The sequence below is a fragment of the Triticum aestivum genome, chromosome 4A (assembly GCF_018294505.1).
Source record: "Triticum aestivum cultivar Chinese Spring chromosome 4A, IWGSC CS RefSeq v2.1, whole genome shotgun sequence".
Lineage (NCBI taxonomy): Eukaryota > Viridiplantae > Streptophyta > Magnoliopsida > Poales > Poaceae > Triticum > Triticum aestivum.
The window spans coordinates 260106473-260250651 of NC_057803.1; positions in this window are offsets into that span (position 1 = coordinate 260106473).

The window sequence follows — 144179 nt, forward strand, 5'->3', positions numbered from 1 at the left end:
GACGGTCCGTGAAGGCCATCATCGACAGAGGAAGTTGCCACAACTTGGCTAGTGAAGAACTATACTCCAAGCTACAATTGGTCAAGATGAAGCACCCTCGCCCCTACAAGGTCCAATGGCTTAGCGACACCGGCACCATTCAAGTGGAGCACACCATTCAAGTATCCTTAGAGATTGGAGCATATGAAGACACTTCGGAGTGTGATGTGGTTCCTATGTCCATTTACCATTTGCTACTTGGACGACCTTGGCAATTTGACTGCGGCGTCATCCACAATGGGAGAACCAATCACTATAGCTTCAAGATGATGGGAAAGGAGTACGTGCTACGACCTATGTCACCAAGCCAAGTGATCGCCGACAAGCAAGCAACCACCCATCATGGAGAGAATAGTGAGAGAGCGAACCACCAAAAAGAGAGTGAGCACCACACGCCCAAATTGAGTGTCTCCACGATAAGCGACGAGAAAAACTTATTGCTATTCCCTATCAAAAGTGAGATGAGAAAAGTGTTTGAGAACTCATCAAGTGTTATGCACTATGTACTTTTGTTCAAGGATGAAGTGGCAATGACTAACACCTCTCACAATCTACCTTTAGTGTTATCTTCTCTATTGCAGGAATTCCAAGATGTATTCCCCTACGAGCTACCTCCGGGTCTACCTCCTCTTGGGGCATCGGACACCGCATCGACCTCATCCCCGGAGCACCTCTTCCTAACAAAGCACCCTACTGCGTCAACACTGAGGAAACCAAGGAGATCCAACGGCAGGTACAACAACTAATCGACAATGGTCATGTACGAGAAATCTTGAGCCCATGTGCCGTACTGATAATCCTTGTTCCCAAGAAATATGGTACATATCGCATGTGTTTCGATTGTCGTCCTATCAATGCTATCACAGTTCGTTATCGCTACCCCATTCCACGCCTTGATGATATGCTAGATGAGCTTAGCGGAGCCACCTTTTTCTCTATGATTGACCTTAAGAGTGGCTATTACCAAATTTGCATCCAAGAGGGTGATGAATAGAAAATCGCTTTCAAAACCTAGTTTGTCTTGTATGAATGGTTGGTCATGCCTATGGGCTTATCCGAAGCACCCAACCCCTTTATGCATGTGATGCATTTTGTTCTCCGCCCCTACATTGGCGTATTTGTTGTGGTCTACTTTGATGATATTCTTATATTTAGCAAATCTCGATCATGTCACCCATCTTAGAATCATTTTGCAAACTCTTAGAAAAGAGCGCCTTTATGCTAATATGGACAAATGCCTTTTTGGTTTTGATAAGCTTGTTTTCTTGGGTTTTGTTGTGTCTTCTAAGGGTGTTCATGTAGATGAATCTAAGAACAATGCTATTAAAACTTGGCCACAACCAACCAACTTGCAACAAGTGCGAAGTTTCCTTGGCTTAGCCGGTTTCTATCATCGATTCATGAATTATTTTAGCACCATCTCTTTACCTTTACATGCCTTGAGTAAGAAAAATGCACCATTTGTTTGGGGAGCATCTCAAGATACCACATTCAATGAGCTTAAGAATTTTCTTACGCATGCCCCTTTGCTTGTATTACCCAACTTTGATGAACCATTTGAGATACATTGCGATGCTGGCGGTTACGGCACATGAGGTGTGTTGATGCAAGAGAAGCACCCCATAGCTTACTTTAGTGAAAAACTTTCCGGAGCGCAACTTGTAGCGCCCAAGATGTGATTATATCCCAATCACGTGATGAATTCATGACTGGGGCACAACCGCATTTCGAGCACATAGTAAGGTGGATATCATTACAACATACCATGTACTGAATAGATGAGAATACAAGGTAAATGCTTACACTCGCCACAAGCTACAACATCAATACGATAGTTCCTCAATACATATCAATCATCATATAGAAGAGCAGGATTCGACTACGGATGAAAACAAACGAAAAAGAAGAACAACATCCACCCTGCTAATCCCAGGCTCCCCGACTCGAAACCTAATCCCTTGATCAAAGAAGAAGAACTCCAAAATCAATCAAGCATTGCATTCATGTCAGGTCATTACATTACTTGTACCTGCAACTGTTGTTGTAGTAATCTGTGAGCCACGAGGACTCATCAATCCCATTACCATGGGTATCAAGACTAGCAAAGCTTAATGGGAATGGGAGGATAAGTGGTGAGCTTGCAACAGCAGTAAGCATTGTATGGTGGCTAACTTACGAGTACATGAGTAAGATGGGAAACTACGCAAATGGTTGCAAATGAATGATGATCAAGAAGTGAGCCTAAACTACTTACGTTCAAACATAACCCAACCGTGTTCTCGTCTCGGACTTCCCCAAAAAGAGACAGTCACGGTTACTCACGTGGTTGGTGTATTTTAATTGAGTTTACTTCAAGTCCACTACAATCGGATATTAACAAATTCCCATCTGCCACATAACCGCGGGCACGGCTCTCGAAAGTTTAAACCTTGCAGGGGTGTCCCAACTTAGCCCATAACAAGCTCACGATCCGCGGAGACAATCCTCCATCGCGGGACCCTCCAATTAGACTCGAAATCCCTGTGCACAAGACATTTCGACAATGGTAAAACAAAACCATCAAGACCACCTGATGTGTCGATACCCCGATAGGAGCTGTGCGTATCTCGTTCCCAGGACAATGCAGTCTATGCATAGTGGACGATAGCCAAAAGACCTCAAGTTGCCCCGAGGTGGCATAGCCGACTGCTAGGTATGTGTACCAACACTCATGCGGAGCACTGGCCCAGGGGGTTGATTAAGAGACCTCGGGTGCTAGCCAGTCCCTATGCAAGTTTTAGTTGTTATTAGGAAAATGGTAAAACCAATGTTGGGCCTTGCTGGAAGAGTTTTATTCAAGGCGAACTGTCAATAGGGGCCCATAAACCCTCATCGTGTTAGGGACAGAAAATCAAGGAACATAACACTGGTATGACAGAAACTAAGGCGGCAAGAGTGGAACAGAACACCAGGCATAAGGCTGAGCCTTCCACCCTTTACCAAGTATATAGATGCATTAATTAAATAAGAGATATTGTGATATCCCATGATATCCATGTCCCAACATGGAACAACCTGCACTGCACCTGCAACTAGCAATGCTATAAGAGGGGCTGAGCAAAGCGGTAACATAGCCAAACAATGGTTTGCTGGGATGGTGGAAAAGGTTAGAGGCTGTTTCATGGCACATTGGCAGGCTTGATAAACAAGTGGTAGGAAGCGCGACATAGCGATAGCATCGAGACAACTAGCATAGCAAAGGCAGTAATGAGATCCAAGGTGACGGTCATCTTGCCTGAAATCCCGCTAGGAAGAAGATCGAATCCATGAAGTAGACGAACCAACGTAGTCGAACGCATCCTCACAATCGCAACAAAACCGGAACTATTGAAAAGAAGCACAACCAGAAAGAAGCAAACAACTAGTAAACAATCAAGCATTAATATGGCATGATGCACAATCAAGTATGATGCATGTCCGGTTTAATGAAACATGGCATGGCAAGGCAAAGTGCAACAAACAATACTACAAGTTAAGTGGAGCTCAATATGCAACGAGTTGCATATTGAACAAACACCACATGCAAGTATTTAGTTCACTCTCGTTTATGCTACTCATCAATATTAAATGTTGTTAAACATGGCAAGAGGTGAAGCATGACAAAACTACCTATGTAGGCAAGTTTAAATGAGGCCGGAAACAACAGACAACAATTCCGTAAAATCCTCATATGCAATTTACGAATTTGGTACTATTCTGCCCTAAACCATATTTTAGAGTTGTTAAACATGCAAAATAATGTCACCATGTTAATCTATGCATTTTTCCACCCCATTTACATATAAAGTTTATTAAATTCAGAGCTACGGTTATTTAGTTATGGAATAAACCATTTTAGCATGTCATTTATGCAATTAATGCAAACAACAAGTTAAGCATCTTTAACATGGATGAAAGCAGCATATTATGAAAGTAGATGAAATTCTAAGCATTTTACATGCTTAAATCATTTTAAACCGATGCATGGCTAGTGAGATTGAAAGTGCGTTATATCGACTAGAGGGGGGGGGGTGAATAGGCGATTTTTATGGAAGTCTTCAAAACGTGGAAGTTTCGAAGACAAACGATAGAAATAAACCTATTACCATGCAGCGGAAGGTAGACTACACTAGGCAAACCATAGTCAAGTATTCAATGAAGTGAAAGCACAATGACTAATAGCAGCTAGGTAGTAAGGATCAGGTAGGAAGATATTATGAAGCCGATCAGAACAAGCAGTCACTCAGTGAAGACAGAAGATAGTGCAATCATACAATGACTTCACAAGGACCAATAGTAAGTAAAGGGAAGGGAAGGATGAAACCAGTGACTCGTTGAAGACAATGATTTGTTGGACCAGTTCCAGTTTCCGTGACAACTGTACGTCTGGTTAGGGCGGCTAGGTATTTAAACCTGAGGACACACAGTCCCGGACACCCAGTCCTGAACACGCAGCTTAGGACACTCAGTCCTCACCGTATTCCCCTTGAGCTAAGGTCACACAGACCTCGCCCAATCACTCTGGTAAGTCTTCAAGGTAGACTCCCAAACCTTCACAGACTTTGTTCACCGGCGATCCACAATGTCTCTTGGATGCTCAGAACGCGACGCCTAACCGGCTGGAGGATTCGCAGTCCTCAAGTGTAATAAGTCTTCATATCACACAGACAAGAAGACTTACGTGATGCCTAACACTCTTTGGCTCAGGGTGGTTATGGCTTTATCCTCGCAAGGAATTCTCTCTCAAAGGCTTCGAGGTGGGTTGCTCTCAAACGACAAAAGCCGTACTCTAACTCTGAGCAGCCAACCATTTATGGTTGTAGGGGGTGGGCTATTTATAGCAACTAGGAAAACCGACCTGATTTGTCCGAAATGACCCTGGGTCACTAAGGAACTGACACGTGTTCCAACGGTCAGATTTCAAACACACACGGCAACTTTACTTGGGCTACAAGCAAAGCTGACTTGTCCGACTCTGGACAAGATTCGGTCTCATAGTCTTCACTCGAAGACATAAGTTTTGGTTAAGCATCACTTCAGTCATTCTGACTGGTTCACTTGGACCCCACTTAACAGTACGGTGGTTCCTATGACTCAATAAAGAAGAAAAGGAACTATGAAAGATCTGAGTCTTCGAGCTCCATAGGCTTCATGCGATGTCTTCTCTTGTCATAGTCTTCAATGAGAATATCTTCATATACCACCTTTGACATCAATGTCTTCATACATTTTTAGGGGTCATCTCTGGTAGGAAAACCGAATCAATGAGGGACTTCTACCTGTGTTATCCTGCAATTCTCACAAACACATTAGTCCCTCAACTAGGTTTGTCGTCAATACTCCAAAACCAACTAGGGGTGGCACTAGATGCACTTACAATCTCCCCCTTTTTGGTGATTGATGACAAACTAGTTGAAGTTTTCAACGGGGAATATAATATGTGAAATTGTAAAGGATAAGGAATTGTCTTCATTAGTTGCAAGGGCTCCCCCTGAAGATGTGCATATAAGTAATTTGCTTTTGGAATGCAAATGCACATGGCAGGTTGTACTCGTGGAGATCCTCTTCAACTTATGATGACAATTCATTATGCATGTGAAGGTATGTGAAGACAATGACATGCATAATGGAAAATGGACGTCTGCAAAATGATCTAAGTGCGGAATTTATCGTCGCACATGCGGAATTTATCATCGCATCACAAAGTAGCAAATAAGTAGCAGACGACCATCGGGTTTAGATGTTACAACTCAAAGAACCAAATGTATCAAAAAGAGAGTTGTAAACACGAGGCAAAATATAAAGCAACCGCCCATGTGGACCCTCTTGAAGACTATCAAACTCATATGCTTCTCCCCCTTTTGTCAGTAAGGACCAAAAAGGTTTGAAGACATAGAGCATCTACTCGTTCCCATGAAGAGTAGGTGAAGCAACAGGGTCGTCGGTGGTGTTCGGCGGTGCAGAAGAACTTGGAGCAGTGTCGAAGCGTGCTGAAGGAGGTGGCGGTGAAGTAGCATCATCTTCGTCCTCGATCACTCTGGCATTCATAGTTGTAGCAGAGGAAGAGAACTCAGAGTCTTCAAGAGATGGAGTTCGTCGCAGCACTGCCCTTCGAGGAGGTGTGGAGTCAAACTTGAAGCGTTCAGAGAAACCATCCTCTTGAAGATCATCTTCAGAGCACATAAGCATCAGCCCTTTCCATGTGCATCGAGAGGTTTCATGGGCAACAAAGGCATTCTTGGTGGCAAGATTTCGAGTGCGGTTGACATCCACCAAGAGGCTTTGCATTTGGTGCTTCAGCCAGTCATGATGCCTATCCTGTTTCTGATGAAGAGCCACAAGAAGCTCTTGGTCATTGAGAACACGAGATCGCTTCTTGGGTCGTTGGCCAATAGTGCTTTCAGTGGCTTCAGTAAGGGCACGATGAGGTGCACGTGTAGTTCCAGCTAGAGGATAAACACGGGTGACTACTTCAACTCCTTCAATGTTCTGAGAGAAACTTTGATGCTCCGCATTCTGAAGACTATGAGGCTCCTTGGCAGGCTCAGGATAAATGCCTTCAACGGACATATCCACATCAGGCAGAAAGATCCGATGATTGCGATCAGATGGCTGATATGAGATAGTGGAGTGGAGTTTAATCAGCCGCATTATCCATGGAGCGTAGAACTTCAAGCCAAAAAGATCAGAGCCTGATGCAGCAAGTTGGTGGATGAAGAAGTCCTGTGCATTGAAGCATTTGCCATGAGGAATATAGAAGACCAAAGTCTTCATTGCACCTTCCAGCTTGGCATGTGGAGAATGTCCTTTGATGGGCCAGAGAGTTCGCCTTATGATGTGATAAATAGTCCTTGGCAGATACTCAAGGTCTTCAACAAAGAACTCCTTAGGATATGCAGCATCTTGTGGCAATGGCTTCATCATACTGAGCATCTGACTCATGTTTGGTTCAGGCTTCTGAAAGATGCTCTCCATAGCTTCACTGTGAAGCTGACAGCCAGGTTCATAGAGATTGCCAGGAGTGGGCAGACTAGTGAGCTCAATGATATCAAAGGCTTTGGCTTCATGATGAACATTTACTGTCATCCACTTCAGGACCCAAGTCTTCGGATCTCTGTTGTACCCACGGATGTGAAGTGTGGCATAGAATTGGAGCAGCAACTCTTCATTCCAGTGCTTTTGGTCGGTGACAAACGACAACAATCCAACCTCTTGGAGTAATCCAGAGCTTCTTCCAGACAGGGCAGACCAGCTATTGCTTCGATGTCAAGACGCTTATGTGGGAAGATGCGACCTTGATTGTACAGAATGCAGGAGTAATAGCTTCGCTGCGGATAGCTCCAGAACCGACCAGAAGATATTCTTTCCCTTGAGTAGGGGTTCTTGGAGCTATTGAAGAAAATGTTGTCTGCTTTGAAGCCATTGACATTGAAGGATCCAGGTGCTGATGCAGGACCTGGAAACCTGGGCAACCTTGAAATTGGCTTCTATACCTGAGGCCTGTGCTCAACATGATAGTCAAACTGAGGACCAGCAGCAGGCGCAGGAACAGAAGAAGTAGCATCATTGGCTTCGCTGACTTCTGGTGCTTGGGTTGGTGTAGGCTCCACATTGGCTTCAACCATGACAACATCAGTGGCGTCGGTGGCAGCCTCAAGATTCTCAACCTCCACTTGATGAGCTGGAGGGTCGGTCACAGTCACGTTCTCCTCGAGAATAACTTCTTGGTGAGACGGGGGTGTAGCAACTCTTGGGGTTTCTTCTTCATCGGCTGATGCAGCCGAAATGTCGTCAGCAGCTTTAGCTTCAGACTTGGAGACTGGAGGCCTTGGTCCTTTGCGAAGCCTGCGTAACGCTGGCGACGCCTGTGGAGTTGGAGTTGGCTGGGCCTCAAAGTCATCTTCCTCATGTGCTTTTGGGTGATCAGCCCATGATGCATCCTGAGCAATTGGTGTGAGAGGACGACCAATGCTGATGAGTTCGCTGTGCGTTAGCAAAGGCGATGATACCTGTTGGTGCTCGATCTAAGGAAGAACTGCATCATCTTCAACATGGTCATGGTGACCAATGTCTTCAGCAGCGGTGGGATCAGCTGCTGGAAAGTCTTCAGCTTCATGAGCCTCTGTGGAAGCAGGCTCATGGACAGTCAGTTGGCGCTCTTGATGTTCAGCGTCAGGGCGAACCATGGAGATGGGTTCAACAATTAAGGGCTCTGTGGGAGCAGCTCGTTCCTTCTTGGTCTTCCGCTTCTTCTTGGAGGGAGCAATAGCAGAGGCTTCAGGATGTTTCCTCTTTTTGGCTTCAGCCTCAGCAGTCCTCGTCTTCTTCAGTTCTGAAGCGGTTGACCTGGCCTTTGGCTTCGAGCCAGTCATGCTAGTTGGGAAGACAATGGGATCTGCTTCCCGCCTTGGTGCGTTGGGTTCGACCACAATGGGCTTCTTCTTCTGCTTAGCAGCCATCCTGGGATCAATGCCTGGACGCCCAAGGGCCTTGCGCTTCTCAGCCTCGTTGTAGCCTTGCACACACTTGTCAGCTAGGCTCTTCATGCGCTCATGAGAACCCTGAGCTTCTGCACATTTCTTGAGAAAGGCTTCTTTGAGCTCATGTAGCATAATCTTAAAGTTTTTCACCTCTTGCACGCTGAGCTTAGCCATATGCTTCTTGAACTGAGCTTTCTCAAAGTCAATCTTTTGCTTCAGTTCAACAATGCGCTGGGCGATAGCTAATTTTGAAGCAATGGCGCCATGGAAGGCGACACTAAGGCCAATGGGAAGTTGCAGATCTTTGAAGCTGAGTTTGGGCGTGTCAAACCACTGATCAATGAAGTTGTGGATGATTGCCACGTCAAAGAGAGGCAGATCATTGAAGATTTCTGCTTCTTCTTTGCTCTTGATCAGTTGCTCAAGAGCGTCATCTGCAAGATCTTCATCACTGGACAGATCGATGGCATCGTTGCACAGAATAGCAGCAACTGTCAGTTCTTGGCCGGTGTGTGGCAGAGGCATCTTGACTTTCCGGGGCTTGGAGATGCGTGACAAATCTTCAGACTGCACACTGTCTTCAGGAGGTGCAGTAGCCAGTGGCTTCGCCCGTGAGATTTTTGGTGCAGAGGCAGGCTTTGAAGCTTTAGGCTGCTTCAACTTCTTTGGCTTCGGCGCTGCAGGCGCTTCATCTAATTCAGCGTCATCTGCAGGCTCATTCATGGCTGTCCCTTGAACCACGATATGAGTGATGAGACCTTCCAAGTTGTAGAAGGGCCCAAGAAGATTGGTTCAGCTTCGCGAGTTCCATCGGCACGGGGAGCAGAGGGACCAGGGTTGAAGTCTAATCCCAAAGACTTCTTGTTCTGCTTCACTGAGTTCTGGGCAAACTGGAAGTTGCGCTTGAACAAATTGTCGTCATGACACCATAGCAGTGACGATGGGTCAGCATCCGCAGGCTGTGGTCCACGGACCATGCAGGGATAGAAGCCTTGTTCAATGGCTTCATCTCTGGACCTGGGTTGAAGATTTTTGTAGAGGATGTCTCCCCATGGTCGTGATGGCATTCTTTTCAGCATATTCCTTTGTCACAAATCTGTACTTGAACCACTATTCTGCCCAATAGCGTCGAATCCATTGGATTCGTGTCTTGCGCTGATTGTAATCCTCTTCAGGATCTGTCTTGTACAGCTCTGAGAGGTCATCGGGCAGATCTCTTAATGTTTCTCCTTGACGCTTTCTGTCACCCTTCCTTGCTGATTTCTCTGAAGCCATGAACTTTAAACTGAATGGCTTCAATACGTTCAAAGGCTTCAAAGGCTTTCGCTTGCTGGACAAATAGGAACTGGCTTCGGGAGAATTTATGTGATACTGTAAGAATTCTGCAAATGAATGCAGACTATGAGAACCAAGGGATTCTCCCACGGACATGTACCTATGACAGCATTAAGGTGCGAGGGAAGGGGAAGATGTCATATGCATTCTCAAAAGATTTTGAAGATAAATCAGTTTAGAAGACATTGACCTCATCGTGCGAAGACATTCACTCATAGATAAGGAGTTGGTTCCAGATTTGTACGAATCCATGGATCAGTACAAGTGAGAAATCTAACTACTTTGTGAAGCATAAGTGAATATACTAGACATATTATGAGATGCAGTATGAAATAGATCCAACTAGTGTGAACAGAAACTGCTTGTGGTAGAAAGTGACGAATCTATAGGATCAAAGGGGCCGTAAAAAGGAAGTTTTATTTACCACACGAAGAACTGCTAGACGGAGTGGAAGAGGAGGCCGAGCAGTTCGACCGTTCGTGCCCTAACTTGGCGACGGAGGACACCTACGGCGACGACGGAGAAGACGATGTCCGCGATCAGCGTGAAGACGGCGTCGGAGAGGTTGCAGCAGCTAAGCGCTTCGTCACCGGCGTCGTTGAGGGCTAGCAGTGGCGCTAGGGTTCGTGCGAGAGTGAAAGAAGAGATAATGACTGTGGTGTGGCGCGTATTTATAGGGACAGGGGCGGCTCAGTGTTATTACACAGGTGCCCCTGGCGATTCACATCTGAGGAACACGTGGCCATCATGCAGCATATCGGAGGTTGTTCCACGTCCCACGCACGCCTGGATTGTCGGGTGGTCATTCCCACTTCTCCGGGTTTCAGGTGAAGGAATTAGCATTGAAAGCAGACTTAATGTTTGTCTCTGTATCTTCTACTGACAAGGACGCAGAGAAGACATTTGACAGTTTCAAAAGAATGCATATGATTTGGAGAGATAGAGTTTGAGATAGAAAGCATAGAGAGGTTAGGGTCCGATCACATTCACTTAGTTCAAAAGATTCAACAAGAAGACATAGCTATAAGTGAATGCTGTAGAGGACAGAACACTAGTATATATATATAATCAACATAGTGAAGATAATCATGAAGACATGTTGAGATTGAAGCCAAACCAAATGTGAAGACATAGCAAATGTAACGCCATGAGTGAAACACTTCAAACAGAACCTTGGTGGTGGCATTACCCACCGTATAGGAAGTATTAGACCCAGACATGGCGCACAATTATCATGGCGCTCCGAAGTCAAATTCCACATTAATGTATTCACACTTAGAATGTATGTCTTCATTGATTGAAGATATACTTTACTTCGTGTGTTGCACATCTAAGTCATCAATATGCATAAGTGTTAGGATGTGTGCCTGATCACAGGACATTTGAGGATTCCAAGATATTTAGCTCACACCGTAACTTGCAAAATCTCTTCTCATCCAAGGGCTTGGTGAAGATATCTGCCAATTTCTCTTCAGTGTTGACGTGTATGATATCAATATCTTCCTTCACAACATGATCTGTGAGAAAGTGATGACGAATTTCAATGTGCTTTGTCTTGGCGTGTTGAACTGGATTGTTGGCAATCTTGATGGCGCTTTCGTTGTCGCAGTAGATTGGCACTTGCTTCAGATGAATGCCATAGTATTTGAGTGTTTGCTTCATCCACAGAAGCTGAGCGCGGCAAGATCCAGCTGCAATGTATTCAGATTCAGCAGTGGAGAGAGATACACAGTTCTGCTTCTTTAAAGACTAACATACAAGTGATCGTCCCAGAAAATGACATGTGCCTGATGTAGACTTGCGATCCACCTTGTCACCAGCATAATCAGCATCCAAGAATCCAACCAGATCAAACTCTAAGCCCTTTGGATACCATAATCCTAGAGTTGGGGTGTGAGACAAATATCGAAGAATTCGCTTCACAGCTAAGTGATGCGATTCCTTTGGTGCCGCTTGAAATCGAGCACACATGCAAACACTAAGCATAATATCTGGCCTAGATGCACATAGATAAAGTAAAGAACCAATCATGGAGCGGTATACCTTTTGATCGAACTCTTTACCATTGTCGTCGGGACCCAGATGATGTTTGGCTGGCATTGGCGTCGTGAAGCCTTTGCTGTCTTGCATACCGAACTTCTTCAGGCAATCTTTGAGATACTTCTCTTGAGATATGAAGATGCCGTTGCGTTGCTGTCGTATTTGAAGACCGAGGAAGAACTTCAGCTCTCCCATCATGGACATCTGATATTGCTCTTGCATCATATATCCAAACTCTTCACTGTACGTCTGATTGGTGCAGCTGAAAATAATGTCATCCACATATATTTGGCACACAAACAGTTCACCATCATATGTCTTCGTGAAGAGAGTGGGGTTGAGGGAACCAGGTATGAAGCCTTTGCTCTTCAGGAAGTATTTGAGTGTGTCATACCAAGCCCGAGGGGCTTGTTTGAGGCCATACAGTGCCTTGTTGAGCTTGTATACCATGTCAAGATGTTTTGGATCTTCAAAGCCAGGCGGTTGTGCAACATACACTTCTTCTTCAATCTTGCCATTGAGAAAAGCGCTCTTCACATCTATTTGATATAGAAGTATGTTATGATGATTTGCATAGGCCAGCAGTATGCGTATGGCTTCAAGTCGAGCCACATGAGCAAATGTTTCATCGAAGTCAATTCCTTCCACTTGAGTATATCCTTGAGCAACGAGACGAGCTTTGTTTCTGACAACTTGACCATGCTCATCTTGCTTGTTGCGGTATATCCATTTGGTGCCTATTATTTTGTGCTTCCGAGGATCAGGACGCTTAACCAGTTCCCATACATTATTCAGCTCAAACTGTTGAAGCTCTTCTTGCATAGCTTGAATCCATTCAGGTTCCATGAAGGCTTCTTCAACTTTCTTGGGTTCTGTTATTGAGACGAATGCGAAGTGCCCACAGAAATTTGCTAGCTATGTTGCCCTTGAACGAGTGAGCGGACCGGGTGCATTGATGCTATCAATTATTCTCTCAATCTGCACTTCATTGGCAACACGAGGATGTATAGGGCGAAGATTTTGCTCTTGTTGATCATTGTCATTGTTAGAGGGATTGTCTTCAGGCTGAGCATTGTCTTCAGGTTGATCAGGTACGGAGATGATAAGTTCCTCTTCAGGTTGAGCTTCAGAGGGTATGATTTCTCCAGTTCCCATTAGTTTGATTGATTCACTGGATGGAACTTCATCTAGCACATTTGGCAGGTGGTCTCTTTGTGAATCGTTAGTCTCATCGAACCGCACATCCACTGTTTCAACCACTTTATAATGAAAGAGATTGAAGACTCTGTAGGAGTGCGAATCCTTTCCATATCCAAGCATAAAACCCTCATGTGCTTTTGGTGCAAATTTTGAAGTGTGATGTGGATCCTTGATCCAGCACCTGGCGCCGAATACTCTGAAGTAACTGACATTTTGCTTCTTGCCAGTAAGGAGCTCATAAGATGTCTTGTTCAGAAGCTTGTGAAGATAAACACGATTGATTGTATGGCATGCAGTATCAATGGCTTCAGGCCAGAATTTTCTTGGAGTCTTGTATTCATCAAGCATCGTTCGGGCCATCTCAATGAGTGTTCTGTTCTTGCGTTCGACGACGCCATTCTGCTATGGCGTGTACGGAGCTGAGAATTCATGTGTGATGCCCAAAGCATCAAGATATGTATCAAGGCCAGTGTTCTTGAATTCAGTGCCATTGTCACTTCTGATGTGCTTTATCTTGGCGCCATAGCTGTTCATTGCTCGATTAGCGAAGCGTCTGAAGACATCCTGCACTTCATTCTTATAGAGGATTATGTGCACCCAAGTATATCTAGAATAATCATCAACAATGACAAAGCCATAGAGACAAGAAGTAGTAGTAAGAGTTGAGTAATGAGTGGGACCGAAAAGATCCATGTGGAGCAGTTCGAATGGTCGAGTTATTGTCATGATTGTCTTCGAGGGATGTTTGGCCCTCGTCATCTTTCCTGCTTCACAGGCACCGCATAAGTGATCTTTCTTGAACTTGACGCCCTCGATGCCTATGACATGCTTCTTCTTTGCAAGGGTGTGGAGGTTCCTCATGCCAGCATGCCCTAGCCTCCGATGCCAGAGCCAGCATTCTGAAGCTTTTGCCAGAAGACATACGGCAAGCTGTGGTCCTGCTGAGAAATCTACCACGTACAAATCATCCTTCCTATACCCTTCAAACACTAGAGACTTGTCAGATTCCATTAGAACAAGGCAACGATATTTTCCAAACATTACGATCATATTTAAATCGCAAAGCATTGAGACAGACATTAAGTTGAAGCCAAGGGATTCAACAAGCATGACTTTATCCATGTGTTGATCCTTTGAGATTGCAACTCTACCTAGACCCAATACCTTACTTTTACCAGTGTCAGCAAATGTGATGTGACTCTTGTAGGATGGATGTAAGGTTGAGTCCATAAGAAGGCTTCTCTTGCCAGTCATGTGATTGGTACACCCACTATCAATAATCCATTCTGAAGCAGCTGGTGGCGTACCCTTGGCACCGCGTGCCATGAAGCAGTAGGTAGGAGCGGAGTAGTCCTTGTCATTTGCATCGGTGTCGGTGATGGAGTCATTGTCTTCAGTGTTGAAGATGGACTTGGCAACGTATGCTGTAGCCAGACTCGCAATGCCAGAATCGGACTCCTCCTCATACTCCACCTCCGCCTCCTCAGAAGCGGACTCCTCCTCTGAATCCATTTCCTTGCCAACAAACGCAAGTGACTTGCCAGATGAGCTCTTCTTGTGTGATGAAGGCTTGGAGGAAGACTTGGAAGAGGACTTTGATTATTTCTTCTTCTTCTTGTCGTCGGAGTCATACTCCTTGCTCTTCTTCTTCTTGTTGTTCTCATTGTCCCACTGCGGACACTCAGAGATGTAGTGGCCAGGTTTCTTGCACTTGTGGCATGATCTTTTCTTGTAGTCATGAGCAGAAGCTTCATCATTCCTTGAGCTTGATCGTGAAGACTTTCTGAAGCCTTTCTTCTTGGTGAATTTTTGGAACTTCTTCACAAGAATAGCAAGCTCCTTTCCAATGTCTTTAGGATCATCAGAACTGCTGTCAGATTCTTCTTCAGATGTGGAGACAACTTTTGCCTTCAAGGCACGAGTTCGCCCATAGTTGGGACCGTAGATGTCTCTTTTCTCAGAAAGTTGAAACTCGTGTGTGTTGAGCCTCTCAAGTATGTCAGACGGATCGAGTGTCTTGAAGTCCGGACGTTCTTGAATCATCAGGGCTAGGGTGTCAAACGAGCTGTCAAGTGCTCTCAGGAGTGTCTTGACGACTTCATGCTTGGTGATCTCAGTGGCGCCGAGCGCTTGAAGCTCATTTGTGATGTCAGTGAGTCCATCAAACGTGAGCTGGACATTCTCATTGTCATTTCTCTTGAAGCGGTTGAAGAGGTTGCGAAGGACACTGATTCTCTGATCTCTCTGGGTTGAGACGCCTTCGTTGACCTTGGAGAGCCAGTCCCAGAATAGCTTAGATGTTTCCAAAGCACTCATGCGGCCATATTGTCCTTTGGTCAGATGACCACAAATGATATTCTTGGCAGTAGAGACCAGTTGAACAAACTTCTTGACGTCAGCAGTAGTGACACCTTCTCTAGCCTTGGGAACGCCGTTCTTGACGACATACCATAGGTCGACGTTAATGGCTTCAAGATGCATGCGCATCTTATTCTTCTAGTAGGGATATTCAGTTCCATCGAAGATGGGGCACGCAGCGGAGACTTTAATTATCCCTGTAGTCGACATAGCTAAAACTCCAAGTGGTTAAACCGAATCACACAGAACAAGGGAGTACCTTGCTCTGATACCAATTGAAAGTGCGTTATATCGACTAGAGGGGGGGTGAATAGGCGATTTTTATGAAAGTCTTCAAAACGTGGAAGTTTCGAAGACAAACGATAGAAATAAACCTATTACCATGCAGCGAAAGGTAGACTACACTAGGCAAACCATAGTCAAGTATTCAATGAAGTGAAAGCACAATGACTAATAGCAGCTAGGTAGTAAGGATCAGGTAGGAAGATATTATGAAGCCGATCAGAACAAGCAGTCACTCAATGAAGACAGAAGATAGTGCAATCATACAATGACTTCACAAGGACCAACAGTAAGTAAAGGGAAGGGAAGGATGAAACCAGTGACTCGTTGAAGACAATGATTTGTTGGACCAGTTCCAGTTGCTGTGACAACTGTATGTCTGGTTAGGGCGGCTAGGTATTTAAACTTGAGGACACCCAGTCCTGGACACCCAGTCCTGAACACGCAGCTCAGGACACCCAGTCCTCACCGTATTCCCCTTTAGCTAAGGTCACACAGACCTCGCCCAATCACTCTGGTAAGTCTTCAAGGTAGACTCCCAAACCTTCATAGACTTCGTTCACCGGCGATCCATAATGTCGCTTGGATGCTCAGAACGCGACGCCTAACCGGCTAGAGGAATCACAGTCCTCAAGTGTAATAAGTCTTCAGATCACACAGACAAGAAGACTTAAGTGATGCCTAACACTCTTTGGCTCTAGGTGGTTAGGGCTTTATCCTCGCAAGGAATTCTCTCTCAAAGGCTTCGAGGTGGGTTGCTCTCAAACGACAAAAGCCGTACTCTAACTCTGAGCAGCCAACCGTTTATGGTTGTAGGGGGTGGGCTATTTATAGCCACTAGGCAACCCGACCTGATTTGTCCGAAATGACCCTGGGTCACTAAGGAACTGACACGTGTTCCAACGGTCAGATTTCAAACACACACGACAACTTTACTTGGGCTACAAGCAAAGCTGACTTGTCCGACTCTGGACAAGATTCGCTCTCATAGTCTTCACTCGAAGACATAGGTTTTGGTTAAGCATCACTTCAGTCATTCTGACTGGTTCTCTTAGACCCCACTTAACAGTATGGTGGTTCCTATGACTCAATAAAGAAGAAAAGGAACTATGAAAGATCTGAGTCTTCGAGCTCCATAGGCTTCATGCGATGTCTTCTCTTGTCATAGTCTTCAATGAGAATATCTTCATATACCACCTTTGACATCAATGTCTTCATACGTTTTTAGGGGTCATCTCTGGTAGGAAAACCGAATCAATGAGGGACTTCTACCTGTGTTATCCTGCAATTCTCACAAACACATTAGTCCCTCAACTAGGTTTGTCTTCAATACTCCAAAACCAACTAGGGGTGGCACTAGATGCACTTACAGAGATATTAAACGCATGAAGCTTAGGGGGGTTTCTACAAAACAGTAAACTCTGGAAAATTAGCTAAAGCGTCCAGAGCTGAAAAAAACGATGTAGGCCGAAACTGCACTTGGGACAGCAGTGGAAGGGTGGGCGCAGCGGTGGCTCACCATGGGCTTCGGCCCGGTCGGTGAGCCAGCAGACTGGGTCTGACGCGGAGCTGGGCTGGAGAGGCCCATGCGGCGGTGGGGTTGACCGCAGCGGTCAACGCGAGCGGCTGGGTGAGCGGGTGAGGTAGAGGTTTGCGGCGTGATCCTTTGCTCGAGAAGAAGCAGAGCAGCGGTGGTCTGGGACTTGGGGTGCCAGAGGCGGGGACGGGGCCCTGCCGGCGGGATCCGGCGTCGGCCAGGAACGAGCAAGGGTGGTGGAGGTGATGGCTCGCCGGTGTCAGGCCTCGACGCGACAGGGTGCTTGTGCTCTTGTGGACACGAGGAGGCAGAGGGAATTAGAAAGAGGAAGAGGAAAAGAGGGAAGGCAGGGGAGTGGTGGCACTGCCTGGGTTGGTCGGGTCCTGGAGTCGCTGGGATGCACCGGACGGTGGTGGTAGTTTTGATCGCGGACGAGCTCCGGCTCGGGAAGCTCCTATGGGGCAGTAGCATCGAACAAGAGGAGGCATTGAGCACAGGGACGCCCCGGATCGAGCGGGAGGAGCTCGGGTGCGGGCGTCGAATGGGCTCAGCGGCGCGGGGTTGAGCGCTCGGTCGCTCACTGCAACACGCACGGGAGGTCGACGAGAGAGGGGCTGGGCTGTGGTCGGGGCCGTCCATGGCATAGAAGCAGAGCAGCTTGGGGTGGTGTAGAGCTTCTGCTAGAAGACGAACGAGACGGCGACGACCGGTGCTGGTTCATGAGCAGCAGAGAGATGGTTAGAGGAGGTGAACCAGAGAAAGGGAAGAAGGGGCGCGAGAAGACGGTGACCTGCTGGTTCGAGGCAGAGCACAGCTGGCACTCGGGATGAGCAGGGATCGAGCCCCTGGCTCTCTCCTGCGGGTGTTGCTGCCGCTGGTTGGTGGATCGAGGGGATCCAGAGGAGAGCACTGGTTGGGCGGCGTTGAAAATGAGGAGGATCGGCGCGGCTGTGGTTGGTAGTTTGGATCGAGAGAGGATCCCAAGGAGGAGGAAGACAGTGGACTGGCGACGCGGCGGAGGGATGGATGGGACATTGCTCCTAAAATTTAGGGCTAGGTTCTATTTATAGGAAGGGTTTAGATTAGGGGCTATCCGGTCCCTTCGATTGTGATCGGACGGCCTGGGAAAAATAGACCAGGAGAGTCCAACAAAGAACCAAAGATACTTTAGGGACGTTTGGGGATGATCCAAATCAAACGGTGATGACTGACCGGGTCAGGTCCAGGGCAGCTTTCGGACACGCATGCGAGGGGGTGGTCTGGCAACTAAGCAGAGAGACTCCGGCTTAGGCAAGAGAGAAAAGAAGGATACATGTTGCAAGGGGTCTGAGAAAGGTCAACAGATACAAACGGGACGTGGCACTACGAACGGATGCAAGTTTTGAAAACATGATGGCAACAGAGTGCCGATGCAATGCAAATGATGACATGAAGAATGCAACAAATAAATAAAACACACAACAACAATGAAATAACCGTAACGCTTCTGGAGCGTCGGTCTCGGGTCGTCACACAACTTAACTACCCCATCTACGACAAATAACTATATGCTTTAGTGAGAGTCTTGCATGTTTGGGAGCATTACCTCCGATCATGAAACACTTAAGTATCTTAAGGGTCACACTAAGTTGAGGAAGCATCATGCTAAGTGGAGTGAATTCATTGAGTCCTTTCCTTATTTCATCAAGTATATCAAAGGCAAAGAGAATGTTGTGGCGGATGCGCTTTCCGGTAGATGCATGCTTGTTAACCAACTTGAATTGAATGTTATTGGCTTTGAGCACATAACAGACTTGTATGCGCATGATCCTACTTTTGCTATTCCATATGCCAAATGTTTGACGCATATGTCTTGGGAATGCTATTACATCAAAGATGATTATCTAATGAGAGCTAACAAACCATGTATCCCCAAGTCTTCTCTTCGTTTGTTACAAGAGGTTCATGGAGGACCTATGGGACACTTTGGACATGACAAGACATTTGCTATGCTCTCCAAGAATTACTTTTCACCCAAGATGTTCCGTGACGTCTCACGCTTCACCAACCGATGCTCTACATGTCGCAAAGCTAAGTCTGAAGCTCAATCCCATGGTCTCTATATGCCAGTCCCTATTCCGTATCACCCATGGGAAGATATTAGTATGAACTTTGTGCTTGGTTTACCTAGAACTAGGAATGGCAAAGATTTTGTGTTTGTTGTTGTGGATCGATTCTCTAAAATGGCACATTTCATACCATGCAACAAGATAGACGATGCTTCACACGTTGCAAATCTCTTTTGTAGGGAAATCTTGCGTCTACATGGAGTGCCAAGGACGATTGTCTCGGACCGCGATGTCAAGTTCCTAAGCTACTTTTGGAAGACCTTATGCGCCAAGCTTGGAATCAAGCTATTGTTCTCTTTGGCATACCATCCTCAAACCGACGGCCAAACGGAGGTCACGAACCGGACGCTCTCCACTCTCCTACATGTTTTGAGAAACAAGAACATCAACGAGTGGGAGTAGTGTCTACCCATCGCCGAGTACGCCTACAACCGCGCAAGACACTCTACTACCGGCAAGTCCCCCTTTGAGGTCATCTACGGCTTCAACACATTGTACCCATTGGACATTCTACCTCTACCACTACAAGAGTGCATCAACACAGACGAAAGTGCACGAGTGAGCTACCTCAAGAAGATGCATGAAGATACAAGGCACACCATTGAGCGCCAAGTTCAATGACTCACGACCAAGCTCAACATCATCAAGCAACCCATGAACATTGGGGATCTTGTATGGCTACACCTTTGCAAGGAACGCTTTCCCAATGAATGCAAGTCCAAGCTACGACCACGAGCCGACGGAGCCTTCAAGGTGCGCGAGCACTACAACAACAATGCATACAAGATCGACTTACCATGCGACAAGTACTCCGTGAGCGACATCTTCAATGTCAAGGATCTCTCTCCCTACCATGGTGATGAGGCTTTCAATCCGAGGTCAGATCTTTCCCAAGGGGTTGGGAGATGATGCGGACCATCCTACGGTCATCCCCATGGACCTACCTATGTCTCCCACAACACCACTTGGACCAATGACAAGAGCTCGAGCAAAGGCTATAGAAACTAAGGTGAACTCGGTCCTCTCTGAACTACCACTTTCTACATATGAGACATGGCTACTACCTCAAGCGGAGACCCTATGTGTGATCAGGTACTTGGAGGAAGGCCATGGAGCAGCTACACCCAACAAAGAAGATGGCGAGGACACCAAGCGTAAGGACCAACAGAAGAAGCTGCCTGAGTTGACAGCGACCGGACGACCGACCCCCATCGGACGTCCGATCCCCGGAGGCCTCACCAGCCAGAAGGCCCAGCCAAAGAATGCTACAACGACCAAACAACTGACGAGGATCGGATGACCGACACCCTCTAGCCACCGGACAACCGACCCCACCAGAAATCTGACACCTGCGGCTCCGAGCCAAAATTCCAAAAGTCCGAGACCAACCGGACGACCGATGCCGACCGGAAATCCAACGCCAAGCCACCTGAGCCAAAACGCGGATGTATGACAAGTACCGGATGATCGAACCTTTACGAGCCACCGGACATTTGATAACTGTCAGACGTCTGACACCTGTGTGTTATAGCGTGTTGGGCCAAAGCCCATGTACCTCTTTGCGCACTTAGACAATATATACTCCTCCTCCTCCCTCTTTTTAGGGTTAGCATTGTGATAACTCATTTTGGAGATAGAGCTTTTCTCATCCACTTGATACTTTCTCCTTCGGAGACCTCGGCCTCTACGGGGAAGATCCCCCAAATGGATTCAAGACCCCTCATGGGAAGACCTTTAAGACCTCCTCACAGAGAAGAACTACTGCCTCTTATATCATCCTTTGTTGCATTTGGATCTTGTACCACCCTTTGTGTTCATGGATCTAGCACATGTGTGATTATTCTCGTTGATTTGAGTGTTTCCCCTCATGTGTTTGTCGTGTTCTTCGTAGGAATGCCTCCAAATTGTGAAAGATCGGCTTTAGGCTTTCCACCCTACATCAATTCTACTCCCACTTAGTCAGCTGCTTTGGTGACAATGGACCCACCGAAGCTTGTCGAGGCACGAGCCCCATGTGCGAGCCCACGTCGGCGGGGCGTGTTGAAAGTTTGGGACTCCACTGCATTGGCCGAGCTCTCTTCTGGCCCTGTTGGCTACGACGTGCACTTGCCACGGCCAATACAGCCAGCCCTGTCCGGCGAATCATCCCGCTGCAGCGCGACGTCCCTTCGATCCGGCAGCTATGCCACCACCGCCAAAGCTGCCGGGAATCAAGCGAGAGCACCTATGCTCCTTTGCGGCAGTGGACGCCCTACTGATAAGCATATGTCATACACACAAAGTAATCCAGAGCGAGAGTTCTACATATGCCGTAACCGTGGAAAGGTAATATGAGAGAAAATACCTCTTGATCTATTTCTGCTAATTTGCACAATTCAACTTTATATATAGTGTCATGATCATTAATATATGTGTGTGTACATTGTGATCCACAGACTTTAGGAACAAAATATTGCTACACATGGATATGGGTTGATCTCATGCAGAAGTACGTGGGTGAGTTGCTCGAGTACTCCATTGGTGAACTAAGACAACATATAGATGAGATGTAGTTGAAGACTGATGTGATGTGCGGCCAAATCCCAAAATTCAAGTTGCTTTGATATGCACTTTTAGTTGGTGTTATGCTTGGCCTCATTCTCCCTGCTCGATCGCTAGCAGCTTTTTTTCTTGTGGGAATCATTACACTGACGATGTTCTTAGTCTAGATCAAGAGTGTAGTAGTAGAAGTTATATGCACTTTTATTTGTTATTATTTTCATCCTTCCACTATTATGTATCTAGTCTAGATTAATGAGATCGATGTTGTGTTCTAATTTTATTGGTTTTACTTGTATGTATGTTTCGATATTTACACAAAATAATTAATATAATAACAATATAATAAATAATAGGAAAATAAAACAATAAACTAATAAACTAAACATCTATATGAATATACAAAAAATATGTCTAAAACATAAAAGAAAAAAATAAAACTACAAAAAATTAACAATATAATAGCAATGGCATTGGTCACATAGGCCAACACCAGCAATTACCGGGCCGTCCCCGACCGGATTGATTAAAACACCCCCACACACAACCATTTGTGTTCGTTCGATCCCCATTAAATCGCCGCCTCCACCGCCACCGCCCCCGTCGATGTCGCCTCCACTTCCACCGCGACCTCTACCTCTGCCTCCACCGCCAAAGCACCCGTCAGTGTTGCCTCCGCCTCCACCGCCACGGTCCCCATTGTCGTCGCCTCCATCCCCGTCACCATCCCCGTCGCCTCCGTCGAAGCCCCCCTCATCGCCGCCTTCGTCAGAGTCGCCGCTGCCCACGTCGCCTCCACCTCCACCCCGCCGCCCCTGTCGCACCCCGCATTGCCCCCTCACCATCTACCGCCGCCGCAGGTGAGTTCTACTTAGTGTAGTGTAATAGTAGTGTAGAATAATGTAGAATTTTGTGTGTAAGAGTAGTGTAAAATTTTAGTGTAAGAGTAGTGTAAAATTTTAGTGTAAGATTATATTATATGATTTGTAGACTATGATTTTAGATATTATAATTTTATTGTACTTCTCCTAGTGTACATGTGCTGATAGAATTTAGTGTAGTTGTAGACTATGATTTTAGATAGTGTACTTTTATTGTAGTTCTATGTAGTGTACTTGTGGTGAAAGAATTTAGTGTAGTTGTAGACTATGATTTTAGATAGTGTACTTTTATTGTAGTTCTATGTAGTGTACTTGTGGTGAAAGAATTTAGTGTAGTTGTAGACTATGATTTTAGATAGTCTGCTTTTATTGTAGTTCTATGTAGTTTACTTGTAGTAAAAGAATTTACTGTAGTTGTAGACTATGATTTAACTAGTGTAGTTGTAGTGTACGTTTTATTACATTGTAGCTTTTGTAGCTACTCGTTAACATGCCCATTTTTTACTAAGTTGTTAGTTATATATGCATAGTTACAGATGGATCCGAAGTTTCGTGGTGTGCGGTAGAAGGGAAATAAGTACTATGCCACCATTAGGAAGGACAATGTTGTCCACTAACTTGGCCATTGGGACACCCCGGAGTTAGCGACGCACGCTTATGATGCCATGGCAGTGGAGTTCTTTTAGGAAGGGGCGATTATTAACTTCCCTGAGTGTCGTGAGTTCGAGATGCTCCTCACACCTGAGGGCATGAGGATATGCACTAGGGTTGAGGGGAAGGACAACAAACAGGCTGAGATGGAGTTGTTCGACATATTGGTGAGCGAGCTTGTGAGAGATGACAAACTCGTGGAGGCCAGAAAGATGGTGTTACTTCAGTATGCAGCCATGAAGAGCGCGGAGGAGGACCATAGACTGGGATGCCTTGGAGCGTGATGAGGAGGGTCAGCAGGGGTGTCGTCGTAGGTCCACTAGGCATGACCACAAGGCAGTTCCCTCTGGCCACTAGCTTAGCGTGTGCTACCTATTTTGTACTCCCTCCGCCCGAAAATACTTGTCATCAAAATGGACAAAAAGAGATGTATCTAGAACTAAAATACATCTAGATACATCTCCCTTTATCCATTTTGATGACAAGTATTTCTGGACGGAGGGATTATGAACTATTATGCATGTTTTATGTTTGAAATATGCACGGTTTGTAGAATTGTTTAATTACAAGTATGCCTTAATATCTAGATGGCCCGATAGCATTGGTTCATACTAACTGCTTATGTTGCATCTGTTATGTATACTTATTTTTATGTTATATATCTGTTATGTATGCTTATTTTTCTCAACTTTATGAAAGCAGTAAATGGATGCCCCATGTGAGACCTGTGGTTCAGTGATATGCCAAAGGGATAAGAAGTTCTTCATAGATCTCCCAAATGACTTTCTCACTAGGACGATATGTTGTAGTTGAACATGTTTTGATTGAGTTTCATATGATGTATATGGTTGTACCCAAAATTGTCTAACTAGTTAGCTACTTCTTTCTTTTGATTTTGCTCAGGTCATCCCTTGTGGGGCAAGGCATGACTTCTTAGAGAAGTTTAGAGTTCTAGTTGATGCCACCATCACATTCCAGTGCACCCTCATGAACATGTTGACGACCCAACAACTCAATTGTCTTGTCACCAATGAGGCAAACCGAACCTAGTTCGGTTGCCCTGGTTGGAAAGCCCTTGCAATTGCTTACGAGATGGAAGCTGGGGAGAGAGCCATGTTCTACCTTAACTACGATTGTGATGAGATCATGGTCTACTCCAAGCCTGCTGGCAGCGATGATGGTTCACTTACTCCGGACTATGACCCTGACTCCGCCTGCCAAAAAGTCCTAGTTAGCTAGTTGGCATGCATGGAAGATCTCATGTTATTATCACCTCTATTTATTTGAACTTGTACATTCATATGTGTGTTACTTTGCCTACTTTGTTAAACTATATCAATAAGTGCATTGTTGAACTTAGATGTTGTCGTTGGGTCTATTTATAGTTGATTTATTGACTGTTCTTAAACTGGATTATGCTGCCATTTTTGGTGAGATTGCTGCTATACAACTTTTATTTCAAATCTAAAAAACAAATTACTGGCATTCTGAAAACATGGAACATCACAACTACTGACTCATACTGCTGGTGTTGACCACGCGACATGCCATTACTGTCCAAAATACTGCTTGCGTAGGTGGCAACACCAGCGCTAATTTTTAACACTGGCGCCATATTGGTGGTGTGTGGTGTCCACGCCACCAAGGTTGTTTTTGGCACATTGTAGCTAGGCTTTTCTGCACTAGTGACAAAACAATAAAAATTTCTCCTAAATATGTATGATCTTTTATTGTAAGGGAAAACAGGTTTTGTACGATAATGTGATGGTAAAGAAATAAAAGTAACAGATTGCATAACAAAGGTTGCTATCACAAGGGGCAATATAAAGTGACGTTCCTTCGCATTTAGTGCTTGTGCATCCAAAAACAAAAAGCGCATGACAATCTCTGCTTCCCTCTGCAAAGGGTCTATCTTTTACTTTTATGTATTTACTTTTTATGCAAGAGTCAATAGTATTGTCCTCTATTCCTTCTTATTTTTATCTTTTGCAAGCATCATGTGGTGGGGAGAGATGTAGGCATATATATCCAGTTGGATATGAGTGATCATGAGTTATTATTGTTGACATTACCCTTGAGGAGAATAAGTTGGGAGGCAAAATTTAAGCCCCTATCTTTTCTATGTGTATGTCTGAAACTTTTTGCTCCATAGATATGTTGTGAGTGTTAGCAATCATAGAAGACTAAATTATGGTTGAGTATGTGGACTTGCTAAAATGCTCCTACATGAGACTCTTCCTGAAAATATGATGAATTGCAATTGCATTGTTGACTAAGAACATAGTTTGTTAGTTTTCAAGAAAATGTATGCCTTATACTTCGTTGTTGTCATGAATTGGTATTTGCTCATGAGAAGTTCCATGATAATGAATATTGCTGCTATAATACTCATCAAGATGCTACCATGTCCGTATTTTGTTTTTATCGACACCTCTCTCTCTCTCTCTCTAAACATGTGGACATGATTATCGATGTCAGCTTTCGCTTAAGGACAAGCGAGGTCTAATTTTGGGGGAGTTGATATGTCCATTTTGCATCATGTTCTCCTACTGTTATTTATTGTGTTTTTAATCAATATAACACTTTATGGAGCGATTCTAATGCCTTTTATCTCTTAATATGCAAGATTTACATGAAGAGGTGTCCTCGAAGGATGCGGGGGAGAGTGAGGACCGAGCACCGTTGTTGCGGTTGTACCCGTCAGTGGGAGGAGGGGGTGCAGACGAAGTGACCCCCTCGCCCACACCTTGTGGAGCGTGACCACCAAGGCGTTGCTAATGTTGTTCTCCTCCGACATCTCCAGCCCCCGTGCCTTGAACGAGCCGGCCGAACCGCTGCGCCCGATGGAGCCGCTGACCCTCAAGCACCACCGCCGCATGACCCTGCTGCCCAGGTGGTCATCCCACAGCTGCGTGTACGCGGCACCATAGCTATCGCCGCCGCTGGCATCGTCAGGAACCAGGTGACGGTGCGGTCGACGTCATCAACATCTATGCCCAACACAGCCTCGGAGCCAATGGCACGAGCTCAATTGCTACTGAGGTTCCCGCCAGCGGCCGAGCAGATGGATGAATGGTGTGCCACCATCCAGAGCCTGCTCAGTTTCGCCGAAGATGGGGTCTCACGACGAGCCGGCCCACCACGACCTCCCCAAGCGACAACGACCGCCTGTACCGCTGGCCGAACGGAGGGGGTCGTCCCCATGATGCAGTCCCCACCATGGCAGCCGACGCGGGGGCAGCAGAATCAAGACCCTAATGACGTCTCGATGGCCTCTTCTGACCCTCGACAACGTCCAGGCCAACGTCGAGCCCCGGGGGATAGGTGGCGGGGAGACGCGCACGTCGTCATAGATCGGCGCCGGGATGACCCCAGCCAGACCGATAGGTGTGGCGGACTCATCATCGACGAGCCTGCGCTCGATGTTGGCGGGTGCCTACCTTTTGAGGTCGGATGCCCTACCTTTACACGAGAGCTGCGATAAGTCCATTGGCCGTCCGTTCGCACGTTCAAGCCAGAGATACCTGAGAAGTACGACGGGAGGCTGAACCCGACAGAGTTCCTGAGAATCTACACCATTGTTGTTCATGCTGCCGGGGGGGGGGAGATGAGAAGGTGTTCGCCAATTACTTCCCGCTGGCCGTCAAGTCCAACATGAGGTCTTGGCCAATGCACCTGTCGGAGAACTCCCTTTCGTCATGGGCGGACCTGTGCCACGAGTACATCGGTGCCTTCACCGGTGGCCACCAAGAGCCCGGCAAACCCAGCGACCTGCAACTTCTCCAGCAAAAGGAAGGAGAAACTCTCCGTAAGTATTTATAGCGATTAAGTAAAGTTCATAGGAATATTCCAAATATCCAGCTGGTAGCCTTTATAGCAGCGTTCCAGTCCAATGCATGCAACCATCGCATTCATTCTAAGATGAATGTGTGGTTGCCCAAGACTATGAAGGAGCTATAAACGTTGTTGGATAAGCGTGCTCAGACGGAGGAAGGAAGGAAGTTTCCTGGAGAGGAGGATTGCATCAATGTTGATTCAGAGGATGAAGATGAATCAACCAGTCAGAGGAAGGGCAAGAAGCATAGTAAGAAGCCAAGATATAAGGCAGTGATGACTGCATAAGGTTCTGGCACACCTAGTACCGGCAAGAAGGCCAAGGCTGAGGCCCCCGACAAGGAAGTTGCCGCTTGCACAGCCTGCCGGGAAGCTGCTGCCGCCGAGAAAGCTGGGAAATGCGATGGCCCATATTGCAAGATCCACCAGACCAAGGGCCATGACCTTCAAGAGTGTTACCAGGTTGAGCAGCTTGTCAAGAAACAGAGGGCAGAATATGATAAGCGTGAAAAGGAAAAAAGTCAGAATACCACTGGTGAAAAGGGCCGAGGCGGTGAAGCAAATCGCCCCGGCAAACCCTTTTGGAACCAAGGAAAACCTGTCAGGGGCCAAGAGAAGGAAGTCTGTGATGATGTGAGTGAAGAGGGGAATGAAGAGGAAGCCAGTGAGCAAGAATTTTAAAAGGCCACTAACGCCCTATTCATTGATGGGGGTGCATCTTTGCATGCCTCCCACCGCCAGCTCAAGCGATGGGCACGAGAGATCAATGTCGTGGAGCCAGCACCAGAGGCCCGAAAACCGCTCAAATGGTCCCGCACGCCAATCATCTTTGATGAGGAGGATCATCTCGGCTACACCACCACGGTAGGGTGCTTGCCATTGTTGGTCTCCCCGACAATTCGCAACCTCAAGGTCACAAAGATGCTAGTGGATGGCGGGGCCAGGCTGAATCTGATTTCCTCGATAGTCATCAACAAGCTTCAGATAGGATAAGAAGAGCTAGAGGTTACCGGCACATTTCAAGGAGTTAACCCCGGCAGGAGCCATCCTAAAGGGAAGATTACGTTGCCGGTGACGTTTGGGGGTGAGTTGAACTACTAGACAGAGAAGGTTGTGTTTGATGTGGTTGATCTCCCCCTGTCGTACAATGGGATTCTTGGGCGCCCGGCCCTGGCCAAGTTCATGGCAGCATCCCACTATGTTTATAACACTCTGAAGATGCCTGGGCCACTGGGAGTCATCACTATCCCATCAGATGAGAAGGATGCAATTATCGGCGTGGATAAGATGTACCAGGATGCTATCGTAGTAGAGGTTGCAAAAGCAATAGCTCCCGCAAGGACAGCAAAGGAAAGAAAAGGGATTGTAGGACTTCCGGCAAGAAGTCCGGGAAGCGTCCCACCTCCAAGAGCATGGAACCCGTTGACGACGTGCCGGAGTGTTCCAACAGCAAGAGATCCAAGGTTGCTACACCCCTAGTGAAGAAGGTCCCGGCAGGGCTGGCTGGTGTTGATAGTACTTTCACCATCAGCGCCACCCTTGATGACAACTAGGAAAGCGCGCTTGTTGCCTTCCTGCCGGTGAATATCGATGTGTTTGCCTGGTAACCATCTGATATCCCTAGTGTTCCTAGGGAGGTAATCGAGGACCACCTTGCTGCCTGCCCACACGTCTGAGTTGTAAAGTAGAAAGTCCAGAAGCAGGTCTTGGAAAGGCAGTAGTTTATTGCCGAGGAAATCAAGAAACTGGAGGTAGCTGGTTTGGTTAGAGGAGTATTGCATCCTACATGGCTAGCAAATCCAGTGGTAGTCTGGAAAGCAAATGGGAAATGGAGGCTTTGCATTGATTTCACAGATCTCAGCAAGGCTTTCCCGAAGGACCCATTTCCCTTGCCGCGTATCGACTAGATTGTGGATTTCACTTCAGGGTGTGAATTGCTCTCCTTTCTGGACACGTATTCCGGATACCACCAGATCTTATGTCCAAATAAGATGAAGATAAGACACCGTTCATCACTCCATGTGGTACGTACTACTTTTTCCGCATGCCATTCGCACTAAAGAGTGCCGGTGTAACGCCCCGAGACCGATGCGCCAGGTGTCTTCTAGTTTTTGTTGTTGTTGCCTTGTCATTCGCTTGTGTTTTGCATCTTGTAAAGTCATCATGTGCATTGCATCATCATGTTTTCAAAACTTGCATCCGTCCTGGTGTCCTCGTTTTTTCTGTTGCCCGTTCTGAGCCTAGACACACTTGCACGCGCCCGCGGCATGTCCGAAAAAATATTTTATAAGTGGCCGAAAAATGTTCTTGGAATGAGTTGAAAGTTGGCATGCGGTGTTGTTATAGTGTAGATAGACCGCCTGCCATGTTTCATCGCATTGAGAGTTCGTTTGACGCCCGAACGGATAACTATAGCGACAATATAGTCGGTCAAATCGTCGGATGTTTTCGGTCTCCGAAAACTGTTGCCGGGCTTTCCCTCTCTTTCCTCCTAGACCGTCTACACAGTCCACTACCTACCGCCAGGCCCAACCCAACTTATCTCGTCAGCCCATGGCTCTCCTCGCGCGCGAGTCCGAAAACTCCCCCGAGCCCAACCCAAATGGTCGTCACCGTTGGATTCGGATCATCCCCAAACATCTATAAAGTATCATCATTTTCTCATTGGAGTCTCCTAACCTAATTATCTCGGACCGTCTGATTATGATCGGAGGACCCGAGTAGCCCCTAAACTAATCTACCTGCTATATAACTAGACCCTAACCCTAATTTTAGGAGCAACGTCCCATCCATCCCCTGCCCGCCGCCACCTACCTACCTTCTTCCTCGGGATCTGTTCGATCCATCCACCAACCAACCAAATCCTTCCATCGATCCCTTCACTCTGCCGAGCCAGAGCGCTCTGCCTCGCACACACGATCCAAAGGAGGAGATCCTCCTCGCTCTCCCATAGCCCCAAGCCTCCTCTCGATTCCGTGCCTCTGCCATCCATCGCCCAAAGGAGCAAGGCCCTCACGCCCGATCTCCCTCGCCTTCACCATCCCGCGAGCAGTAGCAACAGGACCATGGTTGTCATCCCGCTTCTTTGAGACTAGCCGCCGCTGATTTGCATCCATGCCGCCTCCTGCCATCGACCACAAGCCAGGAGCCCGAGCTCCTCCTTCCCGAGCTGCAGCCACCCCGCAGCTGTTCTACCTCGCGCCACTGTACCTCGACTTCTTCATGCTGGACCTCCTCCTCCCGAGCGCCTCGGCCCGAGGACCACCACCCGACAACAGCTTCACCTGAGCAGCGCCGCTGCATCAAGCCAGGCCCTTGCCGCCTCCCATTATTTCTCCTTCCTCCCTCTCTTTTCTCCCTCTCACGCAGTTCTCTCCCTCTCTCTGAACCTTCATAGGAACAATGGTGCGCCGCCAGGAGCAGCGCCCACTCGGCCCGTCTGTTTTGACCCACCAGCGTCCGCTCCATCCCTACCGTCCCGCCGGAGTCCCCTGCCTCGCCGGACCCCGCTGCTGCCTTCCCGTCCAGTGCCGCCACTACTCTGCTTCCGACGAGCGTTGACCGCGCCCGCTTCAGTGCCTCCCCGCTGTCCAGATCGAGCGAGAGGAGCTCGTCTGGTCTAGCCGCGTGTTGACCGTGCTAGCCAGCTGAGTGGGCCGGCCTCCTCGCCATCCACGACCCAGCATCGCTTCCAGCAAGGCCCAGCCGCATGCCCCTGCCAGCCTCACCTCTTCCAACGACATGGGCTTGGCCCATGGTGAGGCCCCACTGCAGCGCCTCTTTTGTTTTTTTTCTGCTGGCCCAACATGCTTTAGGTTCGGCCCGTTATTGTTTTTTTTTCAGTATGCGAATTTGTCTAATTTTCAGAGAAAGGCAGTTTTACAGAAAAGACCCTAGCCTTCATGCATATAATTACTCATGAACCGTGCATCGGAATTAAGCAAACTTTATATGAAACATGCTTAGAATTTTGTGTAGATTAATAATATCCAACTTTCATGCATGTTTGAAATGTTTAAATTGTTGTTTGTTTAAATTTGCTCAAATGACATGTTAAAATGCTTTAATTCATAACTAAATAACTGTAGCTCCAAGCTTAACAAACTTTATATGTAAATGGGGTAGAAAAATGCCTAGTTTAACATGGTGCACTCATCTTGCATGTTTAACAACTCTAAATTATGGTTTAGGGCAGAACAGTACCAAACCTAAAATATGCATATGAGGATTTTCTGGAATTGTTGTTTGTTATTTCCGGCCTCATTTAAACTTGCCTAGATAGATAGCTTCTTTATGCTTCACCTCTTGCCATGTTTAACAACATTTAATATTGTTGGGTACATAAACAAGACCGAACTAAATAATTGATGTGGTGTTTCGTCAATATGCAACTCGTTGCATATTGAGCTCCACTTAATTTGTAGTATTGTTTGTTGCACTTTACCATGCCATGTTTCATTAAACCGGACATGCATCATACTTGTTTGTGCATCATGCCATGCTTATGTGATGGTTGTTTACTATGTTGTTTGCTTCTTTCCGGGTGGCTTCTCTCTTTAGCTTCAGTTCTGGTCCGGAGTTGTGAGGATCCATTCGACTACGTCCGTTTGTCTTCTTCATGGACTCGTTCTTCTTCCTTGCGGGATCTCAAGCAAGATGACCATACCGTCGAAATCACTTCTATCTTTGCTTGCTAGTTGTTCGCTCTATCATTATGTCGTGCTACCTACCACTTGTTATATCATGCCTCCCATATTGCCATGTCAAGCCTCTAACCCACCTTCCTAGCAAACCGTTGTTTGGCTATGTTACCGCTTTTTCTCAGCCCCTCTTATAGCATTGCTAGTTGCAGGTGAAGTTGAAGTTTGTTCCATGTTGGAACATGGATATTGTTGGGATATCATTATTATATCTAATTTACTTTAATGCATCTATATACTTGGTAAAGGGTGGAAGGCTCGGCCTTAAGCCTAGTGTTTTGTTCCACTCTTGCCGCCCTAGTTTCCGTCATACCGGTGTTATGTTCCTTGATTTTGCGTTCCTTACACGGTTGGGTGTTATTGGAACCCCTTGACAGTTTGCTTTGAATAAAACTCCTCCAGCAAGGCCCAACTTTGGTTTTAACATTTGCCACCTAAGCCTTTTTCCTTTGGGAGTCGCGCTCCCGAGGGCCATCTTTATTTAAACCCCCCCCGGGGCAGTGCTCCTCTGAGTATTAGTCCAACCTGTCAGCCGTCGGTGGCCACCAGAGGCAACTCTGGGCTGGCCTACCGGAAGTTTGGACCATTCAGTGTGCCCTGAGAACGAGATATGTGCAGCTCCTATCGGGATTTGTTGGCACATTCGGGTGGCTTTGTTGGTCTTGTTTTACCATTGTCGAAATGTCTTGTAACCGGGATTCCGAGCCTGATCGGGTCTTCCTAGGAGAAGGAATATCCTTCGTTGACCATGAGAGCTTGTGATGGGCTAAGTTGGGACACCCCTGCAGGGTATAAACTTTCGAGAGCCTTGCCCGCGGTTATGTGGCAGATGGGAATTTGTTAATATCTGGTTGTACAGAACTTGACACTTGAGTTAATTAAAATGTATCAACCGCGTGTGTAGCCGTGATGGTCTCTCTTCGGCGGAGTCCGGGAAGAAAGGTTGTTAGAATCGCGATTCTGTTATACGATTCTACGACTTTACGATCCAAACTTACCCATCTGATTATACGATTTTAGTTCATAAAATCTACGTTTCTACGATCCTGGTAGTGAAGATTCTACCATTTATGATTCTACTATCAGAGCTCCGATCCGATTCAAAATCACAATTCTGACAACCTTGTCGGGAAGTGAACACGGTTCTTGTGTTATGCTTGAACGTAAGTAGTTTCAGGATCACTTCTTGATCACTTCTAGCTTCTCGACCATTGCGTTGCTTCTCTTCTTGCTCTTATTTGTGTATGTTAGCCACCATATATGCTTAGTGTTTGCTACAGCTCCACCTCACTACCCTTTCCTACCCATAAGCTTAAATAGTCTTGATCTCGCGGGTGTGAGATTGCTGAGTCCTTGTGACTCACAAATACTTCGAAATAGTTGCAGGTGCCGATGATACCAGTGCAGATGACGCAAACCAGCTCAAATGGGAGCTCGATGAAGATCTTGAATTGTTGTTTTGTTTCGTTCCCTGTTGATCAGTAATGGTGCCCAGCTGGGACGATCGGGGATCTAGCATTTGGGGTTGTCTTCTTTTATTTTGGTTCTGTAGTCGGACCTTGATTGTATTCTGGATGATGTATGTTTAACTGGTATTTGTGTGAAGCGGCGATTGTAAGACAATTCTTTATCCCTTTCTTATTCAGTACATGTGATTGTGTAAAGATTACCCCTCTTGCGACAAACCTACCATGCGACTATGCCTCTAAGTCGTGCGCTGACACGTGGGAGATATAGCCGCATCGTGGGTGTTACAAGTTGGTAATCAGAGCCATCCCCGACTTAGGAGCCCCCTGCTTGATCGAATCGCTGACGTTGTTGAGTCTAGAACAAAATGTTTTGAGTCTTAGGATTATATATATATCGGAGAGTAGGATTCTTTTTACTCCTCAGCCCCTTCGTCGCTCTGGTGAGGCCTCCTGACATAGAAGTTTGACTTTTCTCTCCTCAAATTTCACGAAAAAAAATATTTAGGATCACACGGGTATCTTGGAATCGTTCCGATAGTCTTGTGATGATAACATTGTTCTTGGTGCCTCCTGACATTTAGGGGCTGTGGCAGTGTCCCGGGGAGTTGAGCTCCAAGGTGTCGTCGTCACCATTTTATAGTTGCAGTTCCGGAATACCTGAGTTTCACCGACATTGAAAATCTCTTTTATGCAGTTGTTGGTGAGATAACCTCGACGCCACCTAGTACTGGGGCGGGAGTTCGGGAGTATTGCCATAACTCGTATAATGGATGCTTTTCGAAGGTTGAGGTACATGATTTCCGAAGTTTTCTTTGTTATGTGTTGAAGGATGGATACAGCTGGATGTAGGTGTTGTTAGTTTGGGTGAGATATTATGCTTCCCCTGTATCCCCAACACCTGATTGCATAACCAGAATGTTTCGGGAGTTTATAAGTGGGAATTCAAGTATCACGTAGGAATTCTTTCTAACAAACACATGAGACGATATGGGATCTATCATATGTTTGTTCTGGCTTATTCTGCAAGCCAAATCCTTTGTTTTGTTTTGGTTTGTGGTATTCGAGTTGCTTCAATGTCTGGTGTTGATTCCATACCTTTCCTAAACGGTGTTCTCATATTTCTATGTGAATCCTAATCCTTCATGATAATCGAGATTGTCATGTCAATCTTTTTCAACTGATGTCTTTCTCTTCAAGTGGATCCGATCATTTCAACATTCACAAGATCACCTCTCAGTTTTCTCAACGGTGTTTGTTTTATCCGTCCCAAGTTGTCTTTGTTTTTCCCGCCCTCCCACCCTTTTTCTTCAAGGATTCATATTTATTAATCAAGTATCCATTTTATTCATGTGAAGTCTCTTCATTCTTTTTAACCAATGTTCTTATCCGGTCATTCTCATGAAGATACAAACGGAGCTTCAAGTTCATCATTCTTCGTTCTTTTTCTTCCCCGGTGGATACAATCCAAGATTTCGATGTTAATCTTATCCCTTTCCTCATTTCACAGTGCTTTCTCATACCGGTGCACCTCTTAATCGCTCATCTCTCTCTATTCATATCCGAAGTGCTGGAGATTTCTCAGGAGATTCGTGTTTTCGTTCCTTATCTGTTCAAGATATCTCGAGGCTGTTATCTCTTTTGAGCCATTTAATTCAACCGGCGCAACCTCTCTTTTAAATCATTCCAACGATGTTTCTCTTGAGTGGGCCCTAACCAACAGGTCTTTTCCCAGGATCTTACCTGACTCGTCTTATTTTCCTATAGTTACTCTCAAATTCTTTTCAAAGTTTGATGTAAGAATGAATTGTCATCAACCAAATGTCTTTCACCATCATTCAAATTCTATCATCATTGGTTCAACCTTTCTAATTTTTCATTCGGGAGTGCCTCAACAATTTGTGGTGGTGTTTTCTCGTCGTCATTCTTGGATTTTGAAGACCGAAGAAGAGTTTCCCTCCAAATCTTATCCATTCTCTCAAAGACTCATGATTCTATCTTGATGCCATCCTCTCATAATTACTTTGTATTGTGAGAATTCTTTTCACCCACACGGAGCAATTGAAGAGTCTTTTCAGTTTGATTCTCCGGAGCCCATCATCTCAGAATTATTCATTCCAGCTTTCAGCTCTCATTCTCCAAATCTTACCGGTCCATCGTTCAAGTATTCTCTAATCAACTCAGGATCTCTTCGTTCACTTGCATCTAAATTCTCTCAAGTATCTTCTTTTGTTTTCCAATTCTTCTTAATGAATTGTGCCTTTGCTACTTTCTATTCAATTCTTACGGTGGTTCGTTCAAGAGTTCTCTTCCTTGGTTATCATATCAATTTATTCATTGTTTCAATCCTACCGGTGGTTCATCAAAGGCCTCTTCAAGTTTGCGCTATATCTTTCTTGACCCTTTCAACGAAAATAAGTAGTATGCCAAATCCGTTGCTTGTCATCAATTTAAATTGGTGAAGGATAAGCATAATGTAATTCTTATTCTTGTTTCATCCAAGTGATTAATTCCTTATTCCGGAGGTTCATCAAAATTCTTGATTTCGTTTGTTCATCTTTCTTTTCGAAGTTCCAAGTTTTTCTCGGTTTTATCATCGCGAAGCTCCATTTATCAATGCAAGGATTCATCTTATACTTTTCAAGCTTCTTTTCCTTGTGACCTTCTTTTTATCTATCCGGAGTTCTTCAAGAGTCTCTACACAGTTGTTCGTCAAAGATTCATTTCGTTCTTCAATTGTTCTTCAAGATTTTTCTTGAAGTTAAGATCCGCCAAGCTATACTCTCAAATTAACATGGTGCTCAACACATGATTTGTTTTGAGGAGTTCAAACATTCTTCATCTTGCATTTCGAAGTGCAATTCTTTCTAACTTATCTTTTGAGATGGTGTTATGTCATTGTTGACAATTTCACTTCGTGTTTCATGATTCATAAGTTGTCCGGAATGACATATTTTAAACCCATCATTTTCAATTCGTTCATGAGTTCCTTTGCAACCCATCAATCTCTTCATTGGAGTTATCTTGGGTTATATTTCACCTAAAACTTTCCCTAAGGATTGTTGCTATTTATGGTGCTCATAAATGACCCAAGTTCTTCATTTATCCTCCCGGTGAAATAAGTTTCTCGTCTCCTTGTTCATAGCAATCCAATCTATTGTTTTTCGTTAGTGGCAGAATTTCACCTCAAGATTTCGAGATGTTTTCCATAAGCCCACAACAAGCTTACTCTTTTCGTTGTTGGTTTTCCAACAACTCCGTTATAACCTTCTTGTAAGGGTGCCTTCTAAACTCATTTGTGGCAGAAGTTGGCATTTTCAACTCCATTCTTTTATTACAATGAACTAGTTTCTATTATTTGTTCCGGAGGCATTGTGATGTTGCTATCTTCACTCATCATCTCGGGTTGTGAGGACCGTGTTCTTATCCATTTTCAACCGGAGTGTCGTGTCCTTCATTCAAGTTCTCTCATCTTATCAAGTTTTGCCTCCCTTCTCAACCGGAGTGCTGTCTGAAATCTTTCTTACCCATTGTACCTTTATTTCAATAGTTCCGGAGGCAGTGTGTTGTTGATTTCATCAAGTATCCTCTCATCTTGTCAAGTTCTTGTTAATTCCTTCCATTTGTAGTCGGAGTGCTGTCCAAATTATATCAATTGTATTCCTTCTCTATCTTGTTTTAACCAGAGTGTTGTGGATATCATTCCACTTCTAACCGGAGTCTCATCCAAGTGCTTTCATTTTCCAAGCTCATATTCTTTACCTTCCATGTCCAACCGGAGTGTTGTCATAATTGATCTTTATCGTTCCTTGTACATCTCGTTTCTACCGGAGTGCTTGCATGTACTTCTTGTCCATTGCAACCCTTTTTCTTATGTCTTTCATCCTACAAGACTCTAGTAATGTTCCTTGCTCCTCTTTTCTAACGGAGTGTTTTCAACTTTGTTCATCTTCATTGTATTCTTTCTTTCAATTTTTTCAACCTCTCAAGGTTCTTTGGTTTCACGCATTTGTCAAAGAAGCAACTTAGTTTTACCTCTTCTCTTCCTCTTTCGTTTCTCTCCGGTGCCATCCTAGATCTCGGGACGAGATCCTCTTGTAGTGGTGGAGTGTTGTAACGCCCTGAGACCAATGCGCTAGGTGTCTTCCAGTTTTTCGCTGTTGTTGCCTTGTCATTTGCTTGCATGTTGCATCTTGTCCTTTCATCATGTGCATTGCAGCATCATGTTTTCAAAACTTGCATCCATCCTGGTCTCCTCGTTTTTTCCGTTGCCCGTTCTGAGCCCAGACACACTTGCACGCGCCAGCGGCATGTCCGAAATAATATTTTATAAGTGTCTGGAAAATGTTCTCGGAATGGGTTGAAAGTTGGCACGCGGTGTTGTTATAGTGTAGATAAGCCGCCTGCCAAGTTTCATCGCATTCGGAGGTCGTTTGAGTCCCCAACGGATAACTATAGCGACAATATAGTCGGTCAAATCGCCGGACGTTTTCGGTCTACGAAAACTGTTGTCGGGCTTTCCATCTCTTTCCTCCCTAGACCGTCTACACAGTCCACTACCTACCTCCAGGCCCAACCTAACCTCTCTCGTCAGCTCGCGGCTCTCCTCGCGCACGTGTCCGAAAACTCCCCCGAACCCAACCTGGACAGTCGTCACCATTCGATTTGGATCATCCCCAAACATCTATAAAGTATCATCGTTTTCTCATTGGAGTCTCCTAACCTAATTATCTCGGACCGTCTGATTATGATCGGAGGGCCTGAGTAGCCCCTAAACTAATCTACCTGCTATATAACTAGACCCTAACCCTAAACTTTAGGAGCAATGTCCCATCCATCCCCTGCCCGTCGCCACGTACGTAACTTCTTCCTCGGGATCAGTTCGATCCATCCACCAACCAACTCAATACTTCCCTCAATCCCTTTGCTCTGCCGAGCCGGAGCGCTCTGCCTCATGCGCATGATCCAGGGGAGGAGATCCTCCTTGCTCTCCCTAAGCCCCAAGCCTCCTTTCGATTCCGTGCCTCTGCCATCCATCGCCCAAAGGAGCAAGGCCCTCACGCCCGATCTCTGATAGAGGCGAAGGTGTCCCCATGTTTCGATGAGATAGGTATCATTTTCTGTGGGAGTCGACTTTGATGATCCGACTACGAACGTGCGAAGACGTCGCGCCTTAGCAATCGCTAAACCAACTTCTGATGGTTATTGACCACGCCGGAGCACGATCAACCTGACCACGAGGGTCTATTTCCTGCGAGCAAATGAAGAACAAGCAAGAAACTGAGATTGCAATCTGGATATTGCGAATAAAAGAGGAAAGCTTTATTAATGAAGGTGGGGTTCTGTGACATCTTGGTCTGGTCGTTGGACACAAACAAAGTACGCGAAGTTGCAACTATGCGAATTTTTAATCTAAACAAAACCCAAAGTATAAACGACGCCCTAAGGGCTGTATATATGGAGGAAGAGGGGGGAATTTCGTGGCCCTTGGAGGAGGGGTCTGAAACCAACCCTAACTCTTGTTTCCCCACACATACAGATTCTAAAACAGCATGTACTTAAGTATTTCAAAAATACATGGGCCTGGCCCAATAATAAGGTGACGCAGCACCTAGAATAGCCTCTGGACAAAATTTATGAAGTGGCATCTTGTATATTTCGTCCAAGGCTTCATGCACTCCTTATGGGGGCTTCAAAGTCCTAAAATCATCACTTGTAACTCCATTCTTGATCCCCTTGCGCATGCCATCATCTCCATGATTGGTCTTGATCCAGTGTTCATCCCTCTTATCCATGATAGGCCCTTCATTTGTAAGCAAAACAAATGTATCCAATTTAGGCAGCATCATATTCTCATGAACATCAGAATCATTACCAAGAACTGAAAGTATCTGATAATTCAATTGGCGTGCGCGAGCTCTAGTAATTGGTCCAGTATGTATAGCAGCAGGGGCTGTGGGTGTAACAATGGTATTGATGTCCTCATCATCCTCCCCTTCTTGAAATGAAGTCGTCCTTCACGGAAGCTCATCTTCCTCACCCAAATAAGGCTTCAAATCTGCAATTTTAAAAGTGGGACTAACCCCAAAATCTGCAGGCAGCTCAAGTTTATATGCATTATCATTTATTTTTTCTATAACCTTAAAAGGACCAGCTGCACGTGGCATTAGCTTTGATTTACGCAAATTAGGAAATCTATTCTTACACAAATGTAACCAAACAAGATCTCCAGGTGCAAACACAACATGTTTTCTACCCTTATCTCCAGCAAGTTTATATTTAGCATTCATACGCTCAATGTTTTCCTAAGTTAACTCATGCATTTTTAAAATCAATTCAGCACGTTCTTTAGCATCAAAATTAACCTTCTCCGAAGATGGAAGAGGCAACAAATCAATAGGTGCACGAGGTAGGAAACCATTCACAATTTCAAAAGGGCACATCTTAGTAGTAGAATGCAATGAATGATTATAAGAAAATTCAATATGAGGCAAGCATTCTTCCCACATTTTCTTATTATTCTTCAAAACAACCCTAAGCATAGTAGACAATCAGTTTGTGGGTGACAAGTAGTACTAAAAAGCAGTTTAGTCCCCAACTTATCCCATAAACATCTCCAAAAGTGGCTACGAAATTTAGTATCATGATATGAAACAATAGTATTTGGCACACCATGCAAGCGAATAATTTCACGAAAGAACAAATCAGCAACATTAACAACATCATCGCTTTTATGACATGGTATAAAGTGTGCCATTTTCAAGAATCTATCCACGACAACAAATATGCTATCCCTTCCCTTATTTGTTCGAGGTAAACCTAAGACAAAGTCCATAGATATATCCTCCCAAGGAACACTAGGTACAGGCAAAGGCATATATAAACCATGAGGATTGAGTCGTTACTTAGCTTTTTGACATGTAGTGCAGCGAGCAACAAAACGCTCAACATCCTGTCTCATCTTTGGCCAAAAGAAATGTGTAGCAAGTATGTTGAGGGAGTCCTGGATTAGGGGGTGTTCGGGTAGCCGGACTATACCTTCAGCCGGACTCCAGGACTATGAAGATACAAGATTGAAGATTTCATCCCGCGTCCGGATGGGACTTTCCTTGGCGTGGAAGGCAAGCTTGGCGATGCGGATATTCAAGATCTCCTACCATTGTAACCGACTTTGTGTAACCCTAACCCTCTCCGGTGTCTATATAAACCGGAGGGTTTTAGTTCGTAGAACAACTTCATCATACAACAATCATACCATAGGCTAGCTTTTAGGGTTTAGCCTCCTTGATCTCGTGGTAGATCTACTCTTGTACTACCCATATCATCAATATTAATCAAGTAGGACGTAGGGTTTTACCTCCATCAAGAGGGCCCGAACCTGGGTAAAACATCGTGTTCCTTGCCACCTGTTACCATCCGGCCTAGACGCATAGTTCGGGACCCCCTACCCGAGATCCGCCGGTTTTGACACCGACATTGGTGCCTTCATTGAGAGTTCCTCTATGTCGTCGCTTTTAGGCCCGATGGCTCCTTAGATCATCAACAACGATGCAGTCCAGGGTGAGACTTTTCTCCCCGAACAGATCTTCGTCTTCGGCGGCTTCGCACTGCGGGCCAATTCGCTTGGCCACCTTGAGCAGATCGAAAGCTACGCCCCTGGACATCAGGTCAGGTTTGGAAGCCTAAACTACATGGCTGACATCCGCGGGGACTTGATCTTCGATGGATTCGAGCCACAGCCAAGCGCACCGCACTGTCTCGATGGGCATGATATAGCTCTGCCGCCGAACAGTGCCTTGGAGGCCGCACACGCATCGGTTTCGACTATTGATTCGGAGCCTACTGCGCCGATCAAGGATCAGCGGTTGGACGCTGCCTCAGGGGCTGCGATCTCAGAGACGATCGAGCCGAACTCCAGCCCCGCACTCCGCATGGCCCGTGACTCCGAGGAGCCGGATTTCTCTCCGAACTCCGAGCCCCCCGCGCCCCTGCCGATCAAATCCGATTGGGCGCCGATAATGGAGTTCACCGCCGCGGACATCTTTCGGCACTCGCCCTTCGGCGACATCCTGAATTCTCTAAAGTCTCTCTCTTTATCAGGAGAGCCCTGGCCGGACTACAGTCAGCAAGGATGGGATACGGACGATGAAGAAATTCAAAACCCACCCACCACCCACTTCGTAGCCACTGTCGACGACTTAACCAACATGCTTGACTTCGAATCCGAAGACATCGACGGCATGGACGATGATGCAGAACAAGAACCAGCACCTGTAGGGCGCTGGAAGGCCACCTCGTCATATGACATATATATGGTGGACACTCCGAAGGATGGAGATGGCGATGGAACAGCGGGGGACAATACCTATAAGAAGCAGCCCAAGCGCCAGCGTCAGCGGCGCCGCTCTAAATCGCGCCAAAGCAAAAATGGTGATTCTGGCACGGGAGATAATACTACTCCGGATAGCGCCGAAGAACACCCCCTCCAGCAAGATTCAGCACAGGAGGACAGAGAAGCCAGCCCTCACGAGAGGGCGGCGGACCAAGAGGTTGAGGACAATAATTATACGCCTCCCTCCGAAGACGAGGCAAGCCTCGACGACGACGAGTTCGTCGGGCCAGAGGATCTCGCCAAACAAGAGCGTTTTAAACGCAGGCTTATGGCCACGGCAAGCAGCCTCAAGAAAAAATAGCAACAGCTTAGAGCTGATCAGGATTTGCTAGCTGACAGATGGACTGAAGTCCTTGCGGCCGAAGAGTATGAACTCGAACGCCCCTCCAAGAGTTACCCAAAGCGCAGGCTGCTACCCTGACTAGAGGAAGAAGCACCTACATCACCAGCACATGACATGGCCGACCGGCCACCTCGTGGCCGCGACAGAGAGGCCTCTTGGCCCTCCACTCAAGCCATGCCCCGACGCCGCGCAAAGCATACTAAGGCACGGGAAAATGCGCCCGACCTACGCGACATACTGGAGGACAAGGCAAGGCAAACAAGATCGATCTACGGATCGCGCAGGCGCCCCACGGCACGTGACGGTGATCGTCACTCCAGATGCAATAAATCCGGCCGAGCCGAACTCAACAGACAAAGCTCCTTCGAGATGCATCGTGATATAGCCCAATACAGAGGCGCCGCACACCCACTATGCTTCACAGATGAAGTAATGGATCATAAAATCCCTGAGGGCTTCAAACCCATAAACATCGAATCGTACGATGGCACAACAGATCCTGCGGTATGAATCGAAGATTATCTCTTTCATATCCACATGGCCCGCGGTGATGATCTACACGCCATCAAATACCTCCCACTCAAACTTAAGGGACCGGCCCGGCATTGGCTTAATAGCTTGCCAGCAGACTCAATCGGTTCTTGGGAGGACCTGGAAGCCGCATTCCTTGACAACTTCCAGGGCACTTATGTGCGACCATCGAACGCCGATGACCTAAGCCACATAATTCAGCAGCCAGAGGAATCGGCCAGGCAATTCTGGACGCGGTTCCTAACAAAGAAAAACCAGATAGTCGACTGTCCGGACGCAGAGGCCTTAGCGGCCTTCAAGCATAATATCCGTGACGAGTGGCTTGCCCGGCACCTGGGACAGGAAAAGCCGAAATCTATGGCAGCCCTCACGACACTCATGACCCGCTTTTGCACGGGAGAAGACAGCTGGCTAGCTCACAGCAACAATTTAACCAAGAACCCTGGTAATTCGAATACCAAGGACAAAAGCGACAGGTCGCATCGGAACAAACAAAAGCGCCACATTAACAGCGATAGCAACGAGGATACGGCAGTCAATGCCGGATTCCGAGGCTACAAATCTGGTCAACGGAAAAAGCCATTCAAAAGAAATACTCAGGGCCCGTCCAGTTTGGACCGAATACTCGACCGCTTGTGCCAGATACATGGCACCCCCGAAAAGCTAGCCAATCACACCAACAGGGATTGTTGGGTGTTCAAGCAGGCAGGCAAGTTAAGAGCCGAAAACAAAGACAAGGGGCTGTATAGCGACAACGAGGAGGAGCCCAGGTCGCCGAACAACGGTGGACAGAAGGGATTTCCCCCACAAATGTGGACGGTGAACATGATATACGCAACCCACATCCCCAAGAGGGAGTAGAAGCGTGCGTTACGGGACGTATATGCGATGGAGCCAGTCGCCCCAAAGTTCAACCCATGGTCCTCCTGCCCGATCACCTTTGATCGAAGGGACCACCCCACTAGCATCCATCACGGCGGCTTCGCCGCATTGTTTCTAGACCCAATCATTGACAGATTTCATCTCACAAGAGTCCTCATGGACGACGGCAGCAGCCTGAACCTGCTTTACCAGGATACAGTGCGAAAAACGGGCATAGATCCCTCGAGGATCAAGCCCACCAAAACGACCTTTAAAGGCGTCATACCAGGTGTAGAAGCCAACTGTACAGGCTCATTCACACTAGAAGTGGTCTTCGGATCTCCGGATAACTTCCGAAGCGAGGAGTTAATCTTTGACATAGTCCCGTTCCGTAGTGGCTATCATGCACTGCTCGGGCGAACCGCATTTGCAAAATTCAACGCGGTACCGCACTATGCATACCTCAAGCTCAAGATGCCAGGCCCTAGAGGAGTAATCACGGTCAATGGGAACACCGAACGCTCCCTCCGAACGGAGGAGCACACGGCAGCGCTCGCAGCAGAAGTACAAAGCAGCCTCTCTAGGCAGTTCTCCAGTTCTGCCTTGAAAAAGCCGGACACTGTCAAGCGCGCCCGAAGTACCCTACAACAAGACCGCCTGGCACGTTCTAAGCTAGCATAGCAATGTGGCCCCAACCCTAGCCCTCGCGATATAGCGAAACCAGTGCTTCGCATACATAACTACGCTCTTGAAATACCATGGGCACAGGGGAAGGGGCACTATCACGGCACGCCCGAAATATGGCTTAAATCGCACCAGGGGCTGCCGGATTCATTTTTTTTCTTTTTTTCTCTTACTCTCAGGACTCCATACTTCGGATGACCCGTTCGGCAATTTGAACTGCCACACAAACGATGCAAGATCCAGGAAAGCAGACAAGCCACGCCGCATTATGGAACTCCCAGGTGGTCTCTATTGCGAGCAGTATACCTGTTTTTTAATACAATTCCGCGGCCTGCCCCTGGCCAGGACATGTTAAATAGTCCAATTTCTTTTGCTTATCGCACTATTTGTATTGTTCCACTTTCATAGCAGCCTTTCTATAAACAATGCATAGCTTTTTGTCTATTTTTTGCATTATCCTCTTTATATATATATATGTTTATCAATAACATGTTGCATCCGTACACTGTGGTACGGCAAAAATACGCCAGGGGCTTCAGTACCCATCAATATGACGTGAGAAGTCCGTACACTTTCACAAGTGCGGCACCCCGAACTTATAGCACTATATGCATCGGCTCCGAATCATGATTTGGGTCAATAGTTGGGTTTGCCCGGCTCCTATGTTTTGGTGCCTTATGTTCCGCTATATCGGCTAAGGTAGCACTAGGAGAACTACTGCGATTGTGCCCCAGTTGAGCTGGGCTGAGCACCTCAGTAGAGAAAGCTAAAACTGACTGTCATGATGAGGCGAGAGACCGGTCGCTGTTCGAGAGGTTTTTCGAGTCCTTAAAGACTTATGCCGCTTCGAGCGAGGAACCGGCTTTGTCCGGCCAAGGCGTGGATAGCGCCCCGAACTCGGTCTTCCGAATACTAGGGGCTTCGCCGAAATTTAAAATTATAGAGTTCTATGGCTAAGTGAGAGTGTTCAAGCATTATAGTCCGATTGCCTTGTTCATTGTGCTGAGCGCCTCCCTCGACGGACCCAATCATGGGAAAAAGAGCGCTCAGGTTTATCCCGAACACCCCAGCACTAGTGGCATGGGGGCAGAAGCCGACGACTGGCCATCTCTCAATTTTTTGATAAACGGCCGCACAGAAGGTAATATTTTAAATTCAAGCATTGCTTAGCGCATATGAACAAGTTTTCAGCGCACATGATAACACGAGCGAGTTCATTCAAAAATTACATCCTTGGTGCATTCATCCGCCATAAGATGGGCACCGGCCAGAACATCCTTGTAATAGTTCTCGGGCTTGCGATGCTCCTTCCCCGGCGGCGGCCCGTCCCTCGCAAGCTTCTCACCGTCCAGCTTAGCCCAGTGCACCTTTGCATGGGCAAGGGCCCTACGGGCACCTTCGATGCAGACGGAGCGCTTGATGACCTCGAGCCTTAGACAAGCCTCCACCAGCCGCTGCACCAGTCCGAAGTAGCTCCCAAGAAGGGCCTCTCCAGGCCACAGCCGAACTATGAAGCCCTTCAGGGCCTGTTCGGCCGCCTTGTGGAGCTCGACTAGCTGCTTCAGCTGGTCGCTCAAGGGCATAGGGTGTCCGGCCTCAGCGTATTGAGACCAGAACACCTTCTCCGTCGAGCTGCCTTCCTCGGCTCGGTAGAATGCGGCGGCATCAGATACACTGTGGGGAAGATCTGCGAATGCCCCTGGAGAGCTCCGAATTCGGGTAAGTAACAAGTAGTTTACTTTTATATGTCTGCTTTGCATAGAGACCGCCTTACCCGCCGCTATCTTTTTCACCGCATCCAATTCCTGGAGGGCCTTCTGGGCTTCAGCCTTGGCAGATTTGGCAGCTTTAAGGGCCGCAGCAAGCTCGGACGCTCGCGTCTTCGAGTCGAGCTCCAAACTCTCATGTTTTTTCATGAGAGCCTGAAGCTCTTGTTGCACCTCACCGACCTGCGCCTCAAATTTCTCCCGCTCGGTGCGCTTGGTGGCCGCTTTCTTCTCGGCCTCGGACATCGCCTGCTTGAGGGTCGCCACCTCAGTTGCGGCCCCTACAATAAGCAGTATACTCCTGTCATTTTTTGTAATTGCGTCTTCTTATAGGCATTTTTTCTATAAGGTATCTCTTACCTTCTTTCTCCTCGAGATGCCGTTTGGCAAGGCCGAGCTCTTGCTCGGTCCGCTCGAGGCCCTGCTTCAGGGCACCCACCTCCGCAGTCAGTGCGGCAGTGGCCAGCAGTGAAGCCTGCATACGTATATTGACTCCTTTTTAGTTAGACTCCTGCGATATTTAATAGATCCTCTATTCGGCTTTTCTTTCCGAACGCCAAATAGAGCATCAGGGGCTACTGTCTATGCAGTAATATTTTTACATATTTCTACTTACCTCGAAGCCTATTAGAAGGCTAGCACAAGCTTCAGTAAGTCCGCTTTTGGCGGACCGAACCTTTTAGACCACCGTACTCACGATGGTACGGTGCTCCTCGTCGATGGAGGCGCCCTTAAGTACCTCCAGCAGATTGTCCAATGCCTCCAGTTGGACGGAGGACGCCGGCTCAATAGGCTTGCTCCTCTTGGCAGGAGTTCGCCTACCGCGGTCCGGAACCGTTGACGATTACGGCATGGTGTCTGGCTTAAAGCCGGACTTGGAGCCCTGGGGGGTCTTGTCCCCTTTACTCCTGGAGTCCGGGAGGTCGCCTCGCGGCTCCTCCTGGACCACCTCCTCTTGCCTCGGATCTTGTTGCGACGCCACTTCGGCGTCATCCGTAGCACAGGGGGAGGCAGCAGGCAGAACTGAATTCACGTCCGATGAATCCAGGGAGCCGCTCGCCGACTCGTTGAACCCGTCCTTGGGCGGGCTGCATGATTATATTCGACATTAGGGAAAGCTGTGCAACAAAAGGAATATCATTAGTTACTCTGGTATCAGAACACTTACGATTTCTCCGGACGCTTGGCCCTGTCCGGCCACTCCTCTTCGTCCTCGTCAGCGTCGGGGGCGTAGTCCGGCGGAGGGGTTTCCCTCTTCTTGGACCCTTCGGCCTCCCCTACTAGGGCGGCCTTCCTCTTCTTTCCTCCCCCTGCTGGAGGGGGAGAGGTCTCTTCTTCCTCCTCCTCGTCTTCACGAGAGGACTGCATCTCGGACTCATCGGACTACGAGTCCGACACCACCATATGCCGGGAACTCTTTCGAGTCCCCGTGGCCTTCTTCTTCTTGGCCTTCTTCTCCGGCACCACATAAGGTGCCAGAACCAGCAGCTTCACTAGGAGAGCAGGGGCTAGGTCTTCGAGCAAGGGAGCCGGACAGTTAATCAGTCTGGACTTCGCCTGCCAATCCTGTCAAAGGTGAGGGAGTTTAGATCCCGCATAGAGTCAAACTATAACATCCTGTAAAAGATGAAAATATTTTACCTCGCCAGCAGGACGCTGCTAGCTGAATCCGCGGTCTTCGGAGGCGGATGTGGGAGCCTCGGCGCCTTTGGTTAGCCCCTTCCAGACATCTTCGTACGTCGTGTCGAAGAGCCTGCTCAGAGTTCGGTGCTGCGCCAGGTTGAACTCCCACAAATTGAAGTCCCGTTCTTGACACAGAAGGATCCGGCGGACGAGCATGACCTGGACTACATTGACAAGCTTGAGCTGCTTGTTCACTAGGGATTGGATGCATTTTTGCAGTCCGGTCACCTCTTCTTCATCACCCCATGACAAGCCCGTCTCCTTCCAGGACGTGAGCCGTGTAGGGGGTCCGGATCGGAATTCAGGGGCTGCGATCCACTTCGGATCGTGTGGCTCAGTGATGTAAAACCACCCTGACTGCCACCCCTTCAAGGTCTCCACAAAGGAGCCCTCGAGCCATAGGACGTTGGCTATTTTGCCCGCCATGGCACCTCCGCACTCCGCCTGGTTGCCGCACACCACCTTTGGCTTGACGTTGAAGGTCTTGAGCCAGAGGCCGAAATGGGGGCGGATGCAGAGGAAAGCCTCGCACACGACGATAAACGCCGAGATATTGAGGATGAAGTTCGGGGCCAGATCGTGGAAAGCTAGGCCATAGTAGAACATGAGCCTGCGGACAAATGGGTGGAGAGGAAAACCCAGTCCGCGGAGGAAGTGGGGAATAAATACTACCCTCTCATGGGTCCTTGGGGTGGGGAGAAGCTGCCCCTCCTCAGGAAGCCGGTGCGCGATGTCTTTGGACAGGTATCCGACCTTCCTTAGCCTTTTGACATGGCCCTCCATGACAGAGGAGACCATCCACTTGCCTCCCGCTCCAGACATTGTTGGAGAAGGTTGAGGTAGGAAGTGCGGGCTTGGGCGCTGGAGCTCGGGTGCGCAGAAGATGGATAGGCAAAGGAGGAAGAAGGCATAGGTAAAAAGGTGGATCCTTATTCCCTTATATGAGCGGATGCGACAGCCTAGTAAAACTCGCTTGCCTCCCAAGCGCCGTGATAAATGGCGCGGTTGGGTTACCCACCTCCGTATTGATGAGAATCCCATAAATGGGGGACACGATCTCTGCTTTGACAAGACATGCCAAGGAAACCGCCTCGCAAAACACGCTGAGGTGGAAAAGTGAAAACGATTCGAATAAAGGCTTGTCTGTAGTGTGATGTCACGCTGCGGAATACGTCAGCAGATTAGATTTGTGTTAATATTATTCTCTCTGTGGCAATACGTGGAAACTTGTTTTGCAGAGCTGGACACTACTCTTGGTGTTTACAAACTTTTATGAAGAATTTGGAGGAGGAACCTGCCTTGCAATGCCGAAGACAATCTACGCACCGGACTCGTCATCATTGAAGCCTGGTTCAGGGGCTACTGAGGGAGTCCTAGATTAGGGGGTGTTCGGGTAGCCGGACTATACCTTCAGCCGGACTCCAGGACTATGAAGATACAAGATTGAAGACTTCGTCCCATGTCCGGATGGGACTTTCCTTGGCGTGGAAGGCAAGCTTGGCGATGCAGATATTCAAGATCTCCTACCATTGTAACCGAATTTGTGTAACCCTAACCCTCTCCGGTGTCTATATAAACCGGAGGGTTTTAGTCCGTAGGACAACTTCATCATACAACAATCATACCATAGGCTAGCTTTTAGGGTTTAGCCTCCTTGATCTCGTGGTAGATCTACTCTTTTACTACCCATACCATCAATATTAATCAAGCAGGACGTAGGGTTTTACCTCCATCAAGAGGGCCCGAACCTGGGTAAAACATCGTGTTCCTTGCCTCCTGTTACCATCTGGCCTAGACGCACAGTTCGGGACCCCCTACCCGAGATCTGCCGGTTTTGACACTGACATATATCCTCTGTTTTCTTGACGACAAAGTGTCCCATTAATCCTCCTCCATGCGCCTCTTGCAACAACAGAAGACGAACAGAGCTAGATGGAATGCATAGCTTGTTAGCACGAAACACAAATCCATCGTTAAGAACAAACTTGTTCCAAGTTCTCCCTTCCTTACAATTCTGCAATACATCTTTAAATTCAGCATCATGCACATATTGATCTTTGATAGTCTCCAAACCAAATATTTTAAATCAAGTTGTGAAAGCATAGTATAACGATGAGACAATGCATCAGCAATAACATTTTCTTAACCCTTCTTGTGTTTAATGACATAAGGGAAAGTCTCAATGAATTCAACCCATTTAGCATGTCTATGGTTCAGTTTTGCTTGACTTTTAATGTGTTTCAAAGATTCATGATCAGAATGTATAACAAATTCCTTGGGCCATAAATAATGTTGCCATGTTTGTAAGGTCCGAACAAGAGCATATAATTCTTTATCATAAGTAGAATAGTTCAGACTAGGCCCACTCAATTTTTCAGAAAAGTATGCAATAGGTTTGCCATCTTGTAATAACACACCTCCTAATCCAATTCCACTAGCATCACATTCAAGCTCAAAAGTCTTATTAAAATCAGGAAGTTGGAGTAAAGGAGCATGTGTCAACTTATCTTTCAATACCGTGAAGGCTTCTTCCTGTGCGGTACCCCAAACAAAAGGCACATCCTTCTTTGTAAGCTCGTTGAGAGGTGCAGCAATGGTGCTGAAATCTCTCACAAAACGCCTATAGAAACCAGCAAGGCCAAGGAAACTCCTCACTTGTGTGACCGTTTTGGGCTGCGGCCAACTCTCAATAGCTTCAATCTTGGCTTTATCAACTTCAGTTCCCGGTGGAGTAACAACATAGCCAAGAAAAGATACTCGGTCGGTGCAAAAGGTGCACTTTCCAAGGTTACCAAACAAACGTGCATCATGTAGAGCAATAAAAACAACACATAAATGTTCCAAATGTTCCTCCAAAGATTTGGTATAAATCAATATGTCATCAAAGTAAACTACCACAAATTCCAATGAAAGCACGTAAAACTTCATTCATTAATCTCATGAAAGTACTAGGTGCATTAGTTAACCCAAAAGGCATGACTAACCACTCATATAATCCAAACTTAGTTTTAAATGCTATTTTCCATTCATCTCCCAATTTCATACGAATTTGATGGTATCCACTACGCAAATCAACTTTGGAGAAAATTGTAGAGTCACTCAATTCATCAAGCATATCATCTAGCCTAGGAATAGGATGACGATAACGAATAGTAATATTATTAATGCCTCTACAATCAACGCACATACGCGACGTCCCATCCTTTTTCGGCACTAAAATGATAGGAACATCACAAGGACTAAGGGATTCGCGTATATAACCTTTGTCGAGCAGCTCTTGTACTTGATGCATAATCTCCTTCGTCTCCTCTAGATTGGTACGGTATGGTGCACGGTTGGGTAATGATGCACCGGAAATTAAGTCAATTTGATGCTCAATCCCTCGAATAGGTGGTAATCCCGGTGGCATGTCTTATGGAAAGACGTCAGCGAACTCCTGCAAAATGTTAGTGACAGCAGGAGGCAAAGAGGAAGGCACGTCCTCGAATGAAAATAATGCCTCTTTGCACACAAAAGCATAGCAAACAGATTTGCTAAAATCTAGATCGTCAATATCAGATTTGGTGGCGAGTAAACATGCACTTTTCAATTTAATTTCAGAAGCAACACTAGATGGTTTATTATTAGGCTTCATTAGTTGCTCAAATTCTTTTGCCAAAATCTGATTTTCACTCTTATTTTGTCCTGTTTTTGTTTATTAGCTCTATTAATATCACCTTTCAAAATGGAATCAGGAGTCATAGGAAGCAAGGTAATATTTTTGTCCTTATGAACAAGGGTATACTGATTGTTTCTACCATGGTGTATATAATTTTTATCAAATTGCCATGGTCTACCAAGTAATATGGAACAAGATTGCATAGGTACCACATCACAATCAACATAATCAGCATATGTAGAGATACTAAAATGCACACAAATAGTACGTGTTACCTTAACATTGCCGCTGTTGTTGAACCATTGGATGTAGTAAGGATGTGGATGTGGTCCTGTGATGAGAGATAGCTTCTCCACCATCTCCATGCTAGCCAAGTTGTTCCAGCTCCCTCCATCTATGATGACACGAACAGAACGTTCCTTCACAACTCCCTTTGTATGGAACAAATTATGCCTTTGATTTTGCTCAGCTTGTGTGACCTGCACACTCAAAACACGTTGATCAACTAAACATTCATACCTGTCAGCATCTTCAGGATCCATGTATTGCGTCTCATGATCAGAATCATCTCCACCGTGTTCTTCACATGTAATAAGAGCCAAAGTCTCCTCATCATAGTCACTAGCAGACTCATACCCACCATCCTCAGTAGCAATCATCACACGCTGAGATTTGCATTCTCTCGCAAAATGTCCTCTTCCCTTACAATGACGACAAATAATATCACATGTGTGCCCTGTTGATGCCATGGAAGAAGAAGAGCTCTGCGCAGGCCCGACAGGTGTGCTCTTGGAAGATAGTGGTGGTTGTCCCTGCTTTCTTGTATCACGGCTGGAGGTGGCACCTGATGGAGGTGCTGGTGTAGTGGAAATAGAGGATGCACATGGTGTCCATGATGAAGATCGACCTGCAGAAAAGTTAGTTCGCGCCAATGCATGTTGATCCTACACTCCACGTTCAGCTTTACAAGCAAGATGGAATAAACGAGTGATATTAGTATACTCCTTATACTCGAGAATGGTTTGAATCTCTCTATTTAATCCACCCATAAAACATGCAAGCATAGCTTCATTTTCCTCAAAAATACCACATCTAATCATGCCAGTTTGTAATTCCTGATAATGTTCTTCTACAGAATTTTTTCCTTGCCTTAAGCGCTGCAATTTTTGAAGTAATTCATGTTGATAATATGGTGGAACCCAACGAGTATGCATAGCAGTTTTCAAAGCAGCCCAAGTAGTTGGAATAGGATATAATCTACAATGTTCAGACCACCAAACACATGCGAAGCTAGTGAAAGCACAAATAGCAGCAGGAACACGTCTCTCCTTAGGATATTGTAAACATGTAAAACGTTGTTCAGTTTCTAACTCCCAAGTAAGATATATATCAGGAACATATCTACCCTCAAATGGTGGAATATTTAATTTCAGTTTAGGAAGATGGTCATGATCTCGTACCTCATATGGTGGTGCAGCCCTGCCGTTGCGATGATATACCTGAGGACGACCTGGTGGTGGTGGTGCTGGTGGTTGCACGTAGTTCTGATTTTGATCAACCTCATCCTCGTAGTGGTCCTCCACCTGTGCAGTAGCAGCAGGAGCGACAGAAGCATCAACAGCGACACCAGAATTTTGCCCAGGGTCAATGGGAACGCGCTGTGCTCGTCCCACTTGATTTGGAAAGTGGCGTTATTGTTGTTGTTGTTGTTGTTGCTGTTGTAGTTGTTGTTGTAATTGTTGTAGAGGTGTGTTAGGGTCAGCCGGTGGTGGTGGTGGAAGACGCGTGAGCAATTCATTAAACTTGTTATCAAGCTTTGTTTCGAACGTCTTGTCCATGCCATCTATCTTCTCCATGGCCTCTTCAAATCTATTTAGCACATCTTGCACCTGTCCACTCGTCATTTGCTGAAATTTATCATGCAACTCCTTATTCGTCATGTTCTCCCAGTCAGTCTCATCGGCTTGTGATCCTGCCATGGTTAGCAGCAATAGAAACACACAAGAATATGATCCTACATACTACTAACAAGAGGTGGTGGTGGGCGTCACAAATCCGTCAATCAAATCTCAAATTCTTACCAGTTCTTACCCAGCAGCAGGCGGTGATCGGCAACCATTGTAGTCAAAACTCTCAAAGCTTGGATAGAGCGATTACCAGGGAAAATCAAACGCACGACGTAGATGTATGTGGAGCTGGGAAGACTTATAATATGGTAGCAAAAAGGGTCAGCAATAATCAATTCAGAGATGCAAAGTTGAATAAACGCTCAATGACGGTACTCTGCTGGTCCTAGGCTAGACCGTGCTAGATACACGAGCCTAGAACACTAAGAAAATCATGGCGCTACACGTAAACAAGGGAAAAGCACACTCTGGAACTTTTTTTCGCTCTCTTTTTCTTGGCGCTACTCTTTTTTTGTGCGAAAAATCACTATAATGGTGAGTGTCTCAAAACTCTTCCCTCATCAAACTGACATGATGGCACGTAATTTTTTTTACTTTTTTCGGAAATCAGGGCAGCGACGACGAAAAAGTGCGACAAAAGTCACTATGATGGCACGTGGCTCAAAAGACTCAGAAAAGCCTAAAAATAGGATAGGGAAAAATATTTTTGCGTGTGAAAATTTTGGTCTAAAAACTGCCCGGGGGTCTCCAGACTTTTTTTTTCGAAACCTACTCAAGCAAGGAAACACGAATCAGAAATTAGACGGATCTCGAAAACAAACCTAATATGAAAGGAACTCGGATTGGTGGTGGATATATGGTGGTAGGATATGGCAGCGGTGGTGGTATATGGATACAGATTGATGGTGGTATATGGATACGGATTGGTGGTGGTATATGGATACGGATTGGTGATGGTATATGGAGACGGATTGGTGGTGGTATATGGATACGGATTGGTGATGGTATATGGAGATGGATGATGGCGGATAAGCGGTGGTGGTAGATGGCAGGGGCAATGATGATGGTGCGACGGCGGCGTGACAACTTATGACCAGAACTTGAAACTCTAAAAGACTAGACTCTAAGACTAGCAACTAGACACAATGATGCAACCGCAAATTCAACAAAGCAAAATATTGAAAAGACTATGCAAAGGCTCAGATTGGTTCGGATATGATGAACTAACCCTAATTTTTTTGGCTTTTTTCATGGACTGTAGGTATGAAGAACAGACTCGATCTAAACTACGAAAAACTGTAGAATCTCACCAAGCAACCTAGAAATCTGATACCACATGATAGAGGCGAAGGTGTCCCGATGTTTCGATGAGATAGGTATCGTTTTTTGTGGGAGTCGACTTTGACGATCCGACTACGAACGTGCGAAGACGTCGCGCCTTAGCAATCGCTAAACCAACTTCCGAGGGTTATTGACCACGCCGGAGCACGATCAACCTGACCACGAGGGTCTATTTCCTGCAAGCAATAGAAGAACAAGCAAGAAACTAGATTGCAATCTGGATATTGCGAATAAAAGAGGAAAGCTTTATTAATGAAGGTGGGGTTCTGTGACGTCTTGGTCTGGTCGTTGGACACAAACGAAGTACGCGAAGTTGCAACTATGGCGAACTTTTAATCTAAACAAAACCCAAAGTCTAAACGACGCCCTAAGGGCTGTATATATGGAGGAAGAGGGGGGAATTTCGTGGCCCTTGGAGGAGGGGTCCGAAACCAATGCTAACTCTTGTTTCCCCACACATACGGACTCTAAAAACAGCCTATACTTAAGTATTTCGAAAATACATGGGCCTGGCCCAATAATAAGGTGATGCAGCACCTAGAATAGCCTCTGGACAAAATTTATGAAGTGGCATCTTGTATATTTCGTCCAAGGCTTCATGCACTCCTTATGGGGGCTTCAAAGTCCTGAAATCATCACTTGTAACTCCGTTCTTGATCCCCTTGTGCATGCCATCATCTCCATGCTTGGTCTTGCTCCAGTGTTCATCCCTCTTATCCATGCTAGGCCCTTCATTTGTAAGAAAAACAAATGTATCCAATTTAGGCAGCATCATATTCTCATGAACATCAGAATCATCACCAAGAAATGAAAGTACCTGATAATTCAATTGGCGTGCGCGAGCTCTAGTAATTGGTCTAGTATGTGTAGCAGCAGGGGTTGTGGGTGTAACAATGGTATTGATGGCCTCATCAATCTCCCTCGCCTTCACCATCCCGCGAGCAGCAGCAGTAGGACCATGTTCGTCGTCCCGCTTCTTCGAGACCAGCCACCGCTGATTTGCATCCATGCCACCTCCCACCGTCGACTGCAAGGCAGGAGCCCGAGCTCCTCCTTCCCGAGCTGCAGCCACCCCGTAGCTGTTCTACCTCGCCGCCGCTGTACCTTGACTTCTTCATGCTGGACCTCCTCCTCCCGAGCGCCTCGGCCCGAGCACCACCACCTGACGATGGCTTTGCCGGAGCAGCGCTGCTGCATCAGGCCAGTGCCCTCGCCGCCTCCCCTTATTTCTCCTTCCTCCCTCTGTTTTCTCCCTCTCACGCAGTTCTCTCCCTCTCTCTGAACCTTCACAAGAAAAATGGCGCGCCGCCAGGAGCAGCGCCCGCTCGACCCATCTGTGTTGACCCACCTGCGTCCTCTCCATCCCTGCCGCCCCACTGGAGTCCCCTTCCTCACCGGACCCCGCTGCTGCCTTCCCGTCCAACACCGCCGCTGCTCTGCATCCGACGAGCATTGACCGCGCCCGCTTCAGTGCCTCCCTGCTGTCCAGATCGAGCGAGAGGAGCTCGCCCGGTCCAGCCGCATGTTGATCACGCTGGCCAGCTGCGTGGGCCGACCTCCTCTCCAGCCGTGACCCAGCACCGCTTCCAGCAAGGCCCAGCCGTGCGCCCCTGCCGGCCTCACCTCTTCCAATGTCATGGGCTTGGCCCATGGTGAGGCCCCACTGCAGTGCCTCTTATGTTTTTTTTCTGCTGGTCCAACATGCTTTAGATTTGGCCGGGGTTTGTTTTGTTTCAGTATGTGAATTTGTCTAATTTTTCAGAGAAAGGCAGTTTTACAGAAAAGACCCTAGCCTTCATGCATATAATTACTCATGAACCGTGCATTGGAATTAAGCAAACTTTATCTGAAACATGCTTAGAATTTTGTGTAGATTTATAATATCCAACTTTCATGCATGTTTGAAATGTTTAAATTGCTGTTTGTTTAAATTTGCTCAAATACCATGTTAAAATGCTTTAATTCATAACTAAATAACCGTAGCTCCAAACTTAACAAACTTTATATGTAAATGGGGTAGAAAAATGCCTAGTTTAACATGGTGCACTCATCTTGCATGTTTAACAACTCTAAATTATGGCTTAGGGCAGAACAATACCAAACCTAAAATATGCATATGAGGATTTTCTGGAATTGTTGTTTGTTATTTCCGGCCTCATTTAAACTTTCCTAGATAGCTTTATGCTTCACCTCTTGCCATTTTTAACAACATTTAATATTGTTTGGTACATAAACGAGACCGAACTAAATAATTGATGTGTTGTTTTGTCAATATGCAACTCGTTGCATATTGAGCTCCACTTAATTTGTAGTATTGTTTGTTGCACTTTGGCATGCCATATTTCATTAAACCGGACATGCATCATACTTGTTTGCGCATCATGCCATGCTTATGTGATGGTTGTTTACTATGTTGTTTGCTTTTTTCTGGGTTGCTTCTCTCGTTAGCTCCGGTTCCGTTCCGGAGTTGTGAGGATCCGTTTGACTACGTCCGTTTGTCTTCTTCATGGACTCGTTCTTCTTCCTTGCGGGATCTCAGGCAAGATGACCATACCCTCGAAATCACTTTTATCTTTGCTTGCTAGTTGTTCGCTCTATCATTATGTCGCGCTACCTACCACTTGTTATATCATGCCTCCCAGATTGCCATGTCAAGCCTCTAACCCACCTTCCTAGCAAACCGTTGTTTGGCTATGTTACCGCTTTTGCTCAGCCCCTCTTATAGTGTTGGTAGTTGCAGGTGAAGTTGAAGTTTGTTCCATGTTGGAACATGGATATTGTTGGGATATCAATATTATATCTTATTTACTTTAATGCATCTATATACTTGGTAAAAGGTGGAAGGCTCAACTTTATGCCTGGTGTTTTGTTCCACTCTTGCCGCCCTAGTTTCCGTCATACCGGTGTTATGTTCCTTGATTTTGCGTTCCTTACGCAGTTGGGTGTTATGGGAACCCCTTGACAGTTTGCTTTGAATAAAACTCCTCCAGCAAGGCCCAACTTTGGTTTTAACATTTACCACCTAAGCCTTTTTCCCTTGGGAGTCGCGCTCCCGAGGGTCATCTTTATTTAAACCCCCCTGGGCCAGTGCTCCTCTGAGTGTTGGTCCAACCTGTCAGCCGCCGGTGGCCACCAGGGGCAACTCTGGGCTGGCCTACCGGAAGTTTGGACAGTCCGGTGTGCCGTGAGAATGAGATATGTGCAGCTCCTATCGGGATTTGTCGGCACATTCGGGGGGCTTTGCTGATCTTGTTTTGCTATTGTCGAAATTACTTGTAACCAGGATTCCGAGCCTGATCGGGTCTTCCTGGGAGAAGGAATATCCTTCGTTGACCGTGAGAGATTGTGATGGGCTAAGTTGGGACACCCCTGTAGGGTATAAACTTTCGAGAGACATGCCCGCGGTTATGTGGCAGATGGGAATTTGTTAATATCCGCTTGTAGAGAACTTGACACTTGACTTAATTAAAATGTATCAACCACGTGTGTAGCCATGATGGTATCTTTTTGGCGGAGTCCGGGAAGTGAACACGGTTCTTGTGTTATGCTTGAACGTAAGTAGTTTCAGGATCACTTCTTGATCACTTCTAGCTTCTCGATTGTTGCGTTGCTTCTCTTCTCGCTCTTATTTGCGTATGTTAGCCACCATATATGCTTAGTGCTTGCTGCAGCTCCACCTCACTACCCTTTCCTACCCATAAGCTTAAATAGTCTTGATCTCGCGGGTGTGAGATTGCTGAGTCTTGTGACTCACAGATACTACCAAACAGTTGCAGGTGCCGATGATACCAGTGCAGATGAAGCAACCCAGCTCAAGTGGGAGCTCGATGAAGATCTTGAATCGTTGTTTTGTTTCCTTCCCTGTTGATCAGTAGTGGTGCCCGGTTGGGACGATCGGGGATCTAGCATTTGGGGTTGTCTTCTTTTATTTTGGTTCCGTAGTCGGACCTTGATTGTATTCTGGATGATGTATGTTTAACTGGTATTTGTGTGAAGTGGCGATTGTAATCCAACTCTTTATCCCTTTCTTATTCAGTACATGAGATTGTGTGAAGATTACCCCTCTTGCGACAAACCTACCATGCGACTATGCCTCTAAGTCGTGCCCCGACACGTGGGAGATATAGCCGCATCGTGGGTGTTACAGCCGGATCCACTTTTGCAAGGGCAGTTCAGATTGGTTTTGAGCCACAGTTACATAGAAACATAAAAGCCTATATGGATGATATCATGGTCAAAACCAAGGATAAGACCACTCTTATCTAGGATTTGGAGGAAACATTTGCTAATCTGCGCAAGATCAATTTGAAGCTTAATCCGGAGAAGTGTGTGTTTGGTGTCCCCTCCAGTAAGTTGCTTGGTTTCTTCATGTCCTATCGGGGGATCGAAGCTAACCCTGACAAGATCAAGGACATCGAGAAGATTCATGCACCAAGGACAGTTAAGGATGTGAGGCACTTGATGGGATGCGTTGCCGCGCTAAGTAGATTCATTTCCAAGTCTGCCGAGCATGCCCTGCCGTTCTTTAAAATTTTGAAGAAGGCATGGCCTATGAAGTGGACCCCGGAAGGAGATGCAGCTCTGCAAGAGTTGAAGGCCTACCTATCATCTGTGCCTACCCTGGTTGCACCTAAACCCCAAGATTCGTTGTTGCCATACTTGGCGGCAACCAACCAAGTGGTTAGTGAAGCCTTGGTTGCATAGCGAGAAGTAGATGAGGTAGAAAGTGGACAGATAACGGTAGAGTCAGAAAAGGATCAGGACATCAGTGAGTACGGCAACGAGAGCAACCCCAAGGATGCGACAAGGAAGAAAGTGGTGCAGCGCCCAGTGTACTTCATCAACTCCCTGTTGCAAGGGGCTAGATCCAGGTACTCTAGCATGAAAAAGTTGATCTTTGGTCTCATTATGGCCTCAAGGAAACTTCTCCACTACTTCCAAGCCCACGAGATCACGATTGTCACTCGTTTTCTGTTGCAAAGGATACTCCAAAACCCAGAGGCTACCGGCAGAATAGTGGAGTGGGCTTTGGAGTTATCCATCTTTAGTTTGAAGTTTGAGAGCACATAAACTATTCAGAGCAGGGCGCTCGCAGTTTTTTGCATAATGGACGCCAACCCCTGATGAGGAAGTGACAGAGACAGCTATCCCCGGCAAGGAATCACCCCAAGAATGGATTATGTATTTTGATGGTGCTTTTTCCCTACAAGGTGCAGGGGCTGGCGTGCATCTTGTTGCCCCCTCCGGGGAGCACTTGAAGTAGGTCCTCCAAATGCACTTAGCCCGGGAAGAAGCCACCAACAATACAGCTGAGTATGAAGGGCTCCTTGCCAGGCTCAGAACTGCAGCAGAATTGGGAATCAAGAAGCTGATCATACGAGGAGATTCACAGCTTGTGGTGAGACAAGTCAACAAGGATTATAAAAGCCCATTGATGGAATCATACGTCAAGGAAGTGAGGAGATTGGGGGAGGACTTTGATGGGTTACAAACAGAGCACATACCCCGTGCGGAAAACAGCATAGCTAATCACCTGTCAAAGTGTGCTGCATAGAAGCTTCCTATGGAAGTAGGAACTTTTGTTCTCCGTCTCTCTCAGCCCTCCGTATCACCAGCCACAATGGCCCGGAAAAGGAGAAAGTGGACTATGGTAAGCCTCTCCCGGTCGAGCCGTCCGCTCCTGGCAGAGACCCTGCCGGAAACAACTGCTCACAGCCTGCCGGACCACCCCCTCCGGTCGCACCTATGGACCCCACGAACGAGGATGGTGCTCCCACAGTAGAGGAGGTGCCGCTAGTCCTCCTTGCCAATCCCCAGGCTCCAACTTGGGCAAGGCATGTCGTCCGCTTCCTCCAAATCAAAGAACTTCCCGGCGAGCAAGATGAAGCTGGGAAAGTAGCCCGGAGGGCCAGTATGTATCAGTTTGTCGATGACACTCTATATAGAAGGAGGCCCAATGATGTGAAATTGAAGTGTCTCTGCCGGGAGGATGGAAAGGAACTACTGGCTGAGATTCACAGAGGAATGTGTGGCTCACACATTGGATCAAAGGAATTAGTTGGGAAAGCATTCCGACAAGGAGTCTATTGGCCCACAGCCCTCCAAGATGTGGTCGAGCTCGTCACGACATGTGAAGCCTGCCCATTCCAATCCAAGAGAAGACACCTGCCTGCCCAAGCCCTTTAGACAATCCCTTTATCATGGCCATTTTTGGTCTGAGGGATCGATATCCTCGGCCCCTTCCCCCGAGCAATCGGGGGCTTTGAATTCTTGTTCGTCGCTATCGACAAGTTTACAAAGTGGCCGGAAGTGACTACCGTGAGGAAGGTAACTGCTCAGTCAGCTATCAAGTTCTTGAAAGAATTGGTGTGTCGTTTTGGAGTTCCGGCAAGGATCATCACCGACAACGGCACCCAATTCACAAGCCACGCCTTCATGCAATATGTTCGTACCCCTGGATGCAAGATCTCATTCGCCTCTGTGGCACACCCCCAGAGCAATGTACAAGCTGAGAGGGCGAACGCTAAAGTGTTACGTGGACTCAAGACAAGAACTTTCGATACGATGCAAAAGAACGGAAGGCGGTGGATCGAGGAGCTGTCGGTAGTTCTTCGGTCCCTCGGAACAAGACCTAACTAAGCTACCGGGCAGACCCCTTCTTCCTGTTCTACGGGGCAGAAGCAGTTATCCCCACAGAACTCATTTACGGGTCCCCTCGAGTGCTTGCCTTTGATTAAGTAGCACGAGATCAGCACCGGTGTGACGACGCTATGCTACTCGAGGAGAACCGGGTACGTGCTGCTACGCGTGCTGCACGCTACCAGCAAGCCTTGCATCACTATCACAGCTGAAGGGTTCATCCCCGGTGTATTGAGGAAGGTGACCTTGTCCTTAGGCGCGTTTAGTCCGCCAAGGGTACAAACAAGTTATCACGGAAGTGGGAAGGCCCTTACCGGGTGGTACGAGTAACCAGACCCGGTGCAGTCCGCCTGGAGACCTGAGATGGAACTCAGTTGCAACACTCATGGAGTATTGAGCATCTCCGCAAGTACTACCCATAAGGCGCGAGGGTGCCGAGCACTGCCCGGCAGCCACCCTTTTGTACAGGCCTTGCCTCAGCTGCATGTAACCCCTCGTACGAAGCTGGGGCGATGACCCCGTGAGAGAGAAAATAAAGAAGCATTGTAGAGGGGCCCCCAACTAATATTGCATGCATGCATGAGCACACCAAGATCACTACATAAGCATTTCATGAGCATTTGCATATGCATATAGATAGGATCGCATCCTGCATTCATTCTCATCTACATGAAGTTGCAGGTTCTTGCCGTGAACTTGGCTTCAAGAAGGGATGAGAAGATTGCATGACACAACGGTCCGCAAGCCAAACAGATAAGTTGAAGGTTGCTACCATCAACTGCATGCTCAACTCATCATTCAGTCCTTCCAAAAACTTCTCCTGCTTAGCCGCATTCGTGGCAACGTCATCTGGGGCATAACGTGCTAGCTTACTAAAATCCTCCACATACTGGCCAACTGTCCGTCCTCCTTGGCGCAAGTTGCGAAACTCTCGCTTCTTCATGGCCATAGCTCTTGCTGAAGCATGGGCAGTACGGAAAGCCTGCTGGAACTGGTCCCATGTGACAGTGCCGACAGGGAAAGTAGCTGTGAAATTCTCCCACCATGATGCTGCGGGTCCTTCAAGTTGATGTGCAGAAAACTTCACCTATTCTGCATCTGTGCATCCTGCCGTGGTCAACTCCCTTGCTGTCTTGCGGAGCCAATCATCTGCTACTATCGGCTCGGTGCTACTGGAAAACACCAGTGGATTCAGCCCAAGAAAACGGGCTAAGTGATCAACAGGTGGTGGTGGTGGGTAGTTGTTGTTGTTCCCCTGATTCTGATTCTGGACTAGCAACTGCATCAATGTGTTCTACTGCTGGATCAACTGGGTGAGCTCCGATGGAAAGGTAAATTTGGGGTCACGTCTCGGAGGCATCTGAGGGTTTAGAAAGGATGAGATTTAAGAATAGAGAGTGGTCTAGAGAGAAAACACTACCCATATGCTCATGAGGCAAAAGCAAACAATTCACTTCATTCAATCAATCAACAAGGGCATACATCGATCTAAGTATTGCAAAAGTGCTCGGACTACTATATTTACATGGTGGACTACTACTACTGATGGGGTGGTCTACTAGAAATATTCTTCGGTTGCAGACTCCATGATATCTGCTCCAGCTTCATCCACATAGTCATCATCGCTATCTTCTGGATCCGAGTCGGTGTCTTCGATGATGATGTAGTCTTCCGGGCAAATCTCCTTAGGTTCTTCGTCTTCTTCTACTGGTGTAGGGCCTCCCATAAATATTCCGATCTTCATTGTTAAGTCGGCATTCTTGTCCACTAATACTTCAATTTCTTCTTCATAATCTTCATGTGTAGCCTTGAGTTCTTCCTCCAGTTCCTTGATCCTTGTCCTTGCCTTCTTCAGATCCATCATGTCGGCGCACATCTGGTTCTCCTGACGTCGAATGTGTTGGTTTAACTCCTGGATAAAAGCTGCAATTGATATATCCTTCCTGGTGGTGATCATCTCCCAGTGTTCATCTCGGCGCCCACAAATCTGGTAGATAGTATCCTTGAGATCATTGCGGTAAACTTCTCCAATGATTCCCATGGTGATGTGAGCTGCCATGCTCTTTCCTAGACTCCAGGTTGGTGCATCAAAGGAAAACTCGATGGGCTCAGTGACTGGCATGAACGTCCTTCCTGGAACTTGAACTTGAATCATCTGGCGCTCCTCTTCAGGTAAAGTGGCGTTGTAGGTTCCGGTGAAGCTTGGTACTCCTATGTTTAGATATCTAGTGACTTCCTTCAAGTGACGTCCAAAGGGTGTATCTTCATCCGGTTGCGTGAACTTGTTCCTTGCATCCACCATCCTAAAAGAGTAGAAAAGATAAGGAGTCAGAATGAGAAGAGAGAGTAGTGATCTAGGGCTTTAGCTTAGTGGTCATGTCCTACAGTCAGCGTGTGCTCTGATACCATCTTGTAGCGACCAGACCTCAAACGGTCCAATCTCTGTGCTCAGGTGTCATCCCTGGATTAGTAATGCTGACATCACACAGTACTTGAAGGATTTATAACAGAGTAGCAATCACACACTTATTACACCGAGAGTCTCAAAAGAGAACTTATTACAATAAATATGGCTTAAGGCCATCTAATAACGATAACAGCGGAAGGCTTGGAAGATAAGTGAGTCCATCAACTCCAACGACATCAATGAGTATAGAACCACGACCTAAAAGCACCTTACTCGCTGTCTGAAACGTCTACAACATTAACGTTGCAGCCCGAAACGGGTCAGCACATGGAATATGCTGGCAATGTAACACATAGAGAGCAATGAAAGAATAAGGCTATACTACATGCATATTTGGCTGGTGGAAAGCTCTATGGTTACAGTTTTGCGTAATGCCAATTTTTCCGTACTGCAAAGGAATAAAATTTATTTAACTATCATGGTGGTTGTTAAACATTGAGAATGGTTGACAGCATTCTCAATCCCAATTAAGCATCATCATTAAACAAAACCCAACAAAATTAATTTTAGAGTAACATGATGAGATTCACATGATAATCCGGGTACTAGATACTCAAGATGTCCATAACCGGGGAAACGGCTAACCATGATTAGTTTATACACTCTGCAGAGGTTTGCGCACTTTTACCCACAAGACTAGATCTCCTCCGTTGGATTTCTCGCACTACATGGTGTTTGAGAAACGGATGACCGAGACATAGTCTTTCAGAAGTGCTAGCACCTTACGAACGGGTAGACCGTACCAACCTACATCCCCTACATCTGCTAGTCTACCACTGTAAGAGTTCGCACGACTTAGTCAACTATGCTAGAGCCCATAGTAGATTGTGGCTGCACACGGAAGTTTCTAGTATGAATAATCTCATGATCCCTTTGAGCCTGGGTGGCGGACCAAAAGAGAAACAGGCAATCGCTAGAATACCCAGGTGCCTCAATCCACCCAGATGTGTATTTAAGTTGCCACCTTAGATAAACCTTTTATTTAACAATCTCACATCTGTCATGGATACACTCTCCCAATCCACGTCTACTAGCATAGCATGGCTTAACAAGCAAACGTAAAAGTAACTCCCAAAGGTTTGATAATAACAGGTAATAGGTACTACCTCAACTACTTCCCAAACCCACAATTTAATTAGATCCTAATCATGCAATGTGTGGGGATTGATCTAATGCAATAAAACTGGGTAATAGGAAGTATGATCAAAGTGTTACTTGCCTTGCTGATGATCCGTGAAACCTAGCAATTTGAAGTAGCAAGTGGCGCACTCCGGGTACTCTATTTTGGGAAAGTCATTTTATTCCCTCTCTCACAATTTTCATAATAGAAATAATTGAAGATGAAATAAATAAAATCAAATGATCCTATTTTCAAAATTTGAGAAAACTCAAATATGAAAATAACGAAATCCCCAACTCTCTAAGAGGGTCCTTGAGTTGCGTAGAATTTCTAGGATCAACCAAAATGCAATGAAATATGATATGCAATGATGATCTAGTGTATATCATTCCAAATTGAAAATTTGGGATGTTACAGAAACGCACCGTAGCGCCTAACCCGCCGATGCCCGAGCTCCGGCCGCCGCCTCGCTCGCCGCAATTGCCGCTACCGGCCACCCCAGCCGCATCCGCAGCCACCGCTGGACGCGTCGCGTTGCGGCTGTTCCAACGAGACCAGCCGCGCGCCCTCCCGACGCTGGAGTTGGCCGGTCGGCGAACGCCGCCGTGCTCAGGTTATCGCCGGCACTAAACCGCCGACGTGGCCACTTAATTAGGGCCTAAACACCTCGGTAATCACCCCCTAGTGCCACTGCCATGTGGGCCCCGGTGCCAAAATTAATTAGTTTAAATTCTGTTTAGATTAGTGCTAACCCAGCGGGACCCACGCGTCGGAGTTGACTATGCTGACGTGTCTGTTGACCGGACCCAGCTGTCATTGACCCTAGGATGCACCGGGTCACTGACCAGTGGACCCCACTGGTCAGGTTTGACCCGGACCAGCCCTGTTGACTTGCTGACATCACCCTGACGTCAGGCTGACGCAGTAATTACTTTCTGGAATTTTGAAATAAATCAAAAATGGTTTATTATTTTCAGAAAATACCCAAAACTTCTAAAGATCATAGAAAATCAACCGTAGCTCAGAATGAAATAATTTATATATGAAAAATGATCAGAAAAATCCAAAGAATCTGTTTATGGCATTTTCATGCTCTCGCTCCTGCTCCCTTTTACTGATTAGTATAACAATGATTCAACTGTTACATGTTGCGTTAGTTGAACCCCCTTTCCTCTGCATGACCTGTCATTGCCACAGTAAATAGATGAAACCCACTAGCATGAGTAGGAGTTGTTTGAGCCCTGATGTGCCTACTCATTCATGCTTGTTTGTCATGCCTGCTACTGCTTAGAGTTGAGTCGGGTCTGATTCATCAGGGATGAATTGGAAAGTTGTGAGCATGTCCTACTGTGTGTGAGCTAAGTGTGTTGAACAAGATTTGGTAAAGGTATCAATGAGAGGCCATGTAGGAGTACATGGTGGGTTGTTTCATTGGAACCATCCTTAAGCACCGAGATCTGTATGTGTGATTTAAGAACCAGCTACTACCATGCATTGGGCCCGAAACCAATGGACCCTCTTGGCTTCTTAACCACCCTAGTTATATGTCCAGGAGTTGCAACTAGTTTCTGGTGTTTATAGGATATGTGTTGGCGGCCGTGCGTAGCGCTGACCCTAGGGGTGGGCTATGATGCGGTAGATACACCGTGGCCGGGCATGCCGGGCGCCCGTTTGGTGTCTCGGAACCCTGTACACATCGTCCGGGGCTGTATGTGGAAACCTCGGCCGGACTCCCTGTGGATGGAACCTGGATAGGCGATAAACCTGGACTAGAGACTTGAGTGTTTAGGTAGGCCGTGGCTGACACCCTCGTTGGGCTTCCGCTTGAAGGTTGCCGAGTACATGTCGTGTAAACAGTGGTAAGTGGTGAGAGCGTGTGTGAAGAGTTACATCCCTGCAGGGTTAACATCATCTATTCGAATAGCCGTGTATGCGGTAAAGGACTGCTTGGTTGCCTATACAGTTCATAGACAAGTGAAAGTGGATACCCGAAAACTCGCAAGATAAGCATGAGTGCTATGGATGGCCTTCTCGTAGGGAGACGGGAGCGGATCCATAGTGGTGTATTGATATGGTGAATATGTGGACTCGTGTGCGCCACCTCGAAAGAGTTACTTGTAGTCGTAGTTTAAGATAGCCACCGAGTCAAAGCTGGCTTGCTGCAATTAAACTCCACCACCCCCTTTGTTGATACCGATGCATATGTAGTTAGTTCTGATGTAAGTCTTGCTGGGTACATTTGTACTAACGTTTGCCTACTTTATGTTTTGCAGACAGACGTCAGTCTCACTAGTAGTTCCGTGTGGACTTCGACGTTTAGCTTGATACCTCAGCTACGATCTTGTGCCCTCGGTAGGATCTGGTAGATAGTCAGGCTTCTCAGCCTTTTTCATTCGTAGCTATCTGTACCCAGACATGTTAAGCTTCCGCATGTGCTTTGATTTGTATGCTCTGAATGATGGGTCATGAGATCCATGTTTGTAATATCTCGCTCCTCGGAGCCTAATGAATAAATACTTTGAGTTGTAGAGTCTTGTTGTGATGCCATGTTGTATTTACACATATCGAGCATATTGTGTGTATGATTAAAATGCTTGGTATGTGTGGGATCCGACAACCTAGTTGTTTATCCTTGGTGGCCTCTCTTATGGGGAAATGTAGTCTTGTGCTTCCATGAGCCATAGTAGTCTGCTATAGCCCGGTTCACCGGACTCCTGCTAGCCCAACACTACTGCTCCGGAACACTTAACTGGCCGGCATGTGATTCACTTCGTTCCTATGTCTGTCCCTTCGGGGAAATTTCACGCGGTGACATCCAGAGTCCTACCTAGCCTGCTACAGCCCGGGTTCCCGGAGTCCTGTTAGCCCAGTGCTACAGCCCGGATTCGCACGCTCCTGACCGACATGCTCAATGTTGATTCATGTATGCTTGTCCCCGTAAGTTAGTGCCACTTTGGGTTCACGACTAGTCATGTCGGCCTGGGTTCTCTGTCATATGGATGCTAGCGACACTATCATATACGTGAGCCAAAAGGCGCAAACGGTCCCGGGCCATGGTAAGGCGACACCCATGGGAATACCGCGCGTGAGGCCGCAAAGTGATATGAGGTGTTACAGGCTAGATTGGTGTGACTTAGAATCGGGGTCCTGACATATCGAGAAGGTACTGTCGCCATAGCTTCAATGCATAGATAACCGCAGCAAGATCAAGGTCATGAACTGGGTAGTTCTCTTTGTCAGGGTGCACTTGATGGGAGGCATAAGCAATCACTCTGCGCTCTTGCATTAGGACACAGCCTAATCCTTATCGTGAAGAGTCGCAATAGATGACGAAGTCCTTGCGAGAATCAAGGGGAGCAATCACTGGGGCAGATGTCAACTTGTCCTTGAGTGCCTAGAAACTTTCCTCACACTTCTCAGTCCAATCAAACTTAATGCCTTTGTGTAGTAGATTGGTCGGTGGCTTGGTGATCTTGGAGAAGTTCTCGACAAAGCGGCGACAATAGCTGGCTAGACCGAGAACCGCTTCTAACTTGCTTGACAGTCTTCGGATGGGTCCAGTCAATAGCCTGAACGCGCTCTGGGTTGACAGCAATACCATCCTTGGAGATGACATGACCAAGGTAGGTGACTTTGGGAAGCCAAAATTCGCACTTGGAATACTTGGCATAAAGTTGATGTTCTCGAAGCTTCTCTAGAACAAGTCGAAGATGTTCAGCATGTTCTTATTTATTCTTCGAATATACCAGAATATCATCCAGATAGACTACGACAAACTTGTCGAGGTAATCCATGAATATATAGTTCATCAGACGAGAGAATGTAGCTGGAGCATTGTTTAAACCGAATGACATGACGGTGTACTCATATGAACCATATCGAGTAACGAAGGCGGTCATGGGAATATCCTCTTCTTGAACGCGGATCTGGTGGTAACCCAACCTCAACTCGAGTTCAGAGAATATCAATGAACTAGCCAGTTGATCATACAGATCGTTGATCCAAGGAAGGGGATATTTGTTCTGAATTGTAGCTTGGTTGATAGGACGATAGTCTTGGACCAATCGATTCGTTCCATCCTTATTCTTCACAAAGTGAGAAGGTGCTCCCCAAGTAGAGGAACTTGGACGAATGAAACCTCTGCGAAGAGATTTGTCGATTTCCTCCTTAATTTCAAGGAGTTCATGAGGTGGCATCTTGTAGGGTCGTTTGGCAATAGGAATGGTGCCTGGTTTCAAGTTGATGAGGAACTTGACAGCCAGGGCAGGGGGTATTCCTGGAAGTTCTTCTGGAAAGACATCTAGGAAGTCGCAAACAATTGGAATCTTTTCAATTCCCTCAAGAGGTGTTGCATTCAACCCATTCAAGACATAAAGTCCCACTTCAGCATTTTGAACCTGACGAGCATTGTAGCTTACTATCTCATCTGAAGGGTGTAAAGGTGGACGGTTTTAGTGGCGCAAACGATAGAAGTCGTATGTGCTTTCAACCAATCCATTCCCAGAATGAGGTGAATATTGGAAGACTTCCGAATAATGGGGGAGGCAAAAAATTCCAACCCTTCGATTTCAACTGAAACTTTGTGGCTAACCATGGAGGTTTGGCATTAGCCCACAGGTTTTTTTACCACTAGTGGAGTGTGCATCTCTTCGTATTTAATGCCATGCATGAATGCAAAATCTTCTGATATGAAGGAATGTGATGCTCCTGAATCGAATAGAAGCCGATACTGAATTAACAAGAAGAGTACCCATAACAATAGCAGGTTTGTCTTGAGCTTCATTCAGATCAACATGATTAGCTTGACCACGACCATAAGGTCTGGCATTGTTATCATGGGGCTGATCGTTACGGCCAGTTGAAGGCAGAGCCAGCTGGCTCTTTCATGATTGCACTCTTTGGCAAGGTGACCTGGACGGCGACATCTGAAGCACAGACCATCATTGAGATTGGGAGCAGGAGCTTGGGGTGGTACAACTCGAAGAGGCTGCCTCTGCGGTGGAGGAGGTAGACGAGGTGTAGCATTGGACTGTCTTGGTGCGCATGTAGTTGGAAGATACATCCTGTGGGGAATCCATATCCGACGCTTCCGCGCTGACGGGCCTGAAGATGAGCCACCATCACGGCTACGCCTAAGGGATCCCTGGTGTTCCTGAAGACCAGTCTCAACCTGGATAGCCTTGTTCACCAAAGTGGTGAAATCAGCAAAGTCATGAATGAGCATTGCTAGCTTCATATCTGGGTGAAGTCCATCATGAAACTTCTCTTGCTTACGAGCATCAGTTGCAATGTCTTCTTCAGCATAACATGACAAGTCCAGAAATTCCTGCTGATAAGCATCTACAGCCTTATTGCCCCGGGTGAGGTTGCGGAACTCGCGCTTCTTCTTGTCCATGATTCCCTGAGGGATAAAACGAGCACGGAAAGCGGCTTGGAAATCCGGCCAAGTGACGACCATTCCAGCAGGTAGGGTACGCCTGTGGCTGTCCCACCATTGAGCAGTAGGACCCTTCAGAAAGAATGATGCAAAGGTGACATAGCTAGCAGGGGCCACACTAGCAGACTCCATTTCATACGTGATGTCTCGGAGCCAGTCATCAGCATCAAGGGGCTAAGATGAGCTGCGGTAAATAGTTGGGTTGATGCACATGAAGTTCTGCAGAGTTATTGGGGTTGGCTGTTGATCCATGTTCGGAGGAGGAAACTGAGCCATCATTCCTTCCAGGAACTAGCGGTTCAGCTCAAATTGTTGCATCATTCCAGCCATGAATTTAGGCGGTGGTGGAGCGTTGCCACCACGGCCACGACCAGCGGGTCTAACCATCCTGCTAACATGTAACAGGGGTAGTTCAGCATCGATCATTTGTAAAGACAAAGGATCATACATGATGAAACATGCATAATGAAAGGGGTACGATGGATACCACATAGTAGTCAACACGACATAGTGTGTACTATTCATAATACCATTCTAAGGAAAAACTATGGCTTATCCAACTTTGGGGTGAATGTGGTCACGTGATCCTAATGTTAGAGTTAGTAAATTTGTTTAACTCGAATGGAAGAGAGATCAGAATCCCAGAGTATAGATGAGGAGTAAAAGATCCTACTACCACCCAATGGCGATGTGGACCTGTAAGACACACAACCATGTTAGTAAAAGTTTTTTGACTAGACTCAACTTCGGCCAAGGAGCTGGAAAGGGGGATACCTACAGGCAGTCAGCTCTGATACCAACTTGTGACGCCCCCAATTCAATCATACACTAATCATACACGCAAATGTGTACGATCAAGATCAAGGACTCACGGGAAGATATCACAACACAACTCTAGACACAAATTAAAAACAATACAAGCTTTATGTTACAAGCCAGGGGCCTCGAGGGCTCGAATACATAAGCTCGAAAACACAGGAGTCAGTGAAAGCAGCAATATCTGAGTACAAACATAAGTTAGACAAGTTTGCCTTAAGAAGGCTAGCACAAAATCCACAACGATCAAAAAGGCAAGGCCTCCTTCCTGGGAGCCTCCTAACTACTCCTGGTCGTCGGTGGCCTCCACGTAGTAGTAGGCACCCTCGGGGTAGTAGTAGTAGTCATCGATGGTGTCGTCTGGATCCTGGGCTCGATCATCTGGTTGCAACACCCGAAAATAAAGGAAAAGGGGAAAAAGAGGTAGCAAAGCAACCCTGAGTGCTCATGTAACATCCCAAAATTTTAAATTTTGGAATGTTATAATAAATAGATAGATTTGATTGATTGTTTGATTGATTGACTGAAAGTGAGTGAATTCGAAACTCCTTGAAAGTTAAATGAGAGGGAATAAAAGGACTTTCCCAAACTTTCATGTTTGCTTTCTGATCTCCATGAATTCAAATTCTTTTCAACACAAAACCCTTGAGTGAAGATGCTATGACTTCTTCCATTTAAAAATGAAAGGGGTGTTTGAAAAAATATTTGAATTCCATTGGGAAATATTTCCCAATTCAGAAACTTTATGCAACTCAATGATTTTCACGAGAGAAGATAAAATGAATTCTTCAAATTATGAAATATGAGTTGGGAGTTTCAAAGGATCAATTTCAAGTCCTTTTGGAATTAATTTTCAATTTGGATTTATTTGAATTTTATTCAAATTATTTTTTCCAAAAATAAAATATATGGAAATTAGGGTAACATGATTCTCTACAACAGAAAATTGGAGAAAAATTAATTGGAAATCATTTTGGTATTTTTAAAATGATTTTAGTTGGATTTTAATAGACCAGTAGCACTCTTTGATTTATCTGATTTTGTGTGTGTTTTATTTAATGCTAGAAAAATGTCCATGTCGTAGAAAATATTTTTCTGAAAATTTTGATATATTATATGCCTATATAATATTTTTTTAATTATTTCGTTTTTATTATTTTATTTGTCTGGAAAATATTGTTTTAAAAAAAAAACAACTTCTCGCCGACTGGGCCGTCCCAGAAGCCAGGCCAAGGCCCAGCTCCATGCCGCCTCCCTCCCGTCCCCGACCAGGACTCCTCCCGAGTCCGCCGCCGCGCCGCCATGGCCGTCGTGCCCGCCCCGGACTCCTCCTACCCCTTCCCCAAGCCGCGCCTCCCCTCCCCACCTATAAAGGGCGCCGCCCCGGACCCCGCCTCCCTCTCCTCCCCGCCTCTCGCCGCCGCATCTCGCCGCCGCCGCCGCGCTGCATCACCGCCGTAGCCGCCCCTCGCCTGCGCCGTCTCGCCTCGTTGCCGCCTCTGCTGCCTCGCCGCACTGCCGCCCCGCGCCGCCCGCGACGCCCCTCACCGCTGCCGCTGCTTCCGCCGCCACCGGAGCCCCGCGCCGCCTCACCGGAGATCGCCGGAGCAACCACCGTCATCGCCGGTTCTTTTGGGTGAACCGGTATAAACCGTAACCCGCGTCGGTTTTATTTTAAGTTCGGTTTTTTTAAAAAAAACCTAGACTAGATCTGTTTTTTTAGGTTTTATTAAACAGCGAACGTCCACTGTTTTGATCTTATAAACGAGCGTTCGTTATTTAGTATTTTCGTTTCCTGGTTATTTTTCGGCCAGGGACCTATCCGTGAAGATTTATTTACAGATTAGTCCCTAATTTTCAAATGACTATAACTTTTTGCTCGTTAGTCCAAATTCAACGAAACCAACGCCCACGTCTTCGTTGTGATCCCCTCTATCCGGATAAACAACTTAAACATGATTTTGAAAAGTTTAAAATTTGAATTAGATCAGATTTGAATTCAAACTTCGTTTGATCATAACTTGAGTTTCGTAACTCCGTTTGAGTTGATCTTTTTGCAAATCGAAGCTCTTGACCTAACATTCTAATAAGGCCAAATTCACATAATTTTGGTACTGTTAGAAATTGTTTTATGTTGCAATAGCTATTTGCTTGGTTTTGACGTTTTCCGAATCGTCTTCTTCGTTCTTTCTGATCTTTGAGTGATTGCTTATGTGTGGTTACTATTGCTTGCTTACGATAGATTGACCGGAGTGTGACGAGTAGAGCTATCAAGAGTTTTGAGTGCGAATCATGTTCATCAACATTGCAGGCAAGTTCACACTTTGATCATACCTTTTCTACAACCCAGTTTTATTGCATTAGACCAATCCTCACACATTGCATGATTAGGATCTAATTAAATTGTGGGATGGGAAGTAGATGAGGTAGTACCTATCACCTGTATTATTATGAAACCTTTGGGAGTTACTTCTACGTTTGCTTATTATGCCATGCTATGCTAGTAGACGTGGATTGGGTGAGTGATATCCATGACAGATGTGAGTTGATAATTTTAATGGTTTATCTAAGGTGGCAACTTAAACACACATCTGGGTGGATTGAGGCACCTGATGTCTATCAGGACTTGCCTGTTTTATTTTGGACCGCCACCCAGGCTCAAAGGGATCATAAGATCATTCATGCTAGAAACTTCCGTGTGCAGCCACATGCTACTATGGGCTCTGGCATAGTCGACTAAGTTGTGCGAACTCTTACGGGGTGGACTAGCAGATGTAGGGGTTGTAGGTGGTACGGTCTACCCCACATGTAAGGTGCTAGCGTTTCTGAAAGACTATGTCTCGGTCATCCGTTTCTCAAACACCATGTAGTGCGAGAAAACAAACGGAGGCGATCGAGTCATGTGGGGAAAAGTGCGCAAACCTCTGCAGAGTGTACAAACTAATCATGATTAGCCGTGTCCCCGGTTATGGACATCTTGAGTATCTAGTTCTTGGATTATCCTGTTGATCTCATCACGTTACTTTAAATTAAGTTTGTTGGGTTTAATGATGTTACTTAATTGGGATTGAGAATGCTGTCAACCATTCTCAATGTTCAACAACCACCATGATAGTTAAATAAAATTTATTCCTTTGCAGTAGGGAAAAATTGGCTTTACGCAAAAACCTTATAACCATAGAGCTTTTTTTCCACCAGCCAAATATGCATGTAGTGATAGCCTTTATTCATCATTTTCTCTATGGTGTGAATTTGCCAGTACATTCAATGTACTGACCCGTTTCGGGCTGCAACGTCTCATGTTGCAGGTTTATCTTACGACGAGTAAGTGATACGTTAGGGTTACGATTTCTACACTCAACTTTGCCGTTGGTGTTGATGGGAATCCACAACCTTGTTGCTTCCGCTATATGGATTGAGGTAATAGTATTTACGTTACTTTGTACATGTGATTTACCTCTGTTATAAATCCTTCGAGTACTGTGTTTGTCAGCATACCGATACAGGGATGACACTTAAGCACAGAGACTTGATCCATTTGGGTCAGGTCGCTACAAGATGGTATCAGAGCACTTGTTGACTGTAGGACGTGACCCTAGAAACTAGCAAGCCCATAGAAAAGATTTTTCTCTACAAAAAAATCTTTTACCTCTCTTCTCTTCTGAACTTATTCAATTATTCCATTTTAGTGAGACCATACCCCTTTCCCCTTTTGACCCCACGAAGATTCGACTGATGAGACCACTCCAAGAAGTACAAGATATCGGACAACTAAGACCACTTCGGAATGAACAATATTTTCCGTGCATCTGAATAATGGAAACTACAACGGTTGAAGACCGAAGACAAGTAGAATTTGAAGGCTCTGAAGAATTCCCAGATTTGTATGACCTAGGAAGGCTACCCCTTATGGAACTCGGCAGACTATGGAAGTTGTCAATACCTGAGATCAAGGTGTATCGGAGAAAGACTGAAACAAGGAGTATGAGAACTCGAAGTTTTGTCAAAGAAACCCTAAGGCTGGAGATATCAACTGTGGAGAGATAGCTCATGGAAATGACAAGAGCAGAAACACGGTTATCCGTGATGTCATCACCCGCTAATGCTATTGTCACCGTGCTGAGTTAAGGATGCATGTCTTTAGAATGGATTTGATGGAAGAAGGCTGATGGAGCACCTATCATAAGATGAAGTTTTAGCCCTAGCCGGTGTATCACCAGGATCTGGAATAGTACATCAAGAAGTTTAAAATGGAGCTCCAGGAAGTCGTATTAGACAAGGAAGTATTTCATGAGGAACTCAGGATCCTGAAGTTGAGAGTAGACAAGCTGGAGGAGCTACAACCTCGAGATACCGGAGAATTGTCAAGAACTGAAGGACAGTATGGCCATGGTTCATGTGAAGGATGTTGAAACCTAGAAGTTTGAAATACAACTCCAGAATATTAAAGGATGTCACGAGAGATTTCACGTCAACAGAGATTGATCTGGCAAAAGAACTTGAGAAAGATAAGCATGATCAGAAGAAGCCATTGGGGGCATGAACAAGACTGGAAGAGTGTGGTGACGTTGAAGATGTATTGACCTTTAGAAGACCAAACCCCTGTTATATACCTACGTTAGATGCGACGTTTGTGAGCTGTCATTTGTTTGATGTTTTTCGACAGCCACAACAAAAATCTGTCTTTTCAAAACTGTTGTTTGCATTGTGTGCATCCCCCTCTCTTGATCTCTCTTATCTCACCCCAAAACCCATGGACCTAATAGAGGATGAATGAAGATGAGCTTGTATTTTCTGGACCGAGGAGTCAATTGGAGACAGATCGATGGATTCAGAACATGGAGGATCACATGGAGAATAACCCTATAGTTGGAAAGGATATGGCCCAGCATGTTCTTCAATGCTTTGAAAGAGGTGCTGCTACTTGGTGGAGGATGTACCAAACCATCAATGGATGGCAAGGAGTAACCACTTGGAAATATTTTAAGCTGACTTTGCTAAAGTCTCAGTTTGTGTCCCAGAAACTAAAGCCTTATGGAAAGGATATGAAAAAACTTGTGCATGCAAGCTTTGTGGAGAAATAGGACACAACCATAAAGAACACAAGGATGAATGCCCTAATTGTGAAGGAAGTCACCTAGCTGAAGAATGCCCAATTAGGCAGATTACTTGTTTCTTGTGTGAAGGGACTACCCACTATCCTGCTCAGTGTCACATTTACCCCATGGTACAACGAACCATCCAGCAGAAGAAAGAAGTAATGAAAGGAGCCCTCCTGGAAATTTTAGAAGAAGTTGTGATGAAGGAAGAGATGGAGAACACATCTAAAGAAGGCCCGAGTAAACCCTGCACTAAGTCTTGCTATTCATGTGGAGAAGAAGGACACATCTCCCAAAATTGTTTGAATGGAATCAAGTAGAATTCCCGAGGGAGGAAGTAGAATATGACCCACAAGAAATAGAAGCCATGATTGGCATGAAGAAGTCCAGGAAGAGAAGCAGATTGGATTCCAGGAAGGACCTGAGTCATATTACCTGTTATAGGTGCAAGGAGTCAGGGCACTACCTCAACAGTTGCCCAAAAAGGAAACCTCGAGACTTGTCAGAAGTAATATGTTTTAGTTTTAATGGAGCAGGGCACCTTGCCAGAGATTGTCCGAAGGAGAAGGAGACTTGTGATAAATAGTTGAGTTTATAACAGAAGAAATATAGTAGTAGTAGTGAGAACATTTTCCCTTCATATCGAGGTGTTGAGTCGAGACATGTAATGGAGAAGCGAGAGATTGTAATCATTTGAGAATGAATAAAGTTAGCATCGTTGGTAAAGATTTGGATTTTATGAGTTGTTACTCTATGAAGAAGAATTTTGGCCATTCTGAGGATATGAGAAATATAGTCTATGGAAGGTTTGTGCATTTTAAGGGTGGTAGTACCCTGTAATGGACTTCGGACAAAATGAATACGAGTTTTGTCGCGATATGTGTGATGCCCCAAGAGTATGTGGGATGAAGTTGGAGATCGTCAGTTGTTGGACCAAATGTGATCAAGGAGTCAGAAGAGAATGTTAAGTTGATTCGATATAGACTGGAGGTAGCTCAGTCCAGGTAGAAGAGTTATGCAGACTAAAAAACTCAAGGAGGTAGTCTATGAAATTGGAGACAGAGCATGTCTTCGTGTGTCCCCTCTGCGAGGAGTTAAACGAATTGGAGTTAAGGGAAAGTTAGCCCCGAGATTTGTAGGACCATACCGAGTTTTGGAGCGTATGGGAGAAGTGGCCAACAAGTTGGAGTCACCCGAAGGACTGTCAGGAGTTCATGATGTGTTTCACATTTCCCAGTTGAAGAAGTGCCATGCAGAGATGGCCAATATTCCCCTGTAAGGACGCTTGACCATGGAAAGGATAATGATGTTCCACGAAGTAGAGTATGGACTTCATAAGTATAAGTTTTTACCTCGGTATGTGGGAAATCCCACGAGGATGAAGAGATGAAGTACTATTGGATATAAAGGAGGTATGATGTTGGAATATGGATCAATGAAAATTCCTTGATGAGTCTGAGTAATCATGTCCTAGTTTGGTGCCAATAGAAGGAAGGAAGACAATACAATTGGATAGATTTAAGAATACTAGGAAGTTGGAAGTTGGAATAATAATAAGTTGCCCAATGATAAGTTCAAGGACTACAAGTGATGAGATGGGCCATAACCCACAGGCCCCAGGACCTGCCAAGAAGCAAGCACATTCTTGCTGAAGGAAAAACCCTGGAAGTGGATATACCTTTGTCGACAGACGATTTTATAGGAGTTTACGCAAAACTTGAGAGTTGTGAAGGAACGATAGATGTTTGTCTGGCTTGCAGAATCAATGGATTATTCCGAACATGGTTCGTCGACGATAGAAATTCTGCAATGCTTGTGAGGATGACCGAGTGTTACAATGCGAGATTCGCTAAACCGTATACAAGGTAATGATTTGGGTGCGGGATGGATTGATCACCATACCGACTTACTCTTATTATTCGCCTTGCTATATGGGATGGTAAATCTGAGTGACTTACCTATAGTGGAGAGACGACGATATTAAACCTTGTAAACCTTAGAATGGTATAGATTTTTTTCCCTTGTACACGGCAGTTGTTACCAACCATAGGTTATACGGTGAGGATCAACCCAGACCCATTTCCTGCAGGAGAAACCATAAATTGTTGACCACCATGAGATATCGAAAGTTGTTTAGTCTTGGCGCCAGACCCGTCAGCTAAGAAGACCCAATCTCGGAAGAACCTTACCAGGATGAAAGGATAGAAAAATTGTGGTAAGGTTATGCCACTATCGGAAGAGCCAGAGAAGGAATTTTCCGAGGATTTGAGAAGACCGACACTGTTAACAATATGGATGAAGTATATAAGTTTCGATGGAGCTGTAACCATGCTTCTAAGGGTGGTAGCACCCCAGACCCCGTAGACGATTGATGGATTTTTTAGAAGACCCCAACCCTAACCTATTTCTTTCTAGCCTCTCTGAATCTCGAGGACGAGATTCATTTTAAGGGTGGTAGGTTTGTAACATCCCAAAATTCTAAATTTCGGAATGTTATAATAAATAGATAGATTTGATTGATTGTTTGATTGATTGACTGAAAGTGAGTGAATTCGAAACTCTTGAAAGTTAAATGAGAGGGAATAAAAGGACTTTCCCAAACTTTCATATTTGCTTTCTGATCTCCATGAATTCAAATTCTTTTCAACACAAAACCCTTGAGTGAAGATGATATGACTTCTTCCATTTAAAAATGAAAAGGGTGTTTGAAAAAATATTTGAATTCCATTGGGAAATATTTTCCAATTCAGAAACTTTATGCAACTCAATGATTTTCACGAGAGAAGATAAAATGACTTCTTCAAATTATGAAATATGAGTTGGGAGTTTCAAAGGATCAATTTCAAGTCCTTTTGGAATTAATTTTCAATTTGGATTTATTTGAATTTTATTCAAACTATTTTTCTCCAAAAATAAAATATATGGAAATTAGGGTAACATGATTCCCTACAACAGAAAATTGGAGAAAAATTAATTTGAAATCATTTTGGTATTTTTAAAATGATTTTAGTTGGATTTTAATAGACCAGTAGCACTCTTTGATTTATCTGATTTTGTGTGTGTTTTATTTAATGCTAGAAAAATGTCCATGTCGTAGAAAATTTTTTTCTGAAAATTTTGATATATTATATGCCTATATAATATTTTTTTAATTATTTCGTTTTTATTATTTTATTTGTCTGGAAAATATTGTTTAAAAAAAACCCTCCTCGCCGACTGGGCCGGCCCAGAAGCCAGGCCAAGGCCCAGCTCCACGCCGCCTCCCTCCCGTCCCCGACCAGGACTCCTCCCGAGTCCGCCGCCGCGCCGCCATGGCCCGTCGTGCCCGCCCCGGACTCCTCCTACCCCTTCCCCAAGCCGCGCCTCCCCTCCCCACCTATAAAGGGCGCCGCCCCGGACCCTGCCTCCCTCTCCTCCCCGCCTCTCGCCGCCGCATCTCGCCACTGCCGCTGCGCTGCATCACCGCCGCAGCCGCCCCTCGCCTGCGCCGTCTCGCCTCGCTGCCGCCTCTGCTGCCTCGCCGCACTGCCGCCCCGCGCCGCACGCGACGCCCCTCACCGCTGCCGCTGCTTCCGCCGCCACCGGAGCCGTCGCCGGAGCCCCGTGCTGCCTCGCCGGAGATCGCCGGAGTAACCACCGTCATCGCCGGTTCTTTTGGGTGAACCGGTATAAACCGTAACCCGCCTCGGTTTTATTTTAAGTTTGTTTTTATAAAAAAAAAAACCTAGACTAGATCTGTTTTTTTAGGTTTTATTAAACAGCGAACGTCCACTGTTTTGATCTTATAAACGAGCGTTCGTTATTTAGTATTTTTGTTTCCTGGTTATTTTTTGGCCAGGGACCTATCCGTGAAGATTTATTTACAAATTAGTCCCTAATTTTCAAATGACTATAACTTTTTGCTCATTAGTCCAAATTCAACGAAACCAACGCCCACGTCTTCATTGTGATCCCCTCTATCCGGATAAACAACTTAAACATGATTTTGAAAAGTTTAAAATTTGAATTAGATCAGATTTGAATTCAAACTTCGTTTGATCATAACTTGAGTTTCGTAACTCCGTTTGAGTTGATTCTTTTTGCAAATCGAAGCTCTTGACCTAAACATTCTAATAAGGCCAAATTCACATAATTTTGGTACTGTTAGAAATTGTTTTATGTTGCAAGAGCTATTTGCTTGGTTTTGACGTTTTCCGAATCGTCTTCTTCGTTCTTTCTGATCTTTGAGTGATTGCTTATGTGTGGTTACTATTGCTTGCTTACGATAGATTGACCGGAGTGTGACGAGTAGAGCTATCAAGAGTTTTGAGTGCGAATCATCTTCATCAACATTGCAGGCAAGTTCACACTTTGATCATACCTTTTCTACAACCCAGTTTTATTGCATTAGACCAATCCTCACACATTGCATGATTAGGATCTAATTAAATTGTGGGATGGGAAGTAGATGAGGTAGTACCTATCACCTGTATTATTATGAAACCTTTGGGAGTTACTTCTACGTTTGCTTATTATGCCATGCTATGCTAGTAGACGTGGATTGGGTGAGTGATATCCATGACAGATGTGAGTTGATAATTTTAATGGTTTATCTAAGGTGGCAACTTAAACACACATCTGGGTGGATTGAGGCACCTGATGTCTATCAGGACTTGCCTGTTTTATTTTGGACCGCCACCCAGGCTCAAAGGGATCATAAGATCATTCATGCTAGAAACTTCCGTGTGCAGCCACATGCTACTATGGGCTCTGGCATAGTTGACTAAGTTGTGCGAACTCTTACGGGGTGGACTAGCAGATGTAGGGGTTGTAGGTGGTACGGTCTACCCCACATGTAAGGTGCTAGCGTTTCTGAAAGACTATGTCTCGGTCATCCGTTTCTCAAACACCATGTAGTGCGAGAAAACAAACGGAGGCGATCGAGTCATGTGGGGAAAAGTGCGCAAACCTCTGCAGAGTGTACAAACTAATCATGATTAGCCGTGTCCCCGGTTATGGACATCTTGAGTATCTAGTTCTTGGATTATCCTGTTGATCTCATCACGTTACTTTAAATTAATTTGTTGGGTTTAATGATGTTACTTAATTGGGATTGAGAATGCTGTCAACCATTCTCAATGTTCAACAACCACCATGATAGTTAAATAAAATTTATTCCTTTGCAGTAGGGAAAAATTGGCTTTACGCAAAAACCTTATAACCATAGAGCTTTTTTCCACCAGCCAAATATGCATGTAGTGATAGCCTTTATTCATCATTTCTCTATGGTGTGAATTTGCCAGTACATTCAATGTACTGACCCATTTCGGGCTGCAACGTCTCATGTTGCAGGTTTATCTTACGACGAGTAAGTGATACGTTAGGGTTACGATTTCTACACTCAACTTTGCCGTTGGTGTTGATGGGAATCCACAACCTTGTTGCTTCCGCTATATGGATTGAGGTAATAGTATTTACGTTACTTTGTACATGTGATTTACCTCTGTTATAAATCCTTCAAGTACTGTGTGTGTCAGCATACCGATCCAGGGATGGCACTTAAGCACAGAGACTTGATCCATTCGGGTCAGGTCGCTACAGCTCATCCAAAGTACTCGCAAGACTTACATCAGATCTAAACTAAGTATGCATATGTATCAAACAAATGGGTTGTATCTGTGGACTAAACTGCAGAATGCCAGAAGAGAAGGGGAAAGCCTAGCCTATCGAAGACTAGCATCTTCAAGCATCTTGCAGCATATAGAAGAGTACAGATCAACATAATGTAAAGTAGTAGTAGTAGTATTATCAACCTCGACCAGAGATCCTTTCTTGACTCCCTGCGAGAAAGCAATCCCAGAGCCATACTATCCAGTTATCACCTCAAGTATCCAGTTCAAGTTGTATCGGTCGGGATACAACTCCAAGTGTCTATTACCGTAGGATAGGCTATCGATAGATGTTTTCTTCCCTGCAAGGGTGCACCAACTTACCCACCATACTCGATTAAGTCCGGCCGGGCACTTTCCTGGTTCATGCCTGGCCTCGGCCAAACAATATGCCGCAACCCGACCTAGGCTTAATAGAGAGGTCAGCACGGCAGACTAAGCCTGTGCCCCAAGGGGTCATGGGCCATCACCCTGGGAACTCCTGCACGTTGCGAACGCGACCGGTGAGCAGACCTAGCTACCTCCTTCAAAGGCAGGTGCTTACCAGTCCAACCTGGCATGCGCCGCTCAGTTGCTGACGTCCATTAAGTTTCGGCTGATGCATAAGACGTAGAACGCCCATACTATGACCTCGTGATGGTTAGTGCTATCAGGCCAGAGGCCCCTTGGATCAAATATCCAAATCGTTAGTGTGTTGGTAGTGCGGTCACGAGCAGAGACTCACGAAAGAAGTGACCCCGTCGCCCCATCTCGAGTACTTGTGGCAAGGGCTAAGAATGCCCAGCCACGCCTCGTAAGTATCTCGCGGGCACCTTCCAGGTCAACCCGACTCCACATCACTCGCTATTAAGCTCGCGCGGGTACCCCTCAGGGCCGACCCGTCTTTAGTAACATGGTTCAGTGTAAAGTCATAGTAACCATAGTAACTTTGTCTAACACCAAGGGGAAAACCCGAGGACTCACCCCCGGTGAATTCCACTCGATGTAATCATCAAGGTGAATGTAAGAGGATCCACCCTCGAGGTTCACACTTGAGGGGTTGCACGACAGAGCCATATCGGAAGTGGTTAAGGAGGAAATCACCTCGATGACCATGACCGGATAGCTACACTACAGAGATCTCATCAGGAGTGATGTATGAGGTTCCACTCTCGACACTCGATGGTAACTCTGCAGAGTGGAGCAACAAAAGGGAAAGTGACGTGCGGTGTCGGGGCCTGGTCTTCGATCCTGTTGATCGGGTCTTCGATGATGAAGCAGGGGCAACAAGGACAAGGTGGGGGTCACTGATGGATCACTAACCAACCTATACTAAGTAGTTTAGAAAAAGCAGGTAAGGTATGAAAGCAGGTAACAAAAATAGGCCATGCATCAGAGTAGGATCATACAGAGAGCAGTAGCAGTTTTAATGCAAGCATGAGAGGGAAAGAAATGGGCGATGAGGGAGTCCTGGATTAGGGGGTCTCCGGACAGCCGGACTATCTCCATTGGCCGGACTGTTAGACTATGAAGATGCAAGATTGAAGACTTCGTCTCGTGTCCGGATGGGACTCTACTTGGTGTGGAAGGCAAGCTAGGCAATACGTATATGGATATCTCCTCCTTTGTAACCGACCTTGTGTAACCCTAACCCTCTCCGGTGTCTATATAAACCGGAGGGTTTTAGTCCGTAGGACAACAATCACAACATACAATCATACCGTAGGCTAGCTTCTAGGGTTTAGCCTCTCTGATCTCGTGGTAGATCTACTCTTGTAACACCCATATCTTCAATATTAATCAAGCAGGACATAGGGTTTTACCTCCATCAAGAGGGCCCGAACCTGGGTAAAACTTCGTGTCCTTTGCCTCCTGTTACCATCCGGCCTAGACGCACAGTTCGGGACCCCCTACCCGAGATCCGCCGGTTTTGACACCGACATCGGTGCTTTCATTGAGAGTTCCTCTGTGTCGTCGCCGTTAGGCTTGATGGCTCCTACTATCATCTGTAGCGATGCGGTCCAGGGTGAGACTTTTCTCCCCGGACAGATCTTCGTATTTGGTGGCTTCGCACTGCAGGCTAATTTGCTTGGCCATCTGGAGCAGATTGAAAGCTACGCCCCTGGCCATCGGGTCAGATTTGGAAGTTTGAACTACACGGCCGACATCCGGGAGACTTGATCTTCGAAGGATTCAAGCCACAGCCGGGCGCGCCACACTATCTCGATGGGCATGACCTAGCTCTGCCACCGGACGATACTCCAGAGGCCGCGCCCACACCAGCTCCGACCCTTAGCTTGGAGCCAACTGCGCCAATCGAGGACGGGTGGCTAGACACCGCCTTAGGGGCTGCAATCTCGATGGTGATCGAGCCAAACACCAGCATAATCCTCTGTGCAACCCATGACTCCAAGGTGCCGGACTCTCTTCCGGACCCCGAACCATCCGCGCCCCTGCCAATCAAATCCGAGTGGGCGCCGATCATGGAATTCACCGCCATGGATATCTTTCAGCACTCGCCCTTCGGCGACATTCTGAATTCACTAAGGTCTCTCTCTTTGTCAGGAGAGCCCTGGTCGGATTATGGCCAACAGGACTGGGATGCGGACGACAAAGAAATTCGACGCCCACCCACCACCCACTTGTAGCCACTGTCGATGATTTAACCGACATGCTCGACTTCGACTCCGAAGACATCGACGGTATGGACAACGATGTAGGAGACGAACATGAACCAGCACCTAAAGGGCACTGGAAAGCCACCTCGTCGTATGACGTATACATGGTGGATACACCCAATGAAGGCAATGGCGACGAGATAGCGGAGGATGACCCCTCCAAGAAGCAACCCAAGCATCGACGTCAGCGGCGCTGCTCTAAGTCCCACCAAAGAAAAAGTGGTGATACCAGCACAGGAGATAATAACACTCCGGATAGCGCCGAAGACAATGAAAACCCCCTCCGGCAAGAGTTAGATCAGGAGGATGAAGGAGCCAGCTCTCCTGAGAGAGCGGCTGCCGGAGAGGAGGAGGATGACAATTACATGCCCCCCTTCGAAGATGAGGCAAGACTCGACGACGATGAATTCGCCGTACCAGAGGATCCCGTCGAACAAGAGCGCTTCAAGCGCAGGCTTATGGCCACGGCAAATAGCCTAAAGAAAAAGCAGCAGCAGCTTCAAGATGATCAAGATCTGCTAGCTGACAAATGGACTGAAGTCCTCGCAGCCAAGGAATATAAACTCGAGCGTCCCTCCAAGAGTTACCCAAGGCGCAGGTTACTACCCCGACTGGAGGAAGAAGCGTATGATACGGCTGATCGGCCACCTCGTGGCCGCGATACAGAGGCATTCATGCCGAAAGCTCAGCCTCCACCCCAACGCCATCCAAATAAAAAGGCATGGGGAGATACGCCAGACCTGCAAGACATATTGGAGGACAAAGCAAAGCACTCAAGATCGATCTACGGATCACGAGGGCGCACCACTCTACTAGATGGTAAACATCACGCCGGATACAGTAAAAGCAAATCCGGCCGGGCCGAACACAGCGGGCAGGACCCATACAAGCTGCATCGTGATATAGCCCAATACAGAGGCGCCGCACACCCCTTATGCTTCACAGAAGAAGTAATGGAACATCAATTCCCAGAAGGTTTCAAACCTGTAAACATTGAATCATACGATGGCACAACAGATCCCGCGGTATGGATCAAGGACTTCCTCCTCCACATCCACATGGCCCGCGGTGATGACTTACATGCCATCAAGTACCTCCCACTAAAACTCAAAGGACCAGCACGACATTGGCTTAATAGCTTGCCAGCGGACTCCATTAGCTGTTGGGAAGATCTGGAAGCCGCATTCCTCACAACTTTCAGGGCACTTATGTGCAACCACCAGACGCCGATGACTTGAGCCACATAATTCACCAGCCAGAAGAATCGGCCAGGCAATTATGGACTCGATTCCTTACAAAGAAAAACCAAATCGTCGACTGTCCGGATGTGGAGGCCTTAGCGGCTTTCAAGCACAACATCCGAGATGAGTGGCTAGCCTGGCACCTTGGTCAGAAAAAGCCGAAATCTATGGCAGCCCTCACGACGCTCATGACCCGCTTTTGTGCGGGAGAAGACAACTGGTTGGCTCGCAGTAACAACATATCAAAGAACCATGGTACCTCAGATACCAAGGACGGCAATAGCAGGTCACATCGCAACAAGCATAAGTGCTGCATTAACGGCGAAAGTACTAAGGATACGACAGTCAATGCCGGATTCAAAGGCTCTAAACCCGGTCAGCGGAAAAAGCCATTCAAACAAAGTACGCCGGCTCCGTCCAGCTTGGACCATATACTCGATCGCTCGTGTCAAATACACGGCACCCTAGATAAGCCAGCCTATCACACCAACAGGGATTGTTGGGTGTTCAAGCAGGCCGGCAAGTTAATTGCCGAAAACAAGGACAAGGGGCCGCATAGCAATGATGAGGAAGAACCCCTGCAGCCGCACACTGGAGGACAGAAGAAGTTTCCCCCGCAAGTGAGGATGGTGAACATGATATACGCAACCCACATCCCCAAGAGGGAGCGGAAGCGTGCGCTTAGGGACGTATATGCGCTGGAGCCAGTCGCCCCGAAGTTCAACCCTTGGTCCTCCTGTCGGATCACCTTTGATCGCAGGGACCACCCCACTAGTATCCATCACGGCGGATTCGCCGCACTAGTCCTAGACCCAATCATCACCGGATTTCACCTCACTCGAGTCCTCATAGATGGTGGCAGCAGCCTGAACCTGCTTTATCAGGACACAGTGCGCAAAATGAGTATACACCCCTCAAGGATCAAACCCACAAAGACGACCTTTAAAGGCATCATTCCAGGCATAGAGGCCCACTGCACAGGCTCAATTACACTGGAAGTGGTCTTCGGATCCCCGGATAACTTCCGAAGCAAAGAGTTAATCTTCGATATAGTCCCGTTCCGCAATGGTTATCACGAACTGCTCGGACGAACCGCATTCGCTAGATTCAATGCAGTACCACATTATGCATACCTCAAGCTCAAGATGCCAGGACCTCGCGGAGTTATTACAGTCAATGGAAACACAGAGCGCTCTCTCCGAATAGAGGAGCACACCACGGCCCTCACAGCAGAAGCGCAAAGCAGCCTCTCAAGGCAATCTACCAGTTCGGCGTTCCAAAGCCCGGACACCTTCAAGCGTGCTCGGGGCAATCGGCAAATAGACCGCCTGGCGCGATCTGAGCTCGCGTAGCAATACGACAGCCACCCCAATCCCAGACCAACGACATTGTTCGTGCCGCGTGTACATCATTATGCATTAAAAATACCATGGGCACATATGGGGAGGGGGAGGCACAACTACGGCATGTCCCAAAACGCGGCCTAAACCGCACCAGGGGCTTCCCGTTTGGTCATTTTTCCTTTTCTTTCAGGACTTCAATCTCTGGAAACACTGTCCGGCAGCTCTATTGCCGAACACATGATACAGCAACCAAGGAGGCCAACGACCACGAAATTCCCAGGTGGATTACAGATTTCACATAATTCCTCAGCTCGCCCTTGGAAGGGACATAGTCCTACTCTTTTGATCATTACACTATCTGTATCACTCTACTTTAATGCAAATTTTTAATATACAATGCATGACATTACGATTATTATCGCATTTTTGTTATATGTATACATATCTATGTGTTCATTAATGACGCCTAGCAACCGTACACTCTGGTACGGCCAATGCACCAGGGGCTTACGTACCCACAATATGGTGTGAAAAGTCCGAACACTCTCACAAGTGCGGCACCCCGAACTTATAGCATTATATCCATCAGCTCTAAATCATGTCTTTGGTCAAATGTTGGGTTTGCTCGGCTCCTATGTTTTGGTACCTTACGTTCCGCTCTATCGGCTAAGGTAGCGCTAGGAGAACTACTGCGATTGTGCCCCGGTTCTGCCGGGCCGAGCACCTCAGTAGAGAAAGCTAAAACTGACTGTCATGATAAGGCGAGAGACTGGTCGCTGTTCGGCGAGGTTTTTCGAGTCCCTAAAGACTTATGCCGCTTAGGGCGAGGGGCCCAGCTCTGTCCGTCTTAGAGGCGTGTATCGCGCCCCGAATTCGGCCTTCCGAATACTAGGGGCTTCACCGAAATTTAAAATTATAGAATTCTATGGCTAAGTGAGAGTGATAAAGCATTATTAGTCCAGTTGCCTTGTTCGTTGTGCTGAGCACCTCCCTCGACGGACCCAAACATGGGAACAAGAGTGCTCAGGTTTATCCCGAACACCCCGGCACTCGTGGCATGGGGGCAGAAGCCAAGGACTAGCCATCTCTCAAATCGGATAAACAGCCAAACAAAAGGTAATATTTTAAATTCACACAAGCGTTGCATAGCGCATATGAAACAAGTTCTCATTACACAGGATAAAAAACAAGCAAGTCCAATTCAAATATTACATTTTGTGAACACTCATCCGCGATAAGGCGGGCGCTCGACAGAACACCCTCGTAGTACATCTCGGGGTGGCGGTGCTCCTTGCCCTCTGGCGGCCCCTCCTTGATAAGCTTCACGGCGTCTAGCTTGACCCACTGCGTTTTCACACGGGCGAAGGCCCGGCGTGCACCTTCTGATGAGGACATCAATACAATTGTTACACCCACAGCCCCTGCTGCTATACATACTGGACCAATTACTAGAGCTCGTGCACGCCAACTAAATTACCAGGTACTTTCGTTTCTTGGTAATGATTCTAATGTTCATGAGAATATGATGCTGCCTAAATTGGATACATTTGTTTTGCTTACAAATGAAGGGCCTAGCTTGGAGAAGGATGAACATTGGAGCAAGAACAAGCATGGAGATGATGGCATGCGCAAGGGGAACAAGAACGGAGTTACAAGTGATGATTTCAGGACTTTGAAGCCACCATAATGGGTGCATGAAGCCTTGGACAAAATATACAAGATGCCACTTCATAAATTTCGTCCCGAGGCTATTTTAGGTGCTGCGTCACCTTATTATTGGGCCAGGCCCATGTAATTTCGAAATACATAAGTATAGGCTATTTTTAGAGTCCGTATGTGTGGGGAAACAAGAGATAGGGTTGATTTCGGACCCCTCCACCAAGGGCCACGAAATTCCCCCCTCTTCCTCCATATATACAGCCCTTAGGGCATCGTTTAGACTTTGTGTTTTGTTTAGATTAAAAGTTCGCCATAGCTGCAACTTCGCGTACTTCGTTTGTGTTCAACGACCAGACAAAGGCGTCACAGAACCCCACCTTGATCAATAAAGCTTTCATCTTATATTCGCAATATCCAGATTGCAATCTCAGTTTCTTGCTTGTTCTTCGTTTGCTCGCAGGAAACAGACCCTCGTGGTCAGGTTGATCGTGCTCCGGCGTGGTCAATAACCTCTCAGAGTTGGTTTAGCAATTGCTAAGGCGCGACGTCCTCGCACGTTCGTAGTCGGATCGTCAAAGTCGACTGCCACCAAAGCGATATCCGTCATCTCATCGAAAGACGGGACACCTTTGCCTCTATCAAGTGGTATCAGATTTCCAGGTTGCTCGGTGAGATTTTACAGTTTTTGGTAGTTTGGATCGAGTCTGTTCTTCATACCTACAGTCCACGAAAAAGCCACAAAAAAAATTAGGGTTAGTTCATCATATCCGAACCAATCTAAGCCTTTGCATAATCTTTTTAGGGTTTTGCTTTGTTGAATTTGCGGTTGCATCGTCGTGTCTAGTTGCTGGTCTTAGAGTCTAGTCTTTTAGAGTTTCGAGTTCTGGTCATAAGTTGTCACGCCGCCGCCGCACCATCATCATCGCCCCTGCCATCTACCGCCACCGCTTATCCGCCACCGCTCCGAATCCGTATCCATATACCACCACCAATCCGTGTCCATATACCACCACCGATCCATATCCATATACTACCACCGCTACCACCACCGCTGCCATATACCACCACCATATTTCCACCACCAATCCGAGTTCCTTGCATATTAGGTTTGTTTTCGGGATCCATCTAATTTCCGATTCGTGTTTCCTTGTCTGAGTAGGTTTTGGATTCCAGCAATCTTTTGCCGTCCGTAGAAGAGGTTGGTTTCCAAAAAAAAGAGTCCGGAAACCACCCTCCGTTTAGGCCCAAAATTTTGGGAAAACGCACTTGACAAAAAAATTTCTGGCTATCCTATTTTTAGGTGTTTCTAAGCGTATTGAGACAGTCGCCGTTATAGAAAGTTTTTTTTGACCCGTTTCCAGTTTTTGGGTCCGGGCAGTCAAAAAAAAATGTTTTTGGTCACAAAAATTTCGTGCCCATCCTGTCAGTTTGACCTGGGAAGAGTTTTGAGACACTCGCCATTATAGTGATTTTTCGCAAAAAAAAGAGCAGCGCAAAAAAAAAGAGCGAAAAAAAAATTTCGAGAGTGTGCCTTTCCCTTGTTTACGTGCAGCGCCGTGATTTTGTTAGTGTTCTAGGCTCGCGTCTCTAGCACGGTCTAGCCTAGGACCAGCACAGTACCGTCGTTGAGCGTTTATTCAACTTTGCATCTCTGAATTGATTATTGCTGACCCCTTTTGCTACCATATTATAAGCCTTCCCAGCTCCACATACATCTACGTCGTGCGTTTGACTTTCCCTGGTAATCGCTCTATCCAAGCTTTGAGAAGTTTTGACTACAACGGTTGCCGATCACCACCTGCTGCTGGGTAAGAACTGGTAAGAATTTGAGGTTTGCTTGACGGGTTTGTGATACACCACCACAACTTCTTAGTGGTCTGTAGGATCATATTCTTGTGTGTTTCTATTGCTGCTAACCATGCCACGATCACAAGCCGACGAGATTGACTGGGAGAACTTATCGAACAAGGAGCTTCATGATAAGTTTCAGCAAATGATGACTGAACAGGTGCAAGATGTGCTGAACAATTTTGAAGAGGCCATGGAGAAGATTACTGGCCTTGAGAAGACGTTCGAAACAAAGCTCGATAACAGATTTAATGAACTGCTTGCGCTTCTTCCACCACCAGCTGCACCTGTCGCACCTCTGCAACAACAACAACTACGCCCCCTTTCGAATCAGTATGGACGAGCACAGCGTGTTCCTATTGAGCCAGGACAAAATTCTGGTGCCGCTGCTACTGCTGTTGGTGCTTCTTTGGCTCCTGCTACTACTACTGTTGGTACCCAGGAGGATGATGATTATGTGGGAGATTATGAGGATGAGGTTGATCAAAATCCGAACTACATGCAGCCACCAGCACCACCACCACCAGGTCGACCTCAGGTATATATTCGTAATGGTAGGCCTGCACCACCACCTCAGGTACGAGATGATGTCCATATTCCTAAACTGAAATTGAATATTCCACCATTTGAGGGTAGATATGTTCCTGATATATATCTTACTTGGGAGTTAGAAACTGAACAACGTTTTACATGTTTACAATATCCCGAGGAGAGACGGGTTGCTGCTGCTGTTTGTGCTTTCACTAGTTTTGCATGTGTCTGGTGGTCTGAACATTGTAGATTATATCCTATTCCAACTACTTGGGCTGCTTTGAAAACCGCTATGCGTACGCGTTGGGTTCCACCATATTATCAACGTGAATTGCTTCAAAAATTGCAGCGTTTAAGACAAGGAAAAAATTCTGTAGAAGAATATTATCAGGAATTACAAACTGGCATGATTCAATGTGGTATTATTGAGGAGAATGAAGCTATGCTTGCACGTTTTCTGGGTGGATTAAATAGAGAGATTCAGACCATTCTAGACTATAAGGAGTATACTAATATCACTCGTTTATTCCATCTTGCTTGTAAAGCTGAACGTGAAGTGCAGGATCGACAAGCATTGGCGCGAACTAACTTTTCTGCAGGCCGACCTTCCTCATGGACGCCGCGTGCATCTTCTACTTCAACTGCACCAGCACCTCAATCAGGTGCCTCCTACAGCCGTGATACAAGAAAACAGGAACAACCACCATTATCTGCCAAGAGCGCACCTGCCGGGCCTGCACAGAGTTCTTCTTCTTCCAGGGCATCAACAGGGCACACAAGTGATATTATTTGTCGTCGTTGTAAGGGAGGAGGTCATTATGCAAGAGAATGCAAATCTCCCCGTGTGATGATTGCTACCGCGGATGGTGGATATGAGTCCGCTAGTGACTATGATGAGGAGACTTTGGCTCTTATTACACGTGAAGAACATGGTGGAGATGATTCTGATCATGAGACGCAATACATGGCTCCTGAAGACGCTGACAGGTATGAATGTTTAGTTGCTCAACGTGTTTTGAGTGTGCAGATCACACAAGCTGAGCAAAATCAGAGACACAATTTGTTCCATACCAAGGGAGTTGTGAAGGAACGTTCTGTGCGCGTCATCATAGACGGAGGGAGCTGCAACAACTTGGCTAGCATGGAGATGGTGGAGAAGCTTTCTCTCACCACAAGACCACATCCACATCCTTACTACATCCAATGGTTCAACAACAGCGGCAAGGTTAAGGTAACACGTACTGTTCATGTGCATTTTAGTATCTCTACATATGCTGATTATGTTGATTGTGATGTGGTACCTATGCAAGCATGTTCCTTATTACTTGGTAGACCATGGCAATTTGATAAAAATTCTGTACACCATGGTAGAAACAATCACTATACTCTTGTTCATAAGGATAAAAATATTACTTTGCTTCCTATGACTCCTGATTCCATTTTGAAAGATGATATTAATAGAATTAATAAAGCAAAACAGGAGACGAATAAGAGTGAAAATCAGATTGTGGCAAAAGAATTTGAGCAACAAATGAAGCCTAATAATAAACCATCTAGTGTTGCTTCTGAAATTAAATTGAAAAGTGCATGTTTATTTGCCACCAAATCTGATATTGATGAGCTAGATTTCAGCAAATCTGTTTGCTATGCTTTTGTGTGCAAAGAGGCATTATTTTCATTCGAGGACGTGCCTTCCTCTTTGCCTCCTGCTGTCACTAACATTTTGCAGGAGTTCCTGACGTCTTTCCACAAGATGTGCCACCGGGATTACCGCCTATTCGAGGGATTGAGCATCAGATTGACTTAATTCCCGGTGCTTCACTGCCAAACCGTGCACCATACCGTACCAATCCAGAGGAGACGAAGGAGATTATGCGTCAAGTACAAGAGCTTCTCGACAAAGGTTATATACGCGAATCCCTTAGTCCTTGTGCTGTTCCTATTATTCTAGTGCCGAAAAAGGATGGTACATCACGTATGTGTGTTGATTGTAGAGGCATTAATAATATTACTATTCGTTATCGTCATCCTATTCCTAGGCTAGATGATATGCTTGATGAATTGAGTGGCTCTACAATATTCTCCAAAGTTGATTTGCGTAGTGGATACCATCAAATTCGTATGAAATTGGGAGATGAATGGAAAACAGCATTTAAAACTAAGTTTGGATTATATGAGTGGTTAGTCATGCCTTTTGGGTTAACTAATGCACCTAGTACTTTCATGAGATTAATGAACGAAGTTTTACGTGCTTTCATTGGACGATTTGTGGTAGTTTACTTTGATGACATATTGATTTATAGCAGATCTTTGGAAGAACATTTGGAACATTTACGTGCTGGTTTTATTGCTCTACGTGATGCACGTTTGTTTGGTAACCTTGGGAAGTGCACCTTTTGCACCGACCGAGTATCTTTTCTTGGCTATGTTGTTACTCCACAGGGAATTGAAGTTGATAAAGCCAAGATTGAAGCTATTGAGAGTTGGCCGCAGCCCAAAACGGTCACACAAGTGAGGAGTTTTCTTGGCCTCGCTGGATTCTATAGGCGTTTTGTGAGAGATTTCAGCACCATTGCTGCACCTCTCAATGAGCTTACAAAGAAAGATGTGCCTTTTCTTTGGGGTACCGCACAGGAAGAAGCCTTCACAGTATTGAAAGATAAGTTGACACATGCTCCTTTACTCCAACTTCCTGATTTTAATAAGACTTTTGAGCTTGAATGTGATGCTAGTGGAATTGGATTAGGAGGTGTGTTATTACAAGATGGCAAACCTGTTGCATACTTTTCTGAAAAATTGAGTGGGCCTAGTCTGAATTATTCTACTTATGATAAAGAATTATATGCTCTTGTTCGGACTTTAGAAACATGGCAACATTATTTATGGCCCAAAGAATTTGTTATACATTCTGATCATGAATCTTTGAAACATATTAAAAGTCAAGCTAAACTGAATCGTAGACATGCTAAATGGGTTGAATTCATTGAGACTTTCCCTTATGTCATTAAACACAAGAAGGGAAAAGAAAATGTTATTGCTGATGCATTGTCTCGTCGCTATACTATGCTTTCACAACTTGACTTCAAAATATTTGGTTTGGAGACCATCAAAGATCAATATGTGCATGATGCTGATTTTAAAGATGTAATGCAGAATTGTAAAGAAGGAAGAATGTGGAACAAGTTTGTTGTTAACGATGTATTTGTGTTTCGTGCTAACAAGCTATGCATTCCAGCTAGCTCCGTTCGTCTTTTGTTGTTGCAGGAGTGCATGGAGGAGGATTAATGGGACACTTTGGCGTGAAGAAGACGGAGGACGTACTTGCTACACATTTCTTTTGGCCAAAGATGAGACGGGATGTTGAGCGTTTTATTGCTCGCTGCACTACATGTCAAAAAGCTAAGTCACGACTCAATCCTCATGGTTTATATATGCCTTTGCCTGTACCTAGTGTTCCTTGGGAGGATATATTTATGGACTTTGTTTTAGGTTTACCTCGAACAAAGAAGGGGAGGGATAGCATATTTGTTGTCGTGGATAGATTCTCGAAAATGGCACACTTTATACCATGTCATAAAAGCGATGATGCTGTTAATGTTGCTGATTTGTTCTTTCGTGAAATTATTCACTTGCATGGTGTGCCAAATACTATTGTTTCAGATCGTGATACTAAATTTCTTAGCCACTTTTGGAGATGTTTATGGCCTAAGTTGGATACTAAACTGCTTTTTAGTACTACTTGTCACCCCCAAACTGATGGACAAACTAAAGTAGTCAATAGAACGTTGTCTACTATGCTTAGGGCTGTTTTGAAGAATAATAAGAAAATGTGGGAGGAATGCTTGCCTCATATTGAATTTGCTTATAATCGTTCATTGCATTCTACTACTAAGATGTGCCCTTTTGAAGTTGTGTATGGTTTCCTACCTCGTGCACCTATTGATTTGTTGCCTCTTCCATCTTCGGAGAAGGTTAATTTTGATGCTAAACAACGTGCTGAATTGATTTTAAAGATGCATGAGTTAACTAAGGAAAACATTGAGCATATGAATGCTAAATATAAACTTGCTGGAGATAAGGGTAGAAAACATGTTGTGTTTGCACCTGGAGATCTTGTTTGGTTACATTTGCGTAAGGATAGATTTCCTGATTTGCGCAAATCAAAGTTAATGCCACGTGCTGATGGTCCCTTTAAGGTGTTAGAGAAAATAAATGATAATGCATATAAACTTGAGCTGCCTGCAGATTTTGGGGTTAGTCCCACTTTTAACATTGCAGATTTGAAGCCTTATTTGGGTGAGGAAGATGAACTTTCGTCGAGGACGACTTCATTTCAAGAAGGGGAGGATGATGAGGACATCAATACAATTGTTACACCCACAGCCCCTGCTGCTATACATACTGGACCAATTACTAGAGCTCGTGCACGCCAACTAAATTACCAGGTACTTTCGTTTCTTGGTAATGATTCTAATGTTCATGAGAATATGATGCTGCCTAAATTGGATACATTTGTTTTGCTTACAAATGAAGGGCCTAGCTTGGAGAAGGATGAACATTGGAGCAAGAACAAGCATGGAGATGATGGCATGCACAAGGGGAACAAGAACGGAGTTACAAGTGATGATTTCAGGACTTTGAAGCCACCATAATGGGTGCATGAAGCCTTGGATGAAATATACAAGATGCCACTTCATAAATTTCATCCCGAGGCTATTTTAGGTGCTGCGTCACCTTATTATTGGGCCAGGCCCATGTAATTTCGAAATACATAAGTATAGGCTATTTTTAGAGTCCGTATGTGTGGGGAAACAAGAGATAGGGTTGATTTCGGACCCCTCCACCAAGGGCCACGAAATTCCCCCCTCTTCCTCCATATATACAGCCCTTAGGGCATCGTTTAGACTTTGGGTTTTGTTTAGATTAAAAGTTCGCCATAGCTGCAACTTCGCGTACTTCGTTTGTGTTCAACGACCAGACAAAGGCGTCACAGAACCCCACCTTGATCAATAAAGCTTTCATCTTATATTCGCAATATCCAGATTGCAATCTCAGTTTCTTGCTTGTTCTTCGTTTGCTCGCAGGAAACAGACCCTCGTGGTCAGGTTGATCGTGCTCCGGCGTGGTCAATAACCTCTCGGAGTTGGTTTAGCGATTGCTAAGGCGCGACGTCCTCGCACGTTCGTAGTCGGATCGTCAAAGTCGACTGTCACCAAAGCGATATCCGTCATCTCATCGAAAGACGGGACACCTTTGCCTCTATCACCTTCAATGCAGACGGATCGCTTGACGACCTCCAGCCATGGGCAGGCATCCACAAGCCGCCTCACCAGGCTGAAGAAGCTGTTCGGAAGGGCGTCGCCAGGCCACAACGGACTATGAAGCCCTTCATGGCCTGATTGGCCGCCTTATGTAGCTCGGCCATCTGCTTCAGCTGGTCGCTCATTGGCACCGGATGTTTGGCCTCAGCATACTGAGACCAGAACAGCTTCTCCGTCGAGCTTCCGTCCTCGGCCTGGTAGAATTGTGTGGCATCGGATACACTGCGGGGCAAATCTGCGAATGCTCCTGAAGTGCTCCGGATTCGGGTAAGTAATCGGTAATTCACTCTTGCATGCTTGCTTTGGATATAGAAAGCCTTACCCGCCGCTATCTTCTTCATCGCGTCGATCTCCTGAAGGGCCTTATGGGCCTCGGCCTTGGCACTCTTCGCGCTCTCACGGGCCGCGACAAGCTCAGACTCTCTCGTCTTCAAGTCAAGCTCCAATGCCTCGTGCTTCGTCACGAGAGCTTGGAGCTCTTGCCGCACCTCGCCCACCCGAGCCTCGTGCCTCTCTCGCTCGGTGCGCTCCTGGGCCGCCTTTTCTTCGGCCTGGGACAACACTTGCTTCAGGGTCGCCACCTCGGTCGTGGCCCCTGGCAAACATACAATGATCCTGTCATTTAGCAATCACGTCCTTTTTCTCATCTACAGACGGGGTATCACTTACCCTTGTTCTCCTCGAGCTGCCTCTTAGCAAGGCCGAGCTCCTTCTGGGCCCCTCGAGGGCCTCCTTCAGTACGGCGACCTCCGCAGTTAGTGCGGCGGACGCCAGCAGCGAAGCCTGCACATGCATATTGACATACTTATATTAGACTCCTGCAATATTATTTGATCCTCTGTTCGGCTTTTCTTTGTGAACATCGAACAAAGCATCAGGGGCTACTGTCTATGCAGTAACACTTCTACTACATTTTAAAACACTTACCTCGAAGCGTGTTAGAAGGCTAGTACAGGCTTCAGTCAATCCGCTCTTGGCGGACTGAACCTTCTGGATCACCGCACTCATGATAGTGCGGTGCTCCTCCTCGATGGAAGCGCCGTGAAGTGCTTCCAACATAGTGTCCGGCGCCTCTGGGTGGATAGAGGTCACCGGCACTGGCGTCTCACCCTCCTTAGAAGGGGACCGCCTGCCCGAGCTCGGATCCGTTGGAGGGTCCGGCGCGGTGTTCGGCTGAGGGCCTAACTCGGAGCTCTCGGGGACCCCGTCCCCTCGGCTCGCGGAGTCCGGAAGGTCGCCTTGAGGCGCCTCCGGGACTGTTCCCCCTCGATCTGGTGCCTCTTGAGAAAGCACCTCGGCATCGTCAGCCGGATGAGGGGAGGTGGCAGTCGGGACTAGATTGCTATCCATGTTTGACGAAGCCAGGGAGCCGTCCGAGGATACCTCAATATTGGCTCGGGGCGGCCTGCACAATTGAGTTCGGCGTTAGGGAAAGCAACGCGACAAAGGAATCCTATGGGTTACTTTGGTATCCGAACACTTACGATCTCCCTTGGGCTTGCCCCTGGGCAACCACTCGTCTTCACTTTCGTCAGCGGCGGTAGCGCTGTCCGGAGGGAGCGTCCTTCCCTTCTTGGACCCTTCGGCCTCCCCAGTTGGGGCAGCCTTCCTTTTCTTGTCTTCCCCAGTCGGTGGGGGAGCCTCTTCTTACTCTTCCTCGTCTTCGGGGGAAGAGTGTGCCGCAGAGTCATCGGACGGTGAGTCCGATGATGCCTGGCGTCGGGAACTCTTTCGAGCTCCCTTGGCCTTCTTGGTCTTCTCCGGCACCTTATAGGGGGCCGGAGTCAGCATCTTCGTCAGAAGAGCGTCTGCAGGGCCTTCGGGCAAGGGAGTCGGACAGTCGATCTGTCTGGCCATCTTCTGCCAGTCCTATCAAAATTACAGGAGTTTAGATCCCGCATAGAGCCAATCTATATATATATATATATATATATATATATATATATATATATAACAAATATCCTGTAAGAGGTAAAACAACTTACCGCACTGGCGTGGCTCTTCGCGCTGAATCTGCGATCCTCAGTAATGGGGGGAGGGACCGCGGCGCCCTTGAACAGCACCCTCCAGGCATCTTCATGAGTCGTGTCGAAGAGCCTGTTCAGAGTTCAGTGCTGCGCCGGATTGAACTCCCACAAGGTAAACTCCCGTTGTTGGCACAGGAGTATCCGGCGAACGAGCATAACCTGGACTATGTTGACAAGCTTGAGCTTCTTATCCACCATGTTCTGAATACATGACTGGAGTCCAGTTAGCTCTTTTGAATTGCCCCAGAACAGGCCCTTCTCTTTCCAGGAGGTGAGCCGCATGGGGATGCCAGATCGGAACTCGGGGGCCGCTACCCATGCGGGGTCGCGCGGCTTGGTGATATAGAACCACCCCGATTGCCACCCCTTTATGGTGTCCACGAAGGTGCCCTTGAGACATGTGATGTTGGGCATCTTGGACACCATGGCGCCTCCGCACTCCGCCTGGCGGCCGCTCACTACCTTCGGCTTGACATTGAAGGTCTTCAGCGATAAGCCGAAGTGGGGCTTGATGCGGAGGAAGGCCTCGCACACGACGATGAACGCCGAGATGTTGAGAATGAAGTTCGGGACCAGATCATGGAAATCCATGCCGTAGTAAAACATGAGCCCTCGGACGAAGGGATGGAGAGGGAATCCCAGTCCGCGGAGGAAATGGGTAAGGAATACCACCCTCTCATGGGGCTCGAGGGTGGGGATGAGTTGTCCCTCATCTGGGAGCCGGTGCACGATATCATCATGCAGGTATCCGGCTCTCCTTAGTTTCTTGACGTCTCCCTTCGTGACGGAGGAGACCATCCACTTGCCTCCCGCTCCGGACATGGTTGGAGAAGGTTGAGGTGGAAGTGAGAGCTTGGGCGCTAGAGCTCGAGTATGCGGGAGCGGATGAGCAGAGGAGGAAGAAGGCGTGGATAGAAAGGTGAATCCTTATCCCTTTATATGGGCGGACAAAATTAAACGTCCCCACTTGCCTAGTAAAACTTGCTTATCCCCCAATCGCCACAATTGATGGCGCGGTTGGGTTACCCACGCCCGTATTGATGAGAATCCCGTAATAAGGGGACACGATCTCTGCTTTGACAAGACGTGTCGAAAAACTGCCTCGCGTTATGTGCGGGGCTCGCTAAAAGAAACGGTTCGAATAGCCACCGGGCCTGACGTCATGTTGCCAAAACAAGCTAGCGGATTAAATCTGCAAAAACGTTATTCTCTCTGTGATGGAATGTGGAATTTGTTTTGCAGGGTTGGACACTATCCTCATATTCAACTTCTTCTGTAATGTATTCGGAGAAGGAACCCGCCTTGCAATGTCGAAGACAACTGCGCGCTGGACTCATCGTCATTGAAGCCTAGTTCAGGGGCTACTGAGGGAGTCCTGGATTAGGGGGTCTCCGGACAGCCGGACTATCTCCATTGCCCAGACTATTAGACTATGAAGATGCAAGATTGAAGACTTCGTCTCGTGTCCGGATGGGACTCTACTTGGCGTGGAAGGCAAGCTAGGAAATACGTATATGGATATCTCCTCATTTGTAACCGACCTTGTGTAACCCTAACCCTCTCCGGTGTCTATATAAACTGGAGGGTTTTAGTCCGTAGGACAACAATCACAACATACAATCATACCGTAGGCTAGCTTCTAGGGTTTAGCCTCTCTGTTCTCATGGTAGATCTACTCTTGTAACACCCATATCTCCAATATTAATCAAGCAGGACGTAGGGTTTTACCTCCATCAAGAGGGCTCGAACTTGGGTAAAACTTCGTGTCCTTTGCCTCCTGTTACCATCCGGCCTAGACGCACAGTTCGGGACCCCCTACCCGATATCCGCCGGTTTTGACACCGACAGGCGATATCGGAATGCTCAAGGGGGGTTTGCTTGCCTGGAAGTTCCGCTGAAAAAGAAGAAGTGTCGTCGACGTAGTCGATCATAGGGGCGGCACCGGTCTCCGGGTCTACCGGAGAGAAGAGGGGAAGAAATAGTGAATACAAAGCAAACAGATGCATCAGTAAGCACGACATGACGATAGGAAGAGCTAGGGTTGTCCTAACGTAGTACTACATGTTGCAGACAAAGGGGTAAACATCCGAGGATGAGTTCCTGGCGTTAGACGAATTCCAGACAGATGGAAGAGAGGCGACGGTTCCATGTTCAGCATGCTTGGGGCATGTGACAGGTGAACGGACCACGCATTCAGTTTCGTTGGATATTTCTGAGCAACTTTCATATAGAAAACATTTTCATCCGAGTTACGTATTATTTTCTATGATTTATCAAAGATTTAAACATTTTCTAGAATTAAATAAATTAATAGAAAGGTTTATTGCGTCAGCATGACGTCACAGTGACATCAGCAGTCAACAGGATGGCTGACATGGTCAAACGGACTAGTGGGTCCCACCTGTCATAGACAGTGGACTAATAGAACTTTAAACTTAACTAAACTAAGGCTAATTAGAAGCTGGTCCCCACACGTCAGTGACTGATTAGGTTTCACTAATTAAGTTTATTTTAAAAATGTTTATTAGACTAATTAACACAGGGGCCCACATGTCAGTAGCTGGGGGCTGCCGAGTCAGCACATTGATTGGATCAACCCAGTCAACGGGGTCAGCGGGGCCACTGAGGCCACCAGTGAATGGCCCAGAGGGTGGCCCTAGGGTGGCCACGTCAGCATGCCGACGATCACGCTCCGGCGAGTTGTCTTCGCGGTGGAGGGCTCGGACCTGGCCAAAAACGCACCATAGATGCCCGTTTCGAGCGCGGCTGGGCTCGTTCGGACACAGGAGGAGCGGCGCATCCAACTGTGGCCTTAGCTTGGGCTGGGGTGGGCTGCAACGACGATGGCGTGAGGCAGGGCGGTCACCGGAGTTTGGCCGCTTTTGGGTTTGGCGCTACGGGCCGGCAAAACGCGCGCGGTTTGCGGCTACAGCTAGCTAGAGATGCGGCACATCTGATGGAGTAAGCAGCAGGGGCGGGGATGGCCGGAGTGGCGCCGGCGACAAGCCGTGGCGGCGGTGGTGTTCGGGTGGAAGTGGATTAGTAGCAGCAGTGTGCAAACGGGCTAGGCAAAGGGGGTAGCGAGGTCCTACGCGCGCGGGCGAGCTAAACAGGGACTGGCGCGGGACCATTTGGTCACCGGAAGCTCGTCTGCGATGAGCTCCCGCGTGATGGGCTCGGGCACGTACGAGACGGCAACTAGGGGCACGTTGGGGCGGGGAGAAGAGAGCGGGGAGGAAGGAGAGCTCACCATGGAGCACAAGGAGGCTCGATGGCGGTTTAGGAGTTGTAGGGGCGGCGCCGAAGACGAAGAAGATCGACGGCAGCCGGGGATGGGGATGAAGGGGATCCGCCGCTGCAGCGCCTCCGAGCTCCAGCTGAGGCCACCAGTCAAAGGAATTGTCCCCGGTGGAGCTCACCGACAGGGTCAGCGGGCGTGGGGCCACCGGTGGCCGCGACAATGACAGAGGACGGCGGTGACCGCGCTCGGGCGTCGATGGGGAACGAGGGGAAGAGCGAGGAGCGGGAGAAGAGGGCAAGGGGAGTGAGTGGGGCGCAGGGGAGAGGACCGAGGCGTTGGGGTCGGGGTCTTATCCCCTTGCCGGCGACTCCGAGGCGGCGTGAGACGGCGAGCTGGTCCGGCGGCGACGCGCGAGCGCGTGCCCTCGGTCGATTGAACAGGGGGGGGGGGGTAACAGGACCAGGGAGAGGTAGGTGGGTCGGCCTGCTGGGATGGGCCGAGGCCCATGGGAAGGCCAGGGGCTCTCCCACCCCTTATTCTTTCCTTTTCTTTTTCTTTTTCTTTTCTTTTTCTTTTTCCAGCAGCTTTTGCACTTTAATTTGCCACAAATGACTTTGCAAAAATATCCCACTGGCTAAAACAAATTCAAAGAAGTACTATGCACTGCCACAAAAATGTTGGGAATGTTTTGAATCCCTTTGGATTTGTTCAAAAAGAAAAGGGCATTTTAAAAGGTTGTTTTGGCTCTATTAAAAGCATTAGGCCCATTTAGAGTTGATGATGATGTTGTGTTCCTTAACAGCAAATAGTATTGGATTATTTGCTAAAAGGTGAACATTTTTTCAACAAGTTTTGAGCAACTTCATTTTGCACTTTGAATTTGAATGGAATTCAAAGAAGGAATTTGAAATGAGATATTAACCCAACATGATTATTATTGCAAATCTCAGTAGCTTAGCATCATCATGATGGATTACTGCGGCTCCATTACATAGGGGTGTTACACTCGCCGGGGACGTGAACGTCGTCGAGGTTGCTTCTCTTGTTGGACGTCTCGCCATGATGATGCTTGGCGGATGGTTCCTCCGCCATTGCCCTCCGACGACGACTGTGGGCTTGGAAGATAGAAGTTTCTGGGTTGTCTACATAGGAAATGGAAGCGGCAATGGTGGTTCTCGGAATGGAATGAGGCAGAGATGGAAGACAACGGGTTATTTCCAGTGCATGGACGGGGATGTGTGGGAGGCAGTTCGTTGGGGACGTGGGTGTAGTGGTCGTGGGCCGCAGTTGCAGTCCATCGTGGCAACCGCCCAGTGGGTGGCACGGGCGGTGGCCTGGAAGAACCAACCATCCATGCCAAGGGTTTTTTACTGGTCGTACTGTGTAGTCTTGTCATGTTGTACTTATCAGCTGCTTATCCCACTTGCATGTCTCAGGGTCTCTGATGATGGCATTTTGCACTGTTTAGGTGATGTATACTTTGTGATGTTTTTTAGTGCAGAGGTTAAGTCTTTTTTTTGCACTGAAGTCTTATACACTGGTTGTTCTCAAAAGTTTTTTCAGTGCCCTGCGAGTTGTTGCTCAAAACTGGGACTAATTTAGGCCTTTATATTTTTTTGTACCCTCTTTTTAGTGTACTTATGGTTTGTGCTACGTGTACTATATATAATTTCATACATCGCAAGATTTTGAAAATTGATGTCACAATGGTGTGACTGGCCTGACCCTTCCTGGTTTTGTAGAACTAATGTCATATGTATGTTCGAACAGATTTTTTGGGATTGAGATTATTTACGACGAAGTTGTTTGTTGAGCTCTAGTCAGATTTTATATAAATAAGAAATTTAGCAGAATTGACAAACAATATCTATTTGAACTTCTTCTTCTCAAAAGTTTTTTCAGTGCCCTGCGAGTTGTTGCTCAAAACTGGGACTAATTTAGGCCTTTATATTTTTTGTACCCTCTTTTTAGTTTACTTATGGTTTGTGCTATGTGTACTAAATGTAATTTCATACATCGCAAGATTTTGAAAATTGATGTCACAATGGTGTGACTGGCCTGACACTTCCTGGTTTTGTAGAACTAATGTCATATGTATGTTCGAACAGATTTTTTGGGATTGATATTATTTACGACGAAGTTGTTTGTCGAGCTCTAGTCAGATTTTATATAAATAAGAAATTTAGCAGAATTGACAAACAATATCTATTTGAACTTCTTGTATTATAGTAGTTGAACTAGTCAGATTTTATATAAAAAGAAATTTAGCAGAATTGACAAACAATATCTATTCGAACTTCTTGCATTTCAGTAGTTGAACTTGAAAGTAATATTTAATTTGCTGGTTTAAATTATGTACATTTAACAGATAGCCTATTAAGTTCTCCGCTTTTTTAAGTTTTGTTGTTTTTGTATCATATTTTTTCTTTTTTTCATCATCCGTGGTGCAAAGCTGAAATTATTTTTATTTTTATTTTTGTATTTAAAATTATTGCCTGCGAATTAGTATTTGAACTTCTCTATTTTTAGTTTTCGAAAAAAATTGTAGTTCATATTTCTTTGTCCTGCACTTTGCTTTATTCAAGTGGCCTTATTGGTGGGGTGTTTGGAAACGACGGAGGATATTGGGCCCTTTTCCGGTCCAAATGGCTCAAGCCGGCGATTTGAGTACTACTGGATGTGTGTGTGCTCTTGGTTTAGTCCCACCTAGCTAAGGGAGGGGGCTCTTGAAACACCCACAATGCGGCTATATCTTCACGTGTTGGGGCACGACTTAGAGGCATAGCCGCATGGTAGGCTTGTCGCAAGAGGGGTAATCTTCACACATCCCATGTACTGAATAAGAAAGGGATAAAGAGTTGGCTTACAATTGCCACTTCACACAATACATAAATAATTCATACAACATGCAAAATACAAACAAAGGTCCGACTACGGAACCAAAATAAAGGAAGACAACCCCAAATGCTAGACCCTGATCGTCCCAACTGGGCTCCACTACTGATCAACCGGAAAATACACATAACAACGATCAAGATCTTCATCGAGCTCCCACGTGAGCTCGGTTGCGTCACCTGCACTGGTATCATCGGCACCTGCAACTGTTTGGAAGTATCTATGAGTCACGAGGACTCAACAATCTCACACCCGCCAGATCAAGACTATTTAAGCTTAAGGGTAGGAAAGGGGTAATGGGGTGGAACTTCAGCAAGCACTAAGCATATATGGTGGCTAATATACGCAAATAAGAGGGAGAAGAGAAACAACGCAGCGGTCGAGAAGCTAGAAGTGATCAAGAACTGATCCTGCAACTACTTACGCACAACCATAACACAAGAACCGTGTTCACTTCCCGGACTCCGCCGGAAAGAGACCATCACGGCTATACACATGGTTGATGCATTTTAATTAAGTTAAGTGTCAAGTTCTCTACAACCGGGCATTAACAAATTCCCATCTGCCACATAACCGTGGGCACGGATTTCAAAAGTTTAAACCCTGTAGGGGTGTCCCAACTTATCCCATCACAAGCTCTCACGGTCAACGAAGGATATTCCTTCTCCCGGAAAGACCCGACCAGTCTCGGAATCTCGGTTACAAGACATTTCGACAATGCTAAAACAAGACCAGCAAGACCGCCCAATGTGCCGACAATCCCGATAGGAGCTGCACATATCTCGTTCTCAGGGCAACACCGGATGAGCACTCCGTACAACTAAAACCAGCCCTCAAGTTTCCCTGAGGTGGCGCTGCAAAGGACTCTAGTTTGGACCAACACTTAGAGAAGCACTGGCCCGGGGGGTTAAAATAAAGATGACCCTCGGGTTAGTTACTCCCAAGGGAAAAGTATAGGTTGTTAGGCAAATGTCAAATCAAGGTTGGGCCTTGCTGGAGGAGTCTTATTCAAAGTGAACCGTGAAGGGGTTCCCATAACATCCAACCGTGTAAGGACCGCAAAATCAAGGAACATAACACCGGTATGAAGGAAACTTGGGCGGCCAGAGTGGAACAAAACTCCAGGCATAAGGCCGAGCCTTCCACCCTTTACCAAGTATATAGATGCATTAATTAAATAAGAGATATTCTGATATCCCAACATATCCATTTTCCAACATGGAACAAACTTCAGCTTCACCTGCAACTAGCAACGCTATAAGAGGGGCTGAGCAAAAGCGGTAACATAGCCAACCAATGGATTGCTAGGAAGGTGGGTTAGAGGCTTGACATGGCAATATGGGAGGCATGATATAGCAAGTGGCAGGTAGTGCGACATAGCGATAGAGCGAACAACTAGCAAGCAAAGATAGAAGTGATTTCGAGGGTATTGTCATCTTGCCTGAGATCCCACAAGTAAGAAGAACGATTCCATGAAGAAGACAAACGGACATAGTCGAAAGGGTCCTCACAAACGCGATGTTATCGGAACTAACCCAAAGAAGCAACACCGGAAAGAAGCAAACAACATAGTAAACAACCATCACATAAGCATAGCATGATGCACAACCAAGTATGATGCATGTTCGGTTTAAAGAGGCACGACATGGCAAGGTGCACAAACAATACTACAAATTAAGTGGAGCTCAATATGCAACGAGTTGCATATTGACGAAACACCGCATGACTTATTTAGTCTCTCTCGGTTATGTACCCAACAATATTACATGTTCTTAAACATGCAAAGGGGTGAAGCAAATGAAAACTACCTATCTAGGCAAGTTTAAATGAGGCCGGAATAACAAGCAACAAGTCCGGAAAAATCCTCATGAGCATATATTAGGTTTGGTACTGTTTTGTCCAAAAGCATATTTTAGAGTTGTTTAACATGCAAAGTAGTGCTACCATGTTAAACTAGGCATTTTTCTACCCCATTTACATATAAAGGTTATTACAATCTAAGCTACGGTTATTTAATTATGAATTAAACCATTTTAACAACTTATTTAAGAAAATTTAATCAAACAACATTTTAAACATTTCAAATATGCATGAAAGTTGGATATTGAGAAACTAGATGAAATTCTAGTCATTTTACATATATAATTCATTTACAAATGATGCATGGTTAATTAGTTATTATATGCATGATTTAGAGGGGATTTTCTGTAAAACTGTAAACTCCGGATAATTGCTAAAAACATAGGCAAAAAAGGTATGGGCTGTAACAGGGGGGCGGCTGGGCGCTCACCAAGGGCCAAGGCCCAGTCGGTGCAGCCGGTCGGCTGAGGGGATGCGGGCAGGCCTTGGCGCGCCCTTGGGCTAGAAGGCTCGGTGAGGAGGAGGCGGCCCAGGGGATGGAGTTGACTGGTCCACTGGCGCTGGGACGGGGTCAAAACAGGTGAGCGAGGCAGCGGTTGTGGACGCGACCCTCTGTTCGACAGGAAGCAGAGCCTCGGCGGCGTAGAACTTGCGGTGGAGGCCGGCGGGCGTTGGTCCGGCGAGGAACTCCGGCGATGGGTGGCTGATCCGGGCGATGGCGCAGCGTCGCGGGCGCGAGGGTGTCCCTCCCTGGAACGAGGCGGATGGGACGGGAACCTTCAGGAGCTCCATGGGCGGCAGGCTCCTGCAAAAACAGCGGCGAGAGGGTGCGGCGGCTGTTGCTGTTGCTGGCATCATGGAAGAACTTCGGCGAGGTTCGATGAGGAGGTTCGGGCGTGAGGAGAAGACTAGGACGGCGGGGAAGAGGCTGGGACGGAGCGGGACGCAGCCGCCAGTAGCGGGACTTGCAGCAGCAGCGGCGGGGCATGGCAGCACGGACTTGGCGGCGACAAACGAGCGCGAGGCAAAGGAGGCAGGCATGGCGCCGCGCTTTGTTGAAGCATGGGAACGAGCGGGCGACGTGGTGCTCCAGCGAGGAGAAGGAGGGCGCCATGGTCTACTGCAGCTCCTGCGTGAAGAAGATAGGGAAAGGGAGAGAGTTTAGCAACGGGAGAGAGAGGGATGACGAGGGGGAGGCTAGGGACAGTGAGGCTTGGCCTGGTCGTGGTCGTGGCCGCCGGAGGGCACGTTGGATCGGCAGGAGCGGTGAGCTCGAGGGGGCGAGAGGTTCGCGGGGCCTCTGCTTGCGAGAGGATGGGAGCGAGGCCTCGGGCGTGAACAACGCCGGGGATGGGGATGGCGCGGGCATGGCAAGAGATGGCCGGATCCGCGGGCGCATCCAGAGTCAGTGAGGGAGGTGGAGGGATTTGGTTGGCTGATGGATGAATTCGAGGAGAGGTGGAGGATTGGCTGCCGGATCAGGATGGATCCCGAGGAAGATGCGGCGGGTGGCGGCGTGAAGGGACAAACCTCCTAATTTCTAGGGTTTGACCAAATTAGGTATGGCTTGGTCTATATATATAGCGAAAGGAGGGAGTTTTGGATCGTCTGATCGAGATCGGATGGTTCCAGGTCATAGGAGTAGTCAAATGAAGAAACGGAAGATGCAGGAGGTTGTTCGGGGTTGATCCGGATTTGTTGGTAATGACAGAGCGGGTCGGGTTCGGGACAACTCTCGGACGCGTGCGAGGGGGTCCGAGAACTATGCGGAGAGGGGGTTATGACAAAAGGCCACGGAGGCAGGGTTTGATGGGCTGGTTTAGAGTGGAAATAGGCTGTGAAGAGAGGCCTTGGGGTGAGAGGGGAGAAGAGAAGGAGAGGCCCGGAGGCAGTTTCGGGGGCCGAAACCATCCGACGTATGACCGGCTATAATGCCGCTATAGTTATCCGTTGGGGTGTCAAACGCACTCTGAATGCGATGAAACTTGGCAGACGGTCTACCTACAACATAACAAGACCGCACGCCAAATCTCATCCCATTCCAAGAACATTTTCCGGCCACTTAAAAAAAATACTATTCCAGACGTGCCGCGGGCGCGTGCCAGTGTGTATCGGCTCAGAACGGACAACGGAGAGAACGGGGAGACCCATACGGATGCAAGTTTTGAAAACATGATGATGCAATGCACATGATGACATGGCAAGATGCAACATGCAAGCGGATGACAAGGCAACAACAACGAATAACTGGAAGACACCTGGCGCATCGGACTCTGGGCGTTACAACACTCCACCACTACAAGAGGATCTCGTCCCGAGATCTAGGATGGCACCAGAGAGAAAACGGAAGAGGAAGAGGTAAAACAAAGTTGCTTCCTTGACAAATGAGTGAAACCAATGAACCTTGCGAGGTTGAACAAATTGAAAGAGAGAATACAACGAAGATGTACAAAGTTGAAAACACTCCGTTAGAAAAGAGGAACAAGGCACATTACGAGAACTTGTAGGTTGAAAGACATAAGAAAAAGGGTGCAATGGATAAGAAGTACATGCATGCACTCCGGTAGAAATGAGATGAACAAGGAACGATAAAGATCAATTACAACAACACTCCGATAGAAAAGAGAAGGAAAACTTGATAAGTCGAAAAGAGCTTGAAAAGAGGACACAACACCTCGATTAAGTTAATAAGCAAGGAAAGAACATGATCTTTGATAAGAGATGATGGGACGAAGAGAGCAACACCACAATGCCTCCGGAAGAAAGAATAGAAGATAGATCATTGGAATAACAAAATGAAGAAGAAAATGCTAGCTTCTGCCACAATTGAGCTTGGAAAGCACCCTTCCAAGAAAGTTATAGGGAGTTGTTGGAAAACCGACAATGAAACGAAAAAGCTTGTAGTGGGCTTATAGAAACATCTCAACATTATGAGGTGACAAACGGCTAGTAAAGGAAGCCATTGATTTGAGTGAGAGCACCAAGGCAATGAAAAACTTCTTTCACCAAGAGGCTAGGAGAAAAAACTTGGATCAAAGATAAGCACCACAATAACAACATTCCTTAGGGAAGGCTGTAGGTGAAATATAACACAAGACAATTCCAACAAAGAGAATGATTCCTGCAAAGGATCTCATGAATGAATTGAAAATGATGGGTTTAAAATATGTCATTTCGGCCAACTTGTGAATCATGAAACATGAAGGGAGCTGTCAAAATGACATAACACCACCTCAAAAGATAAGATAGAAAGAATTGCACTTTGGAATGCAAGATGAAGAATGCTTGAACTCCTCAAAACAAGACATGTGTTGAACACCATGTTTATTTGAGAGTATAGCTTGGTGGATCTTAACTTCGAGAGAAATCTTGAGGACAATTGAATAATGAAAGGAATCCTTGATGAACCACCATGTAGAGCCTCCATGAAGAACTCCAGTAATAAAAGGATGATAAAAAGAAAGAGAAGTTGAAAACACAAGGTGAAGCGTTGCAATGGTTTAGATGGATCTTCATGATGATGAGAGCTTGGAACTCTAGGAAAAGAAAAGTTGAAACAATTGAAACCGAGAATTTATTCATCATGAACAAACTCCGAAGGAATTAATCACTTGGGTGAAACAAGAATAAGAATTATACTATGCTTATCCTTCACCAATTTAAATTTGATAACAAGCAACGGATTTGGCATACTACTTATACTCCTAGAAAGGATTAAAGAGAGGTATAGCGCAAACTTGAGAAGGTCTTCAACGCACCACCGGTAGGATTTGGAAACAACGAATGAATTGATACAATAACAATGGAAGAGAATTCTTGAACAAACCACCATAAGAATTTAAAATGAAACTAGCAAAGGCACAATTCACCGGGAAGAATTGGAAAAATGAAAGAAGATACTTGAGGGGATTTGGATCCAAGAGAAAGAAGATATCATGAACTGATTAGAGGATATCTGAGCGATGCACCGGTAAGATTTGGAGAACGAGAGATGAAAGCTGAGAATGAGTAATTTTTGAAAAGATGGCCTTCGGAGGAAAGAAATGTAAACAACTCATGAAATGCTCCGGATGGGTGAAAAGAATTCTCAAAATGAAAACAATTATGAGAGGATGGCTGTAACACCCTTGATGCGGCTATATCTCCCACGTGTCGAAGCACGACTTAGAGGCATAACCGCATTGAAAGCAATGTCGCAAGTGAGGTAATCTTCACAACATCCCATGTAAATAAATAAAGGGGAAAGGATACATAGTTGGCTTACACTCGCCACGTCACACAAATAAATAAATAACATTACATGCATCCAAATACACTCAAGGTCCGACTACAGAACCAAAATGAAGATAAACCCCAAATGCAACATAGTCCCCGATCGCCCCAACTGGGCACCACTACTGATCATCTGGGAAAGACACGTAGTAACGATGAGAATCTTCATCTAACTCCCACTTGAGCTCGGTCATATCATCTGGAGCGGTATCATTGGTCCCTGCATCTGGTTTTGGAAGTAATCTGTGAGTCACGGGGACTCAGCAATCTCGCACCCTCGCGATCAAGACTATTTAAGCTTATAGGTAAGGTAAAGGTATGATGTGGAGCTGCAGCAAGCGACTAGCATATATGGTGGCTAACATACGCAAATGAGAGAGAAGAGAAGGCAAAAGCACGGTCGAACAACTATGATCAAGAAGTGATCCTAGAACAACCTACGTCAAGCATTACTCCAACACCGTGTTCGCTTCCCGGACTCTGCCGAGAAGAGACCTTCACGGTTACACACGCGGTTGGTGCATTTTAATTAAGTTAAGTTTCAGGTTATCTACAACCGGACATTAACAAATTCCCATCTGCCCAAAACCGCGGGCACGGCTTTCGAAAGTTCAAATCCCTGCAGGGAGTCCCAACTTAGCCCATCACAAGATCTCACGGTCAACGAAGGATATTCGTTCTCCCAAGACAATCCGATCAGACTCGGCATCCCGGTTACAAGTCATCCCCGACAATGGTAAAACAAGTCCAGCAACACCGCCCGAATGTGCCGACAAATCCCGATAGGAGCTGCACATATCTCGTTCTCAGGGCACACTCAGATGAGACATCCTGCGAGTAAAACCAACCCTCAAGTTGCCCCGAGGTGGCCCCGCAGCCTACTCGGTCGGACTGACACTCAGAGGAGCTCTGGCCTAGGGGGGTTTAATAAAGGATGACCCTTGGGCTCTGGAAACCCAAGGGAAAAAGAGGTTAGGTGGCAAATGGTAAAACCAAGGTTGGGCATTGCTGGAGGAGTTTTATTCAAGGCGAACTGTCAAGGGGTTCCCATTATAACCCAACCGTGTAAGGAACGCAAAATCCGGGAACATAACACCGATATGACGGAAACTAGGGCGGCAAGAGTGGAACAAAACACGAGGCATAAGGCCCAGCCTTCCACCCTTTACCAAGTATATAGGTGCATTAATATAAACAAGATAATATGGTGATATCCCAACAATAAACATGTTCCAACAAGGAACGATATCCAATCTTCACCTTCAACTAGCAATGCTATAAGAGGCGCTGGGCAAAGCGGTAACATAGCCAAACAACGGTTTGCTAGGACAAGGTGGGTTAGAGGTTTGACACGGCAATGTGGGAGGCATGATACGCAAGTGGTAGGTATCGTAGCATAGGCATAGCAAAAGAGCGAGCATCTAGCAAGCAAAGATAGAAGTGATTTTGAGGGTATGGTCATCTTGCCTGCAAAGTTCTCAGAGTTGCCTTGATCCTCGAAAGCGTACTCAACGGGCTCCTCGTTCACGTACTCGTCTCCCGGCTCTACCGAAGCAAGAACAACAAGCAAAAAAGGACCACAATCAACCATGTGCAATGCTCAAGCAACATGATGCAAAACATGGTATGATATGCGGGATGCGATATGTGATGCATATGCATGATTTGGAAAGGAATGGTTGAACCTGGCCTCAACATGGAAATCCAAGAGTGCCACTATAAAGGGGAGGTGATTTCGGTCAAAATCGATATAAAGATCACCAGAATCGGATGCACGGTTTGGAAATGGCAAGCAAAACAAATATGGCACCGGTCTGCGATAAACAACAAGTAGCCTTCTAAATGCATCAAGATAAATAAGCTACTGCACTCAAACATGACAACAAAATGCATGGCAGGGATCCACTCATGATGATTGACAAAGGATGAACACTGAGCTACGGCTAATTCACTCATTAACAGGTTCAAACAAGCATGGCAAAAGTGCAAAAGATAACAGGTTACCGACTTAGTGGAATTAACAGCAGGTCAGGAATTTATCATCAGGAAGCAATGTTTAGAGCACCATAACTACATGCTACAGGAACATATCATGGCAAAGCAAGGCATGGCATGAATCTACTCAAATCATATAACAAAAGTTCCTTAGTGACCATGAGCCAAAAGGGATCAGAAAATACAATTGGAAGCATGTGAACATAGCAAAAACATAAACAGATTCAGACTTAGTGAAAAACTGGAGCATGGCAAAACAGATAACGAGTAGGCATGTTTACAAGCTCGATGCACTCACTACAAAGCATGGCATGATAATCTAAGCATACACCCATCAAGTAGACATGGCATAGAAGCTAAACATCGCAAGAACAACAACATAGCATGCACAACAACAACATCCTCGGCAAAATTGCTAAACATGTTAACAATCTGCCAGGAACATTTTATAGCAAAAGTAGAGCTCGATTGACTCAAGCTAGGGTGCTCCATAATTGCAAACAAAGACATGGATGGATAGAGCTCAATAAGTTGGTAATCAGAGCCTTTCCCGACCTTAGGAGCCCCCTGCTTGATCGAATCGTTGGCGTTGTTGAGTCTAGAAAAATGTTTTGAGTCATTTAGGATTATATATATCGAAGAGTTAGGAATTCTTATACTCCTTAGTCCCTTCGTCGCTCTGGTGAGGCATCTTGACGTAGAGTTTTGACTCTTCTCTTCACAAATTTCACAAAAAAGTTAGGATCACGCGGGTATCTTGGAATCATTCCGATGGTTTTGTGACGAGAACATTGTTCTTGGTGCCTCCTGACATTTAGGGGTTGTGGCAGTGTCCCGGGGAGTTGAGCTCCGAGGTGTTGTCGTCACAATTTTATCGTTGAGATTCTGGAATACCTGAGTTTCGCCGACATCGAAAATCTCTTTTATGCAGTTGTTGGTGAGATAACCTCGACGCCACCCAGTACTGGGGCGGGAGTTCGGGAGTATTGCCATAACTCGTACAACGGATGCTTTTCGAAGGTTGAGGTAAATGATTTCCGAAGGTTTCCTGGTTATGTGTTGCAGGATGGATACAACAAGATGTAGGATTTGCTAGCTTTGGGTGAGATATTATGCTTCCCCTGTATCCCCAACACCTGATTGCATAACCAGAAAGGTTCGGGAGTGTCATAGGTGGGAATTCTTGTAGCTCTAGTACTTCTTCCGCGGATATTTGGTTTGTGATTGGGTAATCCTCACCAAGTATTTGTTCTTGTCCGTACCTTCTTGTTTTATTCTCCTACCTCTATCTAAGTGGCTTCTCAATTTATGGAAATGTGACCATTTCAATTGGAATGCATTCGTTCATTTTGTTCAGATGTGAAGACTATATGTGCAATTTCGATCCATTTGATTCAGCTTAAATATTTGTCTGTCAAGATGCTAATGGATGTCACCCTCTTCAGAATGGCTCCTGCTAAGGGTCAGAATCAGAATCAGGATCCGCCACCACCACCTTCACCTCCGGAGGCATGGCAAGCTGTGATGGCCGCTACCAATGAAAACACACAGCTGATCATGCAAATTCTGCAAGAGCGCAACCAAGGGAATTATGGCCATGGCAACAATCAGAATCAGTTTGCTACACTCAACTAGTTCCTTGCTAACCAGCCAAAGACCTTCAGCAACTGTGTCGAGGCCTCAGACGCTAATGATTGGCTCGTGGATATACGCAAGCATTTCGAGTGCAGTAACGTCAGGCATGAGGACTGTCAAGTTTGCCTCCTTCCAACTCAAAGACCATGCTGCAGAATGGTTTCTGTAATACAAAGATTCCAGAGGAGGCCGTGTGATTACCTGGGATGAATTCCATCAAGACTTCAAAGCTCATCACATTCCTTAGAGTGTTATTGAAAGCAAGCATGAGGAATTCCACAACTTGAAGCAAGGCAGCTTGTCTGTTTACCAGTATAACATTCTATTCCAGAGGCTCGCTCGTTTCGCCAAGCAAGACATCCCCGACGAGAAGAGCATGATTTACCAGTTCACGGGTGGCCTCAGAGAAGATCTCCAACTACCTCTCGTCCTTTTTGAGCCTAAGAAGTACGATGAGTTTTACAATATGGCAATGAAGCAAGAGACTGCTCAGCTAAAGTGCGATGCTTCCAAGAAGCGAGTCAGAGATGCAACTCCTTCTTCCTCAACTCAAGTGGCTTCTAAGCAGCAAAAGTATTAGCTGCCTCCTCCTCCGTTCCGTCAGCCATATCAGCAGAAGAGCAAAGGTGGCAATGGATCTTCCCACCCACCCAACCCTGGCTTTCAGAACGAGACTTTGTCTCAAGCTCCAAGATCAAGTGCTCCGTATCACCGTCCGCTCTCGGAGGTCACGTGCAACAAGTGTCAGCAGGAGGGTCACTATGCCAAAAATGCTTCAATCAGAGGCGTATTCCTCCTCCTCCTCTTGTGAGATCTGCCAATACCGCAGTGGTCAAGCATAACCCCAAGTACGCCAAGGTCAACTTGTTGAACGCAGCTCAGGCAGAGGACTCGTCAGAGTTGCCTTGAAAGTTCTCAGAGTTGCCTTGATCCTCGAAAGTGTACTCAACGGGCTCCTCGTTCACGTACCCGTCTCCTGGCTCTACCCAAGCAAGAACAACAAGCAAAAAGGAACACAATCAACCACGTGCAATGCTCAAGCAACATGATGCAAAACATGGTATGATATGCGGGATGTGATATGTGATGCATACGCATGATTTGGAAAGGAATGATGGAACCTGGCCTCAACTTGGAAATCCAAGAGTGCCACTGGAAAGGGGAGGTGATTTCGGTCGAAATCGATATAAAGATCACCGGAATCGGATGCACGGTTTGGAAATGTCAAGCAAAACAAATATGGCACCGGTCTGCGATAAACAGCAAGTAGCCTTCTAAATGCATCATGATAAATAAGCTAATCCACTCAAACATGACAACAAAATACATGGAAGGGATCCACTCATGATGCTTGACAAAAGATGAACACTGAGCTATGACTAATTCACTCATTAACAGCTTCAAACAAGCATAGCAAAAGTGCAAAAGATAACAGGTTACAGACTTGGTGAAATTAACGGCAAGTCAGGAATTTATCATCAGGAAGCAATGTTTAGAGCACGATAACTACATGCTATAGGAACATATCATGGCAAAGAAAGGCATGTCATGAAGCTAGCCAAAGCATCTAACAAAAGTCCCTTAGTGACCATGAGCCAAAAGGGATCAGAAAATACAATTGCAAGCAGGTGAACATAGCAAAAAAACATAAACAGATTCAGACTTGGTGAAAAACTGGAGCATGGCAAAACAGATAACGAGTAGGCATGTTTACGAGCTCGATGCACTCACTACAAAGCATGGCATGATAATCTAAGCATACACCCATCAAGTAGACATGGCATAGAGGCTAAACATCGCAAGAACAACAACATAGCATGCACAACAACAACATCCTCCGCAAAATTGCTAAACATGTTAACAATCTACCAGGAACATTTTATAGCAAAAGTAGAGCTCGATTGACTCAAGCTAGGGTGCTCCATAATTGCAAACAAAGACATGTATGGACAGAGCTCAACATTATCTACAAAACATCCTTACTGATCATGCTCAAGAGAGGCACGGATCACTAGGAAACAACAGGAACATATGGCATAAAAATAATGACAGGGCAAGGACTTTGTGAAATTCTAACTCCCTGAAATCAGCATCATTGAGTAAGCTACTTTGCATGCTTGTGCTAGTCACCACATAAATCACAAAAATACATGGCATACACCTCTGTAAAGATGGCATGGCATTCTTAAAAACACATGTAGAGCTCAGGATCATAGCATGCACACATTAATCATGGCAAAAATGACAAAAGTGCATTTGCTGAAACAGATCTGAAACTATCATCACATAGCCCTCTTCCAACGACATTTCGGGCATCAAGATGAGCTCACATGAAAATGATACAATGGGATGAAATGATGTATTCATCGAGGCGAACATTTTTATATGCTACACGCACGAATCGGAGCCACGATGAGGAAGTTATGATGCGTCAAAGTATGCAAAAAGTTAGGGTTTCGGGACGAAAAAGTCAACCAAGTTTTGGATCTAGATCTGGAGTTGCTGTAGCTTCACGTGAACCAAGGTTCACCGGAGAAAGGGTCACCGGAGTGAGGGGGGAGTGGATCCGGCCGTCCCGTGTCGCGGGAGTTCCGGCGTTGAGGTGGCCGGCGCCGAAGAGAGAGGAGGGCGCGACCGGCGCCGATCTGCTCCTCTGGCGGCGGGCGCAGGGGCCCGGTGACTGGCTCGGGCGGCGCGAGGTCGGGTGGCGTCCGGCACGGCGGAAGGCGGCGGCTGGCCGGGCGGTGGCAGCTGAGGGTGGCGGAGCTCCCAAGCGCGGGCGGCGCGGTCTCGTCGGGCGGAGGCGCGGGCGGTTCGGGCCCCGCGGGCCGGATCTGGGCCGCGCGGTGGGAACGGCGGCGGCACGACACTTGGCAGCCTTCGGCTGGCTGCGGCGGGGATGTCCGGCCGGAAACAGACACGTCCGGCGCGGCGCGTGGAAAAATCTAGGGTTAGGGGGGAGAGGAGACCCGGGATTTTCGGGGAGATGCCTATTTATAGAGGTAGGAGGAGCTAGGAAGCTCCAAATGAGGTGCAGTTTTCGGCCATGCGATCATGATCGAACGATCTAGATGATTGTCACATCCCTAGCTGCTGGTAGTGCTCTAGGCTAGCTCATGTGTGCATCATGTTTAATTCTGAAAATTTGAACTGAGGGAATTTTGGAAGCCTCAAAAACTTAAATAAAAGAGGGGCAAAAACCCTAGAAATCTCATTCATTGCTCCAAAATGCTCTTCTTAAATGTTTGATAATTTTTGGCAAGGGTTCTGGTCCCAACCAAAATATTGAACATTTTTAAGGAATTATTTTTGGGACTTTGGATTTAATTCATTAGCTATTTGAATTTGAATTATATTCATATAATTAGAATATAATTTCAAATACCCCTGATATATTTTATAAGCTTTTGGAAAAGTCCATCTAGCAATATAAAATATTCAGAGGAGTTTTTGGCATTGTTTGAATTATTTTAAATTCAAAACAGTGGCAAAATAAATTAAATAAAAAAATAAACAGAACAAAAAAAAAACAGAGCAGAGAACTACCTGGCGCTCACCTCAGCCCACTTACCTGGCCCAGCCCCTCCAGCGCGGCCCAGCCGGCCCAGCCCATCTCCACTTCCTCCCCTGTCGTCTTCCTCCCTGCCAGGAGGACGGGCACGCGCCCGGCGCGCGCGGCCACGCGCCCCGGCCACCTCCTGCTTCCCGGCCACCTCCTGCTTCCCCCCGGCCTCCCTAGCGACGCCACGACGAGGCCTCGTGTCCCCTCGCTCCTCTTCCTCCCCCGCTGCATCCCCTCTCTCCTCTGCTCCCTCTCTCTCGCCCGGACCGAACGGAGCCGCCGCCACCCCCTCTCCTCCCCGACGTGCTCCCGAGCTCCTGCACCTCGTCGCCAACCCCCTCACCGAGCCACGTGACCGGAAGAGCCCCGAAGCACCGCCCCGACGTTTTTTCCCCTCCTCGGCCACCGAGGATCGCCGTCGTCAAATTCGTCGCCGTCCGGCCTTCCTCAAGCTCGCCGTCCACCTCTACAGGGTCTATGTGAGCTCCTCTTCCATTTCCCCTCCTCCCCGCGCTCGTTCCCGCACGCTAGCCGCCCTTTCCACCGGGGCCGTGAGCTCCTCGCCGCCGGCGATGACGCGGACAAGGCCAGAGCCACCGGAGCTAGCTACCGAGCACGGCAACGTGCTCCACACCTCACCAGGAACCTAACACACACACTAGCTTTCCCTCCCGTGCCCCCTAACGCCAACCCCGACCACGCCCGAACTCCGGCCGCCGCCTCCCTCGCCGCTGCCGACGCCACAGCCAACCCCAACTCCTCTGGCTTGCTCCATTGGATGCGCACGAGCTCGAGCTCCCTGTAGAACCCCTCCGCGCGTCGAATGGGCGCCGGAGCAGCCATTCCGGCGAGCCACCGCCGCGTCTGGTCGTTGCCGGCGGTTAGACGCCGGTGGATTAGCCGGGTTGACCAGGGATTTGACCCCCCTGGGTCACTGACGTGTGGGCCCGTCCCCTGCTAACCTTTGGTTAAATTAATAACTAAGTTTAGTTAAGCCACTGACTCACTGACATGCGGGCCCGGGCCGACTAATTAAACTAGGTTAGGTTTAAATTATATTAGGATTAGCCGTAGTCACTGACCAGTGGGCCCCACTGGTCAGGTTTGACCCGAGCCGGCCCCTGTTGACTTGCTGACATCATGCCAACGTCATGCTGACGCAGTAATGTTTTCTGGATTTAATTTAATTCTGAAATTCCAGAAAATGTCCAAAACTTCTAAAATTCATAGAAATTCAACCGTAACTCCAAATTAAATAATTTATATATGAAAAATTATCAGAAAAATTCAAGGAATCCATCTGTACCATTTTCATGCATGTTAGAACAACTTATAGCTGCTGTTTAGCACAAATCAATTAAATGGCATTTGAATAATCACATATGGAGTTTGAATTTGAATCTTCGATTCAAACCAACTTCATTTAATCTGGTTTTAGTTGCATTAGCCCAAAACACATTCATTTTGCCATGTCATGATCATGCATCATATTGTGCATTGCATTGATTGTGTTCCCTTCTGTGTTGCCGGTATTTGTCCCCTCTCGATAGACGTGATACCGATGATGTGATCGTTGACACTGATGAAGACTCAATGTTATCTTCAGAAGTGCCAGGCAAGCAAAACCCCCTTGTTCATTCCAATACAATCCTACTCTCTCGCTCCTGCTCTCTTTTAATGCATTAGGACAACACCGATTCAACTGTTACATGCTGCGGTAGTTGAACCCCTTTATCCTCTGCATGACCTGTCATTGCCACAGTAAATAGATGAAACCCACTAGCATGAGTAGGAGTTGTTTGAGCCCTGTTGTGCCTACTCATTCATGTTTGTTTGTCATGCCGGCTACTGCTTAGAGTTGAGTCAGGTCTGATTCATCGGGGATGAATCAGAGGCGTGTGAACATGTCCTACTGTGTGTGAGCTAAGTGTGTGAATACGATTTGGTAAAGGTAGCGGTGAGAGGCCATGTAGGAGTACATGGTGGGTTGTCTCATTGCAGCCGTCCTCAGGAACTGAGTTCTGTGTTTGTGATCCATGATTCAGCTACTACCACGCATTGGGCCCGAAACCAATGGACCCTCTCGGCTTCTTGATCACCCTTGTCCTCTGTCCAGGAGTTGCAAGTAGTTTCTGGTGTTTGTAGTATGCTGGAGGCCGTGCGCAGCACTGACCGTAGGGGTGGGCTGTGATGCGGTAGGCACGTGGCACGGTGTACCGGGCGCCCGTTTGGTGTCTCGGGAACCCTGTTCACATCGTTTGGGGCTGTGAGCGAAACTCCGGCCGGATCTCCTCATGGATGGAACCCGAATAGGCGATAAACCTGGACTAGAGACTTGAGTGTTTAGGTAGGCCGTGGCCGACACCCACGTTGGGCTTCCGCTTGAAGGTTGCCGAGTACATGTCGTGTAAACGGCGGTAAGTGGTGAGAGCGTGTGTGAAGAAGTACACCCCTGCAGGGTTAACATCATCTATTCGAATAGCCGTGTCCGCGGAAAAGGACTTCTGGGTTGCTTATATCAGTTCATAGACAAGTGAAAGTGGATACTCTAAAATACGCAAGATAAGCGTGAGTGCTATGGATGGCGTTCTCGTAGGGAGACGGGAGCGGTTCCATAGTGGTGTATTGGTTGGTGAATATGTGGACTCGTGTGCGCCACCTCAAAAGAGTTACTTGCAGTCGTAGTTTAGGATAGCCACCGAGTCAAAGCTGGCTTGCTGCAGTTAAACCCCACCATCCCTTTGTTGATAATGATGCATATGTAGATAGTTCTGATGTAAGTCTTGCTGGGTACATTTGTACTCACGTTTGCCTATTTTATGTTTTGCAGAGAGATTTCGGTCTCACTAGTAGTTCCGCGTGGACTTCGACGTTTAGTTTGTTACCTCAGCTACGATCTTGTGCCCTCGGCAGGATCTGATAGATAGTCAGGCTTCTCGGCCTTTTTCATTTATAGATGTCTGTACTCAGACACGATAGCTTCCGCTTGTGCTTTGACTTGTATGCTCTGATTGTTGGGTCGTGAGACCCATGTTTGTAATATCTCGCTCCTCGGAGCCTAATGAATAAATTACTTGAGTCGTAGAGTCATGTTGTGATGCCATGTTGTATTTGCACATATCGAGCATATTGTGTGTATGTTATTGAAATGCTTGGTATGTGTGGGATCTGACCATCTAGTTGTTTATCTTTAGTAGCCTCTCTTACCGGGAAATGTCTCCTAGTGTTTCCACTGAGCCATGGTAGCTTGCTACTGCTCCGGAACACTTAGGCTGGCCGGCATGTGTCCTTCTTCGTTCCTGTGTCTGTCCCTTCGGGGAAATGTCACGCGATGAATACCGGAGTCATGTTAGCCCGCTACAGCCCGGTTCACCGGGGTCCTGCTAGCCCAGTGCTACAGCCTGGGTTCACTCGCTGATGACTGACACGTTCGATGATGGGTCATGGATGCCTGTCCCTGTAAGTTTGTGCCACTTTGGGTTTATGACTAGCCATGTCAGCCCGGGCTCCTTATCATATGGATGCTAGTGACACTGTCATATACGTGTGCCAAAAGGCACAAACGGTCCCGGGCACAGGTAAGGCGACACCCGTGGGAATACCGTGCGTGAGGCCGCAAAGTGATATGAGGTGTTACATGCTAGATCGATGTGGCATTGAGTCGGGGTCCTGACAATGATGGAGGAGGTTTAGGTGGGTTTTGGGCCACTTTGGAGGGGTGTTGGGCTGCAACAAACACGAGGCCTTTTCGGTCCCTCGGTTAACCGTTGGAGTATCAAACAAAGTCCAAACGGCATGAAACTTGATAGGCGGTCTACCGGTAGTAAACGTAGGCCGCAAGACAAGTATCAGTCCAATCCGAAAATGTTTAACACCCGCACACGAAAAGAGGTAGAAAGGGACACCGGAGGACATAGGAGCGCCGGAATGCAAAACGGACAACGGGGAAAATGCTCGAATGCTTGAGACAAACACGTATACAAATGCAATGCACAAGATGACATGATATGAGATGCATGACAAAGACAAAACACACGGAGACAAAAACCCAACAACGAGGAAATAAAATAACTTAGTGCCGGAAACGGCAAGAGTTGGAGTACAAATAAGGTAAATTACATCCGGGGTGTTACAACACTCCACCACTACAATAGGAACTCGTCCCGAGATCTAGGATTGGAAAAACTCCGGGTACTCCGAACGAAGGTGATCCTCGCGTTCCCAGGTGGCTTCATGGTCGGAATGATGTGACCACTTTACTTTGAGGAATTTGATAGACTTGTTGCGAGTCTTGCGCTCAGTTTCTTCAAGAATAGCGACTGGGTGCTCACGATAAGACAGGTCTTCTTGGAGATCAATGTCTTCGAAGTTGACGGTGCGGTCAGGGGTCTTCAAGCACTTGCGGAGTTGAGAGAAATGAAACACGTCGTGCACGTTTGCAAAGTTGGAGGGAAGCTCAAGTTGATAGGCGAGATCCCCTCTCTTGTTGACGATCTTGAAAGGACCCACGTATCTAGGGGAAAGCTTGCCTTTGATACCGAAGCGACGAATACCTTTCATTTGAGAGACGCGGAGGTAGACATGGTCTCCGATCTCGAAAGCCAATTCACGATGTTTGCTATCATAGTAGCTCTTCTGACGCGATTGCGCGGCTTTGAGATTATCACGAATGACTTTGCACATCTGTTCTGCCTCTATGATCAAGTCATTGCGAAGAAGTTGACGTTCACCAGTCTCTGACCAGTTAAGAGGAGTACGACACTTCCATAGAGAATTTCAAATGGGGCCTTGCCCGAACTCGCTTGGAAGCTGTTGTTGTAGGAGAACTCGGCATATGGAAGACAATCTTCCCACTTCATACCGAAAGAGATGACGCAAGCCCTAAGCATATCTTCAAGAATTTTATTTACTCGCTCGACTTGGCCACTAGTTTGAGGATGAAAAGCTGTGCTGAAACGGATGTTGGTGCCCATGGCCTTCTGAAAAGAATCCCAAAACTTGGAGGTGAAGATGCTGCCACGATCTGAAGAAATCAACTGCGGAATGCCGTGCAGAGAGACAATCCGGGAGGTATATAGCTCTGCCAATTGAGCTGCTATGATGGATTCTTTGATAGGAAAGAAATGAGCCACTTTAGTGAGTTTGTCGATAACGAAGATAGCATCATTGCCACGCTTGGACTTTGGAAATCCAGTCACGAAGTCCATCTCAATGTGGTCAAACTTCCATTCTGGAATGGCAAGAGGTTGGAGGAGATCAGCTGGTCGTTGGTGTTCTGCCTTCACTCTTCTCCAGACATCACATTCATTCATGAACTGAGCAATCTCACGCTTCATTCGAGTCCACCAATAAGACTGCTTGAGATCATGGTACATCTTTGTACTTCCAGGGTGGATAGAGAGGAGTGAATTGTGAGCCTCATTCATAATGACTTTACGAAGCTCACCTTTAGGAACAACAATGCGATCCTCGAAGAATAGAGTATCCTTGTTATCAAGGTGATAGCACTTGTACTTGGGTTGACTCTTGGCAATCCCAATCTTCACCTTCTTCACCATAGCATCAAGAAGTTGAGCCTCGCGAATCTGATCTTCCAACGTAGGAGAGACTTGGAGGTTGGCCAGAAATCCTTGAGGAACAAATTGCAGATTGAGTTTGCGGAAAGCTTCACAAAGCTCGGGTTGGTAAGGCTTGAGAATCAAACTGTTGCAGTAAGCCTTCCTGCTCAATGCGTCAGCAATTACATTGGCCTTTCCTGGAGTATATTCGATACTCAGATTATACTCTTTAATCATTTCGACCCAACGAGTCTGCCTGAGGTTGAGATTAGGCTGAGTGAAGATGTACTTGAGACTCTTGTGGTCAGTGAAGATGTCCACTTTTCTTCCCAATAAAGAGATGTATCCAAGTTAAAAGAGCATGCACAACTGTCGCCAACTCGAGGTCATGAGTGGGGTAGTTCTTTTCGTTGGGCTTCAACTGGCGAGAGGTATAGGCCACAACTTTCTTCTCTTGCATCAACACTACACCAAGACCTTGAAGAGAAGCATCACAGAAGACGTCAAACAGTTTGGATTCATCAGGAGGAGTCAGAACTGGAGCAGTGACTAACTTCTCTTTCAGGGTGTTGAAAGCGATGTCACATTCAGGAGACCAAATGTACTTCACGTGCTTCTGGAGAAGGTTGTAAAGAGGCTTCGCGATCTTAGAGAAGTTCTCAACGAACCTTCGACAATAGCTTGCGAGCCCAAGGAAGTTGCGGAGTTGCTTCACGTTCTGAGGTGGTTCCCAATTCACAATTGCAGACACCTTCTCAGGATTCACCGCTATGCCCATGGCAGAAATGATATGCCCAAGGTAGCGAACCTCATCGAGCCAAAACTCGCACTTTGAAAACTTCGCATAGGACTGATGTTCTCTGAGTTTATCCAAAACCAAACGCAAGTGCTTGGCATGATCCCCCTTGTTCTTTGAAAAGACCAAAATGTCATCGATGTAGACCAAGACGAAGTCATTTGTGTAGGCGTTGAAGATGAAATTCATCATGCGAGAGAATGTTGGAGGAGCGTTGACGAGGCCGAAAGACATGACAGTGTATTCATATGAACCATAGCTTGTTCTGAATGCTATCTTAGGGATATCTTCTTCACGAATGCGAATCTGATGATAGCCCATACGGAGATCAAGCTTGGAGAAAACTTGAGCACCTTTGAGTTATTCAAACAGCTCGTTGATGTTGGGAAGTGGGTACTTGTTCTTTATAGTCTTCTTGTTCAATGGACGGTAGTCGACACAGAGTCGGTCCTTCCATCCTTCTTCTTCACAAAAAGAACTCCACAACCCCACGGAGAAGAACTTGGTTGGATGAGACCCATTCGCTCTTGAATATCGAGTTGCTTCTTCAGCTCCTTCAACTCTTCAGGTCCAAGCTTGTAAGGATGTTTGCAAACAGGTTCCGTGCCAGGCTCAAGATCGATGACGAAATAATTCAACTGGCCGGTGCGGAGGCATTCCTGGAAGCTCTTCTGGAAAGACGTCTTGATATTCGCAAATGACTGAAATTTGAGAGATGGCATCCAACTCACCCTTCTCATTGAGAGAAAATAGTCGAATGGTATCATCCCTTGCGGCAAAGACAATTACATCCTCAGATGACTGAGTCAATTGAATCTGCCTGGTAGCACAATCCAGGTGAGCCTTGTTCTTAGAAAGCCAATCCATTCCAAGAATAAGATCATTATCCGAGTTACCAAGGACCACTAGAGAGGACAGAAACTTGTAGTTACCCAACGTGATAGAGACATCGGGAGCAACCAAACTAGAAGTCAAAAGCTTGCCAGGAGAAACAACTTGCATGACTTTGGGCATAACCTCAGTATCAAAGTGTGCTTCGATGCAAATGGGAATGATAAGAAAGAATGCGATGCACCAGTGTCAAAAAGTAATTTTGCAGGAACATCGTTAACAGGAAGGTTACCCATAATGACATCTGACGAGTCCTCTGCCTGAGCTGCGTTCAACAAGTTGACCTTGGCGTACTTGGGGTTATGCTTGACCACTGCGGTACTGGCAGATCTCATAGGAGGAGGAGGAAGACGCCTCTGATTGACGCATTTGTTGGCATAGTGACCCTTCTGCTGACACTTGTTGCACGTGACCTCTGAGAGCAGACGGTGATACGGAGCACTTGATCTTGGAGCTTGAGACGAAGTCTTGTTCTGAAAGCCAGGGTTGGGTGGGTGGGAAGATCCATTGCCACCTTTGCTCTTCTGCTGATAAGGCTGAGAGAATGGAGGAGGAGGCAGCCAATACTTTTGCTGCTTAGAAGCCACTTGAGTTGAGGAAGAAGGAGTTGCATCTCTGACTCGCTTCTTGGAAGCATCGCACTTTAGCTGAGCAGTCTCTTGCTTCATTGCCATATTGTAAAACTCATCATACTTCTTAGGCTCAAAAAGGACGAGAGCTAGTTGGAGATCTTCTCTAAGGCCACCCCTGAACTGGTAAATCATGCTCTTCTCGTCAGGGACGTCTTGCTTGGCGGAACGAGTGAGCCTCTAGAACAGAATGTTATACTGGTAAACAGACAAGCTGCCTTGCTTCAAGTTGCGGAATTCCTCACGCTTGCTTTCAACAACACTCTGCGGAATGTGATGAGCTTTGAAGTCTTGACAGAATTCATCCCAGGTAATCACATGGCCTCCTCTAGAATCTTTGTATTGCTGAAACCATTCTGCAGCTTGGTCATTGAGTTGGAAGGAGGCAAACTTGACAAAGTCCTCAGGCCTGACGTTACTGCACTCGAAATGCTTGCATATATCCATGAGCCAATCATCAGCGTCTGAGGCCTTGACACAGTTGCTGAAGGTCTTTGGCTGGTTAGCAAGGAACTAGTTGAGTGTAGCAAACTAATTCTGATTGTTGCCATGGCCATGATTCCCTTGGTTGCGCTCTTGCAGAATTTGCATGATCAACTGCGTGTTTGCATTGTTAGCGGCCATCACAGCTTGCCATGCCTCTGGAGGTGGAGGTGGAGGTGGCGGATCCTGATTCTGACTCTGACCCTTAGCAGGAGCCATCCTGAAGAGGGTGACATCCATTAGCATCTTGACAGACAAATATTTAAGCTGAATCAAATGGATCGAAATTGCACATATAGTCTTCACATCCGAACAAAATGAACTAATGCATTCCAATTGAAATGGTCACATTTCCATAAATTGAGAAGCCACTTAGATAGAGGTAGAAGAATAAAACAACAAGGTACGGACAAGAACAAATACTTGGTGAGGATTACCCAATCACAAACCAAATATCCGCGGAAGAAGTACTAGAGCTACAAGAATTCCCACCTATGAAACTCCCGAACCTTTCCGGTTATGCAATCGGGTGTTGGGGATACAGGGGAAGCATAATATCTCACCCAAAGCTAGCAAATCCTACATCCAGCTGTATCCATCCTTCAACACATAACCAGGAAACCTTCGGAAATCATTTACCTCAACCTTCGAAAAGCATCCGTTATACGAGTTATGGCAATACTCCCGAACTCCCGCCCCAGTACTTGGTGGCGTCGAGGTTATCTCACCAACAACAGCATAAAAGAGATTTTCGATGTCGGCGAAACTCAGGTATTCCAGAATCTCAACGATAAAATTGTGGTGACAACACCTCGGAGCTCAACTCCCCGGGACACTGCCACAACCCCTAAATGTCAGGAGGCACCAAGAACAATGTTCTCGTCACAAAACCATCAGAACGATTCCAAGATACCCGCGTGATCCTAAAAAATTTTAGTGAAATTGGACAAGAGAAGAGTCAAAACTCTACGTCAAGATGCCTCACCTGACCTGCTGTTAATTTCACTAAGTCTATAACCTGTTATCTTTTGAACTTTTGCCATGCTTGTTTGAACCTGTTAATGAGTGTAATAGCCGTAGCTAAGTGTTCATATTTTGTCAATCATCATGAGTGGATCCCTGCCATGTATTTTGTTGTCATGTTTGAGTGCAGTAGCTTATTTATCGTGATGCATTTAGAAGGCTACTTGTTGTTTATCGCAGACCGGTGCCATATTTGTTTTGCTTGCCATTTCCAAACCGTGCATCCGATTCCAGTGATCTCTATATGATTTCGACTGAAATCACCTCCCCTTTCCAGTGGCACTCTTGGATTTCTAAGTTGATGCCAGGTTCAATCATTCCTTTCCAAATCATGCATATGCATCATATATCGCATCCCGCATATCATACCATGTTTTGCATCATGTTGCTTGAGCATTGCATGTGGTTGATTGTGCTCCTTTTTGCTTGTTGTTCTTGCTTGGGTAGAGCCGGGAGACGAGTATGTGAATGAGGAGCCCGTTGAGTACGCTTTCTAGGATCAAGGCAACTCTGAGAACTTTGCAGGCAAGATGACCATACCCTCGAAATCACTTCTATCTTTGCTTGCTAGATGCTCGCTCTTTTGCTATGCCTATGCTACGATACCTACCACTTGCTTATCATGCCTCCCACATTGCCATGTCAAACCTCTAACCCACCTTGTCCTAGCAAACCGTTGTTTGGCTATGTTACTGCTTTGCTCAGCCCCTCTTATAGCGTTGCTAGTTGCAGGTGAAGATTGGAGATCGTTCCTTGTTGGAACATGTTTATTGTTGGGATATCACCATATTATCTTGTTTATCTTAATGCACCAATATACTTGGTAAAGGGTGGAAGGCTCGGCCTTATGCCTGGTGTTTTGTTCCACTCTTGCCGCCCTAATTTCCGTCATATCGGTGTTATGTTCCCGGATTTTGCGTTCCTTACACGGTTGGGTTATAATGGGAACCCCTTGACAGTTCGCCTTGAATAAAACTCCTCCAGCAATGCCCAACCTTGGTTTTACCATTTGCCACCTAGCCTCTTTTTCCCTTGGGTTTCTGGAGCCCAAGGGTCATCTTTATTAAACCCCCCTGGGCGAGTGCTCCTCTGAGTGTTGGTCCGACCAAGTAGACTGCAGGGCCACCTCGGGGAAACTTGAGGGTTGGTTTTACTTGTAGGATGTCTCATCTGAGTGTGCCCTGAGAACGCGATATGTGCAGCTCCTATCGGGATTTGTCGGCACATTCGGCGGTGTTGCTGGACTTGTTTTACCATTGTCGAGGATGTCTTGTAACCGGGATACCGAGTCTGATCGGATTGTCTTGGGAGAAGGATTATCCTTCGTTGACCGTGAGAGCTTGTGATGGGCTAAGTTGGGACTCCCCTGCAGGGATTTGAACTTTTGAAAGTCGTGCCTGCGGTTATGGGCAGATGGGAATTTGTTAATGTCCGGTTGTAGATAACCTGAAACTTCACTTAATTAAAATGCACCAACCGCGTGTGTAACCGTGAAGGTCTCTTCTCGGCGGAGTCCGGGAAGCGAACACGGTGTTGGAGTAATGCTTGAAGTAGGTTGTTCTAGGATCACTTCTTGATCATAGTTGTTCAACCGTGCTTTTGCCTTATCTTCTCGCTCTCATTTGCGTATGTTAGCCACCATATATGCTAGTCGCTGGCTGCAGCTCCACATCATACCTTTACCATACCTATAAGCTTAAATAGTCTTGATCGCGAGGGTACGAGATTGCTGAGTCCCCGTGACTCACAGATTACTTCCAAAACCAGATGCAGGGACCGATGATACCGCTCCAGATGATATGACCGAGCTCAAGTGGGAGTTCGATGAAGACTCTCGTCATTACTACGTGTCTTTCCCAGTAATCAGTAGTGGTGCCCAGTTGGGGCGATCGGGGACTATGTTGCATTTGGGGTTTATCTTCATTTTGGTTCCGTAGTAAGACCTTGAGTGTATTTGGATGCATGTAATGTTATTTATGTATTTGTGTGATGTGGCGAGTGTAAGCCAACTATGTATCATTTCCCCTTTATATATTTACATGGGATGTTGTGAAGATTACCTCACTTGCGACATTGCTTTCAATGCGGTTATGCCTCTAAGTCGTGCTTCGACACGTGGGAGATATAGCTGCATCGAGGGTGTTACAATGGCATGAAGCTTGAACTACGCATCTTCAAGAGAACGGACCAAGATCTGAGAGAAACTATTCTTCGGTCTTCAAATGTCGAGAATGATGATGAGAAACACCACCATGAATTGTTGAGACACTGCGGAATAATGCAGAATATAAAGGCTGAATCAACAATGAAAAGAATTTGAAAGATCCTGAAGAAAGACATTTGACTGATGATAATTCATTCTTACATGAAACTTTGAAAGAATTTGAGAAACTCCGGGAAAATTAGAAGAGTCAGGTAAGATCCTGGGAAAAGACCTGTGGGTTAGGGCCCACTCAAGAGAAACACCGTTGGAATGATTTAAAAGAGATAATGCGCCGGTTGAATTAAATGGCTTGAATGAGATAAGAACCTTGAAATAACTTGAACGGATCGAGAATGGAAACGTGAATCTTCTGAGATATCTTCAGCACTCCGGAACAATTGAATAGCGAGAAATGGATGATTAAGAGGTGCACCGGCATGAGAAAGCATTTTAAACGAGGAAAGGATATGATCGACAAAGCTTGACTTGAATCCACTAGAGAAGAAAAGAATGGAGAATGATGAACTTGAAGCTCCATTAGTATCTTCATGATAGATCACCGGATCAGAAATTGAAATAAAAGGATGAAGAGACCTCACATGAATAAAATGGATAATTGGTTTGAAAATCTCTGAGTCCTTGAAGAAAAGGGTGGGAGGGCGAGAAAAACAAAGACAACTTGGGACGAATGAAACAAACACCATTGAGAAGACTTAGAATTGATCTTGCAGATGGGGAGAATGATAGGATCATCTTGAAGAGAATCACACCGGTTAGAAACAAAATTGTCGAGGCAATCTCGAGGAAGGAGGATTAGTATTCCCATACAAATATGAGAACACTGCTTAGGAAAGGTATGGAATCAACACTTGACATTCAAGCAACTCGAATACCACAACTCAAAACAAAACAAAGGATTGGCTTGCAGAATAAGCCGGAACAAACATATGATAGAGATTTCGTCCGAAGTTTTCGTGCTGGGGTCCACACGGGCTCGATCGTACAGCACCATCATGTACAAGGCAGTGCACACGACATACGAAGTGTCCTTGAGTCAGCATATCCAAGGACTCTTTAAGACACAATGAGACCACTATAAAACCAACCGTGGGTAGGCGGACCAATAGATGTTGAAACCCAATCTCATATCATGCATCTGTCGGAAAGATGTCCTAGGAGCTACTTGAATTCCCACTTATAAACTCCCGAAACTTTCTGGTTATGCAATCAGGTGTTGGGGATACAGGGGAAGCATAATAGCTCACCCAAACTAACAATTCTAACATCCAGCTGTATCCATCCTTCAACACATAACCAAGAAACCTTCGGAAATCATGTACCTCAACCTTCAAAAAAGCATCCGTTATACGAGTTATGGCAATACTCCCGAACTCCCGCCCCAGTACTGGGTGGCATCGAGGTTATCTCACCAACAACTGCATAAAAGAGATTTTCGATGTCGGCGAACTCAGGTATTCCAGAATTGCAACGATAAAATTGTGATGACAACACCTCGGAGCTCAACTCCCCGGGACACTGCCACAGCCCCTAAATGTCAGGAGGCGCCAAGAACAATGTTCTCGTCACAAGACTATCGGAACGATCCCAAGATACCCGCGTGATCCTAAAAAAAATTCGTGAAATTTGACGAGAGGAGAATCAAAACTTCTACGTCAGGAGGCCACACCAGAGCGACGAAGGGACCGAGGAGTAAAAAGAATCCTACTCTCCGATATATATAATCCTAAGACTCAAAACATGTTGTTCTAGACTCAACAACGTCAGCGATTCGATCAAGCAGGGGGCTCCTAAGTCGGGGAAGGCTCTTATTACCAACTTGAAACACCCATAATGCGGCTATATCTCCCACGTGTCGGGGCAGGACTTAGAGGCATAGCCGCATGGTAGGCTTGTCGCAAGAGGGGTAATCTTCATGCATCCCATGTACTGAATAAGAAAGGGATAAAGAGTTGGCTTACAATCGCCACTTTGCACAATACATAAATAATTCATACAACATGCAAAATACGAACAAAGGTCCGACTACGGAACCAAAATAAAGGAAGACAACCCCAAAAGCTAGATCCCCAATCATCCCAACTGGGCTCCACTACTGATCAACCGGAAAAGACACATAACAACGATCAAGATCTTCATCGAGCTCCCACTTGAGCTCGGTTGCATCACCTGCACTGGTATCATCGGCACCTGCAACTATTTGGAAGTATCTGTGAGTCACGAGGACTCAGCAATCTCACACCCGCGAGATCAAGACTATTTAAGATTAAGGGTAGGAAAGGGGTAATTGGGTGGAGCAGCAGCAAGCTCTAAGCATATATGGTGGCTAACATACGCAAATAAGAGCGAGCAGAGAAGCAACGCAGTGGTCAAGAAGCTAGAAGTGATCAAGAAGTGATCCTGCAACAACTTACGCGCAACCATAACACAAGAACCATGTTCATTTCCCGGACTCCGCCGGAAAGAGACCATCACGACTACACACGCGGTTGATGCATTTTAATTAAGTTAAGTGTCAAGTTCTCTACAACCGGACATTAACAAATTCCCATCTGCCACATAACTGTGGGCATGGCTTTGGAAAGTTTAAACCCTGCAGGGCTGTCCCAACTTAGCCCATCAAAAGATCTCACGGTCAACGAAGGATATTCCTTCTCCCGGAAAGACCCGATCAGTCTCGGAATCCCGGTTACAAGACATTTCGACAATGCTAAAACAAGACCAGCAAGACCGCTCGATGTGCCGACAATCCCGATAGCAGCTGCACATATCTCGTTCTCAGGGAAACACCGGATGAGCACTCTGTACAACTAAAACCAGCCCTCAAGTTTCCCTGAGGTGGCGCTGCAAAGGACTCTAGTTTGTACCAACACTTAGAGAAGCACTAGCGCGGAGCGGTTAAAATAAAGATGACCCTCGGGTTAATTACTCCCAAGGGAAAGGTATAGGTTGTTAGGCAAATGTAAAACCAAGGTTGGGCCTTGCTGGAGGAGTTTCATTCAAAGCGAACTGTCAAGGGGTTCCCATAACACCCAACCGCGTAAGGAACGCAAAATCAAGGAACATAACACCGGTATGACGGAAACTAGGGCGGCAAGAGTGGAACAAAACACCAGGCATAAGGCCGAGCCTTCCACCCTTTACCAAGTATATAGATGCACTAAAGTATATTTTAGAGTTGTTTAACATGCAAAGTAGTGCTACCATGTTAAACTAGGCATTTTTTCTACCCCATTTACATATAAAGGTTATTAAAATCTGAGTTGCGGTTATTTAGTTATGAATTAAACCATTTTAACAAGTTATTTAAGAAAATTTAATCACACAACATTTTAAACATTTCAAACATGCATGAAAGTTGGATATTGGTAAACTAGATGAAATTCTAGCCATTTTACATATATAATTCATTTACAAATGATGCATGGTTAATTAGTTATTATATGCATCATCTAGAGGGACTTTTCTGTAAAACTGTAAACTCCAAATAATTGCTAAAAATGCAGGCTAAAAAGGTATTGGGCTGTAACAGGTTGGTGGCTGGGCACTCACCAAGGGCCAAGGCCTAGTCAGTGCAGCCGGCCGGCTGAGGGGATGCGGGCAGGCCTTGGCACGCCCTTGGGCTAGCAGGCCTGGTGAGGAGGAGGCGGCCCAGGGGATGGAGTTGACTAGTCCACTTGCGCTGGGACGGGGTCAAAACGGGCGAGCGAGGCAGGGGTTGCATGCGCGACCCTCTGTTCGACCAGAAGCAGAGTCACGGAGGTGTAGAACTTGCGGTGGAGGCCGACGGGCGTGGGTCCGGCGAGGAACTCCGGCAATGGGTGGCTGATCCGGGCGATGGCATGGTGTTGCGGGCACGAGGGAGTCCCTCGCTGGAATGAGGCGGATGCGACGGGAACCTTCAGGAGCTCCATGGGCGGCAGGCTCCTGCAAAAACGGCGACGAGAGGGTGCAGCGGCTGCTGCTGTTGCTGGCGTCATGGAAGAACTCCGGTGAGGTTCGACGAGGAGGTCCGGGCGTGAGGAGAAGACTAGGACGGTGGGGAAGAGGCTGGGATGGAGCTGGACGCGGCCGCCGGTAGCGGGACTTGTAGCAGCAGCGGCGGGGCATGGCAGCACGGACTTGGCGGCAGCGAACGAGCGTGAGGCAAAGGAGGCAGGCATGGCGCCGCGCTCTGTTGAAGCAAGGGAACGAGCGGGCGACGCGGTGCTCCGGCAAGGAGAAGGAGGGCGCCATGGTCTACTAAAGCTCCTGCGTGAAGAACATAGGGAAAGGGAGAGAGTTTAGCAACGAGAGAGAGATAGGGATGGCGAGGGGGGCTAGGGACGGAGAGGCTTGGCCTGGCCGTGGTCGTGGTCGCCGAAGGGAGCGTTGGATTGGGAGGAGCGGCGAGCTCGAGGGAGCAAGAGGTTCGCGGGGCCTCTGCTTGCGGGAGGCTGGGAGCGAGGCCTCGGGCGTGAACGATGCCGGGGATGGGGATGGCACGGGCATGGTGAGAGACGGCCAGATCCGCGGGCGCGTCTAGAGTCGGTGAGGGAGGTGGAGGGATTTGGTTGGCCGCTGGATGAATTTGAAGAGAGGTGGAGGATTGGCTGCGGGATCAGGATGGATCCCGAGGAAGATGCGGCGGGTGGCGGCGTGAAGGGACAAACCTCCTAATTTCTAGGGTTTGACCAAATTAGGTATGGCTTGGTCTATATATAGCAAAAGGAGGGAGTTTTGGATCATCTGATCGAGATCGGATGGCTACGGGTCAACGGAGTAGTCAAATGAAGAAACGGAAGATGCAGGAGGATGTTTGGGGTTGATCCGGATCCGTTGGTTACGACAAAGCGGGTCGGGTTCGGGACAACTCTCGGACGGGCGCGAGGGGGACCGAGAACTGTGCAGAGAGGGGGTTCTAACAAAAGGCCATGGAGGCAGGGGTTTGATGGGCTGGTTTAGAGTGGAAGTGGGTTGTGATGAGAGGCCTTGGGGTGAGAGGAGAGAAGAGAAGGAGAGGCCCGGCAGCAGTTTCGGGGACCGAAACCGTCCGACGTATGACCGGCTATAAGTCCGCTATAGTTATCCGTTGGGGCGTCAAACAGACTCCGAATGCGATGAAACTTGGCAGACGGTCTACCTACAACATAACAAGACCGCACGCCAAATCTCATCCCTTTCCGAGAACATATTCCGGCCATTAAAAAAAATACTATTTCGGACGTGCCGCGGGCGCGTGCGAGTGTGTCTGGGCTCAGAACGGACAAAGTAGAGAACAGGGAGACCCGGACGGATGCAAGTTTTGAAAACATGATCATGAAATGCACATGATGACATGGCAAGATGCAACACGCAAGCAGATGACAAGGCAACAACAGTGAATAACTCGAAGACACCTGGCGCATCGGACTCGGGGCATTACAGCTCTCGATCTGTTTATAAGCGCTGTCGAGTCCTACTGGTCGAACTCCTCTGAATACTTACCTGAGCTCTAATACATGGCGCTCGATCTCTCTCATGACCTGTGGGCCCTGGTCGGCTAGCCCTGCATTTTGCAGATTACTAGGGATTCGCCAACGGTTCCCGACGTAGGCTCGAGTTCAAGTATCTAGCTGCGTCAGGGCCTGCTTGCCTTCAGGCGGTCAATTTTTATGTTTGAATCTAGTACTTGACTCCACCAGTAATGTGTACTAATACTTTTTTGTTGTAGTTCTTGTGAGTTTTGTGGAAATGTTATCTTTTTCATTGAGTTTTGCCTTCTTTTTGTGTTTGTTTTTGTGATCCTTCTCAACAATCTTCTGGTATCATTTTTAGCATTGTAGTACTTGCGTCTAAATTAAGTTGTACTGAGAGTTCATTCATAGTACCACTTATGTGCTTAGTCTGACTTTTTTTTGAGGGATTGCGAACTCATGCTTCTTTGTACTTTTTATTGTAGTTAGTATGTACTCTCCGTTCAAGTGTACTAGTACTGTCATTCTTAGTTTGCAAGTGACCAATATAAGTGTGTGTTGATGCTTTCTTAACTTTTCCTGTTGTAGTACTTGTTAATTTTCTAGCAGCTATATATGAATGAGAACAGTACATGAAGTACTAAGATTTTTTGCTTCAACTTTTGAAGCATTGTTAAGCAACTCTAATTGTACTGATTGTTTTCAATGTTATGTTTTCCATACAATACTGAATTGAAACTACACATGGAACATCCTTGTGTGATTGGTCGCTTCATAACTAGTGCCGAAGAGCAGCCACAAAGTTCCATTTAGAAGCTACTTTGAATTTGAATGATGCATTAACAAAATATGAAGCTACCAAACTTATATAACGAGATAAGAAAACTTGTTCAACTGTGACAAGCACGGCATGAGTAGACTTGTTCAACCATTACACACAAGACATAAGCAAAGTGGTTTAACCTAAAAAGAGCAAACTACGAATTTGAAACAACAAGATAAAAGGCAAGCACAAGCGCAAGCAACACGAAGGCAGACTTTGATGTCTCTTCATCCCGCATGGTGGCATTGGTAGTAGGGGTCAGCCTCCTGCTCTTTTGAGATTTCCCAACCTGTTGTGATGTTGTCGATTATCTTCCATGACTTGTACGTGGCGTACGCATCTATTCATGCGTACTCTATGAGCTTCTCTGGCAGTGGGCTGGTCCCCCACAGTTTGTGGTCTTCCTTCGTGTCATTCTTTTTCTTCATGCCTTTGTAGAATGGGTGGATGATGCTGGCTGCAACATCAGCCAAGGAGTCGTACTTTTTCCCAAAGCCTCGAACTCTCTAGTTGCACTGAATGTCGATGTACTTGTCGAGGTTGATCTCCAAACTAGACATCTTCAGCTTCTCTTTGTCCCCTTCAATGCTGAAACCGGCAAATGTGAACAACTTCTCATGCTTCAGCATCTCGTTGAGGCGCATGGGCCTGCAAGGGGAAAGACATTTTGAAGATTAGTATTATTTTGATGTTTGAATTCTTCATTTTTGTTTTGTTTTAGAATCGGTGATTCCATGAAGCAGATTCTTATATAATATAATTAATGGATGAATGTAATTCAGAAACTAGTTGTTTTGTTATGAAATTAAATTCAAGTACACCATGTTATTTTTCTTTTTGGATTATATACAATTTGAGTCAATGATGTATGTGCTGCTTTAGTACTAGTTTAGTTTACTTTTGTTGAATAGAACAACATATACCACTGTTTCACCTAGTTCTTAGTATTTTTTCTTATTAAAATAACAGCAGACCAAGTTCAAAAACTACTTCAGTACATCAAGTTCAGAAACATCTTTTTAATACATCGAGTTCATAAACTACACTATTGGATCAAGATCAGAAACTACACTAGTACATCAATTTCAGAAATTAATCTTCTGCAAGATTTTCAAATAGTAATCCAGTGCATCAGGTTCAGAAATACATTTATAGTGCATCTACTTAAGAAAGTGCAGTAGTGCATCCACTTTTCATGAACTACACTAGTACATCTAGTTGGGAAACAAGTTTGATGAAATTTTTAGGGTAAAGTACTAATTAAACAGATGAACCAAATAGGGCAAATGATTAGGATGGGTTACTATTTTGTGGCCGCTGCGATGTGGTACACCATGCAGAGTTCCTCCACGCACAACTGCAGGACTGCTACCATCTGGGGAGGTTCGTCTTCCCTGGTGTACTCCACATCAACCCCGACAAACCTAGGATACTTGTCGCCAGCCTTCTTCTAGAGCATGGTGATCATCTCGTCGGCCTTGTCTGGTTTGTTTGTGTAGACGATCTCCAGCGTCTCCTTGCCATGGATCTCAACCCCTATGAGAGTTTTGGTGTACTCGCGCTTCTCACCGGGGACGTGAACGTCATCGAGGTTGCTGCTCTTGTCGGACGTCTTGCCATGATGACGCTTGGTGGACAGTTCCCCCACCATTGCCCTCCTCCGGCGACTGTGGTCTTGGAAGAAAGAAGTTTCTGGGTTGTCTGCACTGGAGATGGAAGCGGCAACGGTGGTTCTAGGAATGGAATGAGGCAGAGAATGGACGGGGATGTGTGGTAGGCGGTTCGTCGGGGGACGTTGGGTGTAGTGGTCATGGGCCGTAGTTGAGTCCGTCATGGCAACCGCCCAGTGGATGGCACGGGCGGTGGCTTGGAAAAACCAATTGTCCAAGCCAATTTCTTTGCTAGGGTATTAATCTGGTCGCACTAATTAGTCTTGTCAAGCTTTACTTATCAGTTGCTTATCCCACTTGCTCGTCTCAGGGTCGGTAATGATGGCATTTTACTGTCGCACTGATCTGTCTTGTCAAGCTGTATTTATCAGTTGCTTATCCCACTTGCACGTGTCAGGGTTGGTGATGATGGCGGTTTGTACTCCTCTACTGTGGGTACACGGACTGGTGATTGGAGTGTAATTGAACTTACTGAATTCCAGTCAGACTATGTGTGTCCTGCGGCTCTTTTTTAAAACATTTTTTGTTTTTTGAAAGGATTGTTTATATCAATATAATCTTTGAAAGTATATTTAAAAATAAATTAGTTTGTCATCAGTACAGGTGTATTATATTTGCACTTTCATTATTTTCTTCTTAGTTGAGGAGATTATTTTTATGTACTGACGGACTTTCTGAACTAGGACTAGCATAACCAGACATAGCTTGTTTTTTGTACCAATGTTTTTTGAGGTGTTCCCCGGTGTGTTTGGTTACTGATGAGTGTGAATTATCAGTACTGATGTACTATAAGAGTTTAAATTTTCCTTAACATATTTTTGCTGAGCTACTGGTAGACAGTAGTGTTGACGTTACATAAATTCAGATCAGTTTTTTCAAATATATTTGTGACTACATTCAAAAGGTTTATCAAATGGTTTACATAATAATGTCACTGGTCCAGTGGCACAAATCACAAATTATATCTTAACTAAAGTATTGATCGAGAAATCGATGATAAAGCTAAATAAGTTTTGGTAACGACATTGTTTTCTGATATGATTCCTCATTGTGTACCAAGGCAACCAACAATACAAGCTTATTTTTGAATTGACGCAACAGCATAACAACTATGGATTCTTCAGTCTTGAGCTCCTCCTAACTGGCCCTGAATGTTGTCCCTTACCGGTGCCCTTTCCTGGTTGATCCTTGGCAGCTTCATCCTTAGTTTCAGTTTCCTCGTCCCCAATACTGTTATCTTCATTGTCTTTGTCTGATTGGTCATCATTCTCGTCAAACTCTTCTTCTTAATCCTCTTCTTTTGATTTTTTGGATCTCTGGACCTTGCCCTGTTTTTGTTCAGCGCCACTGACCTCCTTGCCCACATTTCATATGTGGGCATTATGTCCGTCAGTTCTCCGACACTTGCGGCAAGTGTAGTTGTTACGTGTGTCATCTCCATTGGTAGAAACCTGGGCGGCTCCAATCTGCTCCTGCAGCTTTTGTTTGTTGACAATAGCATCTGTGCGGAGTGGGCATGTGCGGTAATTATGATTGGTCACCACGTCGCAGAATCCGCATGCCCTTATCCCGAGAGGTTTGCCATCCGGGCCGAATTCCACGCGCCTGATGGGGCGTGGTGGCTTTTTGGCTGCTGCTTTTGCTGCTTTCGTTGCTCGCGTCTTACTCTTCCTCCCCTTTGTGTTTGAGAATATGGGTGGTTTAATTACCCTTTCATGCTGCTGGTGCTGCTGGTAGGATGTCCTATTGTCATGCCGTTCGCCTACAGCACCATCAAGCTCATGATCTTGCACGTGAGCATGTTGCTGCTCTTGAGTGTGCACATGGGCAAGCTCTGGTTGTTGTTGCTCCTCTTTCTCATTGTCGAATGGGTCAATACCTCCCAGATGGTTCATCTCGGATAAGATTGTAGCAATATCCTGCTCAATGGCTTTGTTGTCAGCGCCACCACTGTTTTCAGCAGAATGCATGGCGTCGAGTTCTTGTTCAAGTCTTTCCATGGCGACCCGTGACCTTGCCATTTGGGCTTGGCTTCTCAAGCTTTTTTGTGCACCCTCATGTTCAGCTGGAGCAGTGCGCTTTCAATGCAGTACTGGGAGGCCTTGTTTGACGCTACTGTCCTCATGTCATTTCTGTTGAATGTTGGCTGGATGTTCGAGCGTTTGGTGTATCTCCTGAGGATGTATTTCTCTGGAACTTCGGCAGCCTTAATTGTCTGCATTATGCATAGGACATACACGCAGAAAATACCTGTATTTTTTTGGAAGAGGTGCATGTTTTTTGTCATTTCATTCGAACAAAAACTTTGCAAAAATAAGTAGTAAGTATGTAACATCTCTTTTTTAGTCCTCACCTGTGTGGTCCCATAGCTTGCACTCACAGTCATATATTTCTCCCACGGGGTCAGCAACCACCTGGAACGTGTGCTGAGACCACGCAAATAGTTTTTACGGTTTGTTGTAGCGCACGAGGTACTTTGTGGGTTGTTCCGTCTCTGTCGCCGTGAAGACTGTACTCAGTTTTAGCCTTTTTCTAATCTTGCTGCACACAGCTCGTGAGTAAAGCTTTTCCATCTGAGTGGCAAACCCATAGAAGGTCAGCGTGTTTTGTTCCTTCTGCTCAAGCAAGAGTGATGACAAAATTATTAGTTTTCTCGTAGCAAAAACTTGTATAACTAATAAAGTTTTACTTTATTAAGCATGTTATTTTGTCTTACAACAGGTGATAGAGCTATACCCGGTTACCCATTGTCTCCTGGTTCTCTGTCTGCCTCCTGGTTTTGACGCAGGAATTTACCTGGCGGACAAACCGGTGGAGGTTTTGTCTCTCACTTACGAAGTTCTTCTTGAGCACATAGTTCGTGCTCTCACTCCGTTGTGTGGACGTCATTTTGGCACAGAAAATTTCATTGAAGTAAGCTAATATCCATTTCATGCGCTCGTTCCACATTGCCACCATTGTTGCATCATCATGGAGGTTGTACTTATCCATGAGTGCTTTCCAGGCAGCCTCAAACTCAGTTGGCATGAGGGGCCAGTTGAGGATTGCTGTGAATTCATCCTTAAAGGTTTCATGGAGGTTGTATAGGTATGCGAGATGTTCCATGTACTTCTTCATAATGTGCCAGCGGCACAGCTTGTGTACTGTGTTCCCGAAAGCATCTGGGATCGCCAAAGCCATGGCGGGGCACTGGTCTGGTAATGATAAAAGAGACGTGGAGTGGTTAGCAGATGGTAGTGCATATATACAAAGAGAACTAACACAACATTTTTTTACTATGTTATTTTCCTTTGGGGGGATGGTTTGGCGGTTGTACCTGTGAGGATGCATGTAGGAGCTTTCCCTCTCATGCACCTTAAAAATGTTTTGAACAGCCATCTGAATGAATCTGCATCCTCATCTCTTATAAGGGCGAAAGCAAAGAATGTAGTCCGTAAGTGGTTGTTAGTACCCACAAACACCCCAAGTGGCATATGGTACTTGTTGGTATTATATGTGGTGTCAAACGTTACGCAGTCACCAAAATCTTGATACTCCCCTCGGCAGCTTGCATTTGCCCAGAATATGTTCTTCACTCTGTCGGACACATCAAGTTGTATGTCGCAGAAGAATTCCCTGTTTATCGCTTTCATCTCCCTAAAGAAGTTGACAGTCTTTAGGACATCGTCCACATCATCCATCCTTGAATTCTTTTCTTTGCTGCATATTAAAAGTGAATAGTCATTCAAAAATGCATGTTGAATTGGCATCAGGTCATGTGTTGTGTAATATGTTTGTACTGGCAGAGGAAAAAAGATGGAGGGGGTTTATGGGAGGATAACAAGTTTGTACTTACATGTTAATCAAGTCCTTGGCATTAATTTCAAGGAAGTAGCTACCGGGGTCATCGCCCCCCAGTATGCTCATGATTTGCGGGTGTTCAATGCATTTGAACTGCAGGTACTTGACTTACTCCAAGATTGTTTTGTCAAAGTTTTTGTGGGAGTGCAATAAGACAAGCATTTGGGGGGAGAGCTATAGCATGTGGTTGTGTTCTCAGACTATCTCTTTTACAACAAGTGTTCCATCATTTTCCCTCTTCGGCCTCATTTTAGCCCCGCAGTTAGTCTTGGTCGTCATCTTGTTCTGCTGTCTATTTGCTTTTGACACCTTCGATTCATAGACTCCATAGCACGTGCAATAAAGGTATATTATGGTGTTAACCTTGGAGCCTTCCCTGACAGCAAAACTCATGTGCTTTGCATAGACGTTGTAGAAGTTCTTTGCTTCTTTGAAAGTTTCAAAGCGCATCTCTAGCCTTGGCAGAACGTAAGCTTCAATGTTAGGTGGCTGCACGCAACAGTGAGCAAACAAAAACGTAGTTATGAAAATTTTAGATGGGGTGGTCATGGTACTAGGGGTATGGACTGTGCTTGTATGTTTTTCTGAATGGATACTTACATGGGTATAGCTCTGTGATGCCTCTGGTGTTTGCTGTAAACCCTGGTGTATGGGCGCGGGTGGTGTCACCCTCGGCACATGCAGCAATGCATCTCTTGGAGGGAGCAATGTTGATGAAGGTCTCCGTCTCTCATTGTACGGTCGTCTTCCATCAGATTTGTTGTGAGGTTGGTCCTGTCTATATGGATACTGACGTTTTGATTACCAGTAACCATTACATTGTGAGGTTGAGCAATGTTGTTGAGCCACCCTTAATCCGACCATTACTGAACCATCTAGCTCAGCTAACCCGCCAACAACTTCTGATACTGGCGTTTTGATTACCGGTAGCCGGTTTGTTGAACCGGGGACCCCCACTGTATTAGGCCGGCATACTGCTAAGCAAGAGGTTTTAGAGAAGTAGAAAGTGCAGTTTGATATCTCCCATTACACTCACCTCAATGTCAATGATGTACTGTCTGGATATCTCAGTCATGTGCACTCCAGCCGTGACTCAGAAATCGAGATGGTCAAACAATTGCAGCTAAAATATGAGGTATGTTCTCCGGTTTACTTATACTCTGCCAGCCCCCAAGTCTTCAGATGATGAACTTGAATGATCTGTAGACTTTATGATATAAGCTGATACTTTGCCTCTAGGTTTTTCAAAAGTCCAATAGAGTAGCGTAAACTTCACCTGTAGTCCCCAAGGGCCGGCTCAATTTATCATAAATGAACCGGTACTTAATTGCATAACTGTCTTTTACTAGTCCCAATAAGTATTGTGATTCGGCTCAATCTTGAAAAACTTTCTGAATATCATGCATTAGCCCCCAAGTGCCAAACGTTGTTACTTTGTAAAACCCTTGGGACTTGAAACATACAAAGTCATAAAAAATTGCTTTGGCAGACATTAGCCCCCAAGTGTCAAGTGGTATTGCAGTGCAAAGTACTTGAGACTTGAACCCTTTTATCTTTTAGTTTAAGTCTTGACACACCTGTGAATGTTTTGTAGAACGCCTTATCTGAGTTGGGCTCTCAATTGACGGATGCCAAGACCCGGTTGGCGGAGCAGGAGACAGAGATAAAGACCACTGACTCTAAATCCAATTGAGCCTCTCTGAATCTGAGAAATTGAAGTCCAGCTTAGCTGAAAAAAGAAATCATGGGCCGAAGAAAAGACGCTGCTGATACAACGCGCTGAGACAGCTAAGGCGGCTCTTGAGGAGGCCACTACAGAGCTCACCGGTTTAAAAAACCGTGTGTCTCAAATGGTCTCCGCCATCTTCGGTGAGTTTTTTACATAAGTCCCTTATACTCTATTTTGACCAAGAATGTAAACCGCCTGCTTAACCTTTGTTAAAATACTTACAGGTCCGCGGAGTAACAACCTGAGCTAGGACAGTGCGACAAAGCTAAAGGCGGTTTATACCTTGGTGGAACAACTTTATACGGGGGCTCAATAGGTGCTTGCTGCTATCTCTCCTGCCAACCAAGGACCCAACCGCCTAAATGATGTTTTCAAGAAGTTATCGATCTTACCCGCCAGGTTTCAAGAGGTCAAACGATCATGTGCCAGAGCCGGAGCCCTGACTGCCCTGAGCTGCTCAAAAGCCTGGGTGCCGGATTTAGACCCGGTTGACGTGGCTAAGGAGTACCCTACCGTGAAGGAAGACGAGACTCCACTTGAGCAAGATGACTTTATTGCCTGTGTGAGGGGAGTTCGTCCTCAAGCTACCATTCTTGGAGAGGAGACCAACATCGATAAATATCAGCCGGGTTTTGATATGGAGAATAAGAATATGGTGACTCCCTCTTACAAGGTGACAAATCTTATCCCGCCGGTTCGCCAACACAATTTTGCCCCGGAAGTCGACCCAGTCAGACTGATTGATGATGAAGCAGAGTTCATTGCTCTGAACGGCTTTGACTGGTACAATCCCAGCTTCCAACCAGTAGAGGGAGGTGAACCAGCAAGGGGAGAGTCATAACCATCTTTTGGGCTCTCAAAGCCTTGTAATAGATTAGTTTGAAAACTGCATGTTTTGCCTATGCCATCGTGCATAAAATGTTGCCTATGACTCTTTGCCAATGATGTCAATATATATATGCAGCACATCCGTGATTACATCTGCAATGTTTTAACTTTGTTCCTGTAAAAAAATGAAAGAGTTGGCCTGGCGGTTTAGCACCGGATAGGTCAAAACACCCGGTATATTACTTATGAAAGTATCATAGTGGAAAAGACAGAACCAAACATAAGATAAACAAGGCTGGAAAAACCT